Genomic DNA, 132,113 nt, shown 5'->3' with positions numbered 1-132,113 from the left:
GCTCTAGAAAAGGTATCTATGGGTTAATATACATATTTTTAAACTTAAATCTCTTTAAATGGTGATCAACTGTTTAGAGCGAAATGTCAAAAGGAACAGTAGTAGGTTGGGAAGTGCATTAGTGACTCCAGTTTGGAAACTATAGGGTAGATTTCAGTTTTCAAGAGGGGAGAATTGAAAATTGGGAGGAAAAGATGAGACATGTCTGTGGAGATGGAATTATTTATTGAACTACTTTCTGAGGATCAGATAGGCCACGTGAGGTAAGAATTTGATTAGTCTTTGCATTTAAGTGAACGGAGGCAGTGTAGTTATTTCCAATAAATTATCTCTGTGTCTTTTTATTAGAAGGCCATGGAGGATATGCCCAGACATGATACATCCTTAGAAACACTCCTTTGGACTATGAACTTCTTTTTTAAGGTTTTTTTAAAAAGAATTATTTATGCATATAAGAGCTGGGGTACAGGCCAGAGGTGCAGGGGGATGGGGCGGGGGGTGAGAGGATTCACCAGAGAGAGTGGGTAACAGAACAGGCAGACGGACTGAAATACACTGCTGAGGGGAGCAGTGGGCGAGTCAGGAGAGATCTGCTGCACCATATGGGTTGTTCCCTGGCTGGCCAGGGATCAAACTTGTGATGCAGAGGTTGCGGACAGCTTTGTATGTTGCGTCTTAACCCCTTGCACCACCAGGGAGGCCCTGGACTGTGAACTTCTTAAGTGTTCTCCCAACTATGATATCTTGATAACATAAAGCAATGTATTCAGGGTTTTTTTTTTTTTTTTTAAAGATTTATTTATTTATTTATACAAGCACTGGGCAGTCAGAAGCATGGGAGGGTGAAAGAATTCACCAGAGTCATAGGGGAGAGGAGAGCAGGCAGACTGACGAAGTACACTGCTGAGGGGAGCAGCGGGCGGCAGAAAGGACTGCGCGCCATGTGGGACCCTCACCCTGTGGCTGGGATCAAACTGGCGCTGCAGAGGCTGCGGGCAGCTTCACAACCCAGTGCTCAACCGCTGTGCCACCAGGGGAGGCCCTATTCAGGGGGTTTTAAGTTCAAAGAGTATTAAAAGAAATGGAATAAAATCTGGAATGATCCTGGGTAAGATATTTGACTTATATGTGGTCAAATTTATATAGGTGGGCCATGTTATAGGTGCCTTCTTAGCTTAATGATAAACATTTGTTTTGTTACTTTAGAATCTGAATAGGTTTTGAGAGCATTGGTTATTGGTATTTCCAGAATCCAGTGGCAATCAGGAGAAGTTTAATTCCTTACAAATGAAAAGAATACTACATCTGTTTTTATAATAGTTGTTTTTTACTTCACCAGACTTAAAAATATCAGGTGTTATTTCATCTCATTTCTGATACATTTCTCTCTCAGATTCTGGAATTTCGCATGCTGACGTGAGGTTGCCATAACTGGTCTGGAAATCCCAGATACGCTGATCCTGCTGTATTTCTAGGTACTGTGTGGGTAATCTGAAAACATTGTTTGAGGAAGGTGGGATAGGTTAAATGGAGACCTATCCCTTTGTTTTCAACTTCGTGAAGTGATTTTTTCCATTATTAATGCTGTATCCAAAAATACAGGAGAAGGTGGAATGAGCATTAAAGTTAATTTCATGGCTGGCTTCTGTTTTGTAAACGGCGCTGGCCAGCACCTTCTCTGGGGGGAGGTCTCTCCATTGTGAAGCTCCGGGGTCACATCACACCTGACTCTGGGTGTCAGCATCTGACACTGGGCTAATTTCCTGAATGAAAAGCTTTTCTTTGGTTCTATAAACTGTCACCATTTTAAGACATGTGGGACATAATTTATAAAGTACAAATGGCTATAAGGCTAGATGTTTGATCACTGTTTTCTGAGTTCTATTATTATTTTAGATGAGAACAAACACCTGTATGAATGCTAGACACAAATAATTCTATTTGTGAATTACAGTGGACTAGGAGTCCCATCTACTGTAATTGTTATTTAACATTTTAAATGGTAACTTGAGATTTAGGGAAAAAAAATCCAAATTTATTGTTTCTAAATAAACTGTTATTTTCAATTTGTGTCCAGAGAGTAGTAATAACTAATATTTGCAAAGTATAAGCTTATAAAATATTTTTTACATATTTTAATAACTATGATTTATTATGCCAAATATTGTATTAAATTAAGTCCTTGAGACACATTTTTTTCCATTAATCTTCATGGCAATGCTATGAGTAAATATTACATTATCCAGATATTATCTTTAAAGAGGCTGAGAATAAAGGAATAAAAAAAGAAAAAAGGAAATGATTAGAAAAAGAATCCAGTCTGCACATCTCTTAGCAGCTTTTTACTTCAAAATGGGATTTTAGAGTCAGAGTTATCCAGTCATAATATCAGAAATCACAAAATAGGAAGGGATATTAAAGGGAACACAAGCTAGCAAAAACTGGAAATTTATGATGATTATGGAAAAATAATTCAAATTGCAAAATGGTATGGATGAAAGCAGTCTGAATTATATCCAATTAGATTCAGGGCTTATGTTGGTCTTCATCATCTATTTCATTCATCTCTCTATGGTTTCATTTGCTAGAATTCTAATGCAATTTCACATACAGGCGTTTCCTCTCTTTTATAAGTAACAGAGTCCCTGATATTCTGGGAGGCTGAAAAGGAAGACGGGTCTGCATTTTGTTGGAATATTTAGTCCTGAAAATGGAATTCACCCTAACTACCAATTAACTTTAGGGAATTCATCTGCCTTAAGAAGATAATGTTCAGCATTTCTTTATTTACTCTTGTGGTGGGGTACCATTTTGACATATTAACCATTCACCTCTATTTTCCTCTTTCCCTTTCTCTCCATTCAAGCAGAAAGTAGGCATTGTGGGGGGAGGCCGGTACATGGTACGGCAGAAAGCACAGGAGACCAGTCTTTCTGACTTTTGTTTTCCAAAGGTCTGAATCTTTAGAGAAAGGAATTTTAACATCTAAACAGAGGGTTCTGAAGAAACAAAAAGGGAAAAAAGAATTTTCTCCAAACTGAAGGGATAGACACACACACACACACCCCTTCCCAGGAAAATCTGGGCAAAGAAAAAGTCCATGAAAGAATGATTTTAAGCACAATCACCTCCATATCACATCTTCAGTTGGCCTTAATAGAATGGGGGCTCAGAATCAGAAATAATGTTGAGGTATAAATGATAGGCGGTTATATTCTAACACAATTGAATTTGTGGGTTGAGAGTCACATCTACCATACTAGATAAAAAATATGTTGTATCATATGGATGTGTTTAATTATAATGGTGTTCATCAGAGTTAAAGCAAACAAAATGGAAAACAACCTAAATATTATTTAATAAGTGATTAAACTTATATGTATGAAACCAACTAACATTATGTATCAGTGTCTAATTATATAAATATGTTCAAAATATCCTGATACAAAAATACAAGTTATAAAATATGGAAAGAGTGATCCAATTTTGAAAGAAACACACACACATACACACACATACATATACATACATACATAGGTGTAATAAAAGAATAAACCTGAAGATCATACATTACATGAGGGGCTTTAATTTTTTCCTTCCAATTTTTCTTTAATCCCTAATGTTTGCTTTCTAAAAGCAAATATCCCTTTAATAAGAACAACATCAAAATTATAGAATAGAATGCAATCAGTTTACACTGAAAATACTACACATTACTTTTATGGAACAGGTCAGGGAGAGACTTCCACCCTATACTTCTGCTGATATGAGTGGAGTAGCCATTCCTTCACCTGATAACCTATTATTATCAAAATAACAAGACCAGAAACTGGAGAAAGAGCAAAAATATATGAAATTAAGAAACAGAAAAATGATAAAAATTAAATATGCATAAAATGGGATGGAGTAAATGGCAATTTTGGTATTTTTTTTATTATAGTATCTTATATAAAGTACTTAGCAAATAGGAATCAAGACTAAAAACACACCAGGAAAGGAAAAATTGTCTAGCATTCCTGAATATGAAAAGGTCAAAGGCTTATGAACTGGATAAATTTTCTAAATAAAACACTGGTAAGTTAAAGAACTGTAACATGTAGATTACTGATGTCAGAGTGAATGAGAACTTATTATAATAGGAAGGTAAGTGGAGTATCCTATTAGAAATCAGGATAAGGAATTCTGATTTTGATTTGATAATAAGAAAGTTTACAGTTTAATAAATAATAATGTTAGCATATTTCTAGTCTACATTTGGAGGACACTAGATAAATGGATCCAAATTGTATTCTAAATGACATGTTTATGTTACGTATTAAAAGTTTGGGAATTAGTCATTACTCAGTGCTTTTCTATATTTAGAAAATATAATCAAAGTAGGTAATTTAAAATTATTCCTTATTATTTAGCACTGAAATACTTCTAGTGTCTCAACAAATCCACTTAAGATTAATGTTATAGTAATGGAAGATTAAATTGCACTGATTAAGTTCCACATATTGTAACTTCAAATCCCACTAAGAAATGCCTTTTATTATATTTGCTCTGATCAAGTTGCTTTACTTTCAGTTGTTTCCTTGAAACTGAAAACATGGAATTCTTATTGACATAAAACATCAACTCTTTACATGCTCATTGTATCTTGGTCTAGTCCAGCTTTTAAAATTGTACTTACCCTTGGGAATATCACTGAGTTTATTTCTTTTAAGGATTAGTAACTTTAGAAAAGGAAGTCCATTTCTCAAGGTACTTTTGCGGTATTTCTTCCATGAGACCTTAGGACTGGGTAGGTCTGAAGAGATAGTACAAATGGCATTGTTGCTGAGGCTTAGTGTTTCCAAACCATGGAAATGTGTAAGAGGGCTTAAGGTTATTTTCAATATGCAATTGTTACTGAGGTCCAGATGTTTTATATTCCATTTGCTTTTCATATGAGGTTGTGAGAGAACCTTTAAGAAACTGGAACTTAAATCCACCGTGGTTGCTGTCTGTGATATGTCCACATGTCTATTATGTTTTCCAGTAAAAGAACAACTTGTCAAAAGATATCCATCCCACTGGCACTCAGCATTGAATGAAATATTGCTTTTTCTTGATGGGTTTGTCATTGTCCCAATGAAATAAAGACTTACAACCATGGTAACGAGACTGAAACATAGGTTTTTCATAATGCCTGGAGAAATGAAAAATGGATTGACTTTTTCAAAATAACACCTAAAAACAAACAACAAATTTTAATTTACAACTTAAAATTGAGGAAAATTATCTTACTTTGCCAATTTACGTGAATATTTGATTTCCTAGAAATTGAGGCATTAAAAATGTAGCTACCAAAAGGGTAAAGCTATAGTATACAATTAATTTATGGCATGTGTTAAAGAAAAAAATGCCTGATTTGTTCAGAAAAAGATATTTACTTGGATCTCACCTCTGCGTCTGCTTTTCCAGGCTCATTCACACTGCAGTCTGCTTTGGAGTGAAGGAAACCTTCCAAGATTAGACTTCCCTGCTTCCTTGCTGGTCATTCACAGAGAGCAAAGTCTATTACGCTTATCTACAACATTGTAATCAGCTGTGTAGTTCATTATGTGACAAGTCATCCGGTTACACTAAATGGTGAAACTGCATAGGTGGGAAAGTTCAACTCACAGCTAGAAGAACGACAAGCTTTGTCTTTGTGGCTTCTGTGACTTCACAAATTTTTTGGAAAACATTTAGCTATATACAACATAAATAAAATGGTTACAAAAAGGATGCTTTGCCTCAGAACCATGAAGATGTAGGAAGATACAGAACCATTAGGTATGTTTTTTTTGTTGAAGACTCTTGAGAAGCAACTGAAAGCCTTAAATAACTACAAATCACAATGACTAAATGTCTACACACTAATTTTTTTAAGTAGATGAAAACTTTTGTGATTTAAGAAAAATTCCATTAAAAAACCAGTGTGTACACAAATTACCACATTATTCAGTATGTAGTTTTCTGTTCTAGTAGCAACACTTTAGTTCTCATCACTGGCTTGAAATACTAGAATAACTTAACTGCTTTCCTGCCACTGCCTCTTCATTTTCCTTCTGATTGATCCTGAGATTCCCAAGGATCATTTCCCTATAATACTGCTTTACTCATATCATTCCTTCAGGCAGAGTCCTCAGAGGGCTCCTTATTGCCTATAGTCCAAATCTTAGAGGTCAGCATTCAAGCATTGCATTATCTAGTTAACTGTATGAACTAGTTTGATAAGTACGAGGAGCAACAATGAGATGTGGCTTGTGTACAGTAGTAGTGTATGTATTTCTCATGCTAAAATTAGCTTTCAGTTCATTTTCAATTGCAAGTTCAATTCTCTTCCTCTCCTTAAAATTCTTTATATCCTTCCAGATCCATTTCTAATCCTCTTGCTTGAAAACCCTTTCCCCTGCTTTAGCCTTTGTCTTTGTTTTCAGAAAATTTTCAGTCAATCTTTGAGTAAATGAATGAATCTATGTTAATAATTATCAGTACATATCCTGCATTGCTACTGTTTGGCTTTGTGGCTGCGTTCAACTCCCACTAACACTATAAACTCCTGTATGTAAGAACCATGTTGTTCATGTGATAATTATATATAATACATAATAGTGTATATGCATGCATAACAAATACATATTAAAGAAATAGCTATAGATGTATCTACTTACCTAGTTTTAATAGTATGAATTATGTTAAAGGGTTAATCTCTATTTGGATGACTTAATGCATGGAACGAATGAAATTTACCACGTAACTTTTAAACCCTTGTTTCATACAAGGTCAAGTCTCCCATATTCTGAAGGGCATCTAAGCTCAGGTGCCCCTCGCCATGAACTGCAAAGGTGCCCTTCAGCATGGAAGGGTGATTTATTTTTATAGTGTGCCTCTTAAGCAATACCAGAAACTGAATTTGTATAGCCAGAAAGACATGTTTCTGTATTCAAAGTTGCTATCATCATATGTACAATCATATACCAAGCTAATATAACAGTATTGGCAACAGCAAGCGAAGTCTTCATTCACAGGCACATTACTACTCAGGATTGAAAAGAAACATGGTTGAAAAACACTCTTAAGGGGACATAAAGATTTTTCATTGACCTGGTTATAAATTGAAGAGAGTTATATATTAATAGATTTGAGTTCAAAATAGCTAGTAAGGATAATGTCTTAAAGTAAAATGTATTAATCTGTAAAGAGAAATTACTTGAATACATACAAACTTGTAGATCTTAGATAAGGAGACCCTGAAATGCCAGCAAAAATTTCTGAGGAAATTAAGAACAATTAGGTAAAACATAAATCATTAAATGGCATTAAATGGCCATAATCAATGTGAAGTATGAGGAAGCAGTTAGAAATACTGGGGTGGGGGTGATGTGAAAGCAAGAAATGGGGGAAGGCAGCAGGAAAAAAAATGACAGGAGGAGCCTATTCTATAAAAGAGAGAGAAGTGAACAAGTAGACAAAACCAAACAAGCAGAAGAGGCTACTTTTTATAAGCCGTACAAAGAACACAATTATAACAGTGTTTCTAAAGGCATACCTTAGGATACTACAGTTGTTTTCAACAGTTCTCTAACAGGATCAAATGAGACAGAGATTTTAGAGGGCAGCCTTTAAGGCTCCACCTGTTGGCTCAGGGAGCCTGGTCTGTGCAAACCTTCACCCTTTCATCTCTAGACTCTGGCCTTTCACTTTGGTGACAGTGAGCACATTTCCCTGGGACACGGGAACAGCCACTGAAGAAAGGTCTTGTGAAATGCACAGAGGGTAGGACTATCCAAACTGGAACCATACAAATTCTAACTAAAAAAATGCTAGGATTTCAGAGAGTTTACACAAGTGATGGTGTGCCATTCTCAAGCTATATTTAAATTCATCAAGTTTGTATTATTACTTTAACCATTAAAAAATTAACAGCAAACAATTGGCAGAATCTTTATTATAAACAGAGGTCATTAATAGTTATTACAAACTGAACACTGAAACTCAAATTAGCAATCCAAAACATGTATAGGTTTATTTTTATATGGCAGAATTTGTAACCTTTGTTCCTTCAACACTTTTAAGATCTATCAGCATTCGAATGGTCTCTTCCTTTTTTTCAAGTTTAGCACCATAACATTCTCACCCTTTAAAAAGAAACTCCTTCAAAATGAGGTAGAACTTCTACCTTTCATGATCAAATCATCACAATCAGTTTTGTTTTTGATAATGCAAGAATAAAAATAAGTATCTTTTTAAATAGAGCAGATTGTCTGTGGGCAGTCCCTCTTGGGGTGGCTTTGCGTTTTTCCTTCTTGCCCATTAGATGGTCTCAAATATGTTTCTTTTATTTCATGTGTCCCCATGTCATTGCAATCGACCTCTATGGTAATTTGAATAAGCAGGCATCTTCCCCCTTCTCCTAGATCCTGTCTTTGTCATCTACCTCCCCCAAGTCTGCTGCTGGTCACAACAGTGATCAATGGAGGGAAGGAAAAACAGCAGGCAGAGAAAAAGGTAACATTTTAGTTAATAAAAAAATGCCATCTGTGGTGAGATGAATAGCTTAAGTTTTACTGATAGGCAAAGTAGTTGCAGGTAAAATGGATGGTTTGTTCTTGTTCTGCTTTCTAGTGAATCTTCCAGGTCTACCTTTCAGTGGAAAAGCAAGTGCTACATGTAAGGTGTCCCAAATACTATGCCTGTTACTTAGCAACAGCTATATAAAAACATCAAAATATCCTCTCATGTCAAAAGCACTTCATGGAGATGTACCAAAACAAGTATTTATCAGAGAAGTAAAAATAGATTTCATGGATTACATTCAATAAATAATTCTTTGTAACATAGTGTCCTATGACTTTTGTAAAAACATTTAAATTCTCAAAACAAATCTGAATAAAGCAGGCAAGTGATGTATGTAAAATTAAAAAATATACAAATTATCTGAATGAAAATTCCATTAAATGGTACTGAATATATTCAAATGGGTTCTACATATCACCACAAGTAACAGCACTGAAGAGGTTATAAATTTCCCTCCTTTTTTTATGTAAAAACTCTCCGTATAAGTAAGTCAATCACTATTTTAGTATACTCGAAGAGTATTCACAATCTCTAAGCTTTGAGGTTTTCTCTCAGAGAGAACTGTAACAATATAGAGTGCAAACTGGTTATTGTATTGATTTGCTTATCTATACAGTTCAAAGTGACTAAGATAGAATACTGTTGTATTAGAATGCAGTGTGGGGCCTGTGAATTATCTCTACTACCTACTTTACAACAAATATTTTGAGATCTCTGTTCCTGATACTGTGTGTCTTCATAGTGCCATAGTTCCTTTTGAGTCAATAAAAAATACATTAAAAATCAACTAGCATGAAGGCTATAGATCATTTACACTGGGATGGTAGTGATGTTGGGAGCCGAGATCAATTTTCTTACTTAAGAATTACTTGTATTAATTCCTGCATTAGCATGCTTTAGTCTACTGCTACCTGGTTCTTTTCAAGGCTTAGGACACATTAAAAAGAGTACTATTTATATGTCCCATAGGGGTAAATGCCCTTGGTCATTCCTGGGGCCAGCAGCACTTGCTTGGGGCCATGCTCCCCACTTCCCAGTGTTGGCAGGAAGACTGAGGGTATAAATGCCTTAACAACCTTTTACCATACATATTGTAGGGCCCAGTCCCATTGACTGAGAAAATAGGGTAATCCACAACAAGGTCAATTTGATCTCACTATACTTCAAAATTAGCATAAGGTAGTTCAAAATTTGATAGTGACTGATCATATTTTGGATATGATATTTATCCTTACTGACTAAGCATTTATTGAGTCTTCTCTGCTTAGATAAGTTTAAGTTCATGTTTGTTCATCTATCTAGAGTTTTAAATAATTATAACTTCAATTCAGATAGTGACAGGAATGTGATATTCTGAGCAGTTACATTTAGGTTTGACTTACACCAGAATTTCAATCCCAACTCTGGAAGTCCTATGAGACATTCAATAACTCTCTTAAATTCTCTGATCTTCTGTTTACTAGTGGGTAAAACTGGGATAATAATGTCCATTCACAAAGTTGTGGTGAGAATAAGAGACATTAGACATGCAATCCTACACAATGCCTAGCGTGTGTAAGATGCTCCATAAATGACAGCTGTAATCACTAAAAGTTACAGCTGAGATTGTTTTCATTTCTACCACATTGCGAACACTTACTATTTATCATTATTTCAAGTAAACACTCTATTTTCTTCTTCTTTGTGCAAACTAAGGAACCATAGTTTTTCTTCTCTCACATATGTAAAGTTCTTTAATGACTTCAATTGCAAGATATGAAGAATATGGATGAAAGTGAATGTAGTAAAGTCTTTCCTCTTAGAATCCAAAAGACGGAGCGTGTCACATCTATTGACATGGTACCTTTCAATCACTCTAAGTGGGTCTATCCCCATTAGTTATCAAAAACTTTCAGAGAGTCTAAATAATTGTTGCAGTGCTTTATCTTTTAGAAAAGGAACAGTACTTTAAAAGCACTTCATTAAGGAGATTTTGATTTTACTCAACTTTTGATAATTATTTTAGAGAACTTTGAAGATCAGCACAACTTAATGAAATATAACAGAATTTGGGCTCTCTGAGAATTTCTAAATATCAAGACTATATAATAGTAGTGCTCTGCAGATAAAATAATTATGCGTTGTCACGAACTCTGTAAAAACATGATGTGCGTCGCTCTTAAAAAACAAAAGCCAAGTTTAGATGTGAGTATACTGGTGAACTCTCAGGTTCTTCTAGTAAGTGTTTCCACAGGGGTTGTCTGAGATTTGGCAGCCCATGTTCTGGCCTGTTACTTGAACTTTGAAGAGCGTCCCATCAGCACACATACACAGCTTGTAGCGCACCCACTCGTTGCTGCTAAACTGGTCTGCACTGGAGGAACTAGGTAGGCGAGTTGGGCTGACCATCACGGTTCCATTCAAGATGATGCTGTTTTCCTATTAGGAGAATAATGGCACAGTTTACTTACCCCCACAAGTGGCAATTGAATAAATTTAATAAGCAAAAGTTATTGGAATACTAACTAGAAAAGGATATAGTGAGGAAGAGTAGTCTTGGCCAAAGAAGCAGCAACAAAATACAAAACCAATGTCAAGATTCAAGTAGTGACTGACCTCTTGATGATAATTCATTATGTATATCAATACACTTGTAACACATTTGATTTCTCAATTAAAATTACATTAAAAGTCCTAGGTGCAAATAAAATTGAGGTTGAGGAAGTCTCAGATCATTTTCATTTCAAGTTTTAACAGTTACTGATCAGTTTCTGATAATGGTGGTGGGGGGGGAGTCTTTTTCTTCTGGAGGGAATGGATTTTAATTTCCAACCTTCTGCAATACCACAAATGAAGACTCAAACATGTAACTGTGAAGGCCAGGCATTCAATCGAAAGTGCCTGGAGGTTCTTTTTTTCAGGCCCACTGTTACAAGAATTTTGTACTGTAGGGCCTTAAAACCCCCTCTTTCAAGGAACTCCTAAACCTCTCCCTCCCGATTTCCTTCCCTCTCTCCTTTTCATTCATTCAACACATGATGATGAAATATCTTCCATGTTAGATACTATTCTAGGTGCTAGGACTACATCAGTAAACACACAGGCAAAGTTCAAGTTCTCACAGTGCTGACAGTTTCATAGGGCAGGCAAACACAGGAATAGGTAAGACAAATAGGACCTCAGATGGGATAAATGCTCTGAGAAAAGTCAGTCAGAGTAAGTAGAGAAAGTCACGGTAACCAGGTTCTACTTTACACAGAATGTCTGGGTACGGCCTCCCTGATGAGGCCAGAGTCCACAGGAAACTGGATGATGTGATAGAGTAAGCCAGATGGTCAACTGGGGAAGGGCACTCCAGGCAGAGAAAACAATACACACAAAAGCCTGAAGATGAAACTGTGCCTGGTGTTCGAGGAAGGTCAGAGTGGAGGCTAGTGTGGCTGAAGTCAAGAGTAACAGGACGACCGGTAGGACACAAGTGGAAGAAATAAGAAGGGAGCAGACACGTAAGGTTAGGAGTAGACTGTGGATTTTATTCTGAATTAGATTATTATTTCGAGAGAGACTGCTCCTAAGAGCAGGTGCGAAGTGTGGTAGTTTGCACCACAGAAGCTGTGGCGGTGGGCTGGTGAGAAGCAGCTGATGGTGTGCATCTTCTGAAGGGAAAGCCAGAGGGCTCTGCCTATGGACTGATGGGCATCACTTAGCCATATCAGAGCACTGAAAGAAATGCACGCTTTGGGAAAGGAGGGAGGATTATTATTTTTTTAAACTTGTTGAGTTTGAGGTGCCTAACATACTGAAGTGGAGATGGTTAAGAAGGCAGTTGGATATAAATCCTAGTTCAGAGGAGAGATTAATGCAGAGTTCCAAACATGAGAGTCATTGCCTTACAGCGGGAATTTAAAGCAATGACAGAAAGTTGGTTATGAAATAATGAAAATGGCCAACTATGTAGAGAGGACATGGAATAAACAGAATCAGTACAGGAACTTTCAATTTTGTTCCAATGCTGCCATCTTGTGGTCATTTAATTTTATTTTCTTTAAATGCCTAAAGTCATTTCTTAAAAGCCATTTAATTGAAAAAAATTCTAATGATTACCTTATACATTTCAAAACTGGCATGAATTACATAAAAAGTGAATTATCTTTTCAACACTGGCTTCTTTCACTGTGGAGAAATGTATGTACATATGTATCTTTCAAAGTATTTTAATATTTGTTATATTAACAGTAGGTAGAATTTTCAGGTGGGCAAAAAAAAAAAAATGGTAAATCGCTAGTGGCTATATACAAATCTGTTACATCTTATGCTTCTTTGAACTTCTAGTGCAGAAACAGCCCAGTGTGACCATTCTTCAATACTATTCTCTTGAAAAAATGGCTTCTTACTGCAGTACATGTAAAAAAGTCAGCACTGCAAACTCAGAGTCTGGAAAGAATCACATTTTATATTCATGTTAATTGTTTAGAGAGCTGAGTATGTGTTTTGGGGGGAAAAGCTGTTAATGAAAGTAAAGCAAATACTTACGAGGTTAATTTTTTTTAAAAAGGAGAAGAGTTATTTATTAAGTCTTTATTAGGTTTTAAGTTTGCTTTTGTCATTTAATGCTTAGTAAGACAAATTTTGTTAGCTTTAGTTAAGTAGCATATAGAAGGAGCCCAAAGGCATTCCGAAGAAATATATTTTGACCATAATGGTGAACAGGGAGGGGTGAGCGGTGGTTACAATGGGTGAAGGGGATAAAAACATACAGTCTTCCAGTTATAAAATAAATAATTCATGGGACTATAACCTAGTAACTACAGCTGATATTGCTCTTTGTAAAGTTGCTAATAGAGTAAATCTTCAAAGTTCTTATCACAAGAAAAAAAATTCTAACTCTCTATGCTAACAGATTGTGATGATCATTTCTCAATGTATACAACTATCCATTCATTATGTTGCACACCTGAAACTCAGTGAACCTCATTCCTCAGTGGGGGAAAAAATAAAAAAATAAAGAAGTTAGTGGCCAGAGTGAGGCTAACATGAAAATGAATCTGCATTCCCTGGATTCACACTGACTAATGACCAAGTAGGTTGAGGAGATAGGAAAATTCAATCTGACTTATAAATTAAAACTAAAAAACATCCACGAGAGCATCAGAAGTCATTTCTAATAAATGCCACAGGATTTCTCAAGGGAAACTAAAACAAAAAATACATATGTTCTGAGAAATAAAAGAGACATTTCACTAATTGCTTTGTACCTTTCTTGTACTTCACAATCCATTTTAAACATCTTGCTAAGCCAAAAGATAAACAACTACATTAGCATTTCAAATCATTGTATCCTATTCCACAGATGCATTTATGTACTCAAGATCTACTAATTCTTTAAAAATTCTTAAAAATACTCACAGCCTTGAACTCCATATTACCACCCATGTGAAATTCAATGGTTTTGCCCATAATGAATACGCCTTCATTTCCACGCACGATAGCACGTCCATCAACTTTTATATTTAGGTCACTAGTAGCGTTGCTGGTAATCTGAAAATATTTTTAAAAGTAGTGAAAAAATTTTGTAAATTAAATTGACAATTATTATCAGAGAGGAATAGGAACTTCAATCATGAACTATGAGTGATAAGTGTTTCATTATATTACATAGTTGTTGAGATAAAAAGAGAAGATTTGAAAATAATCACATTAGCTCATTGACAAGTTTAAAATGAATCCTTTCAATTGTTCTGAAATATAACCTTTGTAACTTCAGACATTGTAACTTTAGACATAATTCTATTCCATTAATAAGACAAAGAAAATAAATCATACCCTTTCAGTAGATGCTTTTTGAACATTCAAACTTTTCACTCCATTTGGCAAATGAAACTCATGCGTTTCATAGTCTGTGCTGAACAAGATATTTTGAGTCCTTGGGTCAAAAAACTGCATTCCAATGTCACTTGTAATAGAAGTTTTGTTCTTTTCTACACTGAGCTTTGTTGTCCCTTGCTGGAAAACAATCTTCAGAAAAACACTTAATTATGAATATGTTTCCAAAGAATACTGTAGGCAAAATTCACAAAGAACATTATAAAAAAATTAAAAAAGAATAGACTTCAAATAATTTTAACTGCATCTGTCTCCCCACCCCACTCACTTGGAGAGGTGAGAGCTTTAAAATGAGGGCTTGTGTGTTCACTTGCTTCTACTGCTCTGCGCAAGCACACAGGGCACATGGCCCAATGCCTAAGGCAGGCAGCAGGCAGTGAGAATACCCCCTGCAGGTCCTATTCTGTTGAAAACTTATCATAGCAGCCACTAGCATGGGCTGCAACTGACTAGATTGACGTATTCTCTTTTAGACTCCAAGAGAGTGGAGGGAATTATAACCCGGGAAGGACTTTATAAATGGTTTCCTAGTATAGAGGAAAGAGTAAACTATGTATTCTTATCACAACAGTTCTACTAGATATTGAAATCTAGAATACCAAGAAAAGACTTAACATTGATACTGTGTAAGGCCAGTAATGTTATTGAAAATATTTATGAAATTTCTCTGAAGGACAACAGCTATTTCCAACAGCCAATTCTAGATTTTTATAAGGAATTTTTCCTAATATCCCTCAGCGAATGTGGTTACTTACAGGTTGGTTGTTTCCTGTGATGACTAAATTTTCATTTCGCCTCCCTCCTACTGTGCTCTTGTAGAGAGGATGTATAATTCCCATGTCAGATACTTGCTTAAATCGAAGCAGACCACTTTCGTGAAACTCCATGCTATCGCAACCATTTGGTCCAATGCGAATCACAGCCCAGATAACAAGGGTTATCTAAAAAAGAAAACAAGCCCCGTGCTAACAGGTAACATATACTTCCTGAAGAGTACCGCCAGCAAGAAGAGCACAACAAATAAGTGGTATTGCACTCATAAACAAAACCAACTTTGTTTTTATCAAAGTACTACAAGCAAATAGCTGAAAATAAAGGGTGCTGAAAGATCTATAATAAAAAAAAGCAGTCTCATTTCTTCTACCTTTACCACATCTCAGTCCCTAGAACCTACCATTTTTGATAATTCTAGGTATTCCACCTAGAATTTATCTCTGCATTCCTAAATAATATGTGTATCTTGTTCATGATCAGTCTTGGGTACACCAGCAATCCCTCTGACAGTATCTATCCACACACATGCCAGGGGGTTTCAGATTCAATCATCAGATACAATCTTAGATTTAAAGTCATCTTTAAAAAAGCAAGTATCTTTGGAAAAGGTTATACACCAAGTCCTCGGCATCTTAGTGTAAACCAGCCTACCAGTTCCTTTTTTTCTTCGACAACAGAGATTTAGTACTATAAAATATAAAATTTTACTGCCATCAATGGGGTACAATTTTAAAATCAAGCTGAGGAGGCAAGACTAAATGCTGGAAAAGTTAACTCAAAATAGAAAGGATTGCATTTTTAGGATTACATTTTTAGGAAATAAAGATATCTTGACAAAGATTACTGAGTTGACTCCATCAATATGAAAATTGTCTTTTTTTTTTTTTTTAAAGATTTATTTATTTATTTATACAAGCACTGGGTACAGTCAGAAGCGCGGGAGGGTGAGAGAATTCACCAGAGTCAGAGCGGGGAGCAGAGCAGGCAGAAGGACTGAAGTACACTGCTAAGGGGAGCAGCGGGTGGCAGGAGAGGTCTGAGCGCCATGTGGGACCCTCCTCCGGTGGCCGGGGAGCAGCCGGGGATTGAACTGGCGCTGCAGAGGCTGCGGGCAGCTTCGCAACCCAGCGCTCAACCGCTGCGCCACCGGGGAGGCCCTGAAAATTGTCTTTTAAAGGAAAAAAATCCATGAGCATTTTTTTCTAAATAAAATGAATACTTGCCAATATTAGCATACCAGATTTTTTACATATGAAATACTCACTGAAATTCAATAAACGATAAAAGATGTATAGAAAAGCAGAAAGAAGAAAAAAATTCTCCAAGATAATTAAAAAGAGCATATTCTGTATTATATACTCACAATTAAATTGATGACAGCCAGAATAAATAAGAGGATAATCACACAGATGGCTAAATTGCCCTTTCTCCCTCTCAGTCCTGTTTTATGGAGACGATCTTCATCAATGGGAATGTATCCGGCTTTGAAGTTACTATTATGCTCTTTATTAACATTCCTTCTCTCAACAGCCTTTTCACGCATGGACTTCTTTACAGGACCATTGGAACTCTGTTAAAAACAAAACACAACAGGGTTTTGAACAGGATGGAACAGTTTTACCCTCTTTCTGATGTGTTAACCTCAAATTAATAAAGTTGAATTGGCTAGAGATACTTTTTCCACTAATAAACTTCAAGTCATGTTGAGTTGCAAGCTCCAAGTAAGGACATTACTGCGCTTAGAGGTGTGGTAGAGGAAAACTTCAATGTGACTATTTCATAATAAATTTTTCCTCTCTGCTTTTAATATTCCTATTGTCAGGACAGTGTACAGTTCACTTGGGGGAAGAGTTGACACATACATCCCACTGTGGGTAATCTTGTTTTTATTAATGATTTATTTACTTGTGTATATATATATATTTTTTAAAGATTTATTATTTATTTATTTATACAAGCACTGGGTACAGTCAGAAGCACGGGAGGGTGAGAGAATTCACCAGAGCCAGAGCGGGGAGCAGAGCAGGCAGAAGGACCGAAGTACACTGCTGAGGGGAGCAGCGGGCACAGCAGAGAGGTATGTGCGCCATGTGGGACCCTCCTCCAGTGGCCTGGGAGCAGCTGGGGATCGAACTGGCGCTGCAGAGGCTGCAGGCAGCTTTGCAACCCAGCGCTCAATCGCTGCACCACTGGGGAGGCCCTACTTGTGTATATTTTTTTACTTATATGAGAAAAATCTGGAAAGGCTGACAACACTTTATTACTTATCCCTCCGATGAGCAGCAGCTTTCAAAGTATGGGGCAGGGAGTTCTGAGGGAGTTGCCTGGACCTCTTCAGGGATATAGAGGGTCAAAACTATTTCTTCAAAATAACACAAGATTTATTTTCCTTTTTACTCTCCGTTATGAATGTATAATGGTGTTATCCAGAGGATATAGGACTATATGTGATGATATAACAGATAATGAAATGTGTACTTGTGTTTTAATTTTTTTGCTTTAATTTCTAATACAGTAAATATCAATGGATATGACTGATATAAACAAAAGCTCTATTGTATCCTCAGTAATTTTCCAGTGTAAAAAGAACCTGAGACCAAAAAGTTAGAACTTCGGACAGACTATGTTTAAATGACATTTCAGGTGATAATCTGGTAATCCTGAACTTGAACTACAAAAGGAATGGGTAGAAATGGGTATTGGCCAAGTTACATATTTTTTTTAGCTTTGAGAAAATTCATTTATTGAATAGGCATTTATTAGGTACTTTATGCTTAATACCACAAATATCCAGGACAGAATCCTTATATTTTGGATATTACTCTGGACATGTGATTTGATGTATGGAATAGTTAACAATATAATAAAGTGCAGGTGTGAAAACCAACTGTCTAGACAAGCTGTGGCGCTCAATGGGAAGCAGTGAGTGTGTGGTGTGGTCAGGAAAGCCAGGAGGATCAGATCTGGCAACATAAGGAGAATAAAGTTGGAAAAATAGGGAAGGCTATGGAAAACCTGGGACAGAGGGACACAGATTGGTCTCTATGTTTGTTCAATTAGAATTCACTGGAGGTATCTGGATATGAATGACATAAGTTCTTCAAGAGGAGAAAACATTCTTTTGTCTAGAAATGTAAAAGACAAGGTGATCAACCAAGACAAAGTAGAGAGGGCTACTAAAATCTTATCATGGTACAGGGATAGTAAGATGGTTGAGGGCTTACAGAAAATGAAAAGAGCAAGCATTATCATTGTGAGAAAGTGGCAGATAAAAACTAAAAATTCACAAAGCAAGAAGTCAGGCTCTGCAAAAGATAATTCAGTGAACTATCACTATTTGCAGATGATAAGATACTATACATAGAGAACCCTAAAAACTCCACAGAAAAACTAATCAAACTAATTAATCAGTTTTGTAAAGTAGCAGGATACAAATTAGCACACAAAAATCAGTAGCCTTCCTATACACAAACAATAAATCTGAAGAAGAAGTCAAGAAAACCATCCCTTTTATTACTGAAACAAAAAAAAATCAAATACTTGGGAATAAACCTAACAAAAGAGGTAAAGGACCTATACAAAGAAAACTATAAAACACTGTTAAAAGAAATAGAAGACGACACAAAGAAGTGGAAAGACATCACCTGCTCATAGATTGGAAGAATTAACATTATCAAAATGGCCATTCTACCAAAAGCAATTTACAGATTCAATGTTATTCCAATAAAAATTCAATGACATTCTTCAAAGAAATAGAACAAACATTGATGAAATTCATATGGAGCCACCAAAAACCCCGAATGGCCAAAGCTCTCCTGAAAAAAAAAAAGAAGGGAATGGAGATGTCACACTCCCAGACTTCAAACTATACTATGAAGCTGTAATAATCAAAACTGCATCATATTGGAACAAGAACAGACACACGGACCAATGGAACGAATAGAAAATCCAGAAATAAACCCATAGATTTACGGCCAATTAATCTTTGACAAAGGAGCAAAGACTATGCAATGGAGCAAAAAAAGTTTGTTCAATAAATGGTGCTGGGAAAACTGGGTCGCTACATGCAAAAGAATGAAGCTTGACTACTACTTCACACCATGCACAAAAACCAACTCTTAATGGATTAAAGAACTAGACATAAGACCTGAAACCATAAAATATATGGAAGGAAATATAGGCGAAACACTACGTGATATGCACATCAAAGACATCTTTACAGACACATCACCCAAAGCAGTGATAGTGAATGCAAAGATAAACATCTGGGACTACATCAAATTAAAGAGCTTCTGTACAGCAAAAGAGACAGTAATCAAAACAAAGAGATACCCCACCGATTGAGAGAAATTTTTTGCACACAACACTAATGATAAAATATTGATCACAAAAATTTACAAAAAGCTGACAAGACTCAACAAAAACAAAGTGAATAACCCAGTCAAAAAATGGGCAGAAGAGCTAAAAATAAACTTCTCCAAAGAGGAAATGCAAATGGCCAACAGGCATATGAAAAAATGTTCAACATCACTTGTAATCAGGGAAATGCAAATCAAAACCAAAATTAGATACCATCTGACACCAGTGAAAATGGCACATATTAAAAAAACTAGCAACAACAAATGTTGGCGAGGATGTGGAGAAAAGGGAACTCTCTAGCACTGCTGGTGGGAGTGCAAACTGGTCCAACCACCCTGGAGAGCTTTGTGGAGATTCCTCAATCTGCTAAAGATGGAGCTTCCATATGATCCAGCAATTCCACTCCTAGGTATTTACCCAAAGAACACAGAAACATTACTTCAAAAGGGCACCTGCACCCCTATGTTTATGGCAGCACTATTTATAATAGGTAAGCTATGGAAACAACCCAAATGCCCAAAAATAGATGACTGGATCAAGAAGATGTGGTACATATACACAATGGAATATTACTCAGCAATCAAAAAAGATAAACTCATGCAATTTGCAGCTACAGGGATCATGCTCAGCGAAATAAGCCAGAAAGAAAAAGAAAAATACTGGATGGTGTCACTCATAGCAGGAATTTAGAAAACCTAAATAAGGGACCAGGAAAAAGACTAATTATAATAAAGTAAAAAAATCAACAAGCAACCATAAACCAGAGGCACACTACAGGTGGGGGAGAAGGGAGTAGGATCAAAACAAGTAGGGTGGGAGTTGTATGGGGACTAAAACCAAGATGACAATGTATACATTGTGCAAAAATGAAAAATGATGTAAAAATATATAAAACAAAGAAAAAAAGAATAACGGGCCTTATCCTGGAGGTGATGGGGTACTACTGAAGATTTAAGATAGGATAGTGATATTGGACTTACAGGACAGCACATCAAACCACAAAGAGATAACTGGAATTGAAGGGCATAGAGATGAAGACATCTACATCAGGTTTCCCTACAATCCAAATGAAGGCTTGACTAAACTTTGCAATGGGGATGAAGAGAAGATTAGAGAAATTTTGAGGTAGAACAGACAGGAACTTGTGATTGATTGGATATAAGGGTGAAACACAGGGATCTAGGATGACTCCCAACTAGAACTAGCTACATAATTTGTAGAGTCCAAAATAAAAATATGAGACTCTTTGTTCAAATGTCAAGCCTGGGGCAGGAGATAACTGAACCAAGTGTGGGTCCCTTTTGAGCTCTCTCTCCTAAGCTGGCCCTGCTCCCAAGTTTCTGGCTGGGTTAACCAGATGAATGGATGGCAGTAGCTCTTTTTAGAGTAAGTATGATGCAATCTACTTTTGAACATTTTTAAGTTTGAAAGGCCTGTATAAAGATTCATTTAAGTTCATGGCTTCAGATATAAAACATAACTCTGAAGTGGAGAGTGAGGAATGATCAGATAGTCCCATTTTGTATACAGCAAGAATAGAAACTCAAGTACACCTTGCCAGGTGACAGGGCCTCCCTGGTGGTGCAGCAGGTTGAGCTCAGCACTGTAAAGCTGTCTGCAGCCCTTGCAGGCCAGGGAGATTCCCATACGGAGTGGCAGACCTCTCCTGTCATGCCTGCTGCTCCCCTCAGCAGTGTATTTCAGTCAGTCTGCCTGTTCTGCTCCCTGCTCTGTCTCTGGTGAATCCTCTCACCCTCCTGTGCCTCTGGCCTGTACCCCAGCTCTTGTATAAAAATAAAGGAAGCTTTTTTTTTTTTTTAAAAAGAAACTCAAGAACAGCAATAGGTGATGTAGATGAAAAAAGAGTAATCCAAACCACAAGCTGATAAATGAGGGAGGAAAGGTAAGGAACAATTTCATGATTTCTCACCTGTCACTCATTCATTTCTGTTTTATTTTATGTTATGACCTATAGCTTACCTGTTCTGCAGTTAAGCTAATTGCTCTGCATTTATTTGGCAGTTTGACTTTAAACTGCTTGAAGGCTGGTTTCATGTCCTCTGTTAGGTCCCTTAGAAAGACTCCGCCGGTGATATTTATCTACTAGAAAGATTTTCTGTAAACAGAATGTTGCTAACTAATATTGCAATAGGGATGTAACGATTAAGGGAGAATCATGACTATAAAAATTATTATTATTATAAACCCCCCTAGTAACCACAGATATGGATACGTATGTGTAAATACATGTATGTATATATACACGTGTCTTAGCTTGTTGGGGAGGGGAGGGGAAGCAGTGTTTTAAACGATTCTAGGTTACAAGTTTGCAATGCAGATCAGGAAATTATTGACAGAGCATTTTTAAAAGATGACTTTACTCTAACTGGACAGGAGACGGCTTTATAACGCAGACTACTCAATCTCCAAAACCCAAGTGGCAGGAGAGGCCTGGCCGGCTGCAGCTCAGGATGGCAGAAAAAGGAGCGGCTGCAAACCGACACCCGAGCAACAGCTGATCGCGCTCGCCGGGGCCGGGCGCCCGGCAGCTCCCGGGGTGATGCTATTTTTACCCGCGTCTCCGCTGCCCGGTGCCAGGCGCGTCCCGGGCACGTCTCGAGCAGGCTCCGGCTCTCCCGACCGCCTCCCGGGCCCTCCGCGCGGGCATCCCCCTGACTCCGGCCGGGGACAGCCAGGCCAGGCCGGGGGTCGCGGCACGTCCCCTTCCCCGGCCCCGGAGCCCCGACCCGGGGACGCCACAGCGACTGCCGGCATCCCGGGCGGCGGACAGCTCCTCCAGCCCCGCCCCGCCCGGCCCGGCCCGGCCCGGCGCCCCCGCCGGCCCCACCGCGCGCTCCGCCGCCGGGATCCCGGCCCCCGCCCCTCCGGGCCTCGGCGCGGCGGGGCTCACAGACCTGCTCGGCCGCAGCCGCGCTCGCCGCTGCCGCCATCTTCCCACGCCCGCCCGGCCCGCGCCGCGCAGCGCCGCGCCCCCTGCGCCTGCGCCCTGGAGAGGCTGGAAGGCGCGGCGGGGGGGGGGGGGCTGTTCCTCCCGCCTCTCCCCTCCTCGCCCCTCCTCTCCCCTCCTCCCTACCCACCGCTCCCGCCCAGTACCAACGCCAGCCGCCGCCTCGCCCGGGAAAAGAGGCTCCGAGCCCGCAGGACTGCAGCCCCCGCCGCCGCCCGACCCCCCAGAACTGAGGCCTCGGGGCGCGTCCCCGCGGGTGCGCTCCGAACCCAAGAGGCCCCCTCCCTCCCCTCTCCTCCCCTCCCCTCCCCGCCCCTCCCTTCCCCGCCCCGCCCCGCCCCGCCCCGCATCTCTCGGACGAGGGTGCGAACGGGGCGCTTTGGACTAGGCGCCCCGTGGGCGGGGACTAGGGGGCGCTGTGCGCGCAGAAGTGAACACATCCTTTACACAACTAAAGCCTTAGAAACGGAAAGCCCCCGGGAGGGCTGAAGCTCGCTTTAGGGATGCTGCTGAACCCGTGGCGTCGTCGGGTGCTCTTGCCAGGTGACAGTGGGGTGGGGTTTTCGTTTCCATCTGTGAGCTGGGGAACCTAACTTTACAGATACTCCCCGCACCCCAGGACGCCTTCCCTAAGTGCCAGTCACTTGCACCTGTCAGCAAGGCCCCACGTGCCAGTCACTTGCACTTGCACCTGTCAGGTGAGGGCAGTGGCGATGCGAGCAAGGTGTGAGGATACCTCCCTTAGCGGAAACCGCCGCTGGCAGGCACCTGTGGGGCCTTGGGTGGCCTGACTCAGCTGGAAGCACCAAGACAACTGCCAGCCAGAGCTGCCTTTCCCTGGGAACTAGCTCAGTTTTATTTTTCCATGACCGGGGCTGTTCGTCCTCTACTATACATATCAGAGGACCCCTGTGAGCTTCAGATAGTGTGGCACGTGATAAGTAATGCCTCCCAAAGTTTTCCTGTCTCTCTCCGATTTTGGCTATGGTCAGTATCTAGCTTATTATGAAACTCTGACTGTAGGGTAAAGAAAATATCAGGCTTTTCTGCCCTTCCGCCATCAGGATAGATGATGGATCCTTGTCCTGAATGCATGCCTGATGGCGGGCACCTGGAATAGGGTGTGGGCATAGGTAGATGGGATTCAGCTGAGCTGAGACTGTGCTTTTAAGGGCGGCGTCACAGGGGTGACGCCAGCAGCAGCAGCAGCACCAGCAGCAGCAGTAGAAGCCGAAGCCGAGAAGCAGCAGAACGAACTCTAGAGAGCCCAGATAGAGTGAAGACTTGCTGGGGGCTGGGAGGCCTGCCAGCCTCCCAGCCCCCCCAGCCAGCACCCCTGCCTGTCATATGCCTGGTGAACCCCAAATAAAAAACCTGCAAAACTACTGAGGACTCTGACTCCTCCTTTACCCGGTCTGCATGGGATCAGAAAACCTGCACTGTGCCTGTTTCTGCCCTTACAATTGGCGTAAGTCGGCAGGATCCATGCAGACGGGTATTGGAGCCCTCCGAAGACCTGGAGGGACTAAGGAGAACAGACTGTTTGCCTGTGATGACGCTGGAGGCGCCATGGCGGCACAGAAGGTGGATACGGTCCGGAGCCGTGGGACGAGACCTCGCATGGAGGAGACGCCCGAGAGGACCAGCCAACGACACCGGAAAGGACCAGCCAATGACCCCTGAGGCAGCAGGCCGTTGCTGAAGCAGGGAGAGGCCAATGGACTTCAACTGATGGACATGGACTGATAAACTTGGACTGACAATCCCGCCAGAAGGTGGAGGACCTTGCAGGTTGATATGTTTTGGGACCCTGGGGGTGGAACAGTTTTGTTTGTAAACCCCAGGAGATGGGAATCTGGGGGTGGCCAGTGGGCCTAGATGGCCAAAAGCAGCCTGTGCATGCCCAGCAGCCAGGTAGAGGAGAAAAGCCAACTAAGAAGGCAAAAGCTGGTACTGATGCTAAGTTGAGAAGCCCTAAGCGGCTGTTAAGCAGCCTGGGTATGCTGAAGAACTGTGAGTCTCGTAAAATCACCTGTGGGTGATGCCCTGCTCATTCTTGAGTGAGGGTGAGGAGCTGAGGAACCTGTCCTTGGGGGACGGGTGGGGAATGTGGCTTGGGGTGGAGCCCAAGCCGAATGCAGTTTGGATCCCCGACCCATGTGCTTGTGCAGTGGGTTGGCCTGAGTGCAGGGGTCTGTGAGTCGCACTGGTGGCCATGAAGGCCGAGTGTTGGAGCGACTGCAGACAGAAACCCTGAGGGTTGGCGATTACCCCCAGCAGAATAAAATTGCCAGTCCCAGAGCTAGTGCATCCTGGGGGTGGATGCTGTGTGTGCCTTGTAGCTGAGACTACAGCCAGAGAAGGCCAGGAAGCCTGACGGCTCCTGGTGTGATATAGTAGATGCCGTGAGTGATTCCCCTCCCTCGTATGAGCAGTGCCTTCGGCAGCAGATTTGGTGGCTTATCTGCTGGTACCAATAATTGTCTTTTGCACTAGGTTGGTGCCCTGCCTGGACTTATTTGTGTTCTGTTGTATTTTGTTATATTTGATGTATTTGCTTTTGTGGGCCATGGCTGCATTGTTTGTTTGCTTAGACAATTGTATTTATATGTATAGATTATATGGCAGAAAACCCTGAGGGGGTGGACTGTAGGGTAAAGAAAATATCAGGCTTTTCTGCCCTTCCGCCATCAGGATAGATGATGGATCCTTGTCCTGAATGCATGCCTGATGGCGGGCACCTGGAATAGGGTGTGGGCATAGGTAGATGGGATTCAGCTGAGCTGAGACTGTGCTTTTTAAGGGCGGCGTCACGGGGGGGACACCAGCAGCAGCAGTAGAAGCCGAGAAGCAGCAGAACGAACTCTAGAGAGCCCAGATAGAGTGAAGACTTGCTGGGGGCTGGGAGGCTGGCAGGCCCCAGCCAGCACCCCTGCCTGTCATATGCCTGGTGAACCCCAAATAAAAAACCTGCAAAAGTACTGAGGACTCTGACTCCTCCTTTACCCGGTCTGCATGGGATCAGAAAACCTGCACTGTGCCCGTTCCTGCCCTTACACTGACCAATGAAGAAATGTGTTTCCCCAATGCCGGAAGCGCTTAACTCACATCTCTAGCCTCACTCCTGCAGAGTTCGAGAAAGAGCCTACATCTTAGGCAGGAAGAGTGTAAATTATAGGCTAGTGCTTTGGGGTCAGCAAGAATTCTCGGTTACTAGTCTGTTTCATAAACTGGGCTTGTCTGATCTTCAGCCCTGGTCTCTGGTTCTGGTACCTGTAGTGCTTCCTATTTGTCTTTTTCTTCTGCTTGGAAAGCCCTTTGTCTTGTTCTCTGGCGTGCACACTCTTACTTGTCTTCCAAGAATCCATTCAAGCATCATATTCTCTCTAGAGCTTCCCCACACTTCCACAGGCAGTTTTATATACTCTCTTCCTTAACTCTGTTGCATATTAACTCTACTCCTGTTTTTTTGTGGCACTTCAGATTGCATTGTATTTTGCCTTGTTTTACTATCTGACTTTATCTAAGACAGTGAGCTCTCTCTGGAAGGTTCATGTTTTACTCATCCTTTTACCTACACTGCCTAGAACAGTACTGAATTTTAGAAATCTGATATTCCCGTTTCTAAGACCAGACTTTGATTTTACCAACTTCTAACCCACCTACCAACTTCTCACACACATAGGTGGTAAGACACCTGATAATTGATTTTCTTGAGGCCAAATTCTTATGGAAATTTCCCCCAGAAGTCAGGTGGCACTCAGGGAGTTAGAGAGAGAAAATGATTTGTCAGACCAGCAGGCTCAGTGGGATAACTCCCCAAAAGTCTGAGCCCCGAATTGCAGGATTGGTAAGGTATTATACAGTTTATTGGCGGAAGCTTGTTACCCCATCCATCACACACTTTCTTGATTGTTTGGGAAGGGGGTCAGGGTAGCCATAGCTACTACTGCAGGCAAGCAGCACACCTCAGGAACTTTCTGCTCCAGCAAACCGCAGAATCCAAGCAGCAGACTCAAAGCAGCAGACTTAGCCACTAACTGTTTCAAATTGCCGGTTTGGCTAGCTGGGGGAAAAAGTTTCTTAGATTCCTCATTGCTGAGCTCCTCTCTCTGACAGGAAACCTCAGTGTTCTGGATGCTGATTACTGTAGTCTTTAAAGAGATCCAATTTATTCACATGACCAGATTGTTAATGCAGGTCATTCCCAGATGCATTATCTTCAAGCATTTTCCCCTGGAAGGATAATTAAGAGTTCGAATTGCTCCTGACAGTGTCTCCAGTCCTCCCAGTCCTATGAGGTGGATCATATTATTCCCATTTTACAAATGAAGAAATTTAGGATGATAGACAAGTATTGAAAAGCCAAGATCGAATGTAGTTCCACTTGACTAGTCTTTGCTTTTTCTATCACATAAAACCTTTAATTCTGCCATTTCCTTTTGCCTGTGACATACTATTAGCATAGAATTACAAAGCAAATTTCCCCAAGTGTAAAGTGACAGTCATTTATAAAACAGTTATCCCTTTAATCACTTTACAATGCATTAAATAGCATCCCTCAAAAAGGTACATTTAAGTCATACTTAGGTATCTGTGAATGTGTTGGTATCTGGAATAGGGTCTTTGCCGATCTAATTAAGTTAAAGATGTCAAGATGACACACCTTGTATCTAGGGTGGGTCTTAAATGTAATGACTGGTCACCTTATAAGAAAAGGAGAGGACAAGACAGACACCTAGAGGAGATGAGACAGAGATTGGAGTGGGTATCTACAAGGCAAGAAAAGCCAGGACTTGTCACCAGAAGCTAGGAGAGATGCTTGGAAGAGCTCCTCCCTCAGAACCTCCAGAAGAACACACCCGGCTGATTTCTGACTTCTAGCTTCCAGAACTGTGAGAGAATTAATTTCTGTTGTTTGAAGACACCAAGTTTGTAGTAGTTTGTTACGGCAGCCTTTGAAAACTAATATGCACTTGAAAGTCAACACATCCAAACATTGAACCCAGAATCTTCCCCCCATCTGTCTTTGTGTTTCCGTTGAATGACGCTACCATTCCATCAGAAACCTCAAAGTCATTCTGTAATATTTCAAGTGTGATCTTTCTGATGAATGTCACTCCTCACCTTGAGTTTAAAATCCTTCACTGCCTTCCATGATAAAAATTAAACTCCTTGTATTAGCACATAGGCCTTACTTTCTGGTTCCTGTCTACCTCTTTCTAACCACCTTTCCTGCCCCTTCCACACATTCATTCTTTTCTCTAGCTATATACAGTATTTGCCAAGGCATCCTGTTCTTGATGTTGTGTGCATTTGCATAAGTGGGATTTTACTTTTTTGACTGCCTAGTCTCTGACTTGTCCACTAAAACTCAGCTAAAAGAGCAGTTCTTCATTTTTGCACACAACACTAGTGATAAAGGACTGATCACAAAAATCTGCAAAGAGCTGATGAGACTCAACAACAACAAAGAAAATAATCCCATAAAAAAATGGGCAGAAGAGCTAAAAAGAAACTTCTCTGAAGAGGAAATGCAAATGGCCAACAGGCATATGAAAAAATGTTCAACATCACTTGTAATCAGGGAAATGCAAATCAAAACTACCATGAGATACCATCTTACACCAGTGAGAATGGCACATATTAAAAAAACTAGCAACAACAAATGTTGGCGAGGGTGTGGAGAAAAAGGAACTCTCCTGCACTGTTGGTGGGAGTGCAAACTGGTCCAACCACTATGGAGAGCTGTGTGGAGATTTCTGGACCTACTAAACATAGAGCTTCCATAGGATCCAGCAATTCCACTCCTAGGTATTTACCCAAAGGACACAGAAACATCAATTCCAAAGAACACCTGCACCCCTATGTTTATAGCAGCACTGTTTACAATAGCTAAGCTTTGGAAACAGCCCAAATGCCCAAAAATAGATGACTGGATCAAGAAGATGTGGTACATATATACCGTGGAATATTACTCAGCATTCAAAATATATAAACATGCAATTTGCAGCACCATGGATGGCACTGGAAGGGATCATGCTCAGCGAAATAAGCCAGAAAGAAAAAAAAAAAATACTGGATGGTCTCACTCATAGCAGGAATCTAGAAAACTTAAATAAGGGACCAGGAAAATGAATAACTATAAGAAAGTGAAAATCAAAATCAACAAAAAACTATGAACCAGAGACACTTTTAGGGGGGTAGGTGGCGGGAGGGGAGGGATTGGGGTCAAAATGGGGGGGTTGCAATTGTATGGGGAATATAAAAATAAAATTTATTTAAAAAAAAAAATCCCCCCCCCCAAAAAAAAAAGATTGAGGGCAAGGATGACTTCTTTTCTGAACTATCTATAATAATGGAAACCTGGTGTGAAATAGTAGGGTTATCTTGTGGCCCTCAAAACTGTATTCAATCTACTTTGTGTTTTCTTTTTTTTTTTTTTTTAAAGATTTATTTATTCATTTATGCAAGCACTGGGTACAGTCAGAAGTGCGGGAGGGTGAGAGAATTCACCAGAGCCAGAGCAGGGAGCAGAGCAGGCAGAAGGACCGAAGCACACTGCTGAGGGGAGCAGCAGGAGGCAGGAGAGGTCTGCGCGCCATGTGGGACCCTCCTCCGGTGGCCGGGGAGCAGCCGGGGATCAAACCGGCGCTGCAGAGGCTTCGGGCAGCATCGCAACCCAGCGCTCAATCGCTGCACCACCGGGGAGGCCCTACTTTGTGTTTTCTTATTCTAAGATGTATTTAGTATAAGTGTTCTGTCATTTATTTAGACCCCGATATCATAATGTTGTGATATGCCAGAATTTTCCTTTAGTTTTATAGTTTAGCCAATAATAAGCAGGAATAGTAATTTTAAAGAAATATTCTGAACTGTCGTTCTGAGTTGGGAAGGCTTGTCAGCACTACATGGGAATAACATCCCTGTTTCTCTCCGGTGGGAGCACCTAACTTCAGTTCAGATCCCAAACAATTCGTTCTTTCTCCAATGGCCATTTAAATTTTTTTAATTATTTGCCTTTCCCCCAATGTGACAGGGAATGAAACAGACCAATGAAGATTTATCTCATTGATAAAATGACAATACAGGGTAGTTGAGTTAGAGGCACTGAGTAAATGGATAATTAGCATTTTGCTACCTGCTTGTGGAGACAAAATACCCTTATAATACCACCAATCAAAATTGGATTTCAAGGAAACTTCATGCCAGTGGGTCAGTGCAGACTTTCTTCAGATAGTAATATGGGCTCTGACTAAAAGACACAAGATCCTAACAGAGAGAGCTGTAAACAAGAACAGCGTGGCACACACAGAGGTGGATCGGGGTGCCTGAAAAAGCACAGATAGAGCAGAACAGGTTATTCTTTTAGTCACACTGTCCTCAGTGAGAAAGGACTGAGTTATGATGAGCATCCCACCTTCTATTCTTGCAGTTTATTGCAGATATTTATGCTCAGTGTAGTGTGATGCTACATGCACAGCTCTCACTACACTGAATAGATTCAGTTACTCTTTCGTTGGCTTCTTAAAATCCCCAATTAAAAAAAAAAATCTTGGCAGTTGATCTGATGTAGTTGACATTCAGAGTGGACAAAATTAAGAGCTTTCAGAAAGCCTATTCCATATAGAAGTCTGATTACATTTCAGTTCTGTACAACAAATGGCTTCTGGGTGGGTGGTAGACTATGATGCCATAAGAAAAACCAACTGGCTATTCAGTTTGCTTTATCCTACCCCTATGGGATTATGACATCAGAGAGAAAGCAGCCAATCATCTCCTTCCTTCATTTTTTTTCTTATTGTTGACCAGTCAGTTTAACAAACTTTTATAGAGAGTCTAGAAGGTGTCAGGTGCTATGCTGAGGACATAAAGTTAAATAAACATCTGTCCTTTCCTTCAAGAAATTCATAAGCTTATATGGAAGATAGGCAAATAAGAATAATCCATGATAATTCGAGCATTTTCAACATATCCAAACTCAGAGAAAATGTGAAAAGTGATAGGCTCTGAGGGAGTTAGGAAGATTTGTGAGTTCAAGCTGGGTTGAAATTTATTAAAAGTGCAACTATAGAGAAATCCCTTATCTATTTCATGCAGGTTAGGCATATTAGTTATCCCATCAGTTTTGCAGAATAAATTGTACTTAAGAAAGATGCTCAACTTTTGGTGATTGGCTAATGTTCTTAGAAGCAAAGCTTGACCTGAACTGAACTGTGAAATAAAACTGAAACAAAGGGCAAGATTTGCTCAATATGAACCTTAACCAGCATGTTAGCAACAGCAACAAAACAGCATTCATCTAGTCCATGATTTTCATTACATAGATGGGGGAAAAAATGAGGCTCAGAGTGATTACAGACTTAGGTCAAATCATAAGAAATCACTGATTGGCAGAGTGAGAGACAAAGAAAATGTCCATGTTCTATGTTTATTGTTCTTTCAACTTCTCCATGATAACTGATAGTGTATCACAAAAGAAAGGTTTGAACCTTTTCTTTTTTCAAATAATAGCTTAGTTGATGACACTTTAAATCAAATTGGGACAAGTTAGAGTACCAAAATATTCTCCAAAAAGAATCTTTACTTATCTGATAATCTCATTCAAATAAATTAAAAAGGTAGACTTATTGGCTTAAAATAAAACTTACCCTTGTTGAATTCCATACTGATAATTTAAAGTATAGGGATTTTTCCCCCTAATTTTATTACCAGCATTAATTCAAATAATCCTCCCAACCACTCTAAGTGCTGTTTTTTCCATTGAGGTATAATTGACATATGAAATTATATTGGTTTCAGGTATACAACATGATTGGGTATTTGTATTGGGCAGCACCATCATGTCTAATTAATATCTATCACCCCAGGTTGTTATATTTTTTCTTGTGATGACAACTGTTAAGATCTACTTTCTTAGTAACTTTAAAATATGCAGCAGATTCTTCCTTAATCAACAACATAGACCCTTTGCACTTCAGGCACTAATTCTCTTAATTTGTTATTCAGCACCCATCAAAAACTCTGTGGCCAGAATTGTCATTAAGGGCACTTATGAGAATGTCCACTTATTCCTGCAGGTATGGAATTTCTAAGCTTGTAGAAGCATAGGACATCCCAGGAAGCTAAGAAATGGGTATCAGTTACGTGGCCCTCTCTTTGCTTATGTGTATTTTAGTGTTACTGTCTTGGCATGGATCAAAGATGACTGCAATTAACAATCAAATCAAAATTCTATATTTTCTTTTAAAAAGTCTTATTGAAGACATATGTCATCTATATTATACTAGACTCTTTGAAAAAGGATAAACATTTTAGAACCAACCAGAAAAATCTGTTTCCATTCAAAGAACTGGTATGTTTACTTTCAAAATCAAGTAATAACCAAACTAGAAATTTTCCTTTCTGCTTTGGCTTACACAGAGCAAAGAAATAAATGTAAAATAAGGCTCAATCTAGTACATAGATTTAAATTTGGGGCATATTTGTTTTTTCATTCAAAATGTATTTCTAATCCAACAGTGATATTTTCTACAAGCCATTTAGTGCAAGGAAATCAGATCTGCTTTTCTGGAAGTAGTGGGGAGCAGTCAATGATGAACACATAAAGATTCTTTTGGTTTGTTCTAAGTCACTGTGGTCTGTGCTTCTTTGTTACTAATAAACACAGCATTCCTACTAATGTTCTGTAGAGTTGTAGGGAGACCAAAAGGCACACCATTGTGACTGTGGGTCTTTAAGGTCTTGAATGTATTGATAGTTGCGGGACTACAGCATTGTAGAGATAAATAACATCTTGTGTATATTCTAAGGTGAGTTCTAAGATCTGTTCTATCCTTAGACTAGACCCAATGAGTTTAAATAGTAAATTAGTAATATAGCTTTTTGGTCAAAGCTGTTTCAAGTCTGCTTAAATGTTGATGCTTGGGCTAACATTTTTTTCTGAGGATAGTATAGTTTTTGGATACTTTATTTCTGATTATATCTTCATAAAAGCAATTTGTGTTCATGGCTTTTAGAAAATCTGAAAGCAGATTAAAATCATCAATAATCATATCTTGAGTTCATATTGTATAACACAATATATATAAATTTTTGTCACTTAACATGTAAGAATTCCTAGATACTAGATATTTTCCAATAGCAAGATTTTTATTGTGCAACATTTTAGAGAATGATTTGTTCAACCATTATCCTATTATTGGAGATTGAGATGGTTTCCAACTAGTTTCTTTATTAAATATGATACTGTGCTACATATTTGTAGTAATAGTGATCATAGTATTTATGAGGGCACTTACAACAGTGTTAAGCATTGTGCTAAGTACTTCATGTGAATTATTTTATTTAGTCTTATTATAATCCTGTGAAGTAATGATATTGTAACTTATTTACAGATGATGAAACCAAGCAAATTAAAGAGCCTACAGCAAGGAAGGTCTAACCCCCAACCTGACATACACAAAAGTTCCAACTTGTTTTATGATTAAGTAAAAGATTCAGAGATCCCAATTGCCTATTGAAATATGCAATTATTGACTCCAGCTTTAAAAATATGAGGTTTTCTCCATTTCTCTATATATACATAGATAGATGTAAAAGAAACCATCTAATAAATATTTTTCTTGGGACCATAATTGTTTTAATTTAGTAATTATTATCATACTATGATAAAATAAAGTGCCATGTACCCTTGTAGTCTACAGAAAATTCGAGGAACCCAAGCTCCAGAGAGCAGCCTCTCATTTTTATCAGAGGACAGCTAACTCCACTGCAAAAGAAATGAAGAGGTGTTGAAAATCCTCAATATATGAAAACGTATGTCCATACATTGTCAATTGCCTAAAGAAACAGAACTGAGTTAAGCTCGACTGTGGAGACTATTTCAATAAATAGATAAGGATGATCTGCAGCCAGCACATCATCTGTAGTCTTGGCGTCCTCCAGCCCCCCCTCGACCAAAGTTTCTGGGGCTTCGGGCTCTCCAGTGCTGGACCCCCGGCGGCAGCAGCAGCAGCTGGAGCGGGCGGGCTGCAGCCGGAGGAGCCTCGAGCTGCGGTGCGGGAGCAGATGCGGGGGCCGAGGTTGGACCGCGGGGCAGGAGGTGCGTGGAGGGCTCCAGGGGGCTGGGCGGCGCCAGCGTTGCCACGAAGCGGCCAACTCGCGTCCCTAGCAGCCGCCCGCCCACGTCAGGGTTTGTTTAATAATGCCCGGGTATTTATGGCCCCCGCGGCGGGCGCGCGCCGGGGAGCCAGAGGACCGCGCCGGGCAGCGGATGAGGCGCCGCGGCTGCAGCCCAGGGCACCTCCCCCCGGCTTCCCGAACCCTGCCCGGTCCAACCCGAGGGGGAGGATGGAAACACCAGCCGCGCTCTGAGCCCCAGGAAGACAACACCCTCCCCGCCACCTCAACACGCAGTCCAGCGAAGACCCCCGCCGCCGCGTCCCCGCCCAAGCCTCGATCTCCCGGAGAGGGGCGCAGCAGCAGCGTGCGCGATGGCGGAGAACCTGAAGAGACTGGTCTCCAGCGAATCTTTGCGATCGTTGCCCGACAAACTAGAATCCTGGCTGCGGGACTACAGCGTGAGTCGGGGTGGGAGGCCGCTGGGGCTCGCCCGCCTTGTAGCTCCTGGCACTGCCTTCGGCGGGGCCTTGAGGTTGGCTTCTGGGTGGCCGCTTTGCAAAGCCCAGGCGGTTCGGTTCCTTGTCCCGGACAGGATCGCAAGTGTCTGCCGCACGGTGCGCTTTTCTCCCCGCGGCGCTAGGTGGCGCTGGTGCGGCGCGGCGCGGCGCGGCGCGCGGAACTAGGAGTGAAGGAAGTGCGCGCCCAGTCGTAACCAAGGACGCTAGCGGTCCTAGCAACAGGAAAGAACCATTTCTTCCAAGGTTCTTGTCAAGCCTGGCATTCTCTGGCCCATTTCTCCCGCTAGTAACTCATCCTCCCCAATCCCCAACTCTACTAATTTTTTTTATTATGTCCCTCCCCGTATATTTCCGCAAATCCCCCACTCTGAGGGTACTCAGGGATAGTATCAGAATTTTTTTTTTTTTTTTTAAATAAAAATACACCCTGAGTCAGTGAAACCGACACTTGTCAACGTGTGGGTTTCACTTGTGCGCTGGTCAGCGTGGCAAGTAAGGCACAGTTTCCACACTGAGGTCTTTGGCCGAGGCTTTGGGATGAGGCAAACTGCTCTTCTAGTCCCCGCTCTTAGAGTGGGCTCTCCTTAATCTCCTCCACACAGTGTTAATATTCCATCCTTGCACCTTTAACGGATGAGACCCACCCGCAAGTACAACCGTGAGGCTGAAAGAGCTGGGGACTCCGTTAGCCCTGTATAGGTGTGGCTCTGCATCGTGCTGGCTGAATGCACTGGGGAATTTATTTAATGTCTCTGGGTCTCCGAACCTTATGTTAGACGGGAGAAACTGGATATATAAAATTCCTTTTTTGAATATCAATTTTTTGAGCCTAGATCAACTTGTTTCTGAAATCTTACCAGGAAAATGCAGCTGGGCTACTGTGGTGAGCCCCTGTCCTTTTCCATTCACTCTTCAACCAGAGCTCTGGGGCCAAGGGAAGCTCAAAGGATATCTACAGCTTTCTCATTAGCCTTCCTTCCAAGATTTAGTATTTATACCCTTATCCACTTTAAAATAACCAACACTAGCTGTTCCTGCTCCATCAAGAAGAAAGTTAAAAATCACTATCACAGAAGTCTTGGATTCCACTCCCCTAGTGCCCACTTGCTAAATAGTCTCAAAAAATCGAGAATAAATCTTAATGCATGTATTCACCCTTCTTCAAAGTAGCCTTACAATTTTTTTCATTGCCTTGTGGCTTAAATAAACTCTGAATTTCAAAAAGTATATTCCGTTTGTCACAAGACGATGTTTACCACAGACTGAGAAATGCCCAAGTTGATCACACTTTCTTCTCTGTAACAGTAGAATCACAAACAGTTTCATTCTAGGACCTCTCCCTAATTCTACTTCCTCTCCACTTCTGTGGCAGGAACTGCGCTCTCAGAGATCATTGCCTTTCCACATCATACGATCTCTTCCTGGGCACCATCTTTTTCTCTTGAATTATCTGGCATCTCTTTCACATTTGACTGTGGACATCCCTTTTCTACTAAGGTGCTAATATCTAATTTGTCTCTTGCATTACCCATTTCCTTCTTCTTCAAGAGCCAGATTTTAGATATCTCTTTGACCTCCTGAAAGATCTCGTACACATAGGCTAGTGACTCTCAGGATCTTTTCTCATCCAAACTCTGATTTCTCCAGTTACCTACAAGACATTTTCCATCAAGCTATTGTCCTCTCAAAGTAAAATCAGTCTACAAGGACCTTAGCCTCTACAGGCCCTAGTCACTCATTTCTTTCCTAACATAATTGTATTCATCGTAACACACTTCTCATCCTTTTTTCCAGCATAATCTGTTGGTACTGACTTCAACATTGAACAGTCTGAACACTTCATCACCTCCACTGTTACCACCTTGCCTACCTTCCATCATCTTTCAACTGTATTATTATAAAAATAAGCCAAAGGAATTCTTCCAAATGGCAAATCAGATGTTACTGCTCTGATAAAACCCTCCAGACTTCAAAGTTCCTACAACAGCCTTCAAGCTCCTACATACTTGTGCTCCTTTAAATTATGTGTTTTCACCTATCACTGTCTTTCTTACCTAACCTACTCCAGCAAATACTGGCCTTCTTATTCTTTTTAGAGCAAAATTGTCCAACAGAATTTTCCATGATGATGGACATGTTCTATATCTGCACTGTCCAGTTTGCTGGTCATTAGGTACTTGAAATGCAAGTATAAATCGAGGACCTGAATCTTTAGTTGCATTTAAGTTTAATCAATTAGAATTCAAATAGTCACATATGGCTAGGGTTTTAGACGTAACAGTTCTAGAGCACATCAGCTGTCCTCCTGCTTCAAGGCAATTTGCACTTGCTGCTTCCCTCTGCCTGAAAAAATGAAATATAATCTGTTTTTTTTTTTTATCAAGAGATCAGTACCCTCACTTTCTAGAATCTTTGTTTAAATGTCACCTTCTCAGGAAAGACCAACCTGTTTACAGTTGCAATCTCCTCCCTAACTCTTAACACTCACTGTGTTCTTTCCCTGCCTTTGTTCTTCCATAATGCCTATACCTTCTAAATTTTACTAATTTACTCACATGTTTTGTCATTCTTCTCATCTTCCTCTCACTAAAATGTAAACTCCAGAGGGCAGAAATTTCTGTCTTGTTTGGCTCACCGCAATACTGCTAGGCTCAATAAGTAATTGTTGCTCTAGAAGTTGTTCAATAAGTAATGACTGACTGAAAACCACCACTGACTGAAAACCATTCTCCAGACACCAGTTTTTTGGACTCTTCTTAAAACCTCCTGTTTAGTGTAGAATTAACAATGAATCAAATATATCTTTTATTCAGCCTTTATTAAAGTTGAATCAAAACCAGAAACCACATTTCTGATTAGGTGTGCAAGTGAGAGCATGCAAGTGTTTTTAACAGTTTTCTTTCTTGTGTGTGTTTGTGTGTGTGTGTGCACGTGCATAGTTAAGGAAGGATGAGAAAATATATATTGCTATCAAAATATAGGTTACATCTTAATTTATTTTGTGTCTTTTCATCTTAGTTTGACTTTTTGACAATTGCGTAGATCTTTTCCATAATACTGAAAGGTTGTTTTATCAGTTCCAAGGACTTTTGACTTGAAACCTTAAGATGAGGAGTATTCATTGTTAAAATATAGGTTGTAGGAAACTGCTTGTTCATTGAAAGCTGTAATTATGTATGCTGTGAAAGTTTGATTTCACTGCTTGTGAGTACATTGATTTAGTTCTAATTAACTCAAACAAAAATAAAAGGTCATGGATACTCCTCTAGAAATAGGAGCAAGATTTAAGTTATCCCTCTTGAAAAAAGTTAGGTCAAAGATTTAAACAGATTAATTCTAAAATGCAACACAGATATTTGATTTTTCTCCGCGTTAGCCAGTATTTGCATTAATAGTTAGATCCTATTTAGTTTTTCTTCTAAACTTTTCTAATATTATTTCTTTCTTATCCATTTCCATCTCTTTTGCCTTAATCTAACCATCACTGCCATCTCATGCACAGTCTGTTACATAGTGTCCTTTATAAGTTGTCAGAGATAATAAATTCTTTCTATCTCAAAGCCTTTGTTTATGCTTATTTGTTGGTTTGTTTTTAATCATTACAACATCTGGCAATCTCTTGGACCCTATGGAAAAGTAGCTCTGCTTAAGTTTTTAAAAATGAATTTATTTTAAAAATTCCAAGAAACTTTCTATTTTGGTATTCTAGTGTAGTTTTATTTAATTTAAGTGTTTATTAAATTGTATTTTTTTAAATAAGGCAGTAATCCTTTACAATACTCTATGATTTAAAGGTGTAGCTTCATACCTTTTCAGATACATGTTACCACACCACAAGCACCACCAAACCCCCATAGTCTTCTACCGTGTCCACTGGGCCCGCTCCCCTCTTTGTTTTTGTTAAGATTTTATTTATTTAGTTTTGCTTAGAAGAACTGGGGTACAGGCCAGAGGTGCGGGGGTGGGGGACAGTGAGATGATTCACCAGAGACAGAATAAGGAGCAGAATAGGCAGATCTACTGAAACACACTGCTGAGAGGAGCAGCGGGCGAGACAGCAGAGGTCTGCTGTGCCACATGGTAGCTCCCTGGCTGGGGACGGAACTCCTGCTGCAGTGGCTGATGATAGCTTCATAGTGCTGAAACTTTGACCCCTGCACCCACAGGGAGGCCCAGCCTCTCCCCTCTTTGTTCCCTACCTTCCACCCTCCCCTCTGGTAGCCTCAATTCTACAGTTAGATTTTAAGTGTTATGTTTTGGTTTAGTATTGTTTAGTATTGTTTTTTGTATTCCTCATAGGAATGAAATCATCTGGTTTTTGTCTTCCTCCTTCTGACTTATTTCACTTAGCATAATCTCCTCCAGTTCTATCCATGTTGTCACAAATGACAAAATTTCATCTTTTTCGTAGCTGAAAAGGATTCGCATATGTATACCACATCTTCCACATATCTGTCAGAGGATACTTAGGTTGTTCCAATCATTTGGCTATAGTAAATAGTGCTGCAATAAATATAGGAGTGCATATGTCCCTTTGAGTTAGAGCTTGTGCATTCTTTGAGTAGATAACTGGGAGTGGAATGCTGGATCACTTGGTAGGTCTATTTGTAATATTTTGAGAAAGCTTTTCTTTAGCGGGTATTCCAGTCTACATTCTCGCCGACAGTGTACAAGAGTTCCTTTTTCTCCACATGCTCACTAACACTTGTTTATTCTGGTCTTTTTGATATGGGCTATTCTCACAGGTATCACATACTATCTCAGTGTGTTTTGATTTGCATTCTCCTAATTTGCATTTTTTCAGGTGTTTTGTTGGCCATCTTTATCTCTTCTTTGAAGATGTGTCTGTTTAACTCTTCTGTTCTTTTTTTGATTAGGTGCTTTGTTTTCTTTCTGTTAGGTTTGAGTTTTTGTAAATCTCAGATATTAGCCCATTGGAAGATGTATAATGCACAAATATCTTTATCCATTCAGTAGGGGGTCTTCATTTTAATTTTTCTAAAGATTATTTTATTTATACAAGCACTGGGTACAGTCAGAAGCGTGGGAGGGTGAGAGAATTCACCAGAGCCAGAGTGGGGAGCAGAACAGGCAGGACCGAAGTACACTGCTGAGGGGAGCAGCGGGCAGCAGGAGAGGTCTGCGCACCATGTGGGACCCTCCACCATGTGGGACCCTCCTCCGGTGGCCGGGGAGCAGCCAGGGATCGAACCAGCACTGCAGAGTCTGCGGGCAGCTTCGCAACCCAGCGCTCAACCACTGCGCCACCGGGGAAGCCCCTGTCTTTTCATTATAATGGTAGTTTTTTTCACTGTGCAAAAGCTTTTTAGTTTGAAGTAGTTCCATTTGTTTATTTTTAAATTTGCTTCCCTTGTCTTTGGGAGCTGAAGTCCCAAACACATCTCTGAAGCCAATGTCTCAGTGTTTTGCCTATGTTTTCTTCTGTGCATTTTATGGTTTCAACTCTTACAACCAAGTCTTTAAATCATTTTTGAGTTATTTTTTGTGCATAATGTGAGGTAGTGGTCTCATTTCATTTTTTTGCATGTGGTTGTCTAATTTTACCAGAAGAGACTTTCCTTTCTCCATAGTATACTTTTGGATCCTTAATTTTAAATTAACTATCCATATAATTGTGGACTTATATGTGCTCTCAATTCTGTTGCACTGGTATGTACATTTATTATTATTCCAGTGTGATACTGTTTTGATCACTATAGCCTTATAGTATAGTTTGAAGTCTAGGTGTATGATACTTCTGTTCTTTTATTTTGGTCAAGATTGCTTTAGCTATTTTTGGGTCATTTGTGGCTTCATATAAATTTCAGTAATGTTTCCTCTATTTCCTTGAAGAATGCAATTGAAACTTTGATCTAGGTTGCATAATTCTGTATAATTCTTTAATCCATGAGCAGAGAATATCTTTCCATATTTTTGTGTCTTCTGTTTAACAATGTCTTATAACTTTCCTTGCACAGGTTTTTACCACCTTTGTTAAGTTTATTCCTAGATATTTGATTGTTTTTGATGAGATTGTAAATTGTTTTCTTTATTTCTTATTCTTTTATTCTTTGCATGTAAGAACACAGCATATTTTTGTATATTGATTTTGTAGCTTCAAAAAAAAGGAAGTGTTCTTGGAGAAACAAATCATAAAAACAATAGCAAGCATTCTTGACTCATTTTCTTTTATTTATTAAATAGATATGAATTATTGCCTTACTTGGCCTTTAAAATTGGATTCCACTGGAAGTTCAGGGACAGGTTGGTGAGAATACATAACTTTCAGAAACTGTTTTCATCATTTATGGTTATTGACAGTGTTAGTGAAAGAGCCATAGAGAATCCCTTCTTGTTCAACAAGAACTGAGCCAATTAGTAAAAGCTTAATATCATTCAACAAATGCTTATGGAACTTCTGATATGTGTAATATTTGGATTAGACACTGTATATAGTTACAATTTTTGCAGTGTACATTTATTCATTATTTGTTCATTCAACAAATCCTTTTTCAGGCTTATGATTTGCTGGTTTGTGCTATATGGTGGGAGTAGAAATGTCAGCATCTTAATGATGAATTTCCAATTGGAGAAGAGGACAATGCATACAAGAAACAACCTGCACAAGAAGCAGGGATGCATATAAAAGCTGGCCCATTTTGGTGGTGGTGGGGCATGAATCATTCATGGCAGGGGATGGAAGTGGGATGAAGTTGACGAGGTGGAGGAGTTGGGACCAGATGGTTAAGGGCCTTGGGTGATGTCTTGGGGTTTGAACTTTATATATATATATATATATATATATATATATATATATATATATATAAATGGAGCTTTATTATTTTAAGATTTTATTTATTTATGCAAGAACGAGGGTACAGATCAGAGGCACAGGAGGGTGAGACAATTCACCAGAGACAGAGTGGGGAACAGAACAGGCAGATGGACCAAAGACACTGCTGAGGGGAACAGTGGGTGAGGCAGGAGAGGTCTGCCACACCATGTGGGTTTCTCCCTGGCCAGTCGGGAATCGAACCTGCGCTACAGAGGACAGCCTCTGCAGTGTGGCGCTCAAACTGCTGCATCACCAGGGAGGCCCTTGAATTTTATTCTTGAGGGAATGGGGAGAAATTGGAAACATGCAGGGAGGAGACATGCTTAGACTGTATTTTGGAAAAGTTGCTGTAACTGTTGTGTGGTGAGAAAATTATAAACTCTAGAAAGAATGGACAGGGCTGGGAAATAATTTAGGCAAGTGGTTATATAAATTAGCCTCTTGTAAACTCCGCTTGCCATTTAGTAAATAAAATTAAAGACTGAGAATGTTCCTAAAGCTTCATGTAGGAGTATGCAGTTCCAAATGCCCCAAATTTACGATGTAACATCTATATGGTGTTATTGGTTAACTCTGTAGAAGGGTGAAATGACCCTTTATGTAGAACTGGATTCTGATTACCTAATTATTTTCATAAAGATGTTAACATGAGAAGATAAATTAACCCTCTTTCAATGTTAGCAAGGTCAACTCTGGGCTGTAACTCTCCATCCTCTAAGATACTTTTGTTTCTGTTCAGAGTCTTATGGATTAGGGAGTTAACTTGGATCAGATCTTTGAGATTTACTGCTTTTTAAAATGTATTCTATATAATCACAATAGAAAATGGCAAAAACTTACTATCCCTTTTCTAATCCCATCCCTAAGATAGGATTAGCTTACATTTCTTAAAGTAAAATAATACACACTGAGACATTATATCTGGCAACTTTGGAGTATTTGACATATGAGAGGAGATGGTAGGCAGGGCTGGTGTGCTTCTTCTTGCATTACTTTCCTCTTGTGCAATAGGAATCTGCACTAATGAGTGAAAACAGCATATTAATTATCAACACATAAAGAGATCTTAGAGGTATCTCTTCTGTTTTAATCTTTGTGGTTGAAATAGAGGCTGCTTCTATGTCAAAATATGATGCTTAGTACAAAAGCTTGTTGTAAGTTGCTATGGTGTGTCCAAACAGACTCCCTGGCCACCTTCACCTCTCCCCCTTAGTCAACATGTTTCCACATTCTTGGCAATTCAATCATATTAGTAAAGTATGGAGAATATTTTTTCTCCACCAGGGCTATTATCTTTTTACTTAGCAGACTATGTTGAAGTAGTGAACGGAACCCCAAATCTTAGTGTCTCATCATAACAGATATTTACTTCACATACATGCGAGATCCAATGGCAGCCATTGACTGAGGTTGAGCTTCCTTCATCTGGTGGAACAGCTGTCTCATCATGGGACCTTCAAGGTCTCCATAGGAGGAGAGAAAAAAGCTCACACTGCTCTTACAAGATACACATTATCACCACTCATTGTCCCTTTGACCACAGTTAGTTAGTTGGCTCTAATCTAATTGTAAGGGAGCCTGAGAAAAGTGGGAACACACATAGATATTTAATTTGTGTTATTCTTACTTGCATACTTACTAATAATGATTTTCTAGCTATTAAAATTTGAGGTGATTAAGGCAGGTGATTTTATATTTAACAGAGGAGCTACCAACTTTTAAATTTGATTTCTTTTTCATCATTAACACCACTTTAATATTCAAGGAGATTAAGTAATAAAAGAGGCCCAGTAGGAATATTAACTATGGGCCAAGACATTAGAATCCAGTAAAAAAGCCTAAATAGAAGCTTTCATTAATTTGGGGGGGTATATAAAAGCCGATTTTTAATTATACCTAGAATTCCATATCTTGGTTTTGGCAACAACAGTCATGATGTAGACTAAAGGGTTGATTTTGGGAACAGAGAGACTTCTGAAAGGTGCTAATCCATGATACTGCCATTTCCTTAAAGGAGCAGTTGCATCCTGTTATTATTAGGTCAGAAAGAGCCCTTGAAACCTTTCAAAGCACTCTTCATGCCTTTAAACTTTATAACAACCTAAGTAATAGCAGGTGTTATTTTGTATATTCTACAGGTGAGAAAGCCAAACCTCAAGAGGGCAAGCTCACCTGCCCAATGTCTTGCCACTAGGAAGGGTGGAGCTTGGGTTTGAGATGAGGACTTTTGCTGGCCAAGTCATTTTCTTGTCTCTTACAGAGAAGAAGAAGGTGTTAGGAAAGTCCATTTGCCTGTAGAGTTCATTTTCTGCCATTCTCCCCACCCCCAACATAGATAATTTAAATAGTGGACAAAAAGTAGAAAAGAGAATCTTCATTTGTGAATTTCCATGGCCATCTGCAGGGGCCTGTCAAATGCTGCCCCCTAGACTAGGCTTTGCACCTTTACTCTGACAGTCTCTTTTCCTTGCTCATCTGCAAATTATTTAATTGGTGCATTTGGAATGGTATTCTTGTTGTGTGTATATTTTTTTAAAATAAGATTTTTAAAAAGAATAAAAAGGTAGGTAGACCAATTGATGTTGTATTAACATCTGTATTTTAAAGGACTATCATGATGAGTCCTTTTGTACTGTTAATTCTTAACTAATACATAGGAAACATACTTTGTGTTTATTCTTAAGGTGAAAATAACTGTTTTGTACTGAAACGGATGGATTTAAAGAGCTGTTCACTCACCATGACTTACTGATACTTTTTTTTTTTAAAAATGTTTTCCTTTCTTCTATAGTTCTTCTCTTGACACCTTGTAGTGTTTTTATTTTTTTATTTTTAAAGGTTTATTTATTCATACAAGTGCCGGGGTACAGGCCAGAAATACGGGGCGGGGGCACGTGGGTGAGAGGATTCACCAGAGACAGAGTGGGGAACAGAACAGGCAGACTGACTGAAACACACTGCTGAGGGGAGCAGTGGGTGAGACAGGAGAGGTCTGCAGTGCCATGTGGGTTTCTCCCTGGCAGGCTGGGGATCAAACTTGTGCTGCAGAGGCTGCCAATTGCTTCATAGAGTGGTGCTTAACCCCTTGTGCCACCAAGGATGCCCCTTACTGATACATTTTTATTGATTTAATGATGAGAAGTTTTATGTCTCTCTTACGGGCTGTAGAAGTGATTGAAGGTTAGGATGGGGTAGCAGGTCTGAGAGAACCATGGGTAGAGGTGTGGATGATCAGACTCTCATGAAGGGAAATGGCTGCTCAGGAGTAAAGGAGGTGAGGGAAATCAAAGAATTGGGGATCATTCAGCAGGACACAAAACTTGTGCAAAGGTAAAGCAGGACAGGGCTGCAGTGGAGTCTCTTGTGGTCAGTCAAGTCCAGGCCCTCTTACCTCCTTGATTTCTCTGTGGTAGTGGACACATTAAGTGTTACTGCGTTCACTGCCTCCCAGATGCTGTGACTCCCAAATCTATCTTCAGATTAAGCCTTTCTCCAGAGCTCCCATACTAGGTGGCCACTGTCTTCCAGACAGCCTCTTGAATGTTTTATAGCTTCTAACCCAACATAAACCAAAAGGACAAGTTGCCCTCTCTTGCTCTTTTAGATCTTTCAATTATGGGTTAAAGTCCAGAACGCTTTGTGCAGCAAATGGAGTACTTCATTATTTGGCCTCTGGGCCCTGTACAGATGCTTCCTGACATCTGATGGTTTGAGTTGTGACTTTTGACTTTATGATGGTGTAAATGTGATACTTTATTCAGTAGAAACTGTACTCCAAATTTTGAATTTTGATTTTTTCCCCAGACTAGTGATAATGTGATGATTTCTTATGATGCTGGACAGTGACAATGAGCGGAACTCTCAGTCAGCCACATGATCACGAGGATAAGATAATTTTGCTGTCATGGGCTAATGTAAGTGTTCTGAGTTGAGACCAGACACAGCTAGTCTAGGCTAGCGACAATGTTCAGTAGGTTAGGTGTATTACAGGCATCGATTATTTTAATTGAAGTAACATTGGCTGATGATGTGGTATCAGGTATACACATTATAATTCAACATCTGTATATAGTGCATATGATCATCAGTAAAAGTCTGATTTCCATTCTCCACCATACAATTGATCCCTTTTACCCAATGTACCCATACTTTTCCATTCCTGTCTCTCTGGTAACCACTGTTTTGCTCTTATAGTCTAAAAGATTGTTTTTGTTTTGCTTCATTTATTTTATTCCTTTATCTCCCACATATGAGTGAAGTCATATGGTATCTTTACTCCATCTGACTTATTTCACTTGAGATAATCATCTCCAGTTCTATTTATGTTGTAGCAAATTGCAAGAGTTCATCTTTATTTTTAATAGCTGAGTAGTATCCCATTGTGTATAATATATATTGTCTCTATTCATTTGTCATTGGGAATTTAGGTTGTTCCCAAAGCTTGGCTATTGAAAATAATGCTGCATTATGCATGGGGATTCGTATATATTTTTTGAATTAGTGTTTTCATATTTTTCAGATAAATACCCTAAGGAGAATAGCTGGATCCTATGGCATTTCTATTGTTTTTTGAGGAGTCTCCATAATGTTTTCCATGATGACTGTGCCAGTTATGTTCCCATCAGTAGGGGATGAGGGATCCCTTTTCTTTACATTCTCTCCAAATATTGTTTCTTCTTTTTTTTCAAAATAGCCATTCTCACTGCTGTGAGGTGAAATCTCAGATATGTATCCTTGACATATGATGTTTACAATCAGTTTATTTAAGTCATGGAAGATGTATATTCCACTCTCCCCCATAATGTGCCTTGCTGCTTTTTAGTCCCTGCTGTTCCTGCTCTGGAAATGCCCTTCCTCTTACCCTGGCTCTTGGCCAAAGCATGTTTTGCTTCTTCTGCAGCCCACTGTCCACCTAGAGCACTTAATGAACTGGAAAGTAATTATTTATCCACATGCTTCTCCATCCCATTTCCCTAGCTGGTGGGCTCATTAATAGCAGGAAACTTTTTTTAAATTTAACTTTGTTTCCTGAGCTGCCAGCCCAAGGCCTTATGTGTAATAGGAACTTAATGATTTATGAATGAATAAACTTTGAGAGTCTGCACTTTGAAGTAGGACCTCTCCATAATTAGTTCCTATCTTTGCTCTACTTGTCTTGTGTAAATATGTGTTTGTTGTACAATAATATGACCTTGTTGCAACTTGAATATCTTGTGCAAGGCTTTGTGTTAGAGGTTGCAGCATGTTGTGGCATGTCTTGGAAAAGGAACCGCCTGACATTGTCTGTTGTCTCCTGTTATTCAAGTTGTGCAGACCACTCACTTGACAAACACGCCTTTGGGCACCTACTTGGTCCCACGTGCTGAGCGAGGCATAGGAACATGTAGTAATAATACTACAGTAATACTCCTAGCAATCATATACCTCCTCTACTCTGCACCTAAGTTAGCTTGTGAGATCGCTCATATTCTAAGTCTGAGGAAATAGAGGCTCATATTTAAATGAAGGGAGTGCAGACCTTGAGCCAAGGTCTGCCTTACCTCTAAGTCCATTGCTCCTTTCAGTACTGCATACCACCTTAGAGTACCAAGTGCTGAACAACTACTGTCTGTAAGGTGTGGGACATGCATTATTTTGGTTTAATTCTCCTAAAACTCTGCAAGGTGTATCCCTGTTTTTATGGAGAGGAAATGGATTCAGAGAGGTCAAATGACCTGTGCAGGATCATCTAAAACTGACAAGTGGCTGAGTGCCTGTGGCTTGGGTGACACACAAATCCATGCATCTTTGCACCCACATGGCTTGTTTGTTACATGCAGTTGTACCTCTTTAGCGCTAGAATCAGTTAGAGGACTGACCCGTGAGGAAATCGTAAATCTCACCAAGGAGACAATAAAAGCTGAATAATAGTTAAAAGGCCCATCTCTATAACCATCTGAGCCCCTCCTCACCCCCTGGTTCCCATATCTGTCTGATTTCATTCTCTCTCAGAAGCTTTCCCTGACTTTCCAAGACAATGGACTTTAGAACAGACCTTGTACTCACCCAGGAGAATAAGACTTCTGATTCCACTGCAGGACAACTGTCCATTCTCCTGTCTCTCCCACTAGTCTGCATGTATCGCTGGGGGATGGAGCATCATTTTTGGTCTCATTCTCAAGTGCAACCTTAACCCAGCAATACCTTCTTACCTGTAATAGTGTTGTCTGTGCACATACTGAACTTAGGTAAAGGACAAGAACCAATAACGCAGGTAAGTTTGGAAGCAGAGAATTTGTATTGTTTTACAAAAGGTCTATTCACCTTATAAAAGGATTTTTGGCAGGGTTCCATTGAGTAGGGAGTCAGGATTCTTGCTGTAAAAAGCAGCCCAGAATCTCATTTCCTTAATACCTCAAAGTATCACGATTATCTAACAGTTCAATGCAAATGTTCACTTAGGAACCTTTCAAATCTGTGGTCCCATCATCTCTATGCCTTTGGGGGCATTTTGCTGGGTTCTCTGCATTTGGCTGATGGGTTGGGACAGAAAGAAGAGAATTACCCAAGAGGTTTCTTCAGGTGGAAGTAGCACACATCAACTCCCATCCCACTGACAGGAACTCATTGACATCTCCACACAAGCTGCTAGGAAGCATAGAAACAAGTGTCCTAGCTGTGTACCCAGGAGGAAAGAGAACTGTGTCTTGGTTATCCCACAGCCGTCTCTGCTCCCGGGAACACTCCTGAGCAGGTGGCCCTTGAACAAAGCGACTCCCTTACCTGCCTGCGATGGGCCTAGGGTAAGGGAATCACACTGATGTCTACTGTTTTGGCTTTTAGACGAACTCATGTGATCAGAATCTAAATATCTGCCTGGAATTCATTGAACAAGTTGCCAAGGTGCAGGGACAGCTCTTTGGGATCCTCACAATAACGGCCCAAGAAGGTGAGTGTGGCCTATGCTTTCCCACCCAGCTTTCCTTTCTGTTCTTTGTGCTTTGTTCTCTGACATAGTGCGTATGACCAAATTTCTTCTCGCTGACCTGAAATTTTTTTTAGGAGGACGAAATGAGGGCGTGGAAGTAATCAAATCACGCCTTTTGCCTTGGCTGGAAGCATCTTTTACTGCGGCTTCCCTGGGAAAACCTGTTGACAGCAGGGTCCCCTCACTTCAGGTAAGGATGCTAGAGGATCACCTTGACTTTCAGTGCCCTCCCCAGGCTCTGCGAACTGAAACACATGTGAGATGTGGTTTTCACTTAGTGAGGGGCTCAACTCTGCTTAGAGAATTGGGATGCAGGAATAAAGATGAGTCTCTGTTTAAAGTAGTATCTGGAATAAAGGATTAGTTTTTCTCTTAAGATAGTCCCATGTTCAAATCTTAATTGTCATTAAGCTTTGTCTATTGACTAGTGGTGACTTCAGTTATTAAAAGGGCCTGGTGTTGATCTCCATCTGGGGCATTGCACACACAAGGCATTAAATAATAACTTTTAAGTGACAATTGAGTCACCTAGACAGGGTGTGGTGGAGGCCCAGAAGAGAAAGAAATCATCACATGGAAGATGAAAGAGTGACATAAAGTGAATCGGAAATTCCAAGATAAGAAGAACACTTAGTTCTGGTAGACAGAGTGTGGTAATTTGTGGATTTGTGTTGACACTAGTGGCTACCATGGACAGTAGCAGTGTTTTTTTTTTAAATTTTTTTTTAATTTATTTTTTTTTAGTAGCAGTGTTTTAATAGTCAAAGACTGGACTGGAAAAAGAACGTATGCCCTGCAGGAGGCATTGGCGTCGCTATGTTTGGAAAAGCAAAACATCAGTCACCTGGGTTTTAAATATTCATATGAATTTACAAAAAGTCTTTATAAATTAAAACATTTCAGCAAGCTATTCTAGGCCTGTTCTAGTGGCCCGTATGAGGTAGTGGCTGGAGATGGTTGGAGAGAATTACAGTCTCCTTCTGTTAGGGGGAAAAGGATGTCCCAAAGCAAATTCCATATAGGCTTTGTGGACTCCACCCCCACCCCAGGTCAAAGCCAAAGACACTGGGAACTCCAAATCCCATCACCACCAAAGGGAAGGTGGCTGGGACCTGAGGGTGGGGTTAAGCAGCCAGGTGGATAGAAAAGGCAGACACGTGGGCTTTGGGGAATCCCCCCCATTTTGGCTCTCCACCAGCTCTCAGCGTCTGGCCAGCTCTGAGAGTGACTTTGGGTTTCCAGGTTTTCGGATCGGGTAGGACGCATTAAAGACTTTATTTCCCTATTTTCTCCCTGAGTTGTACATTTTCCTTATTTCCTTTCCTCTTGTAAATAAACTTTTTATTAACCTTTTTGTGTGTGTCTGTAGTAGAGTATTCATAAGTCCCTTTAAAGCGCTCGGGTGAGGACCCACAGCCAGGAACCCGTTTAATATCGGGGTTGCTCTATAACACTTCTATGGTTCTAGTAGGTTATTCAGCTTTTCATGACTCAGTGTCCTGATTTCTAAATGGGACAATGCTTTGCTGACTTAAGAGAGTCATTGTGAAGATTAAATGTGATAAGCTTGTGAAACAACTTATATAAGGTTTTGTAACCTTAGAGATAAAGTGTCACTAAGCAAAACTTTTTCCTCTTTGGATTTTCATATACTTTTTAGATTTTTTTTTTTATCCATACTGTTTTGTAACTTAACTTATTTATTTATTATTTATTTATTTATTTATTTATTTTTTTAATTTAAATTTTATTTTTATATTCCCCATAAAATTACAACCCCCTTATTTTTACCCCAAGCCCTCCTTTCCCCACCCCTCTCCCCCCATAGAGTCTCTTGTTCATAGTTATTTGTTGATTTTGATATTTTCTTTCTTATAGTTATTCATTTTCCTGGTCCCTTATTTAAGTTTTCTAGATTCCTGCTATGAGTGAGACCATCCGGTATTTTTCTTTTTCTTTTTGGCTTATTTCGCTGAGCATGATCCCTTCCAGCGCCATCCATGTTGCTGCAAATTGCATGTGTTTATCTTTTTTGAATGCTGAGTAATATTCCATGGTGTATATGGACCACATCTTCTTGATCCAGTCATCTATTTTGGGGCATTTGGGTTGTTTCCAAATCTTAGCACTATTTACTTTTTAGATTTTTACCAGCTGGAGGTGTTATTTTCAACATCAAGATATGTAGGGTGGCATTTCTTTTTTTAAATTTTTTAAAAAGATTTATTTATTTATACAAGAACTGGGGTACAGACCAGAGACTTGGGAGGGTGAGAGAATTCACCAGAGACAGAGTGGGGAGCAGAACAGGCAGATGGTGGGAAGACACTGCTGAGGGAAGCAGCGGGTGAGGCAGAAGAAGTCTGCCACGCCATGTGGGTTTCTCCCTCGTAGGCCGGGAATCGAACCTGCTCTTCAAAGGTTGCAGACAGCTTCACAGAGCAGCGCTCAACCTGCTGTGCCACCGGGGAGGCCCTAGGATGCTATTTCTATGTCTTTAAAAAAGATGAAGTATAATTACTGACAGTGAAATCACATAAATTGATGGAAATCCATAGGTTGATGGATTTTGACAAATACATATATCCTTGTAACTCACACCCCTATTAAGATACAAAACATTTCCATCACACCAGGGCATTTGCACGTTCCTCCCTCCAGCCCTAGGACAACCACTCTTCTGATTTTTATCGCCTCAGATGAATTCCGCCCTCCAGAACTTCACCGAAACAAAACCATACATTATGTGTTTTTGGTGCTTGACTGCTTTTGCTTAGCACAATGTTTTTGCAGTCCATCCACATTGTTTTCATGTATTCAGACTCCTTTTTCATTTGCATCCTTCCAGGACACCTTTGATAAGGAGAAGAGAGATTCCAGTATTAAGGAGAGGGAAGCACAATTGGACTCTGACTTGATTGCAACGCGAAATCAACTCAACCAGGTTCAAGACGAGTAAGAGGAATGCAAGTTATCTTTTTCCGAAAAGAATTTTTTGTTTGTTCTTCATTCAATTTTTAAGTTTGGAAGGAGAATAAGGACTCATATAAAATGTACATATTTGCAAATAAGTAATTTGGGGGTATGAGTTGAGAATCGTGAGTTGGGGCACAGACATCTATATATTATAATCCCTATAATCCTAGTCCCCTTGACTCCATGCCTGGAGCTCCTCCTTCTCCATAAGTGTATAAGCAGTACGTATTTATAAACAGAGGAAGATTGTTCTGTGAACATCTCTCTTTTGAGAGGAAAATTACACAAGATGAAGAAGGGGAGGGCTAAAGAGAGTGAAAAATCAGGTAAAGAAAAAAATTGAGAGAGCAGAAGTAAGATGAAGTCTGCTGTTTCTGTTGGTCAGTTGTACTCATGTCAAGGGTATATGTGCACCTGAAACAGTCATTCTATAAAAAAGGAACATTTCACAATTTTGGATAACTGTTAGGTATAAAAATGTATTTTAAAAGTCGAGCAATGCAGCAACAGACGTCAAATAGGTATTATGTGTAAAGTCAGGGTAGCAGTAAGGAATCACAGCAAAGAAAATTGCCAACTCTGCACGTGTTCTTGAGGAAGATAGATGTGGATGAAATGGCATTCAGCACACCTACCCCACACCCAGCAGTCAGCTGTCTGTCCTACTCTAGCATTGCTCCACTGTTGACTCGTGTGGGACAATGAGGAATCTTAAAACTAGTTAAGGCTTGCGATGGAGCACAGCAGGTCATTGTTCTATGAGATTTCCCCCTAAGGAAAATAGCTCCATGCCATCACAAAAGTAATACAATTTACTTCTTAGAGTGCATACAACACATCAAAAAACAAGGTGAAAATCACTTGTTATCTTCTCCCCATTAGCATTTCGATATATTTCATTCCGGGCACTATTCTTTGTGTGTGCTTGCAAGTGCACATGGAGTGACTGTCACACAGCCCCATTTATGTTTCCAACAGGATTCACAGTCAGTGGGTAGTTTTATAGCCGTGGGAGTCAAAATTTGCAACCATAACACATAAAGTATAATTCTTTTGCATTCTCAGAACTTATTACAATTAATGTCAGCTGAATTTGTAGTGCAGTAAGGAGGATTCTTAAATTTGCCACTTCTTCTCTGGTTTACTGTAATCTTTTTTATGTAAATATTCCAAATTCAAACTTCTGTTAGGGTTTTTGCCCTCTCAAGGGATTCATTGCCTTCCTCCTCCCTCAGGCTAACATCTAGGGGTTGAGGGATACTTGCATGCGCTCCTGGTGCTGGGGGAGAGGGCTTTGGTCTTGTGCTGCACCCTGGGTTCTGGCAGACCTGAGTTCCACCTGGGCACTAGCATCTAATGCTGATGGGCACTGAGGTGTGGCTTGTTTGGTTAGATCCCCGGGGCATTTGCTTGTGACTACTCCTGCCACACAGGTCTCCATTTGTCTCTTATTTGAGAGCTAGACTTCAGGATTTTGCTAGTTGGCTCTTGACTTTTGCTGCACCAACTGGAGCCAGGGATTCTACCTCTCATCCCTATAGCTCTGTAGTTACTCATGGAGGCACCCTGTACCAGGAAACTGTGAACACTCTTTAAACAAACAAACAAACATAATTGCAAACATAGAAAATTTGTAAGATAGTAGCAACAACATCCAGTCATCCTTTGTCCTTTTTGCTTTACCATTTGTAATGTGTTCTCTCTCTCTATATATATATACCCTCATTCTCCACCTCATTTGAAAACTGCTAATAGAAAGGTATTTGCTGCATGACCCAGGATTTCCTAGTTTCGTCAGTTTGTTTTTTAACTCACCTGGAGTTCTCATTCTCTTTTATTTGAGACATCATAATTGATGGTGTCTGTCCCTTACCTTCTATGACAGCCAGCTCTTTCTCCCTCTCTTCTTTTGCCCACCTGACTCGAAAGCCAGGGTACCACCTACTGTGGAATGAGTGACCCACAAAGGAGGTTTCTCATGTCTCACCTGTGTTTGATTGTGACCCAGTTTCAAAGGTACAGATGCCTATACAGTACTGAATGGGGACAGGTCTGCCCAGCTTTGGCAAACCCCAGAACGCATAGTCTCTGGTTATGAATCTCACTCGTGTTCATCTCCTTGGTGCAGCCTGTTCCATTATCCATTTGAGTCTATCATCTACACATCTCCTACACCCATCCCTTTTTTCCCTCTTCTCTCACTGTTGCCCTATTTCAAACCTCTGATACCTGTAGCGTCAACCAGTTGCTTTCTAATCAGTTTCTCTGCTTTTACTCTTGCTCTATGACAACCCCTCTCCCACATAGGAATACAGATCATTTTATGGTATCAAATCACCTCGCTGAAAAAGCTGTCATTAGCCTCCTTTTAGATATTGTAAAAATATTCTAAAATTCTTTCCTGGGCTCTTGCAGGCCTGTGTGATCTGGCCAGCCTCTCACGCTACCCTCAGCTCAGGCCAGTTGGTCTGTGTTCTGCTCCCTCGCTGTATGCTCTTTGCTCATGCTCCTGCAGAAAAGAGCGAGTCCTCCACTGGCTCTGTGATTGGCTGACCTTTATTATTCCCTGGTCTCAACTTGAATGTGACTTCCTCAGAGTTGGCCTGTGAGCAGTCTACATCAAAAGACCTTCCTTCTCCTCTCCTTCAGTGCTCCTCACAGATCTAAGAATGCACTTACAATTTGGAACATTAAAAAATTTGTTTGCATATTTATATTCTGCTAGACTGTAGGCTCCAAATGGCAGCTTGTATTGCTGTTTTTACATAGTTGTATCTTCAACACTCAACACCATACCTGGCATATAGTAAATTCTCAATAATTTCCTCAATGGACTAATACATCTGTAAAACTTTCAAATGTTAACCTGCATAAAACAATGCTTGGCACATGAATGTACCCGTTTCTTCTCCGTATGTCATCTGAGGGCACCAAATTAGCGTGTATGTTGCTTGAGTGTATATGTTCATACTTGTATGTCATGTCTTGAGAGAAAAATACCCTACTTTATTCCTGTTCATATTCTATTTCCTCTTTTGATCTATTTTCTTCTTTTAATTTTCTGTGGTTTGATTAGAATGTTCATTTTCCTATATATACTTTTAAACACACATAACATATTCACATTTGAATTAAATCATAACTGTTTTCTTTCAACCTCTAGTAGTCCTGTCATATATTATCTGGTACTTTGGATTTGTCTTAGACTTTAGACATTTCATTCGTGTGTGTGTGTGTGTGTGTGTGTGTGTTTAATATCTACTGTGTGACAAGCTCTATTTTAGGTGCTGGAGGTAGGAGATGAATGAAACAAAAATTTACCCTCAAGTAGTTTACAGTGTGTTTGTAATGATATTATAAATGTGAGCCATTTGTTGGAGGAGCTCAGGAACAGGGGAGACAAGTGCTTGAGAGAGCCAGGTGTGACATTTGGAGTGACACTCAGAGGATGGAAGAATGAGGACTTTTGAGAGGAGGGACAAGGGAGGAGATAGAATTTTGGGTATCTCACATTACCTCCTATATTGTCTGATTGACTGGAATCTGTGGGGACTTGGTAGGGTTTCTGCTAACCCATTATTGCTCAATCTACTCCCCTGTCTAGGGGAGGCCTCCGCAGTGTTTGATCTTCCCTTCCTCCTCTGAAGAGGAGGAGGGAGACAGGTGTGAATTAGAAAGCAGGTGCTCTTTCTTAGCTGCAGGACTACTGTGATGAAAGAGTGGATGTCCCAGGAAGGTAGGGTCAGAGACATCAAGGCCCCTCTGCCACCTATGACCTCTCACGGGCCCATTGCAACTTAATTGGAAACCACTTACTGATGGTTCCAATGGATGATGGATGTTCCTCATCCAACATCATTCATCACATTCTCATTTCTTTTTACCTCTAGATACACTTAAAGACATAGTATCACTTATTATGATTTGCCTCCAGTGAAGAGAGTCCTTTGTACAATTATTGAGTTATGTTGAAAATTCAGGAAAAATTTTGCCCAGTAAGTGATGGAAGGCAGAGGCAGGAAGACACAAAAGACTTGGTAGTCAAATGTAATTGTGCTCTCTTCTTTATAAAGGGGCAAATTATTATTTTTTTATTTACTAAGATGGGAAAATTAAGTCAAATGCAACTCTACAGTGCAGTGTAATAAAAATTGGTATTATATTACAAAAAAGTGGAGATTTTGTAGAGAAAGGTACCTGGGGATTTGATATAATTAGAGCAGATGAATTAGGAGGGTGAGAAGGAGAAATTGAACAGGTTTCTTCGTATTTTACATTCAAATATTGACAAATACATAGTTTTCTAGAGATAGTAGCTCTATAATATTTTTGGGCTCAACATGAGGAAGGATGCTGGCATGTTTTTTCATGTAAGTGCACCATAATATTTTAATATCATCTGATTGGATGCAGATGCCTTATAATTTGATCTTGTTTATGTTGAATTTGTATCATATGCCAGTGTTCCCAAGAGAACCTATTCCTAGATTTAGAAAGTCTACCAATTTGGAAAATCTGTCTTTAGTTACTGATTTCTCTTACAGTCTGGCTGCAACTGAAAAGACTATTGAAGAAACCAAGACCAGATCGACCATATCCCTTTTGGCTGCAGAGGAGGAAATAAATCAGCTAAAAAAGCAGTAAGAAAAAAAAAATGACAGGATTATTGCAGCCTGCTGATTAATCTTTGAATTTAGCTTTTTGGGTGCTCCATTATAATATGAAAGAGCCTGTTCACAATCAAAGAGGAAAGGCAGCAATATTTTCATTAGTGTCTTACATATCTTTCTTACCACAAAAACATGATCAAAGCACAATATAGTATAAAAGGATCCAAAAACCTCTTATAATTTGTAACCTCTTATAATTTCAGAGCCCATTATTATTACCATTTGACATTTCTTCCAATTAGCACATTGAAAATAGACGTAAAATTACAAATTAATTTAAGTGTACACCTATGGACCCCATTTTTTCACTTAGTGGTATTTTTCTGTTTCTAGGGAAAAAATTGCAGCTTAGTGGTAAATAGATGCATCGTCTCACATTTCTTGGGTATTTCTCTAATAATGAATATTTACTAATTTTTGATACTAATTTTCCACATTAGAAATAATGTGATTTTTTTGGTGGCAAGTCTTAGTTTAAATCTCAGATTATTCTCTAAATAAAAATTTCTAGAAGGGGAACATAAACACTGATCCTTTAAGGTTATTCCTTTGTTGATCTTAATTTTGATTTTTTTCCCCCAAAAAGTGCAAGTGGGACTTATCTTAAAAACATATGTGTGTGTGCACATATGGATACCTTTCTATTGCATCCATACATGTTCCAGTTCTAATTTCTTCAGGAACACCCATGCATTTTAGCTTCAAGTATTGTTCTGTATTCCACTACTGTTTCCCCTCTCATCATCATTTTAATATCTTATTTTCTATTTGATTTATCTTCTCAAATACTTTGATCATATTAGTGATTTCTTACACCACCGATTCTGTTCTTTACTGCTTTAGTGCAGCTTTGAATTCTGCTATAGCATATTTAGCTTCTCCATGTCCTCCTTAAACTTACCTTTATACCTTTTATCTTACCCTTCTGCTGACTTCATCATAGTTTGTCCTCTGCTTTTGACTTTTCCTGTTATTTTTATGATGGCCATGCCTCTTTGTATCTTAACGAGCATGCCGGTTTTATTTCTAAAACTTTGTTTCTGTAATACATGATTTTCATAGACCTTAGTATTATGGAGAGTTATTCAGTTTCCATTGGAGTTTTCCTCCATATTCCATCTGTTCAGAGAACCAAAGAGCTAGTGAGGGTAGGAGGCTGTGTCTTTGAGACCAGTTTCTGGACTAGGCTTTGGGGGTCAAGTGCTTGCAGAGTTTTGTGCAATTAAGATCACTTCATTTTAGAACAGTGTGGCTGTAAGCCGGCTCTGCTCTGGCTAGAGGGTCTGTGTGTTTATCCTTCCTTCAGGAGTAATTTTTTCCACACAAGCTGCATGCATAGATTGGCTTCTGACCCTGGCAATTCAGTTCTTTGTTGATTTGTGTTCACTCCTCTGTTTTTCCATCAGACTTTTCCAAGGTAATAGTGGCATACTAAGTAGTCACCTGCCTTAAGTATGCCAGTTGTTGCTTATCTTTCCTCCCTCCGTCTTCTTCCTTTCTTTAAATTTTTTTCCCGCCCTGTTCAGGCTTAAGAATCTTCAAGCCCAGGAGGATGCCCGCCACAGAAACTCAGAGCACAGGGCCTCTGACTACAGTAGCAGGAGTTCGGAGCGTCGTCAGAGTTCCGACCGGAGTTCGGAGCGGGGTTCAGAGACGCGGAGGTCAGAGCCCCGAGGCTCTCTGCGCAAAAAAAGCGTCCGGGAGGCGCACAGCCCAGAGAAGCAGAGCACAGACCAGCAGTGCGCAGACGTGATATCTGATTACGAGAAGCAGCTCCGCACGCTCAAGGATGAGATCGCAGTTCTGTCTGCTGAAAAATCTGCGCGCCGAGGAAGGTTTGACAAATTCTCACAAATCTTTTCATTTCAGCCCCTTTTGTTGAGTTAGTGATCAAAGTCTGGCTCGGAAAACAAAACGAAAAAAGATACCCCGAATCCAAACCCTAACAATTTGGGGGGCCTTCTCCAGAAAGAGAAAACCTCTCCTGGATTAGGGGTCCCCCAACCTGTGGGCACTGATTTCCTTGGGGCTCACGTTGAAGCTTAAGGAATGAAACTGGAGAGATGGGCAGAAGGAGAGCTTTCTGGTTCGAGAAAAGATTTACCTAGAACTATAATGCAAGAGGTGGTATCCATGTGGGATGTTTCAAAATACGACTATAGGGCATTCCCTCTTTTATATTTCACTTTGATGGAGGTTGTAGGTGAGTGTTCTTGTGAAAGCCCCTCAATTGGTGGACAGAATGTTAACCAGGTCATTCAGACAGTGTTAAGTGAGGGCAAAGTGGGTTGTTTCTCTCTGGAATCTATTTTTCTTGCTTGTTCCACCCCCCCCCCCCTTCACTCCCACCTACAGTTCTCATTCCCATAAATACCACATTAGTCTTTCATTTTGGGGAATTGCTCTGCCAGGATTGTGCTAGTGCTGTTTGTACTGGCTCCCAGTAACTGATTTTTTGTGCATTTCTGCCCAATTCTGAGTTCAGTGACTTCACATTGATAGCTTGACATTGGCCACAAGTCTTTACGGCATCCTGGAAATTGGCAAACACTTTCAGTGAGTCCCCACACGCACATCTAGAGAGCCTGCATTTTGCTCTGTAGTTTCTTCTATAAATAACTTCCCTTTTGGAGGGTCCATATTCTTTGTCTGATAATTACTAGCAATGCCCTTTTCACTGAATCAGTGCTTTTCTATTCACTGAGTACTTAGACATGTACACCCAATCTTCTGCTCTCCATCACCAAACAGTACAAACTGTATGTAGGTGAAAACTCAGACTCTGAACAGGAAAAATGATTGCAGTTGGTACTATTGGTATGACAAGGTAGAGTTGAGATGAGAACATAGACCTTCCTCATCGTTCAATCAGTGTTCATCCCACTTTATACCATAAGGTTCGTGTGATGTGTTAGTACACTAATTTTGGTATAAGAAATACTGAAGACTTGGTTTCTTTAACTCTGGCTTCTGATAACTGGCTCTAGGCCATCTGGTTATCTTTTCTGAGTACAAGTTCCTCATATGTAAGATGACCAGCAGTCAATGCTGGCCTCCCACGGCAGCAGATCAATTGTGGTACTCAGAGAGTAGAAATGTTTCATAAGTTCTACTTCACTATGCAAATAGTATTTCTTGGTTGTGGTCATATTTGAGGTCTCATGCAAGAGTCATGGAGGCAGCCATTTTGCCCTGCCTGCAGAGTCTAGGTCTTGTGGGTATCATCTGCAGTTTGTGTGGGGAGAAGAAGCAGAGCACTTCCTGGCCTGATTCTTGCATACCCGCAGGTCCACCAGGAGCCGGTCTCCTAGCCCTTGCCGTGGCAGCCGCAGCCACAGCCGCAGCCACAGCCGTAGCCACAGCCTCAGCCAGAGTCGCCGTCAGAGTCGTAGCCACAGCCCTAGCCACAGCCGCAGCCAGAGCCGCAGCCAGAGCCGCAGCAGGTCAGCCAGCCCCACCACCGCAGTCGCCAAGGTCAGGACCCCATCTCCGAATCGTGCCAAACTGTCCAGTGTGGCACGAAAGGCTGCCCTCTTGTCTCGGTTCAGCGATGCCTATTCTCAGGCCCGCCTGGATGTGCAGTGCTTGCTGCGGCGCTGCATCGACAAAGCTGAGACGGTGCAGCGGATCATCTACATTGCCACCGTGGTAGGTGACACTCAGCGCACCACTGCGCTTCAGAGGTCCTTGGGCAATGTGGGGAGACAGCAGTTTGGTCAACTGAACAGTACAGTTTAAAAAATTACTCTAAAGTCACTGAAGGAGGGTGGGATTTCCAGCTGCTCCCCACCCCCCATCCCTTCCCTGTCATTCATCACTGTGGGATGAATCATATTTCACAGTTAATAACTATTCATACATTAATACTTCTGTTGACCAAACATTTATTGACGTCTCCATAAATGTAGGACTATCTCAAATGCGTTAATACGGAGTGTGGATTTATTCTGAATCTTCTAATGTGGGCATGAGTGTTCCAGGGTATACATTATTGCCAAAGGCTGTGATTTTGATTGATTTTCTTCTATTCTTAGAAAAACCAGAAGACTGGTGGCATTAACTTTTCTGTTTATTGAACTAAGATTAGTTACTAATGCATAATATATTGGTAATATATTAGCTGCTTGAGTATGGCAGATTAAAAAGTGCTTATATTTAATCCTTAGTTCCCCAAACAAAACCATTTTTTCTATAGGTACCATATTGAGATACTGAGTCTTTTATGGGAACAGTTAAATATGACAAAATAATGCATCAGTGTAAGAAAAGAATTATCAGCTACTGAACTTATCCCATGTATTTATTCATTTATATCACAGGTCTGAAAACTATGACCTGTGGCCCATATGTGGCCCAGTCTATCTCTGAGAGAAATGTCACCCAAGAACTACGAATATAAGACTGTTATTTTAATTTTAATTTTTTTTTATTTTTTAAAGATTTATTTATTTATTTATACTAGCATTGGGTATAGTCAGAAGCATGGGAGGGTAAGAGAATTCACCAGAGCCAGAGCCGGGAACAGAATAGGCAGAGTGACGAAATACCCTGCTGAGGGAAGCAGTGGGTGTGGCAGGGGAGGTCTGTGCGCCATGTGGGACCCTCGCAGGTGGCCGGGGATCAAACCGGTGCTGCAGAGGCTATGGGCAGCTTTGCAGCCCAGCTCTCAACTGCTGCGCCACCAGGGGAGGCCCATAAGACTGCTTTTACATTTTCAAAGGTTTGGGGAAAAAAGCGATGGAGACAACATGTGACCTACAAAGCCTAAAATATTAAAAAATATTTAAATATTTTAAAATAGTTCATATTTGCCAACCCCCTGGTTTATGTAATTAAGCATCACTGAGTGGGTTAAAGTTGTGTAAGTGTAGCAGCTATGTCTTTCATGCATAACTGAGTTTTCTCAGGGTATGCTATATTACACATACTTCAGTGTTTGTTGAATTAATAAATGCCCAGAAACATGCCAGACACTTGACAGTGACTGTATGACATAATCGCCTGCTTGATTATTTTCTTTTATTTCTTGACCAGTGATAATATGCTGCTGTGGGATCCCAGTTTCCATTTACTTTTTTTTTTTTTTTTTTATAGAGGCATGCTTTTTATTTATTTGTTTGCTGGTTTGTTTGTTTGTTTTTTGTTTATACATGCACTGGGTACAGTCAGAAGCGCGGGAGGGTGAGAGAATTCACCAGAGCCAGAGTGGGGAGCAGAGCAGGCAGAAGGACCGAGGTACACTGCTGAGGGGAGCAGCGGGCGGCAGGAGAGGTCTGCGCGCCATGTGGGACCCTCCTCCGGTGGCCGGGGAGCAGCCGGGGATTGAACCGGCACCGCAGAGGCCGCGGGCAGCTTCGCAACCCAGCGCTCAACCGCTGCGCCACCGGGGAGGCCCTCCATTTACTTTTCAATTACTCATGTAACCCCAGGTCATTGATCTCTTTAAATCTGTGTTCTGTCCTACATCGGCGATTACCATAACAATGGTGATCTGTATTGAAATTAGTGGGCGTAACTAGTCATATGTATTTGTGTACTTTTCAAAATTTAGATGTATTTTTTTCTTCCAGATTAAAAATAGTTTTGGTCACTTTGTTTAGTTAGTAGAATCCAATAGGATGTTGAACATTTGATGGACATTCTTTTCATTTCTTGCTTTGTATCTTTTCCTTCTACCAAATGAATTTGCGGCTTTTTTATGTATAGGAGGCATTCCATGTAGCTAAGATGGCATTCAGACATTTCAAGATCCGTGTGAGGAAATCATTGACACCATCATATGCAGGGTCGAATGACTTTGAGGATGCTGTCTCGGATTATATCATCTGTCATCTCGATCTCTATGATTCCCAAAGCAGTGTTAACGTAAGTGTCAGATCTCTTATTGCAACTGGTTTGCAGCTGCTGATATTTGAATGCTAATTTGAATACTAATTTCAACACTACACTGAGTACTAAGAAATCAGAAATCCATCCAGTGCTTAGTATTGCTTCTATGTTTGAAAGAGCATAAATGAGCAGCAAGCAATTTGCTTTGTAGAAACAGTTATTCTCAGCTGTTTCTTTCTTAGACTTTTTATGGGGAAAAATATTCTGAATTTTATAGTCCTAGTGTTTAGATGGGCCTTTAAGATTGAAAGAGATGATGCCATCCATAGTGCTTCAGAACAATGGCTTTGGGAAAGAGGATGGATTTGCATCCTGGTTCTGCCAATTCCCAGCTGTGTGACCTTGTACCTTTACTTCACCTCTCTGTGCTTTCGTTATTTAATCTTTATTTATTTATTTTTTTTAAAGATTTATTTATTTATACAAGATTGATTGATTGATTTATACAAGCACTGGGTACAGTCAGAAGCACGGGAAGGTGAGAGAATTCACCAGAGCCAGAGCGGGGAGCAGAGCAGGCAGAAGGACTGAAGTACACTGCGAGGGGAGCAGTGGGTGGCAGGAGAGTTCTGCGCGCCATGTGGGACCCTCCTCCTGTGGCCGGGGAGCAGCCAGGGATCGAACCGCGCTGCAGAGGCTGCGGGCAGCTTCGCAACCCAGCGCTCAACCGCTGCGCCACGGGGGAGGCCCCGTTATTTAATCTTTAAATGGGAGTAGCAATGGTCATGACCTCATAGAGTTCTTGAGAGGACTGAATGAAAGCAAAAGCAGGTAATTTGCTTAGCACAAAACTTGGTACATAGTAAATTCTCAATAAAAGCAAGCTATAGTAATTGTTGCTTAGATTATGAACAAATCAGAGTTCTGTGTTGGCATACCATATAACTGGCTAAAATAGAAAGGTAGAGAAGTAATAAGGAAAAGCCAGGAGTGAATTTTTCTTTTCTTTTCTTTTTTTTTTTTTTTTTTTGAGGCTCTTGGTTTTTAGACTCTCGGTCACTTTTGCTTCACGTCCTCTTCCTCCTTCCTGGTTAACGAGTCCTCCTCTAGTTGAACTTGTTTTTGCCCCCATAACTGAGTGCTCTTTTCCAACCTCCCATCTCATAATGCTGGAATTGCTAGAGCTTCTTCTCACAGCTTGGTAATAAGGTGATGCTATGTTTCCTTTTCAGGATGTGATCCGAGCCATGAATGTCAATCCCAAGATTTCCTTCCCTCCTGAAGTTGACTTTTGCATCCTCAGTAACTTCATCCAGGAGATATGTTGCATTGCCTTTGCGATGCAGACTTTAGATCCACCCCTAGATATTGCATTTGGGGCCGACGGAGAAGTTTTTAATGACTGCAAGTAAGAGACATAGTAGTAGCAGCTAAGGGGTTCTTTTTTTTTTTTTTAAACTTTCATTTCTTCTTCTTTTTTTTTAAAGATTTATTTATTTATTTATACAAGCACTGGGTACAGTCAGAAGCACGGGAGGGTGAGAGAATTCACCAGAGCCAGAGCGGGAAACAGTACAGGCGGAATGACAGTACACTGCTGAGAGGAGCAGTGGGCTCAGCAGGAGAGGTCTGCGCACCATGTGGGATCCTTGACTGGCGGCTGGGGATCGAACCAGTGCTGCAGAGGCTGCAGGCAGCTTCGCAACCCAGCGCTCAACTGCTGCACCACCGGGGAGACTCTAAGGGGTTCTTTAAACATAAATCATCTTGTCTCTATTTCCTGGGGATAATTTGGGGTAAATAACTCTTGGTGGGAAAATTAGGCATTTCCTGGGTTCCGGACTCTGCCATTTACTTCTCTGTACTATAGGGCAGGGCCCTCTTCTGGGGTGATTTCCTTCCTCAATCAAATGTGATTCAGAGGTGATGTTATGATTGCCATTGAACATATTGGTCTTGTGGGGAAAGAATGAGTACCTGGAGCCCAGAACATTTCTATATAAATACAAACTTCTCTTTTTATTGGTTTTTAAAAAATATTTTGAGATATAACCAACACATAAACATTGTACGGTTTGTGTTTGGGATATATACTGCAATGATTCTGTATGTGTATATATTGTAAAATGATCACGGTAAGTTTCGTTAACACTTGTCCCCATACATAAATTACAAAAATTTTTTTCTTAGAGATAACTTCTAAGTTCTATTCTCTTGGCAATTTTCAAATATGCAATATAGTATCAACTGTTGTCCATCACATTCCCATGACTTATTTATTTTATAACTGGAAGCTTGTGCCTTTTTGACCCCCTTCACCCATCTTGCCCACCCCATTCCCAGCATCTGGCAATTGCTAATTTTTCTCTGTTCTATGACCTTAGTATTTTTCTTCTTCTTTTTTTTTAATATCCCACATGTAAGAGAGATAATAAGGTATTATTTGTCTTTCTCTGCCCTACCTTGAGGTACACCCATGTTGTCACAAATCCACTAAAATTTCATTCTTTAGTGGATGAATGCTAGTCCATATGTATATAATAATATGTGTCATGGGTATCTTAAATATATCACATTTTCTTTATTCATTCATCAGTGAATAAATGGGTTATTTTTCACAGATTGACCATTGTAAATAATGCTGCATTGAACATTGTAAATAATGGTGCATATCTATTTTAGAGTTAGTGTTTTTGTCTTCTTTGCATGAATATCCAGAAGTGGGAGTGCTGGATCAAATGGCAGTTTCCACTTATTATTCCAGACTGTTGAGCTGTTTTTCGATGCTGTCATCTGGTTTTTTTCTTTACCCACTCCCCACCGTTGGGTTCTTTTCTCCCTACACTTCATGGACATCAGTGATGGGCATGTTGATTTATCATGGGACTCAGCGAGCCCTTCCCATTTTCATTCAGGCGCTCACTGACCCATTAGCTGCCCATCTTTCCACAGGATTATTGAGTCACTTTCCAACCCACCTACTTAAGTCAGTCACCCCCTACAGTTTTTGTATTTTGTCTACAAAGATAGATGAGAAACATTGAAAAAGCCTATGAGACTTCAGTGGTTCACATAGTTAGCATTTCCCTAAATTGCAGCTTTTGTAATCCTCAGAAGAGAAGGAACAGGATTAATTTAATATGACTTGTTCTTAGTGAGCTCATGCTGGTTCCTTGCTAACACTAGCTCTTATTTTAAGAGTCCACAATCATTTTAATAACAAAATCATGATTTATATTTATCTAGATATGAACATAATAAAAAATGAAACTTTACATTGGTGCCCTCCCTCCCCCACAGCTTATGGTACATAATTACTTATCGTTGCTTGTGCTTTTGTGTGTTTATTACAGGTACCGTCGCAGCTACGACTCTGATTTCACTGCTCCTCTGGTCTTCTACCACGTGTGGCCTGCTCTCATGGAGAATGACAACGTCATTATGAAGGGAGAAGCAGTTACTAAGAGAGGGGCTTTTGTACGGTGGCCTTGCATAATGACAGTTCATCCCCAGTGTTTGATTCACAAGTTCGAGAACATTTATAAAGCCAGAGATTCTATAACAGAAGTTCATAAAGAATTATTTGATAAGATTTCATACAAAGGAGACAAAAGGAACTAGCTGGGAAAGGTTCTTTGGTTACTTCACCGTTTCTTGGAATTAACTGGCAATAATTTCTCTGTTGCCTTATTTATAAGATGGAACTAGTTCTACTTGCCTCCTCCATCTTAGAAATATAATGCTATAGTAAGGGCAGAGCCCTTTCAGCTTACTTATTTAGAGATCCTCTATATTTCTAGGCATTTAAAAGTGAGTACTTAATTGGATATCATTTATATTTCTAAGCATTTAAAAGTAATTAACTTTCAGGAAACATTTGTTCAATTTTTACCCAGCATTCTCCATTTTAAAAAATGGTGAATATGCCCTGCTTTTCTCTCCTTGGTATGATATGTAGGAAGAGGGGAGGAATAGAGAAAAAGAGACAGAGAAGGTGGGGAAAGAGGAAGCAATCAGTTTTGGAAGGTAGCCTTTTCTCTACCTGACTATAGACTGTTTTGAATATGTTAAATGACTGGGCAGCCTTCTAAATGGAGTCCTAGCTCTGCAAGTCTATGAGTGTGTGTCTTGTGTTGGTGTTGGAACAGGGTGACCGCAGTTGGCTTGGATAGTCTGTATAATTCACACCATGGAGTTTTAACCTTGCCCTTCCTAGAAATGGTTAAGTAAATTATAAAATGAAGCTCCTCAGTCCAGAGCAGACCTGAGTGGTCTTTGTCTCTGTTCTCTTTGAACAGAGAATGGGGAAGGTGCATCATGGTAACCTTTCACTTATATCATGGACGTGGAGAGTATGATTTAAGAGACCTTAAGCTGAAACATTTCACTATAGATAATAGTATCTCAGTAAACTATTTTGTGCTGTGAAAGTTCAGCACATAGAAAATTGAGTTGTGTTGACCTGACAGCCCCATGTGCTTTCCAGTGAATGAGCTCATAAGACAGGCTTCTTGCCCCTGCAGTAATCACCATCTGTTAGTACACTCATTGTGGACTGTCCTCAGTGCAAGGAAGAAAGAGCAAGTAGCCACTGTTTTTAGGTTCTGCATGACATAGCAGCTGCTTTTTAATTTCCTCCTTTCCCATCAAGCATTTCACCATGTTTGCCCAAGCTAAAACTCTCAAAAGTCTCAAAATGACTGTTAGAGGGCAGGGAGAGGGGCAGCCCAAACCCTGCAAAACTGCCTATTCTAAATGGGTTCTGCCATCTGCCACATCAACACAAAACATATGAGACTTTAATGGGAAGGAACTTTAATACAACTAGGAAACAATAGAGGAAAGGCAAAGAATCTAGTTTCTAAATGAAGCACCCAAAGTTACCTGTCCCCTCGTGGGTAAAACTCCATCCAAATGGGATTGGCTCAGAGCAAGGCCCCAAAGCCTGCCACAAGTCTAAATCATCTTCCAGTGGGGGCCCACAGAAAAGGGTCAGAAACAACCAGACAAGCCCGGAAGGAAAAGAGCAAAATCAAAATCACGATAAAAGTTGCCATTGTCACCTCCCCACGGGTCTCACCCACATCTTTGTCACCCAGTCCATGACCAAAAGACAAGCGCAGTTTCTTCACCTGTCTATAGGCTCCATGTGCCTCCTCCAGGTCTCCTTCTGGCTCCATCCTGCTTCCTCCCTCAGTCTCCTCTGCAGCTTCTTCTCTCCCTGCTCAGCTCCACCCTCCCTTGGGTGGGGCAGGAAACCTGGAACCTCCCCCTTTCCTGGGGACCACCCTGTTACAATCCCCCTTTTAATTTTTATTCCACCATATCTATGGTGGCACAGATCTGGGACCACCCTGTTACATGACTTCCTCCAAAAAACAACTTCTTCCTTTTAGAATAAGTTGGAAAAAGATAGGATTGAACAAAGAGAAATTTGGCAATAACTGGCAGTAATTTTTTGCTGGTAAAATCTCATTACAGTGAATATAGTTGTCTTCATACTCACTAAAGAATAGGTGGCAGCAGTGGTGAGTCATTCAATCACTCTTTAATTCATTTTATTCAATTATTACACAATTATTAATGATCCAAGCACTGTGCATAGGTGTTAAGGATTCAGCAATAAACAGACACAAATCCCTGCCCACAGGATGCTTATATTCAACACTTGCAGATTTGAATGTAATTTCTTAACAATTTACACATTAAAACAAAATTCTATGCATCAAGAAATTGAACATACCGAAGTTCATTGTAATGGTATTTTATTTGAGAAATACCATAAAGATATTGTCAAAGATTGGACAGTTATAGGGAATGACAGGAGACTACCTCATGCTGGTGGCTGGGAATGGGCATTGCAGTCCAACCAATCTATGTGCAATGCCTCTCATTCCACGGCATCTGCTTATTAAGCCCTGTGAGTTATCACAATCGATTGACTCATTTTTTTCTTCTTTCTTTCTAGTGGAATTCTGTGCGATCTGTGAGTCGATGTCGAAGCAGGAGTTTAAGCCCCATCTGCCCCCGTAGCCACATTGGTTTAAGCACGGTACTTATCTGTCTAATCATTTTTACACAAACTATCCCCTAGTTGATTTTTTTTCTTCAACACTCCCCTATAAAGTTGGGTCATAGCCCAGGTGCAATCTGAAACTGGTCCTCATACACAGGGGGCACGGAGCAGCTGAAGGAGAAGGCAGTCCATTCCATTTTGGCAGGTGGCAGTTTTAATAAGGGAACTTTGCTTGGGCAATTGCAAGACAAGTAGTTTTCCATGCCTACCCCCAAATGTGAAATGTTTTTATAGTGGATTTAACTGGTTTAGTTGTATGTGCCATCCATATGGTTCTAGAAACACACTTTAGCTCAGGGATATGTCCTTGTTTAGTTTGTGGGATTTAGAAAAGGGGAACCCACATTCTCAGGAGTGGTGGTGAGGAAGCTCTGTTGACCAGGTTTAGCTCCTCAGTCAATAGGCAGTCACTGTCTTTTGATTGTCTTCCCTGTCATTCTACCCCTGAGTGGCATGTCCACACGCCCCTCCCCCACACCCTCTCCAGTCTTCCTATCATAACCTGTTTCCTTCAGTCTCTATGGACAGTGTTTTGGTTCTCTCCCTGGGGTGTGTATGTGTCAAAGGCTGATTAGATTTACAACTTCAAGGAGCAGAGGAAAAAAGGGCAAATTTCCGCCTAAGAGTTTTGGGGTAATTGTTATTTAAAGATCTTTCCTCACTTTCCAAGGGATTTTCCTCTTAGCATCTTAATCAGGCTTTGTTGCAAGTTCTTGTACCTCAATCCACAGCAACGTGAGCTGTCCTACCTTTGCAAACCAGCACGCTGAGGTTTCTAACTTTAGTTCTTCCAGCTTTTAACTCAAGTTCAGCCTCAGCTGGGCATTAGTAGTCAACTGAACTGCCCACAGCAGAGGCCTGCCTGCTGCAGCAAACATTCCTTTCTCTTGTTTGCCACAGAGCACTCTGCACAATTTTCAAACAAACACATTAAAGCAGCCCCCTACTCACATGGCAGTTCCAGCACCAACCTCCCCTCTCTACCCCGCACATAGTGGCCAGCACAAGATTCCCTTTCTGATGCTCCTCCCCAAAGCCAGGCAATTAGGAGGATGGTGCAGGCCACCCCTCCCTATTTAGAGATTGATGACAGCACAGGGCTCCCCCATCAATGCCTCTTTCCCTAGGCCCATTTCTTTGGTCTCCTGCCAGAGGGTAAGGAGAGAATGAAGAGAAAGACTGTCCATATTGGTAGCTGGCAGTTTTAATAACCAAGAGAACTGACTGTGGAGGCTTTGTCTTGGGTGGCTGGAAGACAAGTAGTTCCCTCCCGGCCTGGCCTGACACCTCCCCCATTGTCAACATTTAGATAAAGGCTTAACTACTCCAGATGGCCTTAGAAACTCATTGTATTTCAGGATCTCTCCTTGGGCAGCTTCTAGGAGCAGGGAAGACCAGTGAAGTGCACATTCCTGGGTGGGGGGATGCCAAGGAGCCTCTAATTGCCTGGCCCAGTTCCCAGGCCAGTAGGCCATCACTGTCTTGTGATTGTCTTTTCAACATAGGTGATTGTAAGTCTATAGTTTGGAAGAGAACCCCAAACTGCCCTCGGCTAAGGAATTTTTCATTCTAGAAAGAAGGAAGTAAAGGTAGTTTTATTTTCCTTATTTAAAAGAATGAGACTTTACTCATTTCATGGTTTTCATGGTTTTATTTTTATCTTTAAATGAAAACCGGCTATTAGATGTCAGTTAATCTTCTTAAAAGAGGGTGGGGCCCCTAAATCAACTGATCACAGTAGGCATCCCTGGTTACTCTAAAATGTATTTTCTGAATTTCGAGAAATAGCTCAAATGGTCTGGATTTCACTATTGTACAAAGAACATTGTAAGTATTAATTTTCCTTCAAACTTCAAAATAGGAAGAATAAGACCAGTTTCTTTGTGTATTAGTTCTTGGGAGCATTATTAATATGTCTTTCAAAGAAAACATCAGTGGAAACTACTCTGAAAACTAAAAACATTCTTATAATTCACCAGTGATCATATATTCAATTAATAATATTTAGTCAATGCCTTTGACTATAGAGGGCTGGACCAGGACATGTGGGCACCAGATAGGCTAATAATTTGCTGTTCCCTCAAAATAAAAATTCCTCAAATATTTTTTGACCTTGTTTTAGGGAGAGGGGTGGAGAACCACATCTGGCAACACTCAGCCTCTCTGAAATTATCTCTACCAGTGCAGCTCTAGCCCGAAAGTCCTAACAAAACCAAAGCCAAGTGACCCCCACACTTAATAAGACCCTCCTTTCCTGCTGACTTTAATGAGCATCTATTGTTACTTCTACTTGTCCTTTATCAAACATTCCTTCTGTATCTGAAGGATTCTAATAATTAAAAATGGGCTTTTCCCTAAATGGCTTTCAATATAGGAAGATCAATACAATTAAACAAGGTAACTGAATATGTGAGATTTGATGTAGCTCATCAAAGAGGCGCAGAGAAGATAGATTTCTTCCACGTTTAGCAGTGAGGAGGGGGCTTGTGGGGGAATTGGTATTTGAGCTTATCTTTTAGACTGGATGGAATTTTAATGGGCTGGGAAACTGAGGAGAAATATCCAGATGAAGGAAATGGCTTGAGAATGAAAAAGCCATGTATTGGACACAGTTCTTTTGCTCATGGAGATTTTAATATAACACTCTTGTCCTTATTCATGAATACATATTTACAGTAGGCAGAAACAAAAGGACTGCATTTAGTGGGCTGTTAAAAAGGACATCTTGAGAGTTTTATACTGGAAGAATTGCAATTCTCATTCTAACAGGCATCTTCATCTCAGGAGAAAGAAAAATATTAGACCCCTTTGTGCTTACAGTCATGGCGAGTTTTACCACTGGGCACTCCAGGAAAGCTTATCTCTATAATAACCCCCTGGATAAATTTTTGCCTGGGAAGAACAAACTAAGCTTCAGATGAGAATAAAATATATCCTCAAACAAGTTGCCAACTTTCTGATCCTTTCCTCCATCCTCTTTTTACAAAGGCTGGGTACATTTACAAAATAAAAATATTTTTGGTTAGTCTGGCTTTTTGCCTTATTTCAGTCTTCTTGGTGACCCATCAGGTCTTACATCATTGTTAGTGTGTATTTACCTAGAGCCTTGAGAAGCTTAGCACAAGGGTGATGCTTGTAGGCAGTTATTTCTGAGACGTGACAGACCTACAGGTACACATGGTGGCTTTTGTTCAATAAAAACAAAGCTAATATTTGAAAAATAATTCTTTTCTGGCTGCCCAATAGCCCTCCTCAGTACAGCAGCATTTAGGCATGTGAGATAATGCATCTAAAGGATCTGCCAGAGAATATTTGATCACTTTAACTTTAATTAGTTATTTTAAATAATTACCTTAGTTATTTAATTATTGTTTTCTGGGAAACATTGAATTCAATATGACTCCTGAGTATCCAATCTCAAAATCTTTGGCAACCATTAAAACAAACAAATAAATAGTCACTGAACCTACCTTTTAATTAACAATATAAATGAAAATAAATTGAATGTTCATGGACTCGTAGTGCTTAGTAGGAGGAAAAATTGTAGACCTAATGTGTCTCAAGAGGGATTCAAAAACAAATCTCTGGTTTTAGGGGGGAAATGTCAAAACAATTCCTTCTTTGAGCTCTGTTTACTGTGAAATCAACATTACACTTTTATATTTTCTAGATATCTCGAAGCCGGAGTCCTTCTCCAATAAGATGTGGATTGCCAAGTAAGTTTCAGATGGATCAATTTTCTGCTTTTTAATGCTCTTCTTAATAATCAGTCTTGGGGCCTCCCCGGTGGCGCAGCGGTTGAGCGCTAGCTTGCGAAGCTGTCCGCAGCCTCTGCAGCGCTGGTTCGATCCCCAGCTGCTCCCCAGCTGCTCCCCAGCTGCTCCCCAGCTGCTCCCCAGCCACCGGAGGAGGGTCCCACGTGGCGCGCAGACCTCTCCTGCCGCCCGCTGCTCCCCTCAGCAGTGTACTTCGGTCCTTCTGCTTGCTCTGCTCCCCGCTCTGGCTCTGGTGAATTCTCTCACCCTCCCACGCTTTTGACTGTACCCAGTGCTTGTATAAATAAAAATAAATAAATCTTTAAAAAAAAATCAGTCTGTACAGCAAAACAAATGTTTTGCTTCCTAGGGAATATCTTTTACTTCACGTGTTTCATTTCTGTACCTTCTTGTTGATGGTGCATAAGCAGTTTCCATGACTTACATAGGCTAATAAATAATTATTATAAAGAATAATAATGACTTACATAGGCTAATAAGTAATTTTTATAAATGTTTAAATAAATAAGCCAATTGAATGGTTTACGAATGTGAACCTAGCTTAACCACCCCTGTTTCATTTACATCCTTTCTAAAGATCCTTCCCAATATTGAGCTCTTTTTTTTTCCTCCCCAGGGTTTTGAAACAACCAGCCATGTTCCTTTGCCGCAGAACATCTCTAACAGCGACTTCCCCAGCACTTGCCTCCACCTGCCTGCTGTGTCTGCCTCAGACCTCACTTAAGATAATGTGAAAAGGCAATTCTGTATCGCTGCACGCAGAGAGTTAAATGTTTTGGCTCAGTGCACTTGTAACTTCAGACAATTGCATTTTATTTTATTTTATAGATACAAATTCCATCAATTTGATAAAAACAATTGCATAGGTGTTTAGGATGATATTCATTTGAAGCAAAGTCCATCACCCAGGTTCAGGATTTCCTGAGAGACTAGACTTGTTTAGAAAACCTATATTAACAAAACTGGGAAATCTTTACTATGCTGATTCCAAAAGACAAGGCATTTTAGTTTACAAATTGATCATAAATACTGTAATTGCTGGTATTAGCTTTAAATTGAACACAATATTGTGGTTTTAATTTTTCTTTTAAGGTTTGGAAGACAGCCGTAAGCTCAGGGTGAAGAGCCCATACCAGTGGCTAAATGTCAAAGATGGTGACTCACCAGCTTGCAGCTCAGGGGCTTGTTTTCTTCTACTTTGAGAGCGGCCCCTGCGGTGGAGTGGAGAGTACTGTATACAGAAGATACTGGGGTTTTCCTGCTTCATGATGCAGAGCAGTGATTTAGATAGCAGCCAACTTTGAGCTAAATATTGATTGCTTTGTGTCCTCCAGCCCCAACCTGGGATGTTTCACCCTGTTTTAATGCACATGTAAATATAGAAGCTACCTGGGATGTGTTACCATTCCTCCAGATTTTCACAAATTCAGACTTCCTGTGAACTTCTGCTGATAAAAATGCCTAAACTTAAGACCTAAAACCAGTAGCATTTTTTATTGATTTTCAAAGATCTGTCTCTTGGATAGCTTTCTTGCGAAGTGTTATTGAAAGTTCAAGATAATAATGGAGTGTGGCTTTCTCAAGATAAGTGATGCTGTTTTTGTACCTTTCTTTTTCACTTTAAAGACAACTTTAAGCACCAGTCTCACATGTAACTGTTTTCCCATGTGCCTTTTAGAGAGAAACTGGATTGGCCACAGCTCAGTTGGCATAAATTCAGTGTCAAACCATCACCTGGGGGACATCAGGTGAAAAAAACCCAGGTTTCTCTAAAGCATTTTGTCCCTTGTGCCGAGCTGAGGGGGCCACCACTTCAGCCCCCACCCTTGGGGGCTCCTCAAGTGTGAGGTTCTTTTGCTCCCTCTGTGGTTATGTGGCCATTGTTTTGCGGCAAGGCAGTGTTTTGAAAGGAAAACTTGGCCACAGTTAACTCTAGTTCCAACTTGGTCTTCACCTTGCTCTGTGCCCTGAAGGACTTACTTCACCTCTCTGAACCTCAGTTTCATTGTAGAGTGAGGAGGTTGGACGAGATTAATGTCACAGCTGCCCCAGACTCTGACATATTTTATTCAGAATATGTTGAAATGAAATTCAAAGTTAATATAATCCAAACGCGTATCTCCTTTAAAACAATGAGTGCAGCATTATAGCTGTAAAGTAATTTTTAATGAAATAAAATGTGCTTAAATAACAAAGCTTGGTTATTACCACCTTAGAAGAGAAAATTAAGTTGTCAGAGGTTTGGGCTGTGCTGGCATCATCGGTCAGTGCTGTCGTTGGATGTGGTTCTCTGAAAGGGTGGGCCACATTGGGTAGAGTTTGGAGCAAACACTTTACAGCTCGAAGTGCATTCCTGGAAAAGTTGGTATATATTAAAGCCACGCAACAATTACTTTGAGTTATATGTTAAAAGCTCTCTTCTAATTCTTGCTAAATAATGAGAACCCCCACATATCAGACTTCACATGAGGGAATGCATGGCCTGGTTTGCTGTGTACTGGGTCCAGCCACCTGCTGTTTCTCAAGTCTCTGATGTGAAGTGTAACCACTCAGGGAAGGGTAAATAGTCTAGAACAATTTTTGGAAAGGATCCAACAAAACCAAAAGAGGCTGACCTATTTTATTTCATCTGAACATGCTCCTTAACCTTAATGGCTTTGAAAAATGAAAACCTCTTGCTTTGTAACCTAGGTAAATGTTAGTTTTTCTATTAATATTAATATCTAACAATAAAATCAAGAAAAAGAGTGCTCTGTATCTGTAGTTTCTTTGCCACAAAATGCTTTCCGTGCAGATTCCTTTCCCCCATCTTCACTCTGAGGTCTGAACGAGGGCCACGGATTCATGTAGTAAATCCCTCTGGTGCCTCTGCTCTGGGGTGGGCCCAGATTGCTGCAAATCCACGTTGTAGCTTAACTGCCAGCTTTGGTTTATTTTATCTACAATGCAATATCATCATATTCAAGATATTCCCAGTAGTGCTAAGTAGAATAGTTCTGTGCTGCCCGTAGCAAACCCAGGTGTTGTCAGTGTTGTAGAGAAGAAACCTATTCATGCAACATGCCGTGTAGGCTTCTTCCAGGTCTTTTATTTCAGAATAACATTCTGTTCTGCTTTATGTTATCCCTCCAGAGTCTGTAGCATCATTTCTTTTGTTTATTGGTGTCTTTGTTCATTCATTCACTCATACACACGGGCCCAGTGTGTCAGGTGCAGTGCATGCTGCTAGGGATGCATGGTGGCCATGGTGCCAGCTCCTCTAGAGCTTGATGGCACACTCAGATGCATTCCTTGGTGCCTTTCCTGTCACAGCGAACATAAATGATGGAAGAAAAAATTTACAGCCAATACAACACTTAAGAGAGAACGTCACTGGAAGAACGTAATATGTTAATCTGGTGGGCAGATGCCCACATATAAGGAAGATGATGTTCAAGGTGATAGGGGACATATGGTGAACTACACGGGAGAGTGGAACTCAGCTATGTCATCACAGATGAATCACTCAGTCTTTGAACAAATGTCTTGAACCTATAATCCTAGGACTATTAATAAAAAAATGAGGCTCTAAGGTCTTTTCTGACAGCTGTGTTCCACCTGTTCTGTTCCTAAATGACAGGGCAGTTTTCAGACCATTATAATTCACTTTCAGTGTCCTCAAATCCTTCATGAGGCAAGATTGCTGCCAATAGTGTTCTATAAAGTCTGGGTTGAGTAGTATGACTTTGAATAATATCATATTATAATTTGGGTGATGTCTTAAGGAGCTTTTAAGAAACGAGTGTTACAGCCGCATTAGGTCATTGCAATGTGAGCCCAGAAACCATGTGGGTAAAGTGACATTTACTATATGCCATTTAAATACCAAGGTAGTGAAGCTTGTTGACCTAAATGCAGTGAGTGAACAAGGGCCTCGAAAATGAATGAGGAGCTAATTTTCTTACTTTAGAATGCAATGCGATGGAACAATCTCACACTTAACAGAACTGCCCACTGCGTGCCAGCAAGAACAGTATACTTTTCATGACATCATTGGCAATTATATACCAGGACTAGGCAACTAACTATTTTTCACTGAGTGAACAGTAAAAGAATGTGGTAAATGGCTATTTTATAGCCTTATGTCAATGTTAAGATATAACTGTAATGATACAACCCAAATAATAACTTGAAAAATGTGATGTGAAATTGATTTTAGAGACCTTCTTTAGTAACTGAACAATTGTGAGATGATCTTGAGTGTCATTTGATGAATCACACCCTTCCTGAAATTTATTTCTGGAGTTGGGATGCTGGGGGTGGGCTGACATTTCCCTCATAGCTAAATTTTATTTTCTTAGACCAGGGAACAAGTTTCAGAGACATGCCATCAGAACAGCACTGAGGACTGGCCTCCAACTCTAGGTCACAAGTTGAAGTAAGACTGGAGGACTACTCTGTATCCCTCCAAATTCATCTGGTGAACATATTCATCATTCATTCCTTTAGGGAGCATTTCCTGATGTCTGTTGAATGCAGTGCCAGGCACTGTGTTAGGCCCTGAGAAGACACTGGTGAACAAAAAACTGAATGAGAGAACTCTGGGCTGTGTGGCTAAGGGGTAGGTCTCTGCTCTTTCTGAAATGTGGGGTGGTGACTGGTAATGACCTCTTGTTTGGGGGATAATCTAAAGTCCGTTATGTTGATACTGGGGTGGAACAGTCTGTGGCACTGTCGAGACTTAGCCCCGAGTGCTAACTCATTCAGGGAGGTTTCTAAGTTCAGTATAACATAAGGTGAGAATACTCTGAGAAAATACAGGTGGGGTTTAAATAATGTGCTGAAGGTGGGTTTGTGCTCACCATTAGAAAGGAATCACTAATTAGAACAAAAGAGGATACTTGTCAAGGTTGGAGAAAATACTATTAATTTTAGGAGACCCTCCCTCGCCTCCAGGGTGGTTTCCCACCCATAATTTTTTAGCAAATTCTTCATTTTTAGAGTTTTAGTCAAACTTAAGACTTTGAAGGATGTTAGAATACAAATGCAAATAACTTAGAGCAGTAACCCCGCAGTAAAAATGAGGTTTTGGATTCTTTCCTGAAAGTCATAGGGCTGGAGGGAGAGATGGGGGAAGACTAGGATCCTGGTACATGATTAGGTCGTCAGGGTAGGCAATGGAAGGTTGTTCCTTTGAGTGGTATGGTCGAGGGCAGGAAAACCAGGACTCAGTGTCTGATGTGAGCACAGTCTTACTAACTGTCCAGTGAGAGGCACAAGCTAAAGGTAGCTTCACCCTAGCAACAGTTGCTGTAGACTGGATGCTTGTATCCCTCCAAATTCATCTGGTGAACACAAATCTTCGATGAGATGGTATTTGGAGGTAGGGCCTTTGGGGGTGATTAGGTGATGGGGGTGGAACCCTCATGAATGGCATTAGTGCACTTGTAAAATAGACTTAGGGAGCTCCCTTGTCCCTTCCACCATGTGGAGACACAGCAAGAAGATGGCCGTCTGTGAACCAGAAGGGGGTTCTCACCAGACACTGAGCCTGCCAGCACCTTGATCTTGAACTTTCCAGCTTCCAGAAATGTGGGAAATGAATGGCTAAGCCACATGCTCTATGGCATTTTCATTGCACAGGCTCTCACAGACTAAGACAATGAAAAAGCGTCCTGTGGACAATTAGGTTTAAAAAAATGAGTTAAAAAGTAAGTTGAACTTTTTTGCTTGGTGGGATTCTGTAGAACTTTTAATCTTTTTTTCAATGAGTTCTCCAAACTTACTTCACCATTTGACATGGGCTTTTCCAAACTAGAGGGACTGTTACAGAACATATTTTGGGGGAATACTTCCTTAAGATTTTTCTTTTTTGAATTACAGATGCTGCTGACTATTGGGAGTTTTTATCAGCTTTACAGCAAGTGAAGGAAAAATCCAGCTGTCACCTGATAAACAGACTTTTTGCCTAATTATGAAATAAAGTCTCCAAATGGAAAATCTATCCAGATTCCTTATAACTGTATTTATCTTTTCCTTTTGTCTTTTATCTTCGCCCTTCATAAAATTCCCGTAAGCCTAATTTTATGTCAGTGCTATTTTCCTAGAATTTGTGTTTTTCCTTAACCCTTTACCTTGCTCCATACCTTTGAATCATCACTTCTATTTTCTCTATTTCTCTTCTACTTTGTCTTTTTCAGGATTTTCTTTTCCTTAATTAAACTTCTTAATGCAAATCCTTTGTACTTCTTAATAACAGCCACTTAATCTTTCATGCAATTATGAATCAATGAAATGGATGATTTTCAAACTTAAAGCATGGCGAATAGCCTTTCATATAAAGCTGGAATTATATCCTCAATCATAAGATGCATTTTATGAAAATTTCAAATATTTTCTAAATTTTTGAGTATTTAGATTATTAAAAATGACAATTACTAAAATAAATTTTACTTAAAGTTCCAATAAATCTGAGCTATGATTATACTTACATCTTAAGTCACTTCAATAAAAATGTTGACTAGTGATTGCCCAAATATGTTTGACGATGAAAATCGCTTAGCATATTTATCAGAGAGAGATTCCTGGACTCCATACAAGTGTACTGAGGCAAAACCTCCAGGACTGTACTTTTAATATCAACAGGCAAACTTGAAAAACACTGACCTACATTTGGTTTTAATGGTCTATAAGCAAAATATTGCAGAAATAATGTATTTCATAATTTATGTTGCCCCCAACTTCAGGCAACATAAGTTTTATTGAGCTTTTCAATAAAAGAAAGAAAAGAATGAAAATAGCAATTTTATTTTTCTTCCTTGTAGGTCAAATTTCATATTTGGACAGCTTCCTTGCTGCGCTGTCAGACTATCTCTTGCTAAACTCGTATGTTATTCCCTTCCATCGTGTTCACTATGTATTATAGAGAGCTGGAGCCATAGAATAATGAGTCCCCATCGGCCATCATTTGCCTAGTCATGGTTCTTTGCCAAATGGGTCTGGTCACCTGGATGTTTCAAACTTTTGAAACATCTTTATGATTATTCATATGAGTCTCCAGGGAAAAATCTAAAATAGAACGAAACTGATGTCCAAATATTAGACCTCACAGGTGGCCAAACTCAACTGGGATTTTCCCAAATGTTGACTGGAGGAAGGAATTTGACTTTTTCCGTTTACATGGAAAAGTATCAAATGTCCCAACGAGAAGGTTGGAAATGCATCTGTTTCAATTTCCACTTATGAAAACTGATGCATTTTCTCCTCTTAAAAGCTCAATATAATTTCTCGTCACTGCAGTGTCTTGGTGTTCTAAAAATAGCTTCTAGGAATCCCCAGGAAAGAACTATTGATACACCAAGTGGCCAAATGTAACCCCACTTTGAATGTGCCAGCGTTTGAAATGGGCCAGCACTTGTTGGAAATGATAGATTTTGTTTCTTAATGTTTTTCTTGTCTGATTTTTTCTTCATTGAAGAATCAAAGGTGGAAAGTAAGACAAAAGGACATTGATTACTGGGAATCAAAGCGATAACATTTGCGGGGAGCATCTTTTACCAACTTAATTCGTGACTGGAGGAAATTCTAGGGACACAAGTCACTTTCTAAAGTACTTTTGGGGCTTTCAGGGTCTATGTAATTTATGATTGTAGTTTCCCTGGGAAATGCATGGCCTTGGTTAGCCACAAGATGGCAATGCTGCTTAAGAAATAGAGGTTTCCAGTGGTACTGCGCCGAGTTGGGAAATAAAAGAGAGCCTGCTCAGATAAAATCTATAACTTAATTACTAGTGTTGCTGCTCTCTATAATTTGGGAGAATAACATAAACTGATGGAGGATGGTCAGGCATAACTACAAAGAACGTGATAGAAAATGTGAAGTGGTAAAATAACTATATCATTATGCCTAATAAAGGATTTGTGCATTTGATCTCTAAGACTCAGGAAGCAATTCCTCTGCTCAAAAAAATTTTGTGTGCCAATTTTAAAAAGCCCTTACGCAACCTTTCACCGTTAGACTTCTTATGAAACATTAACATGTTTTGAACATAGTCTTTGCTTGTACACTTGGAAGAGGAGAAATGGATGGTCTCTTTAATAATCCTCTAAGACTTCTAAGATATAATTAATGTTTCACATGACTCCATAAGTCTTGGGGAGGGAGCTCATTTTCAGAAACTCTTAGGGTTATTCCAAGCAAACATTAGTTTTCATCTAGAAGATGAATATATTGCTAAGAAACTCTCTAAGAAATTGCAGGTACTTACCAGAATAATATTGCTAGTGTTTGAAAAAACCACAACTGTGTATGAAAGGAAGAACAATTTATAGCATTAAAAACTATTTTTCTTTCTTTTGAAAAATTCTGCAGAAGCAGAAATGTTTTCTGCCAAAAATACAGATTTTCATCTTGGATATTCTAGGCCTGCTTTGGTATTTCCCCGCCTATTTTTTAATAAGATAATTTTTCAGAGAACATTCATCTTAACAGTTATGTCTTTATAATCAGTGCATTGATCAACTACATATGCCTTCTGCCAATGACCATGCACTAAAAGTTTAAAACACTAGTTTCCAAGCAAACTTTCAATTTCCCCCTCCCTCACCTAGGTTTTAGCCTCAGCTCTTCAGACCCTGAAACATCTGGGTCAGACTTTTAAGAAAAATCCCAAATTGCTGGCATCCTTAACGGTATACTATTTTTTTTGTTTGTTCTTTTTTTTTTTTTTTTAAGATTTATTTATTTATTTATACAAGCACTGGGTACAGTCAGAAGCGCGGGAGAGTGAGAGAATTCATCAGAGCCAGAGCGGGGAGCAGAGCAGGCAGAAGGACCGAAGTACACTGCTGAGGGCAGCAGCGGGCGGCAGGAGAGGTCTGTGCGCCATGTGGGACCCTCGCCTGGCGGCCAGGGATTGAACCGGCGCTGCAGAGGCTGTGGGCAGCTTCGCACCCCAGCACTCAACCGCTGCGCCACCGGGGAGGCCCGGTATAATATTTTTAAGGATACTATTCTTGATGACTGCAGAAAAGGAAACACTTCCTTGCCCTGGGTTAGTTATCAACAAGGAGAAAGCTGTTAATTGATGTTATTATGGTCGTGAGCAAGTCTAAAGCTTATTTGTGTTTAATCAAATAGTGCATCCACCATATTTGCATCTGATTTATACAAGGAGACATCAGGCAAATGTTAGGCCTGCACAAGTCATCTTGGGTAAGGTACCTACTTCTCTTAACCAGAATAGTATAACACAACCTTTGCCCAGAACCAATAGAGGAAAGGGAAATGAAAAAGTTTAAAGGTTTAAGATGAAAGTTAAGGGATGAGTATTAAAGGTAAGGTTAAAAGGGATTGTTTACAAGGAAATCTCCTCCTTAGTCTTGCTACTGGAAAGGTGTCTGTTTGTTAAGAAGGGAAAGAGAGGTGAGAACAGGATGTAGGTTTCAGTTGCGTAGACTTTGCTTTTTATAACTTTTTGGATCATTGCTGTTCAAAGGGCCCGTTTACAGGAACTTTGGGCCAAATATAAATCAATGCTTTGTTTCATTAGAAGGTCTCATTAAGGAGGGGGAAAAGTGAGCTGCATGACACAGTGCTTTGAGACACGGGTGATGTAAATTCTGATGCAATCACTTTATTCACTGGTGAGCTCTAACAGCTGGTGGCAGCACTGACTATGCTCAGGTGAGAACAGCGTCCCTGGGAATTGTGCATTACCCACCAGTCTGCAGTGGATCCAGGTAAGAGCAAGAAGCTTTAGTGTTGGTGCAATAGCATCTCAAAGTTCTTGAAAAGCCTCATCTAAGAAGAAATGATCAGAGCCATTTATCTGTTCTTTCCCTGTTGAGGGATTAAAACCATACACTTCAAATAGGGCTTCTGCTTTTCTTCTGAAATTCTTTAGGGATGAGGAATATGGACCAGGATCTGGATAGAGTGAGGTGAGTACTACAGTTGCATTTGGCACAAAGGACTCAGTAATAAAAATATTTTAATTCAATATTAAAAAAAAATTCAAAGGTAAAGGAAAAAAATCCCATGATAAAAGAAGTGTCATTTCAAGTAAAGACAGGATGACACTACTAATACTTTCTCACATTCTCTGGGTTTGAAACACATGCTCTGGATTGTCTGCAAACTAGCTCAGTTTGGCTGGCATCACGGGATTTTCAGGAGTCTTGTTGTGATCTGTATTTTTTCAGAAAATCAGACTGCAAACAAAACAAAGCCCAAGAGAACAAATTTCTTGTTTTGGATGAAATTCATTTATCAGCAACTTTTCTCTGAATCCTTGAAAATGAGAAGTGCTAGATCTAAGAAGTGCTGAGGTCTTGTCCAATTTCAGTTTCTGTTCACATGAAGTGTGTGACACACATGTGGTCAGGACACCAACAGATTCAGGCCAACAGCAGATTATGGGATGGAATGGCCAGTCTGATGTGTGGATCTTAGTACTGGTGACCTTGAAAGGCATTTCTAATCACTCCAAGGTTCAGCGAATAGAAATTTGAAGAGATTCAGCAACAGTAAATTTTATTCACATACAATAGAAACTTCAGCATTTCACATTGAAAAGGAACATCCTGTGTCAGTAACATAGACATTTTCCTGGGAAAGCCCAAGATAACAGAGGTCTATTATTTACCAGATGTTGTTCCATTGTGCATTCCTTGACAGAGCTTTCTGAAATATGTTTCTTGTTTGGTTTTAGTTTTTGTTTACTGGCGAGTCGCCTTAGGTAACCTCCTAGTGGCTGCAAGATGGTCCAGTGCCCACTAGCACTTAGGCAATCTTTGCTTAAAGAACAATGAAAACTTTATACACACACACACACACACACACACACACGGGTATATATAATATATATATATTATATACATATATATATTTATTGAAGTATCTTTGGCTTACATTGTTGTTAGTATTTGCAAGTATAGGATCTCCCTCTTCAGGTGTAGTCACCTTAGTTTAATTGTCAGCAATAAGGAGGCTGTTAACTGATGTTATTATGGTCAGTAGCAAGTCTAAACTTGCTAATATGGAGGACCCATGTTAGTCATCCTTGCTAATGGAGGGCCCGGAGTCTTCCACCATTGTCCATTGTGCTCTCTCCCCACCCTTTTCTCATCCCTCCACCCCTAACCCTCACCCTCCACTGTAGATGCCTCAGATCTATGGTTGTCATTCAAGGGTGGGTCTTAAAGATTTTCTTTGACCCTTTGTTTTGTTTCTCTATATTCCACATATAAGTAACACCATCTGGTGTTTGTCTTTCTCTTCCTCACTTATTTCACTTGGCATAATCCCCTCCAGCTCCATCCATGCTGCTGCAAATGGCAAATATTTGTCTTTTTTAATCACTGAATAGTATTTCATTGTGTGTATATACCACATCTTCCTGATCCACTCAACCAGTATTTGGCCACTTATTTCCATAGGTTGGCTATTGTGAGTGGCATTGCAATAAACATGGGAGTACAACTTTCCTTTTAATTAATGTTTTGGTACTTTCTTTTTTTTAAAGATTTATTTATTTATATAAGAACCAGGGTACAGGCCAGATCCGCGGGAGGGTGAGAGGATTCACCGGAGACAGAGCAGGTAACAGAACAGGCAGACTGACTGAAACACACTGCTGAGGGGAGCAGCGGGCGAGGCAGGAGAGGTCTGCTTCGTCATGTGGGACCCTCGCTGGGATTAAACTGGCACTGCAGAGGCTGCGGACATCTTCACAGCGCTGTACACTACTGCCTGCGCCACCAGGGGAGACCCTGTTGTGGTAATCTTATGGTAGATTCCTACAAGTGGAATTGCTGGATTCTATCGTAGATCCAGTTTTAATCTTTTGAAAAGCCTCCACACTGCTTTCCCTAGGGGCTGGGGCAGTTTATATTCCTACTAGGAGTGTAAGAGGAGGCCTTTTTCTCCACATCCTTGCCAGCATTTGTGGTTTCTGTTCTTTTTAATATGGGCCATTCTCACAGGTGTGAGGTGGTATCTTACTAACAATGAAAACATGATAAGGACACTTTGGAAAGACATTCCATTTGGAGATGCTCCTGATGCCCCACTAACCTTCTCTCTTAGAATACCCATTTTCTAATGGTTTATATTTGCTGGTAACCCAAGAGACCAGCATTGTGCTCTGTTTTGATTTTCAAAGAAAAAGAGAACAAGGACCAATCTTGTTGCCAGGATTAATATGAACTAGAGTATCTGCAAAACTAGGTCACCTCCCAAGTAAAGTAATTTAGTGCCTATTTTTTTAAAAAATACTAAAAGAAGCTTTAGGAGAAATTAGGGTTTTTTTTGCACTTTCTTATGAAACTTTTAGTTTAGACTAAAAAAAAAATTGAATTACAAAATGGATGTGGGGGTGGTGTAGCATAATTTCTTCAAGACTCAAGGTCTTTGCAGGCAAAATAATATGTGCAGGCGTAAAACATGAAGCCAGTCTGCTGACTGAGCTCTTTAGAGGAAATGGTCAGCCTGCCCAGTCTCCATGGCCTCTTGTATTCATCTCCCTAGTCAGGAGCTTGCTTTTTATTATCAGAAGTTCTGACTGGAAAAGAGGCCCTTATCTTGAGTGCTCCCTTTGCTCTGGCTCTTGCTCACAGTAGCAGGGAGGACTCCTGCACCACAGGGAGTGTCCCTAGCTTAGAGACATAGCCTCATCCCCAGGGTTATTCCTGCATTTGGGATGCAGGGGAACGAGCATCCCTAGGAAAGGCTGCAGAGTCTGGTTTCTGTAGGGGGAGGTGGAGATCTGTAGGGAGACTTGTGTCAGGAATAAGTGGGTATTGGAAGTGACTCCTTGATATTGACCCCTTTAAGGCACCATCTTTTTTTTAATATTTTATTTTATATAATTCTTACATCATTTTTCATCTTTGCACAATGTATGCATTTTCATTTTGGTAATATTCCCCATACAATTGCACCCCCCCTTATTTTGACTCTAGTTCTTCCTCTCCCTGCCCCTCCCCCCCCCAACCTGTGTGTCTCCAGTTTATAGTTGCTTGTTGATTTTGATTATTACTTTGTATTGATTAGTCTTTTTCCTGGTCTCTTATTTAGGTTTTCTAAATTCCTGCTATGAGTGAGACCATCCGGTATTTTTCTTTTTCTTTCTGCTTATTTCGCTGAACATGATCCCTTCCAGCGCCATCCATGTTGCTTCAAATTGCATGTGTTTATCTTTTTTGATTGCTGAGTAATATTCCATGGTGTATATGTACCACATCTCCTTGATCCAGTCATCTATTTTTTGGGCATTTGGGTTGTTTCCATAGCTTAGCTATTATAAATAGTACTGCTATAAACTAGGGGTACAGGTGCCCTTTTGAATTAATGATTCTATGTCCTTTGGGTAAATACCTAGGAGTGAAATTGCTGGATCATATGGAAGATCTATGTTTAGTAGTTCCAGAAATCTCCACACAGCTCTCCATAGTGGTTGGACCAGTTTGCACTCCCACCAGCAGTGCAGGAGAGTTCCTTTTTCTCCACAACTTTGCCAACATTTGTTGTTGCTAGTTTTTTTTAATATGTTAAGGCACCATCTGAAAGATAGATGGCATCAGTCTGGCTTCCATCTCTCCTGTTCCTTCTTCCTTCCTCTTTGGGATTTTTGCTTTCATTGAAAAGAATCCCTCACCACAACCAGGTTTTCTAAAGATAGGTGGGAGCTATCTTTGGGCACTAGAGAAGAAGGAGAAAATGACTGGATGGGTGGAAGAGAAGGATTGGGGGAGACAAATCAGTGGGAGTAAAAAATGTGTTGATGAGAGGAGAGGCAGATACCTTGGGTAACTGGTAGATAGTCAGGTCTCAGCATTTGTGTCTACTCTGAATGGCCATTGGACAGTCCACTTCCTCTTGTCTCACATCCCTCGTCCAGCTGCCAAGCCTGTGTGTAACTCCATTACTCAATGAGAACCAATGCCTCCCCCTCTGGGAAGGCTGTCTGTGGTCCTAAGGCCCAGTCCTTGGCTTCAGGACACGGGGTGGGAGTGCTTGCTCAGCCCGTGGTTTCCCTTGTGAACTTGTGCAAGTCACTTGCCTTCCCAGAGATTCCCTTCCTTGATGCATAAATCAACATGTTGAGAAACCATTTTCCATAGAACATCAAAGAAGCAACTGTGAAAGTTACAGCTGCCCCTTGCTGAAGACACCGAGCTCCTCACCTCTGCATGCCTCCCTCAGCCCTAACCCTGTCTCCCCCAGTGCTACAGCTCCTTGCCCTGATCCCCAGGCTCTTAGTTTTTGTGTCTTGAGTTCCCTGTCATGGACACAGCTAGGAATCCTAGAATTTAACTTGGAAGAAGCCGCCAGCGAAGGCAGGGCACTGTGCATGTAACCAAGGAAAACCAACAACAGAGTGTACAGGTGACCAGGTCAAATCTTGTTTTCCCACAGCCTGCAGTGAAAACAAATCATTACTGTTTCTTTAGAAAGAATAGTTTTGAAAAGAAGTAGCTATGAATTGTGCATAAGAGAAAGGATGTAGGAGCAAATTGCTTTAACAGAAAAGGAAGCAGACAGCTTACAAAACAGGAGCACTCTGCCACAATCCTATCATTCTATTCTGGAATAGTCTACACTACTAGAATTAAAAAGGAAACAATTTATGAAGTAGGGGAACTTTACCTCTAAAACATTTCTCCTTGGGCACAAAGAACTCCTGAACACTTAGGACAAAATGCAGGCACCAATTTCTCCCATAATGAGACCTTCTTGTAAAGAGTCTTCTGCATGCTATGTCTGCAGGTGTAGCCAGTGTAATTTCTAGTCTGGTCTAGTCTGGGGCTTCGATGACAGGAAGAGAGGGTCCATTTCCGTTTTGTATGGCTAGTTCTTGCAGCAAATGGAAGTGTTCGCCAGGAGCGGTGTTTTTTCTGTTCCTAATGGAATCAAAAAACTGGAGGCATCGTCCCTTCCCAGATGCAAAAGCTTAGGAAAATGCAAATGACCTCAACCCCAGCTTCCCTTGCCTATTAAAATATATGACAGTGAAGAGTCTCCATGCTCGTTGTGGTAGGGGGACTTGGGAGAAAATTTCCCTCACTGATGTGTTATTTTAATACTTCACTAAATCCCTTGCCTGGTTGGACTCACTTTTAATAATTAAAAACTCAATTAACTCAAATGCATAAGCCCAGGGAATGTGCGAGTTCGTGTTTCATTTGGAGCCCAACTTCAATGACGGGCAGACTGTTTATGGTTCTGACTTTCTTCGGCGTGAACCTGCAGGGGCTTATTACCCAGCTGCCTCAGCCCTGACTGCCATATGCTTTCCTCACTGCAACTTTAATCAAGACCAGATTTAGCTTGATGTGAAATAAGATCTGAAGGCCCTGAGAAGTCATCCTCATGAAACTCAAGCAGCTGGAGCCCACAGACTGAGAGAGTCTGATTTAGAAACATTATTCCAATTCCAGATTTCCAGTCCCTCTTAAAGGGAACACAGCTCAAATGCTTGGACCCAGAAAAAGTTACATGAGGTCTTGGGGGCTGAACCTGGCTACATAACTAGTTTAGAAAGTGAACAATGAATTTTTGGAAGGTCATTTGGTTGGATCTGCAGTTAGTTTGGTGAACGGGGTTTATGTATAGTTTCCCAATAAATTAGCAAAGAGGAACAATGGACATTGTTGCAGGTCAAGGCCTATAGGGGAGCTTTCTCAAGACTTGATTTTAATTAAATCAGATCAACAGAGCTACAGTGAGGCCTGTGGGAGTTGGAAAAACTGTCCAATAAATTGTGCTTGGCACAAAATGAAATGAAAACTGAATCTGGAGCTCTAACACAGTTTTGTGGCTGCTTGGGGATGACAGGACACTGACACAGAGCTGGGTTGTTTCTCCCAGGTCTGGAGGTGCAGGCTTCCTCTAGGCCGAGATGTGCTCTGGTTGGAATGAGGAGCATTAGTGTCTAGAGAGCAGCATTGTGCTGTGTCCATCGTCCACAAGGAACTGCTTTTCTAGTATTTGGGGGCAGGGGTGTGTGTGTGTGTTTGTGTGTGTGTGTGTATGAATCTGGAACTGTTCACACTCATGTGCTCAGTGGAAAAAGAACTTGCTGGAGAAATTAAATCCCCTCCCCCAGTCCTGCTTCTTCCAAATTTATGACCCTTGTCCTTTACCTTTCATGCAAAGGCAGGAAAAGTATCTCCAGACCTTCCTCAAGGGAGCCTCATGAGCAGCAACGGTCCTGGGAGGAAGCAGAGCATTTCCACTGTGGATTGTAAGAGTGTAGCAGTTCTGGTGAAGTCACCATGCCTCACCCTCACCACGCAGCTCCCTGAATCTGATATGCCAAGAAATCTCCTGTATTTATAGCTCACTGACAAGCTCTGCCTCAACTCCTCTTGCCTCCAATTCCTTTGGGAAACTGATTTAACTTAACCCAGCTTAAAACTTAATTCTGATTCCATGATTTAAAGGTATTCATGTTGAATTTAATGTTTCAGGCGATAACTTTCAAGTGTCTTAGTTCCTATCTTCTTTCCCTTACTCTTCTCCAAGATGGTGTCAAGTATGTGTGGATGGACATCTATGCCTCACTCACTTAAAGGAAAGAGGCCAAATGGCCTTCTGTTCGACCTTTTATATGCAGAGCTGGTGTTTCCTGGGGTATGGTCCTGGTCCAGGCCTTGAATCTTCTCCTGGCACCTCTGCCGATGTCTGTGGGTGCTACCTATGTAGTCTGGTCCTTCTCAGACAGGCTGGGGTCTACAGGCTCTTCCCAGCCTTCCCCACAGCCCCTTTTGGGAGTTCCTGCCAGTCCCTGGTTCAGCTGGGTCCCCTGCAGTAGGGGCCATGAATGTCCTTGCTTCTCCCAAAAGGTGCGTACGATGCAGCCACCTGGATTCCACCTAGCCTTGAGGAAATATGGGAAGCTATGGCAGACAGAATTCTCTCTGCCTGCTTACTCCACCCGGTGGTCTTCTAGGCACCATAGGTTTGAAGGTACCTTGCAAGATGATCACTGGCTAGTCCCCAAAAACCTGCAAGGCAAGTATTCTTCTAAAGTTAGTCACCACGGTCAGGAGTAGGGAGATGGAATGAGCTCACTTCTGACCTTTGGCCTCCCTGATCACTGGCACCTGCCTCCCCGCACGAGCAGGCTTCTGCTCCCCGCTGGAGCAGGCTTCCTTCTGCTTCCTGACCTTTCTGCTGGGGCTTCCTTGTGCCAAACTCCTGTGAGTCTCTCCTGCAGTTTTCACCTCTCTGCTTCTCTTGGATTATTCTCTTGGATTAGTTAAGAAATAAATACAATAATAAGCTTTTTATGGAAGGACAAAAAAATGTTTAATAGTGGTTACCTTGGAGGAAAGCAAGAGGGGTATGGATTTAAAGTTTTATATTACCACCCTGGATGGTATGAATTTCCAAATCATGTGAAGTAGTATATGTACTATTTCTGAAATATCAACAGGGGTAGATTAAAATTTTCTTGACATAAATTAAAAGTACAATATTTGATTAGAAACTTTAATTTTAATATAAGTAATGGATACAAAAGAAATCTTACAATGGCATAAACAATGTTAGTACAGACTTCGATATGGACTAAAATAGGAATGAATGAAACCATGACAAGTTTTAAATAAAAAGAATTGACACTAATTAATTACTCATGTTAAATATGTTTAAGGAAAATAAAACATAAAATAAAAATTTTAACTTCATCAAATAGAATAGTAATCAAGGAATTAAAGTGGTGTGGTTAGGATCAAGCTTGTCTTCTGTATCCATTTTCTCCACTTACTCAGCAGAACCCTGGACAAGTTATTCTGCTGAAAAACTATATTTCCCAGTTTCCCTTGCTGTTAGGTATAGTCATGTGTTCATGTTCAGGCAGAGCGGGTGGGTAGAATTTCTGAACAGGCTCATTAAGAGGAAATAAGCCATTCCTCTTCCTTCCTGTTTCCTCTTGTGTAGCTGGATTTCCAGAGCCTTCAGACCATGATGGGTCCTTAAAGATGGACACCCCAGGCTGAGGATGGAGGGGCAGGACAGTGGGAGAGGTGGGGATCCTGATGATGTCATGAAATTATAGTATCATCCTTGGAGGCCTAACTCCAGACTTCTTTTATAAGAGGAAATAGAATTTCATGTGATCAATATATTATTGGGGGTGGGGGAGAGGTGGTGTGGACTCCGTTTATTCACAACTGAATAGAATTCCTATACTGGCTTAGTTACATTTACTCTGAAAAACAGCTTATAAAATTCATCAGTATTAATATCATTCTGATGAAAATGTACAGAGAAATTGTCCTTGGTGTTCAAGATTGAGAATCCTACCAGATCAAGAGGGCGAAATGTCCTGCATTCTGAAGACAGAATTTTAAAATTAAAAAGTTCATAAATTAAGAAATGTTATTTATACTTCTTCTAGAAATCTCAGATGCCATTTTTCCACAACTACTTACGCAAATCTTTTAATCACAAATTTTTCTAATTGAGAAGATTGCTAGGAAAACACACACACCACGGCCCCCACATCCATTCTGTCTGGACACTCTGTCCTCCAGCTAAAGCTGAATACCTGTGGTTTGCCTGGGGTCAGAAGAATGAAACCAGCTGGGAGATTTCAATGGGAAATTCTTGGTTAAGCACAATGGCTGTGTAACTTAGATATCATCTGGGGTCTCCTGGAACAGTATGATTTAGATAGGGTAGACTCGGTTTCCAAATAAAGTCCTCAAAGTTCAGCGCCCACCCAAGATTCTGAAATTTGCTATCATGTCTGGCTCTATTATCCAGTGTCATCTAAAGTTTTGTTTTGTCTTTGTATCTTAGTACTGTTTCATTTTTCTCTGCCCCACACTAGTCTAAATTTAGGGTCTTCTGCTTGATTTTTTTTCTCCAAAACAATTGTGAACACACAGTTGTGTATTGTAGTAGAGTTTTAACTGGAGGCCTATAGACCAATATAGGGGAGCTTCACATTACTGAACTGTACAGCTATCAGTGAAAAAATTCCATACTAAATTTTTTTTATTCTTTTTAAATTTATGATCAATAAACAAAAATCATGATGTCATTCTGATTAAAATGTATAGTTAAATTGTCCTTGGTGTTCAAGATTGAGATTCCCACTAGGTCAAGAGGGCAAAATATCTTGCATTCTGAAGATAGAATGTTGGTTGCCAAAGGCTGGGATACATACTCAATGTAGACATTTTGCTGAATTTGCACATATGCCTACACTGTATGTCATCACCACAAAGAAGACATTAAACATAGCCATCACCTCCAAAAATTTCTTGTGTTTTTTCATATTTGTTTGGTTTTTCTTTTTTGGTAAGAACACTTAATATGCGATTGATCTTGTTACCATATTGTGAAATGTACAATATACGTACACTACTGTTCAGCAGATCTCCAGAACTTATGCATCTTGCCTTACACAGACTTCATACTCTTTCAGAAGCAATTCTACATTTTTCTCTCTCCCCGTTCTTGGCAACCAACATACTATACTTTTCTATGAGTTTAACTATTTTTAGAGAGCTCGTATAACATCATGCAATATGTCTACAGGGAATGGCTGAGGAGCAGATAAATAAGAACCTCTCAGAGACTAGAGATTTCAGAGATCAGAGCCTGGCCTCATTGTCGGCAGTGTCCAGATGTCCTGGTGGTCTTGCTGATGTCAAGGTACAGACCCCTCAAGAACTGACATCTGTTTGGGAGGAGATTTCAAGTAAAAATATATCTACCTAGCGACCCACTTACAGTTTCTCTTTCCTTCCTTCTATCCTTCCTCCCTCCTTTCCTATCTTTTCATTATTTAGATTTTTAAGATTATTTTAAAAGATTCATTATTAAAGTAGTTTTGGGGCTTACAATGAAATTAAGAGAACAGAAATTTGCCATATACTCCTTATCCCCACTTATGCAGAGCCTCTCCCGTTACTAGTCTCACTCAACAGCATGGCCCATTTTGTAGCAGGGAGGAAGCTACAATGGCATATCAGGTCCACGGTTTGTTCTTAGTGTTGACATTCCATAGGTTTGGACAAATTTATAAAGACAAATAGTCATCATTTTTAAAAAAAGATTTATTTATGCATATAAGAGCTGGGGCCAGAGATGAGGGGGGTGAGAGGATTCACCAGAGACAGAGTAGGGAACAGAACAGGCAGACTGACTGAAGTACACTGCTGAGGGGAGCAGCAGACAAGACAGGAGAGATCTGCTGCGCCATGTGGGTAGCTCCCTGGCCGGCCGGGGAATGGAACTCGTGCTGCAGACAGCTTCATAGGTTGCGTCTTAACCCCCTGCGCCACCAGGGAGGCCAAAATAGCCATCATTATTATAAGATGCAGGGTATTTTCATTGCTCCATAAACATCCTTTTGTTCTTTCTATTCAACTTTCCTCACCTCCATCCTTGGCAACCACTGACCTTTTTATTTTCTCCATAGTTTTGTTTTTGCCACAATGTCATGTAGGTGGAGCCACACAGTGCACAGACTTTTTAGATGGACTTTTTTTCACTTAGTGTGAATTTAAGGTTGCTCTAAGTCTTTTCATGGCTTGATAGCTCATTTCTTTTTAACACTGAGTAGTATTCATTGCCTGGATATACCACAGTTTCTTTATCTATACATCTGCTAAGAGATATCTTGGTTGTGTCCAAGCAACCAATTATAAGTAAAACTGTGATAAACGCCTACGTGCAAATGTTTGTGTGAATGTATGTTTTCAATTCCTTTGGGTAAATACCAGGGAGTACAATTGCTGGATCCTATGGTAAGAGTACATTTAGCTTTTTAAGAAACCACAAAACTGCCTTCTAAAGTCTTGTACCATTTTGCTCCACATTCCCACCAGCATTTGGTGGTGTCAGTGTTCTGAAGTTTGGCCCTGCTAATTGCTGTGTAAAGGTATCTCAGTGTTATTTTCATTTGTAGTTCCCTGATGACATATGACATGGTGTACCTTTTTATGGGCTTATTTGCCACCCATATAACTTCTTATGTGAGATGGCAGTTAAGGTCTTTACCTATTTTAAAACATTGTATTATTTACTTTCTTATTGTAGAGTGCTAAGATTTCTTCATATATTTTGGATTGTAGACCTTTATCCGATGTGTTTATTGCAAATATTTTCTCCCAGTCTGTGGCTTGTCATCTCATTCTTTTGATATTGTCTTTTGCAGAGCGGATTTTGTTAATTTTAGTGAAGTCCAGTTTCTCCGTTATTTAAAGTCCTCTATTGCTCCAGGTCAGGACCTTCCCATGTGTTCAGCACTACCCTGATGCAGCAAGATAATAGTTACCATTTTATTCCAAGACCCAGCGAACTGTTTGAAACTGGGGATGGGGTGAGAAAGTAGCTAAAAATGTGTTAAAATGGATGATGATAATGATGGTTATGTATGTATCAGTTAATTATTGATGCATATCAAGTGATTTCCTGCAAACCTTAGTGATTTAGAACAATAGCTATGTTTTATTGCTAACAAATCAGTGGGGGTACCTGGGTAGTTCTGATGAATTGGGTCAAGGTTGGCTAATCTCTTACTCATGCATCTATAGTCAGCTGCAGATCAGCAAGCTTCTCTTGGGTAGACTTTGTCATCTGGAGCTGTTGGACATGTGTCACATGTATCCCAGCTACCAGTTAGGGTCACAGTTGGTACGAGCGAACCAGTTGACCATGGGGCCTGTGTTCTCTCATTCTCCATCAGGCCAGCATAGACTTGTTTACAGGGTAGAGGCAAGGGTCAAAGAGGGGGAATCATGCAAGGCCTCAAACACTGTCACTTCTTCCACAGTCTATTGACCAAACTAAGTTACAAGGCCAGACCAAGGGCCGAGAAACAGGCTGCATCTCTTGCCAGTAGGAGCTACAACATTGCATTGCAAGAGGGATGGATACAAGAAAGAGAAGAGTGGAATTAATTTCCCTCCCCCACAGATTATCTACCAAGTTGATGAGCATAGAGATTTTCTTCCCACACATCCCTGTGAAGTCACATCTCATGTAAGTTCCAGGGCTCCATTTCTAAAGTTGGTCAACCACATCACTCGCACATCATCTTTTTTTTTTATCTACGTGGAAGTTTGGATTGAAAAGTTGAGCTTGATTAGAGTCTAGAATTTTAATCCGGAGAGACAAAAAATAATAAAACAATCACTTAAGTTGGTGCCCTGGTGTGTAGCAGGGAGATCTTAAAATGTGGGAGATCTTGTGAAAAAGAGCCTATTAATGAACACACATGCCCTCTGAGCTAAGCAAGCATATGTCAACAGCTCTAATTTGGTGTTATCAAGAGCAATGACTTTTGTTGCTCAATTACTTTGGGAAAAGAAAATTTGACTCCATTTACTACAATTTACAAAACCCCAAGATACCTAAACGTGACTCATAGTCTGCTGGTGGGAATAAGAGCAAAAGCTGAGCTGGGAATAAAAATAGGGCACATGTTGTGCTTAACTTGGCTGCAGAAACTCAGTGACGTTTGAGGGAGAAACGTCCTTACAACTCGTGCTCATGGCCCTGGTTTTCACCATCTGCCCTTGCGTTGCTGTTTACTTAGGTGGACCAGTAGTGTGGCAATTTACTGGAAAAGTCTTCTTAAAATCCCCAAACATGCTTATTATGGAGAAATAAGGTTGAAAATGTTCCAGTTTTGTAGTTGAATTTATCATCCTAGCTCTAAGAAAATACTTAGAATCATCTTCATTGCCTCAGTACTTCCAAGTTCAAGGGGAAGAACCCCAGATACCATTAGCTCAAACGTGCTAACTCCCACAAGCCAAATGTATATAACCACAGTATGAATATATTGGGGGAGAATTCCCATAACCACAACAGAAGCATACAGCTCAGTTGGCAGTAAAAGGGGAAGGATAAAGCTCTGAGATGAGGTCCAGGAGACCAGCACTCCAGATGGTGGGTGGGTCCAGAGATTTCTTTGTAGGATAAATTCTGGGGAGGGGAGGGCTGTACCTCAGAGTGAAAGTCTCTGATGGCTTTTGCTAAAATCTGGAGAAAAATCTGGGGCTAAAGTCCAAAGCATCGCAAATGAGCTTAATTCAGCTCCTAAATTTATACTACTTTTCAGAGACAAATTGTTAGGACCATCAGTTCACTTTAATTTGGACCTGGATTTTCATCACAGCCAGGTTTTTGTCTGTTCCTGCCTTTCATCTGTCTATTTATCAGTGTCTTTGTAAACAAGTGCTTGCTTTTAATTAATAACTTAAGTTGCTCTATAATGTCCTCACCTCTCCAACAAACAGGTCATTACAAGATCAGTACATAGAACTTTTCCATCAGACTGGATCATTATAACAGCAATTACATATAACACTGCCAGAGACAAATGCTGAGGCTGCTGCTGCGCCGGTGTGTAGCTGACATCCTGTGTCTGTCCAAAGGAGCTCCCTTTGCCAGAGTTTTCTGAATGAGTTGAAGCTCTTTCTATTTCCTACAGGGCCCTGAGTGTGTTGGACAGTCAAGCATTTCTCTCTCTCTCTCTTATCCCACTTCTTCAGTTCTGCCAGAGAGGTGTTAACTCTCAAAGCAGTTCAATTTCTCCAGTACTTAGGAGCCAATTATAGGTAGGTTTTCTGCCAGCCAGGGCAAAGGGAAAAGTGCCAAAATTGCTGCCTTTATCCTTTCAACCTTGGCTGTTATTATACTACAGGATGTTTCTAGAATAATATTTTCCAGAGTGTATTCCATGGAACACATGGATGAAATAACTCTCAAGAAACGGATCCATGGTCAGATAATTTTAAGAGACAATGCAACTCATATTCCTCTCTTGGAAAGCTGCAATGACTTTTTAGTCAATAAAAAAGATCCGAGAAGTGTCTAGGAAGGAACGACATATAATTTTTTTATAACCCAGTGTTTCCCACATGTTTACCCAGGGAACCTTCTTAAGAATAATAATGATGATGATAATAATAATTATTATTGCTATTTCGTCTCAAACATGCTGGTAAACGTGGGGCTTGTGGGGAGAACTGTGGTCACTGACTTAGTTAGTCTGCTTAGGCTGCTGTGGCAGCAATGTGCAGAGGTCACTTACACAGCTTTTATTTCCCATGGCTCTGTGGGAGGGGATGTCGACATCAAGGCCCTGGAAGATGGGGTGTCTGATAACACTCACTGTTCCCTCACATGGTGGAAGGATTTGAGGGAGCTCTGTGTGGCCCCTTTTATAAGAACACTATTTCCATTTAGGGGGGCTTCACTTTCATGACTCAGTCACCTCCCAATCGGCCCCGTCTCTGAAAACCGTCATAATAGCAGTTAAGACTGCAATATATGATGGCGGTGGAGCCTGGGGGGAACAAGGTCACCAATAGCCTAGAATACCCACATAGGTTCCTGACTTATCAAGGTCAGGAGATTCCCTTTTGTCACAAAAGTGCTGTCAGAGTAATTACTTATCACAGGCAGCTATCTCCAGTGCTGATGATTTTTTAAATTACATTTTAATTAATTTATTAATTTTTGGTTTTTAAATTTTGTATATTTTTTACATCATTTTTCATTTTTGTACAATGTATGCATTTTCATCTTGGTTATAGTCCCTGTACAATTCCCACTCTCCTTGTTTTGATCCTACTCCCTTCTCCCAGCCCTCCTCACCCCGGTAGTGTGTCTCTGGTTTATAGTTGCTGGTTGATTTTGATTTTTACTTTATTATAATTAGTCTTTTTCCTGATCCCTTATTTAGGTTTTCTGAATTCCTGCTATGAGTGAGACCGTCTGGTATTTTTCTTTTTCTTTCTGGCTTATTTCACTGAGCATGATCCCTTCCAGTTCCAAGGCTGATGATTCTTTATTGTGAGTAAAGATAACATGTCTTAGCAAAAACAAAACAAAACAAAACAAAACCCCAAGCCCAATAACATGTATACAACACTGAAATTGATTCTCTCAAGAGCACATATTTTTGTCTGGAAATAAAGGTTACAGGAGTTCTTTTAGGCACCTGGGACCTCAGCACAATTTACATCACCTTAGCCAGAAAAACCAAACTCCCCCTAGTCCATTACTAATTTTTGTATGTCTAAATTTTGTATACCACCCAGCCCAGTGTCTTGCAGAAGGCAAGGATCAATGACAATTTGCTGAATGACTGAATAAAATCAGTATATTTAAAAAAATATTTTCACAAGATGATTCTACACAGGTGCAAAAAAATTCCTTTTAATAATTTTGCTCCAACTATACAGAAAATGTGTGATGTTATAATGTGTTGTTGAGACTATCTGGAATCTACATGTGACTGGGTGCAGTTAAGGCCTCTTTTAACTTTGGAGGTTGGGGGAGGGTTACAGAAAACCACCACCAAGACAAAGCCTCTAAAGTAAGTTCCCTTGCTCATTCACACAGCTACCCACCAATCTGGAGTGGTCTATTTTTTTTATTTTGCTTCTGATTACTCCTTGTTCTCCTTGTATGACAGTCAGTTTCAGATCCTACCCGGGAAGATTCTGAGGAGGTTTGTGACCCACTATCTGTAGGCTGCAAATTCCAGCTCTTTGGTGCTGTAAGAATTATTAATTCTCAAAGCACACAGGATAACCAGGATCAGTGTTTTTCTCATATTTTTCATGAATACAGCTAAGAACATAGAAGAGAATTGAGATGCCATCCTGTTGTATCATGTCTGCCAATCTGGAAAGGTAGCTGAATGAGTGCTTTTACAAGCATGGAACCTTAAGAGTGCCACCTTTATCCTAATTTCTTCCCAACAATTCTTTCTTGTCCTCTGGCCAGTGAATGAGATAATATATTGTCTATAAATTGGGGGAACTGAGCTGAATGGAAGAGAGCCAAAGGCCAGTCTCTGATGGTTTCTCTACTCTCTTGATGTCAGACTTTGATAAGCCAGATTTGCATATCTGAGGATGTTAACATGCCAAATGTATGTTTCTATCCCAGATCTTTGATGCTCCAGGAAGATGTTTTCCCAGGGCCTCGTGTGTTCATGAATTCGTGGGCAGCACGCCTCTCCCTGAAATTGGATAAGGTGATTCATAATGCATCACAGATACAGCTGCTAAGGGACAGTGTGTGTACGCCAGGGGATGTGCACTCAGCACTTGTGATCATTGTTTTCAAAATGTGTCATTGTTTTTAGCTTGGACTTAGTGGAAAGTGACTGTTGTCAACAAAGGCATTGAAATGTACCTTCCCATTTCTATTGAGCTGCTCTCTGCAGAGGGAACTCAGACACAATGCTCAGGTTAGAAGCATGTTGACTTGCTACATCATAAAGTCATCATCAATATTTTTCAGAGTATAATGCAAAAATATGCTTCCTTCCCAAGGAATGAATAAGCTTAGAGCAGGCTCTATTTCTTCTTGCAAGTAAGAACTCAGTGGCCAAAACTGATACCCCAGTGAAGGGCTGTGTGGGTGTCGGGCTAAGTGTTCTAACCTGCCTCAGGGAGGCAGAATATAGAAAACATAGGACTCGCTGTACATTTTGCACAGGTATACAATTGTACATATGGCCTCCCACTATACCACAAGTGCCTTGAGAGCAAAGAGCATGCTGGTTTTATTCCATGCTTGTCTGAACTGTCATCTGAGACAACATACCGCACAGAGTAGGTATTCCTTTCATATTCGTCCAAGATCTCACTTTCTAGTAAGCGACAGAGCCAGGATTGAAAGCCAGGTCTTCAGTCTACATTGCTCAGAGAGGCTCCCACTTGCCCAGGTTAGGTGCTTCTCACTGCCTGCACAGGGCCTGCCCTTTCTATTGCTCTCAGTCATGGTCCCGCCAGTGATGTATTTATGCTACACCTTCCCTTTTTTGTTTAAAAATACTTCAAAATAAATTACTGACCACATAGATGTTTTGGCCTTAAGTTATGGCCATGTCTTAGAAAATGGGAATTCCTTTCTTCTTTCCTTGTTTTTATTCATAGATGCTGACTGCCAGATTTTATTACCTTCCCTGCCTGAAAAATATTAGTGTCCAGAAGCTGGTTTTCCCATTGCTGACAGAAGGAAAACTAATTAAAAGTCTGCTGGAGTAAGTTTTATGGGGCAAAATGCATTTTTACTTCAGCCAAGGAACTGAGTCTATCTTAAATAGGAGGAAAAAAACATGAGAATGTCTCCTGGGTTCACAGATACGTGAGTTGGAAATCAACCTTATACCTCCCTGATGCATTGAAGTGAATGTGGATGCGCCCAGAAGAATTAAAATGTGATCCTTTGGTCCATGAATATGCTGCAGGTGGTATACCTCATGGATCAGAGAAGTGAGAGCACCCTATAAATTTAACTAAATAAAACATCCACAGTGTACTGGTTACTCAGATAAACTAAAGGAGAAATGGGAAATAGAGGCACAAAACAAGATTAACTTTACAACCTGGGGGGTGGGGTGGGTAGGGACTGTGTGTTAGAAGCTAGGTGATTCTTTTTTTTTAGCAGTTCTCACTACTTTTATATAGTGCCTGGAGTCAGGCTGTCTGGGACCTAATTTTGGTTCCTCATTTAATCGAGTGAGTAATTAATTTCATGAACCTCTGTATTTAAATTGTCTCTTCTATAAGATGAGGCAAATGATAAAATTTATCTGGTAGGGGTTTGCTCAAGCCTGAAATGAGTTGATGTCTATAAAATCTTTAGAACAGCACATAATACTCGATAAATGTTCTCTATTAATTTGTGGATCTAATACAAAATGAAAATGTGGAGTCCCTTGTTCAACCATTTGTAAGAATTTTAAGCTGTGACAGTAGAGCATTAAATCAAGCATTGGGCCTTCACAGTGGGGGACCAGTGTGACTGCACAGACCACAGACCTTTGAAACTGGCTCTAGAACTAAGTTAGAGAAAGTAGAGGGTTTTAGGAATAATCCAGGTAAAAAATAAATTGATAAATGTCTTGAAAATAAATAAATGTCTTGAAAAGTCAATGAAACTTGTTTTCCTAAAAGGAAAAGGGGAACTAGTGATGAAGAATAAACCCACCAAAGAAAATAAATTCAGACTTACCCCTTTACAAAGCTCAGCATATGCCATCTCTGCTGAAATATAGCAATTATTATTAATGTATTCCATGAGATTCACAGAGGAATTATAATCTCATGTAGTCCATAAGATTCACAGAGGAAATTTAAAAATTGCCAAGGAAATGATTCTTTCAGGATCCACATTTTATCCTTTCATTGCAAATGAAGACAAATAAATACTCTTTTCTTCAAATGCTCTTTTAAGGCACTGAGAACCAATATACTTAGTATTCACTTTTGATTGCTAGGAGATAATCCTGGTTTAAATTTCTGTACATCATACATCTTTCTAACACAAAAGATTTTGAGCCAGAAGAATAAAGAAACAACAACAACAACAACAAAAAAACTCAAATAATAACCTTGATGAATGGATGAAGAGAAAATCAAAGTTCTATTTATTTCTAGCCAAACTTATTCAGTTTGGGGATATGGTGAAGGTCGCAGTTTGCTTGAAACTTATTAGACAGGTCATGGAAATCAAGAGACATGGAGGCCAAGATTAAAAAATGGATCTATGCCACTGGACCATTGGGTGACTTATAAATATAAAAATAAATAAATAAAATATATGAATATGTATTTAAATTATGTTTAGAAAGTACGTCACCCACTCATCGTTGCCTAAAATTCTTTGAAGGCAACATCTGCTCACAATAAGGCCGCTATCTGTGGACAAATGTCCTTCAGCTGGATTGTGTAGATTTCATTGTACTATAAATGAGATTTAATAATTCCTTTTCTTTTGTATATGATGATTTCAATAACCTTTCTTTTTTTGCTTAATAAGAACAATCAACACAAATCACTCGTTTTCACATAGATTCTGAAACTAAAACAATTGTTATTTGGAAAAATAGCAATTATTTTATTTCTTATTTGTACACCAGTAGTTTTTGACATTTGCTATTTACTATTTGACCTAAAAGAAAAGAGGACAGGACCTGGGAAAAGGGAGAAAAGCAGAGAAAGAGAAGAATAGATAAATGTCCTGCAAATGAGTGTCTTGAAAAGTTGATCATTATTCATTAGGAATATACCAGTAAAAAGTATTTAAATACACTGTGAAATTATTAGCACTTTTAATTCACATAATGATGGTATCACCAGACTAAAAATTTAGCAGGGTACATTGAAAAACTAGAACTGAAATAAATATTGTGAAATTCAGCAAGAGGTTTAAGAACATAGGGGAGAAAATCTCAAGAGTCTTTATTTATATTTGAAGGTTATTTTACTTTTTTGTTCTTAGTTGAGGAAACTGAGGTTTTACCTCCAGATTCCTAAATAAAAACACCTTCCCAGAATAGTCAGCACAAAATTTTCTTTCCTTCAACCTCTAAGCAGTTTTTTTTTTTTTGAAAGATTAAGAAAGATCTTGATATAGATTTTCAGTTTAATTTTAAAAAGCTCCTGGCTGAATCTGTTCCTCCATCTATTCATTTCTCTTCCATAATTTCCTGTTTTTAAAAATTCTTCCAAAATGTGTTTACACAAAGAGCAAATCTGACTAGAGATTTCTATTTCCCACATGTAAACACACACATGCAAAATAAAATTTTACTTTAAATTGCAGGGGACACAAATCAGGATCCAGTTCAGCTGATACCATTCCCCAGTATTCTGGAGCCTCCAGACCTCTCCATTTGGACCTTATGGAAATGAGTCCTCACCATGAGGACTCTGGGAGAGTCCCCTTACTCTGCTTCTGGTGTCCTTGGCTCCATGACTGATGTCCACTAGTTCTTTTTTTTTTTTTGTCCATTCATCTGCTTTGATCCTTATACTACACCTATAAATTTAATCATCCAATATTTGTCTTTATCTTTTAACTAATTTCACTTTGTATAATCCCCTTGAATTCATTCCCTTTTGTTGCAAATGGGAAGATTTCACCTTTCTTTATAGCTGAATAGTATTCCATTCCATGCCTGTATATACCACATCTTTTTTATCCAATCACTTATCATTGGACACGTAGATTACTTCGTATCTTAGCTCTGTAAATAATGTTGCAGTAAACATTGTGGTGTATATGACTCTCTGAGTTGATGATCTCATTTTTGATTTCTTAAATTACAACATAATTGTCTAACAGTAAGGTTTTGATAGCCAAGGCATCCATTTTAAAGAAATCTATCTCTCTTGAGTAAATAGTGCCAGTGCTGCAATTAGATAAAACTAGGCAACCCCACCATGAAATTCCCTTTCCAGAGAACACTGGTCGACTAAGATAATCGACCATTTGGCGGCTTGCTTCTCCCTTCCTGTGCCTTCACTTTCACACTTATATTTTAAATTTACCAATGAAAAGGTAAGCTGTGAAACTCTAACACCCCATTCTTTTTTTTTTTTTTAGGAGTCCATATTTTGCAAAAGCCATTTATTTATTTATTTATTTATTTAATTTTTAATTTTTATTTTTATATTCCCCATACAATTGCAACCCCCTTATTTTGACCCCAATCCCTCCTTTCCCACCCCCCACCCCCCATAGTGTGTCTCTGGTTCATAGTTATTTGTTAAGCACCCCATTCTTGACCCCATTAAAGGGAGAACCCCGGGTCCCAAGCCCCCAAGTTCTCTCTCCTCCCTGAACCTCTCTGTGTGTCCCCTGGCCTGCAGTGAGCCCTCCAGGACTTGTGAGAAATACATCTTGTCTCTGCAGAGTTCCCTGATGGTTGTTGCTGAGGTGCCTCTTGCAAGCATAAAACCACAAGGACCAGGTCAGCTTCAATGTGGGCGGGGTGGGGGCAATGTCTGTAGGGACTTGCCAGGTCTCTACAGTGGGTCCAGATGAGTGCTCCAGGCATTTTTAGCAGACAGCGTCAGAATCAATAGGCCGAGATTGACACAAAACAGTGTGTGTGTGTGTATGATGGTGTGCATGTGCATATGTGGGTGCATGCGTGTGTGTGTGTGTTTGTGTGATGTATCATTCTAACAGTTTATAATTCCATAAGACAGAGCTCTTTAATGTATTTGGGGTTGTAGCACAAGATGGGGAAGGCCTAATACCTGAGCTCAAATCTCAGTTGGAGGTGCCCTGCCTAAGCATAGTTATGCTATTTGATTTGATTTTAATTTATTTTTTTAAAGATTTATTTGTTTATGCAACAAAAACTGGGGTACAGGCAGAGGTGTAGGGATGAGACGATTCACCAGAGACAGAGTGGGGAGCAGAACAGGCAGATGCACTGAAATACACTGCTGAAGGGAGCAGTGGGAGAGACAGGAGAGGTCTGCTGCACCATGTGGGTTGCTCCCTGGCCGGCTGGGGATTGAACTTGTGTTGCAGAGGTTGCAGATTGCTTCAAAGTGTTTTGACTTAACCCTTGTGCCACCAGGGAGGCCCCATGGTACACTATTTTAAACTGTTTTTTCTTATGGCTCTAAGTCTTTCCAACTTTTCCTCTTGGGGACATCCTCAGAAATGAAATGCTTGTACCCATGATTAGAGAGTTATCTTTGTATAAAAGTCCCGAAGTTATCTCAGGCGTAAGACCTGGGCTGAAAGCAGTGGAACAATAATTCCTAGACCCACAGCTGCACAGGTCACCACTCCCAGAGGTACCCTCACTGTGGCTGGGATTACGAGAGCACTTTTCTCTCCCTGGGTTTGGTGAGTCTTGGAAAGAACATGTATTTCATAAGTTGAGAGCAAGGATCCTAGACAGAGGCAGCTGGCAAGGGGAGGGTGAATGAATACAGTGGCATGTTTGATTTACAGGCTGCGGAAGAATTTTTGTTTGGTATCCTTAGTAGCATTCAGCATTCTGACTCATTGAAGCAAAAAAGATCATACTGAAGGGCAGTGACTGACGTGGTGACTGAATGAATGAAGCTTAGAGGACAGGCCTCAGAGGTACCTCATGGGTAGACAATGTTAGCAAAACTGTACCCTCAGGGATAACCTGGTGAGCACTCGCCTGCCACCCTGCCTTGGCACCAAAGTCCAAACCTTTTCTGAACAACTACAGGACCTGTGGCAAAGGTGTAGATGGCAGCCCAATACCATATAGCTGAATATTTAAAAATTATAAAAATGTTATCAATCAAATGAACCTCCTTCCTTTCACAATCAGCTGAAAGATCAGGTTCAAACTTAGAATTCTTGGCTCTTTAGAATTCCATGAGCTGAGATTTAATCCTTAGCCACAGCCCCCCAACCCCAGCCTATTCGTTTTTTCTTCCCCATTCAGCTAGAATATATAACTACCACCCACATCTCTGGCCAAAAATCCTTTATGACTCCCTTTGGGTATAGAGACTTGAATGGTCTGCTCTCAGTAGGATGGACAAAGGGAAGAGGACCACACAGGTACTGGGATTGAACCTGGGGTCATTTGGGCAGGGAATTCTGGTGACCTGGGGACTTAGAGTACAGTCTAGAAAAAGGAATGGAGTTTAGGCTCTGAGTGGGTCTGCCTTGTAGGATGTGTAAGTGTGCTCAGATCTGCTTTGATGGAGTCCTCAAGTCAAAAGATATGACTCGGTGGCCCTTGTTCCGAGGTCCTCTGATCTCCAGTGGCAGGGAGTCCCTGGTGGTTAGTATTACCCTAGATGAACACATTAGGGCTTGAAACCTGGTTCCATTACTCAGTTGCTGCATGCCTCAGTTTTCTCATTTGTAAAACAGGATTATCTCAGCTTGGGAAAGAAATGAAGCCCAAGGTAGTTGACAAGAGCACTTGATGTTCTTAGGTATTTTGTCTTCAAATGTGGTCCCCAACTTTTGCAACAAAAATGGCCTTGGTATGGATGAAGCATGAGATGAAACTGTAAAGGTTTCCTATCAACTATACAAGGAAATCTGCCTCTTTGCTTTCTAGTTGCTTCTTGGGCACATCTACCAGTTCACTGTGCATGGCATGTGTTCAGAAAACTACAGATTCCTTGGAGGTGGGTGTAGTGTGGTAACATGCAACAGGAGAGGTGTGAACCTATACCCTAGATCATATATAATGTTATAAGCTAATGTCTCCTCAAGAAAATAATACCAAAAAAAAAAAGGTATTAATGGTTTTTGTTGGGTTTTTTTTTTTCTGTCCTTGGGTTATTTGATTCGATTAAATTCATGCAACAAATGCAAATTGTTAAGCTTGGTACTGCAAGATCTTTGTCCTGTGGAATCATTGTCCTGTAGAACGTGCTAGGATAAGTGAGATGATCTGGAATGCACAAAGGCAGAACTGCTGCCCCCATCTTCTCATTAGGGAAAATGAATGTGCTTACTTGTGTGAATTTCTTTTAATGGGACCCCAAAAGCCTCGCTGTTTTTCTTTGGCTGGTGTCCAAGTTGCTCCCGATGACTTTCCCACTGCGAGATTTCCTTTGATATGTGAGCGAGCAGAGCTCTTGGTTTTATCTTCCAGCTGGGATCTTCCTGGGGTTCCCGTTCCCTTCTGCTGCTGCCTGTCCTCTCCTGGAGCCTCTGAGCCCCCGGGATCCCCACACCTGCCCTCTTAGCAGGAACAAGGCTGTGCAGGGCACCAGGTCTCAAAGGTCTCTGGCTTCACTGAAACTAAGTCTCCCCTCTTTTGCTTCTTTCCACACAGTTAATCAGGTCTTCCCCAGGGATGTAGATTTTATGGGTCAAAAAAAAAAATTAGATTCATTTTAAAGACTTTGAGCTAGTACTGGAACCCTCCAATCTGGGGGAGAAAATCTCTAATTTATCACCTCCACGTGTTGTCTTCATAGACCTAGGAAAAAAAGCCAATGAACACGAGCATCATTGATAAAGATAAAAATGAATCTTTCTGTAACCATATAAAGTCTATAGGTGCTTTTAAACATCTCATTTATTTCTTCAGCAAACCTGTAAATTAGGAGGATCAGAGAGTATTATTATTTATCTATTGCACATAGGGGTAAAGAAGCTCAAAGCCTGTCTGTGAGTACATAGTTAATAAGTAGCAGAGCTAGAACACAAACTCAGGTCTTCTGGCTACAGATCTCTTAGGATGCTACCCCATTCACACACAATTAAAACTTGCAAAGTTTGGATGATCCACACGTGCCACGTAAATATAATAAGCATGCATTATAAAATATGCTGTATCCTCAGCTCAGAGTGATGATATAGTCCCTGTGCCCACTGACTACTTCAACCCGCTCACACCAACTTGCACATTTTACATTATTTTGTGCAATCGTTTGATGCATATTTCTCTTGCACTAGACGACTAGCTCCATGAAGACAGCGATACCATTCCCTGGAAATCTTCTGGTGGTGCTTTCTCAGCCTAGGTAGTGGCCTCAAACACATGCCATATTAGTACCCTGCTGAATACTTGAAGGGAACCCTTTACTTATCTCTGTACTTCTCTGTGGATGTCCACTTTTCCTGGTCCTCTGCCCTGCTTCCTTGGTGTCCCAGGTCTCTCACCACTGTGTCCTCAGTTCAGGGACTCTGCTGGGTGTCACTTGGCCTCCCCCTGTCACTGCTGCCACCTGAAAACTCTATCAAGGGAACCATCTGGGGTTATTTGAAGGCTTGCTTATTTGTTTCTGGTCTCCGAAGGATCACTGACCTTTGTTACCTGTGCCCAATGTCTTGAAAAGTATTGTTTCATATACTTGTCCAGATTTTTTTTTTGTTTCATATGGAGGGTAAGTCTAGCTCTTGTTATGCCATTTTAATTGGAAGTAGATGTCTGCTCTCACTAATCATTAAGGAATCTTAAATATTAAGAGCAGTAACCCTTTTTTTCCTTCTTCCCCCATTTTAGTTTTGTTTGTCTTTGTTTTATTTCATGGTCTTTTTTGGTATATATAGAGATTTTGCATTAAATCTTTTTGTAAACTCAAATCTATCAATATTTAATTGCTCCTGATTTTGATGGCATTCTTAAAAGTCTTCAACCTAAGATTATAATTTCACTAATCCTTTTTTATATATACTAAATTCTTATATACTCTTGAACTTATCTTTTGATCTATTATCTTTTTCTAGAGAATATATTTTAATAATTGTAGCTACTTAATACATCTTAATATTGTGAAGGCCAAGCCAATGAGATAGACATTGCTAGTAGTCCTACAAAACCCATCCTTACCTACTTTTATATGAATAAAATCCTTAGGTTTTAGATTAGTATCTGCTGCTCAACATAATGACTACATTTGCAAATCTCCCTTTAAGTTAGTGTGTCTATACATGCAATTTGCAGCAACATGGATGGCGTTGGAAGGGATCATGCTCAGCGAAATAAGCCAAAAAGAAAAAGAAAAATACAGGATGGCCTCACTCATAGCAGGAATCTAGAAAACTTAAATAAGGGACCAGGAAAATGAATATAAGAAAGTGAAAATCAAAATCAACAAAAAAATATGAACCAGAGACACTTTTTGGGGGGTGGGGGCAGGAGGGGAGGAATTGGGGTCAGAATGGGGGGTTTGCAATTGTATGGGGGAATATAAAAATAAAATTTATTATTTAAAAAAAAAAAAGTTAGTGTGTCTATAGATTGATATCTGAACCCGGATACAAAGAGGGTGATTCCAGCCTACCCCATTTTACTCTGAACTAATCTATTTGAGGAACAGCCTTCTATTTTGTTTTGGCACTGTTGTTTCAGATTTTCTATTACTCAGAACTGAACTTAATCCTGACTGATCTCGATTTTAGAATTACTTTGACAAAAGAAACCTTAATGAGATTTCAAAGCATTAAATTTATGTATGAATTTAAGAGAGAATTGATTTAATACTATTGTTTCCTCTCCAGAAGCATGCTTTGTGCTTTCATTTAGTCATGCCTTCTTTTATGTTATCATAAGTATTTGAAAAATTAACCCAAAGGACTGTTGTGTTCTTTGTTATGTGATGATTATTTCAAGTATATATTACTCTTTGAATTATAAAGAATATAAAATGAATATGAAATCAAATAAAAGTATTATGGAACAATGCAGAGATGTAAAGCTAGGATGAGCCTAATAAAGGAAAAGCACCCCTCTTGAAGTCTACCTTTTTATTTATTTGCAAATTTCATTAAAAAATTCTCCTCTACACAGGATTTCCAGAAAACAAGCTGGTGTCTGTTCAATACTCCATTGTTCCACAGAGTAGCCCATTTAAGCATAATTGCTTACCAGAAGTACTAAGAAATTTATTTGTACTTCATGCTTCTATTTGGGTGTCTTATTTCTCAATAAGATCTCATGTGTGTTACCTAAAAGTGATGTGTGATTTTTCTAGCCAGTGTGTGTAGATGAAAGAATGCACAAAGTTCCACTGGATATCAGGCTTCATTCACAGCTAAGAAGGCAAGTTGGTATATGTAATCGGAGGAGTTGGGTTTGAGACTTGGAGCAAGTTCCCAATAGTTGTGGTCACAGGTCACTTACCATCCTGGATCCCAAGTGTCTTTATGCATGACATGGGAATGATAAAAATAACAGTTTTAACTTCTTTACAATGTTGATATAAATGCAATGAGAGCAATGAGATAATGGGTATGAAAATGCTTTATAAGTGATAAACAGCTATATAAATGTTAAGGATGGTTAGTCTTTTATAATGATAAAATTGCATATTTCTCATCATCTTCAGCCATGGGTTTTATTTTTTGAGGCACAAAGCTCCCCCTCTAAGAGAAGAAATTTCCATGAATTCCCTACTATTAATGGTATCATTTATTATCTCTTGGTTGAAGAAATAGATAGGGTAGATATTATGAATCCTTCAGTAACAGTTGTGAGGGAATATTTTTTAGTCACTATGGCATGGGAACTGGAGGCTATAAAAGTAAATTATGTTATCTATTCAATCTATAGGTAGAATTATTGAGGATGCTTTTTTTGCTCTAAGTACCAGAAAACTTAAAACACATTTGTCTAAACATAAGGAAATATAATATCTCATTAATAGACAGGATTAAGGCTTGATTGATTCATGTGCTCAATAATATCAGATTCAGCTCTAACCCATCCTTAACATTTATATTTCTTCAAATAAAGTTTTTGACAACTTGGCTTAGAATATTCCTGGAGGTTTTACTTCAAGACATGAGGTTCAAATCGAATATGAAAACTAGGTGGACAGGAAAATTTGAGAGTTTGATTTTCCTCTACTAAAATTGGAAAGCAGAACTTTATCACTCATATTTACACAGATGTCATGTGGCTGGAAGCTTGGACATCTGGCTTGTGGGTGGTTCAGTCTTTCTTCAACTTCTTACTGGAAACTGAGGCGTTTTCTTGACAACAGTAATAAATCAAACTTCCACAGGAAGCAAAAAGATAATTGAAATGAAACATAAGCTGTGAAATGTCCTCTCTGCGGTTGCTACAGCCTATTCCTTGGTTTCTGTCTTTCTACCTGTTAGAGAAATGAGTCTCCAGGAGGATTCATGAATTGGAAATGTCAGAATTACTTGCTCTTGTGGAAGTTTTAATTTGTTTGCAGTGATAAAGTCTAAATTAACTAGTATATCCCACAAACTCAAGATTGCCTAACTTGGATAGGCTATTGCAAATGCATGGTATTTTTTGACATTATGAATTTAAATTTTTGACCTGCTTTAATGTAAATATACTTTACAGTAAAGGGATTTACTGTAGTTCATAGGAAATAGATGAGAATTCTGAGAATTTCATTCTGGAAAGCTGAATGATGTATTGAAATTGAAACATAGCTATTGAACCATGAGTCTTTTAGGAGGACTCTGAGAGGACTGTTGTCAGTGATATAGTTGTAATTAACTTCTGTTTGGTTGAATGTTTCTGATGTATTTAATCTGATTTTATTGCTAACAGTCAAACACTGGATTGGCTATAATTGAATTCAATAATTAAAAAATATATTTTAGATTGATTAAGTCACAATTAAAAATAAAGGTAATTAACAAATATTCTGACATTCCCTCAACTTTTATAATCAGCAACTATTTTATAAAGAGGAAAATTTTTTTCAGTATTCACATAAGATTATGTAGCTTCGTTGGATTCCTGAGGAAAAATTCTATAAATGGTTGTTATCACTTCCTTTTTCAAATTAAAATGAACAATCATTGCTTCTTCCTTAATTGCTTTCAGGGAAGTCTCAACCAGTTTGTCAAAGCCAGATTATACTCGAGAAGGCTGATATCTCCATTAAATGGTGACAGCATAAAAACCAAAACAGAATATTTATTAAAAAATCTAATGAACAGAACAATTCTCTTAGTGTGGCACACTTAGCTGTGAATCAATGAGAAAATAGATTAGAACGTAGTTTTGAAAAACACAAATCTGTTTTTGTATTTAAAGGCTACAGAGCTTCAATTTGGGATGATGACTATGTTCTAGAGATAGTAGTCATGTTTGCACATTTACTGTATAGTTAATAATGGTTAAAATGATAAATTTCATGTTATATTACCTCCAAAAAAAAAAAAAAAGGATTATGACTACGGTAATGGAATTGCTGGAAATTGGGAGTTTTCATGAAGGTTTTTTCCTATCAAAAGGTGGAGTCTTAAAGTAGGTGATCCTTTCTTTAGTAGAACACGGTAAATGGGGTATGTGTATGGCAAAGTTAGAACCAGAATAGCTGTCTGTGTGCGTGTGCATGTGTGTGCACACACAGTAGTAGATAGGTAATGACAGTCTAAGAAAGTAAATACCACTTAGAAATTTTGAGGCTAGAAGCTAGAGTAGAGAGGGGAAGGATCTCATAAGTGTAGTGAATGTCAAGAGATTAATAACAAGCTGCAATCTAAGAGAGAGAGCATGACCAGAGCAAAAATCCCCCTGTCCCAGAAGGGATGTGTAATGGTTATATACAGGGGATGTATGCTATGTCATTTCAATTTTTGTCTTTTACCATGCTGTGCTGTAAATCCCCCTTCCTATTTCCCCAACTTTTAGTCAAGACATATGATGCGGAGGGGGCGGAGCAACATGGCGGCGAGGAGACGCTGCGAGTAAGATCTCCCATTAAAAAAAGTTAATAGGGAGGAAAAGCGGCAGGTCCCAGTGAGAACTGGGACACGGAAGATAAACGGACGATCCAGCAAACTGCCCAAAGAAGAAAGTTGCCATAAAAGAGGACGAGAAGGGAGGGAAGCGCAGAACCCTGCTCCCCTCCCCCGCCCACAGAGGCGGCACTCTCCGACCGGCAGAGAGGAGGAAAACAACAAACCAAAACGCCCAACAAGAAAAATGGAAGCAGCAAGTGGGACTGTGAGTGGAAAGGAACTATTTCAGCCACCACACCCCGTGAACGGGAGCTGAGGTGAACCCTGCAGGATCCGCCGTGGAGGTGAGCTCCAGGCACCATTAAAGAGAGCCCCGCCCCCCAGGAGGAGACCAGCACCAGCACACAGCCCCGGCCGCCCGGTAAGCTTGCGCGAAAGCGGCGCTCGGATTGCAGCTGCACAGGTCCCCGCGCCTGCGACCTAGGCTTGCGGGGAGACGGCGGAGGCCCTCCCTGAGTGAGCAGGAACAAGATGCCCAGGCAGGGGAGCGGGATTCAAAAGGCGCCATTCCCGCGCCACTGATCTGGGCTACAGCCCGCGTCCTGGAACTGAGGGCTTTGGAACTGAGACCCGGGGCACGAAATTAGGGGCGTGGGTTCCCCACGACGGTGGGGCACAAGGCAGACACAGCACCCCAAAGCCGTTGAGGTGTACCCTACCATCCCCGCTCTGCTCCCTGTCCCACGGGGTGGAAAATCAGCTCCCCAAGGGCTCTAGGAGAGATCTCTGGCGCCACCTAGCGACTTGACCCCAGCACAGGCTACTGAAGGAGCTAGTGGCCAGCTGGGGAGTTAGCCCACACCGGGCCCCTTCCGAACAAGTAGTCTGAGCCCACAGGGAGAGCGAGCACCCACAGCTGGGGCAGACCAGGCGCGCAGAAGAGTGTGCCTGAGACCAGAAGCGCAGGGAGTGTGTCCCACATCACCATTTTAGAACAGGGACATTTCTTCAGTAAAGACTACCTGCAGAAGGCTTCCTCAGGAGCCAGAGGTGAGCGGGGGAAGTTCGCCCACGCCAGACCCCCTCTGGCCTGCAGTCCAAGCCCAGAGGGGAGCAGGAACCCACCGCCGGGGCAGACCAGGCGCACAGGGGAGTGTGTCCCCACATCGGCATTTTAGAACAGGGACCTTTCTCCAGTAAAGGCTGCTTGAAACTGACAGATGACTCCTGGAAGAACCAGAGGGGAACAGAGAAGCCCACCCAAGATGCCGGCAAGTCCCAACAACACAGTGTCCCAACGCATACGGCAAATTAGAAAACAGACAGTAGGGAGGAGAAGAACCACACGCAACCTAGCAACTCTCCAGAGAAAAAGCACACCACAAAAAGAAAGCCAGCCCCCAGATTGCAACGACAATAACTTGGAAGAATTTCTGAGCCTTCCAGAAAGAGAATTTAAAATTGCCGTGATTAAAAAACTGACAGAAGTCATAAAGGAAAACAATGATAAGGGAAAAATAATCAACGATCAGAAGAATGCAATTGAGTCCCTAGAGAGGGAAAACAATGGTCAGAAGAAAGAAATTGAGTCCCTAAAGAGGGAAGTAAAAGAAATGCAGGAGATCAAAGAATTAATGGAAGAACTAAAGAATTCTGGGAAAAGCAATGAAAGCAGAATAGATGAAATGGAAGAACGAATAAGTAATCTTGAAGACACAGAAATAAAAAGAACCAAAACAGAAAAGGAAAGGGAAGTACGAAGGAAAAAGAACAAAGAAAGACTTCGGGAACTATCTGACTCCATGAGGAAAGGAAATATAAGAGTTATAGGAATACCAGAAGGAGAGGAGAGAGATGTAGGAACAGAGAAAATATTCAAAGAGATAATTGAAGAGAACTTCCCAAATGTGAAGAAGGAGCTGAAAATTGATATACAAGAAGCAAGAAGAACACCAAACTTCCACGACGAAAGGAAAAATACAGCAAGACACATAATAGTAAAGCTCCCAAGAATCCAGGACAAGGAAAAAATAATGAAGCTGGCAAGAGGGAAGAAACAGATAACATTCAAAGGAAAACCAATCAGGCTGACATCAGACTTCTCCGAAGAAACACTACGGGCAAGGAGAGAGTGGAGGGACATAGTCAACAGACTCCAAGAAAACATATGCCAACCAAGAATACTCTATCCCGCAAAGCTCTCCTTCCTCTTTGAAGAAAGAATATGGACCTTCCCAGACAAACAGAAACTCCGGAATTTCATTGCAACTAAACCCCCACTCCAAAAAATACTACAAGGAGTCCTAAAGCCAGAACCTCAGAGGGACGAATAACAATGAAAGAAGGCCAAAAAAAAAAAAAAGTTATTAAAAGAATAAATAAATAAAATCAAAGGAAAGACAAACACAATGGCAAATACAGATGTTAACATATCAATATTAACTCTAAATGTAAATGGACTAAACTCTTCAATAAAAAGACACAGAGCCGCAGGCTGGATTAAGAAACAAAACCGAACCTTTTGCTGTCTCCAGGAAACACATTTAGCTACAAAAGATAAAAATAGGCTCAAAGTTAAAGGATGGAAAACAATCCTACAAGCAAATGGACCAAAAAAGAAAGCAGGAACAGCTATACTTATATCAGATAAAACAGATTTCAAACTCAAAAAGATAAAAAGAGACCCCAATGGTCACTACATTATGATCAAGGGGACAATACTTCAAGAAGAAATAACACTCATTAACATATATTCACCAAACGAAGGAGCACCAAAATATATCAGACAACTGTTGTCCTCTCTGAAAACAGACATCAGAGAAAACACATACGTAGTGGGAGACTTCAACACACCACTATCAACAATGGATAGATCAACAAGACAAAAAATAAGTAAAGAAACCAAAGCTCTAAATAAAGACCTAGAGCAATTGGGCTTAACAGACATCTATAGAACACTAAACCCCAAAAAAACGGAGTACACATTTTTCTCAAGCGCACACGGATCATTCTCCAGGATCGATCACATACTGGGGCACAAGACAAACATCAACAGATACACCAAGATTGAAATCATATCAACCATCTTTTCTGACCATGAAGGCATCAAACTAGAAATAAACCATAAAAAGAAGGCAAGGAACTTTCCTACCTCATGGAGATTAAAAACCACACTACTGGAAGACCATTGGACTAATGAGGAGATCAAAGAAGAAATTAAAAAATTTTTTGAATTGAACGACAAGGAGGACACCAATATCCTAAATGTATGGGATGCAGCAAAAGCAGTAATAAGAGGAAAATATATAGCAATAGAAGCTCACATCAAGAAACAAGAAAGAACGCAAAGAAACAACCTAATCTCGAAGCTCAAAGATCTAGAAAAAGAACAACAAAAAAACCCCAAAACCAGTAGAAGAAAAGAAATAATAAAAGCCAAAGCAGAAATAAATGAAATTGAAACTAAAAAAACAATCCAAAAGATCAATGAAACCAAGAGCTGGTTCTTTGAAAAAATCAATAAAATAGACAAACCCCTAGCCAGGCTCACAAAGGAAAAAAGGGAGAAAGCACAAATAAACAGGATCATCAATGAAAGAGGAGAAATCACAACGGACACAGCAGAAATCAAAAGAATAATCAGTAACTACTATGAACAGTTATATGGAAACAAGTTTAACAATCTAGAGGAGATGGACAAATTCCTACAACTCTACAATCACCCAAAGCTAGATAAAGAAGAAATAGAACACCTAAACAGACCAATTACAATTAGCGAAATTGAAATGGTAATCAAAAACCTCCCCAAAAACAAAAGCCCAGGACCTGATGGATTTACAAATGAATTCTACCAAACATTCAGAGACGAATTGGTACCTATCCTTCACAAACTCTTCCAAAAAATTGAGAAGGAAGGGACAATACCAAACACGTTCTATGAAGCCAACATTACACTAATACCAAAACCGAACAAGGACAACACAAAAAAGGAAAACTACAGGCCAATCTCCCTAATGAACACTGATGCAAAAATCCTCAATAAAATTTTAGCTATCAGAATCCAACAATGTATCCATAAGATAATTCACCACGACCAAGTTGGATTCATTCCAGGGGCACAAGGATGGTTTAACATCCGAAAATCAATCAACGTTATCCAACACATCAACAAAAAGAAATATAAAAACCATATGATAATATCAATAGATGCTGAGAAAGCTTTCGACAAAGTGCAACACCCATTCATGATAAAAGCCCTTGAAATTCTTGGGATACAAGGAACATACCTCAACATCATAAAGGCCATCTATGACAAGCCAACAGCCAGTATCATTCTCAATGGTGAAAAGCTGAAAGCAATTCCATTAAGATCTGGAACAAGACAAGGATGTCCACTCTCACCATTGCTTTTCAATATAATACTGGAAGTCCTAGCCAGGGCAATAAGACAAGAGAAAGACATCCAAGGAATCCAAATAGGAAAAGAAGAAGTCAAACTATCACTATTTGCAGACGATATGATATTATACATAGAGAACCCCAAAAACTCCACAGAAAAGCTAATTCAACTCATCAATCAGTTCAGTAAAGTGGCAGGATACAAAATCAACACGCAAAAGTCAGTAGCCTTCCTATACACAAACAATAAATCTGAAGAAGAAGAAATCAAAAAGACCATCCCTTTTGTTATTGAAACAAAAAAAATCAAATATTTGGGAATAAATCTAACAAAAGAGGTAAAGGACCTATACAAAGAAAACTATAAAACACTGTTAAAAGAAATAGAAGAAGACACAAAGAAATGGAGAGACATCCCCTGCTCATGGATTGGAAGAATAAACATTATTAAAATGGCCATCCTTCCAAAAGCAATATACAGATTCAATGCTATTCCAATCAAAATTTCAATGTCATTCTTCAAAGAAATAGAACAATTATTGATGAAATTCATATGGAATCACAAAAAACCCCGAATAGCCAAAGCTCTCCTGAAAAAAAAAGAAGGGAATGGAGGCATCAGACTCCCAGACTTCAAACTATACTACAAAGCCATAATCATCAAAACTGCATGGTATTGGAACAAGAACAGACATACAGACCAATGGAATCGAATAGAAAATCCAGAAATAAACCCACAGATTTATGGTCAACTAATCTTTGACAAAGGAGCAAAGAATATGCGTTGGAGCAAAGAAAGTTTGTTCAATAAATGGTGCTGGGAAAACTGGGTCGCTACATGCAAAAGAATGAAGCTTGACCACCACCTCACACCATACACAAAAATCAACTCAAAATGGATTAAAGAACTAGACATAAGACCTGAAACCATAAAATATATAGAAGGAAATATAGGCGAAACACTACGTGATTTGCACATCAAAGACATCTTTACAGACACATCACCCAAAGCAGTGATAGTGAAGGCAAAGATAAACAGCTGGGACTACATCAAATTAAAGAGCTTCTGCACAGCAAAAGAGACAATAACAAAATCAAAGAGAAACCCCACCAACTGGGAGAACATTTTTGCACCCAACACTAATGATAAAGGACTGATCACAAAAATCTGCAAAGAGCTGATGAGACTCAACAACAACAAAGAAAATAATCCAGTCAAAAAATGGGCAGAAGAGCTTAAAAGAAACTTCTCTGAAGAGGAAATGCAAATGGCCAACAGGCATATGAAAAAATGTTCAACATCACTTGTCATCAGGGAAATGCAAATCAAAACTACCATGAGATACCATCTTACACCAGTGAGAATGGCACATATTAAAAAAACCAGCAACAACAAATGTTGGCGAGGGTGTGGAGAAAAAGGAACTCTTCTGCACTGTTGGTGGGAGTGCAAACTGGTCCAACCACTATGGAGAGCTGTGTGGAGATTTCTGGACCTACTAAACATAGAGCTTCCATAGGATCCAGCAATTCCACTCCTAGGTATTTACCCAAAGGACACAGAAACATCAATTCCAAAGAACACCTGCACCCCTATGTTTATAGCAGCACTGTTTACAATAGCTAAGCTTTGGAAACAACCCAAATGCCCAAAAATAGATGACTGGATCAAGAAGATGTGGTACATATATACCATGGAATATTACTCAGCATTCAAAAAAGATAAACACATGCAATTTGCTGCAACATGGATGGCGCTGGAAGGGATCATGCTCAGCGAAATAAGCCAAAAAGAAAAAGAAAAATACCGGATGGTCTCACTCATAGCAGGAATCTAGAAAACTTAAATAAGGGACCAGGAAAATGAATAACTATAAGAAAGTGAAAATCAAAATCAACAAAAAACTATGAACCAGACACTTTTAGGGGGGCGGGGGCGGGAGGGGAGGGATTGGGGTCAGAATGGGGGGCTGCAATTGTATGGGGAATATAACAATAAAATTTATAAAAAAAAAAAAAGACATATGATGCACAATAATGCTTGGTTAGTGATTCTTTGGGGGATAAAGAGGATTGGGAAGTGTTCACCTGCCATGAAACAGGTCCTTGGGAGGGTGACCTCTGTGCAGCTGACTGTAAGGGTTGGAAAGAAGGCTGCAGCCTGGACTGGGGGGAGAGGGACCCCTGGTGGGGCTGGAGGGAGACTTCTAATAGCACATGGAATGGGGGTTCCAAACATTTCATTTGGATTTTAAAGGATTACACCAGAAACCTAGGGAACTGTGCGGCCAGTTATAACCAGGGTGATAAATGGCATCAAGTTCATTATAATATGTAAAGTCAAGCATATTTTTGTGGCTTGACTGGGGTAATTATTTTTTGTTTCAGTCCTTCGACATTTTTTTCCCTGGCTGATAAACTTTTGTGTGGAAAAGATATTTAGATTGATAATTCACTACAGTCTCGGGCTGAGGTTGCTGCCATATGCTGCTTATCCCAGGAAGCACAAATGATCAAAGTCATATTTATTTAGCGTGGTCCACAGAGCTGTCCTGTTACAGCTTTTTTTCATGAACAATGGAGAGGAAAATGAACTGACATCAGCTGCGGACATTGCCAAAGTAGACATTTGCTTTCTGTTAGCTTCTATTCTCCTCTCGTAGGCTTACTGCAGCTCATGAAAGCCCTCAGGGCCAGGTCTGCTTTATGTAGGGCTTGCAGAGATAAGAGTGGGAGAATCTCATCGAGGATTCTACTCTGAGCTCAGCTGTCCCATTGGAGCCCTTACCTTTCCTCTTCTTGTGGAACATCTGGAAGCCTCCATCAGAAATCACTGGACCTTTGCCGTACTCACACACAGCTCTGCAGTATGGCCAGCTTGCGCTATATCACACCTTGTGAGGGCTTAGCTTACACTGTCTGGTCTTGGAAGAAGCAATTGGTGTGTTCACCTCCAAAGTGGCCCATCCTGGCTACTAGGAGAAACAATATACCTCAATGAATGCCAGTGAGGAGAGAAATGCAGTGTACTTTACTGCTCACTTTCTCTTCAAGACCGTTTGATTATTCAACAAATTAAAAATAATTATATTTGTATAGCTTATAATGTTTTTTGTAAGAATGTTATTGTTGTCTAATTCACTGTCATGGAGCAGTGAATATTTCTGTGAGATTTCCCTGGGTCCTCTCAAGCCAGTGTCCCGAATGGCTGATGAAAGTTGGATCTTTGCATGCTCTTTAATGCAAACCTTTAGGAGAAGAGGGTGGAATTTTAGTCTGGATAGGGAGGAAGAAAAGATCATCAGAGGGTTCAGATAGTGCTGAGGGTGTGAGAAATCAAATACCCAGAGGTGCGGGAAGGAGGAGTCACTGAGCAGTAACTTCTGGGAAGGCAGAGGTCTGACTGCGGAGGAAGGCTGGGCTCTGTGTTCCTCCGGCCTGCCCATGCATGTGCCTCGGGTAAGTGTATGTGGGCACTGCAAGATCTTGGCACCTGTTCCCTGTTCCCTGCTTCCTTTTTTTTTTCTTGTGATACATTTTTTTTCTTGTGATAAAAGTCACAGAACATAAATTTAACCATTTAGAGTACACAACGCAGTGGCATTTAGTGTGTTCACAATGATGTGCAACCACCACTTCCATCTAGTTCCAAAACATTGATCATGCTAAAATCAAACCCTGTACTCATTAAGCAGTCTCTCCTATGTTCCCCTTCCTGACAATCACTAGCTTTCTTTCTGTCTCTATAGCTATACCTATTCTAGATATAAAAACAGAATCATGCAATTATGTGGCCTTTATAGTCTGGCTTCTCTTGCTTAGCACAATATTGTCAAGACTCATCTATGTTGCAGCCAGAGCAGCATTTCATCCCTTTTTATAGCTGAGTAATATTCCAGAGAAGACCATGGTGAACTGGCAAGACCGATTTTGTTATTTTGCCAGTAGCTGCTGAGGGTGATAGAGCAACACCCCTCATTCAATGGCAGCAGAGCCCAGATTTCTCCCAATGAGTTAAGGAGACTGAGAGATTTCCAGTTCTTTGTGAGCAGGAGACTCAGCTAACACCAGCCCTGAATGCCAGCTCCCTGGGTATGGAGTAAGCTGACCAGCCCTGGTCAGAACGCAGCTCTAGAAATGGGGTTCTCTCTGCATGTTATCCTCCCAGCCACTCCTATGTCTCACTTAAATGAGTTTATCATTTAGAACTTTGGAAGAAAAGATGAGATATCTGGCATGTACAAAACAGTAAGACATTCACTTCTAAAGCAGAATTAAGGGGAAACTCTTATTTCCTAACTCAAATGTGATCCCAATAAATTATAAAATCCAGACTTTTAGTTGAAATTCATAACTTTGCCCTATGCTAAATCTTTTTTTTTTTTAAATAAGCCTCATCCAAGAGTCATTAAAATAAAAAGACAAACAGCAAGAAGTGTTTATGAAGCCATGTGTAATTCTCAAAATCTGAAAATGCCTCTAAGCAATTTTAGGGATATTTAAAGATAACTTCTTTGGATTGGTTTAAAGTTTCCATTGTCTTACACAGGTGTCTGATGGACAGCAGGTGGTTTGAGGTAATAGGAGGCATCCTAGTTACTAGTTGTGGAAGGTCATGCACAGCTTGTTAGAAGCCCAAGAGCTTAAAGGTTTTACTTTATGGTTTAAGGACTGAAAAGGCACTATACATAAGGTGTGTATGTGACATTTCCCTTGTTGCATCAAGCTCATGGAAGGTGCAATGATCCGTTCACAGATTCCCACACTGTGGACAGCTAGTTGCTATGGCTGCAAGTGGCTCATGGCTATAGCTGCCATGGGGTTGGCAGTCATTGCATATATGGGTCATCAAACAACACTCCCCTCCAAGGACCTGGCTGAGGCCCTGGCTCTGCCCCTTGCAGTTGAATGACCTGGACCAGGTGGGCATTTCTGTCCTCTTTGCCTCAGCTCTAAGAAGGTGTCTCCACTTGACAGTCTCCAGAGCCCCGAAGAATTTAACAGCCATGACCATTTGTTTTAGTAAAGGCATTGGCATATCTACAGACAGCTGGCTTTAGAAACCCAGTTTATCACCAGCATCTGCATAATTTACCACTTCCTGAGGCCCCAATATTTTTCAGATGCTCACTGTTCTGTGAAATCCAAAGTGCTATCCAGCTGAATGGGCGGACAGAGGACAGGGCCAGAAAATCTGGTCAAAATATTGAAAGTGAGAACTGGTCGTATAAGACAGCTACATTGCTTTTAGAAAGTTTCCTCTGTCCTTGGCCACAGAAAAGCCTTCTCTCTGGCCCATATTTCAGGCACATTGACCCAGAGTGAAGCCATAAAAAGAACACATTGACTTTTTGGCTTCTGCATGGCGAGGGGAGTGAAAGCAGCTTGTTTTCACTCTACTATTTCTTTGCATCTCCTAACAGTGTCTCTTTCAGCTACTGACATGCAAGATACCAACCAAAAGGTCAGCTCAGGGATAGAAACTAGGAAAAGGATGTCCACAGGGAAGTCAGTTTGGAGGGATGGTAGTGGGTCAGCAAGGGAAATAGGAGCATCTGTGACTGTCCCCGGCTCACAAAGAAACAGTCCTGGGTCTCTGAGGTCACAGGCAAGCAGCGCACTAGCTGGAGTTTGACCTCATCTTCGAGGAGACGCAAGAGAGAATGCTCGCTAATGCTGGCTGGCTTCTCAGGGGAGCCGAACAGCCAGCTCTGAGGGCGAGATGGTGTCCATGTTTCTCTTCTGAGTACCTGCTGGGTTTGTCTGTGGCCCACTGTGGCTGGCAGAATCCAGCCACATAAAAAAGTGAATTCTGTAATTCGTATAAAAAAGTGAATTTCTGGTTTCTTTCTGGAGGAATAGTTGAAGTTGTTGATTTTCTCCCATGATGGCGAGAGCACTGATGACTTTGTTCCTTCCCGTTTTGCCCCAGATGGCCTGTAATCTTCCTGTCTCCTCCCCTCAGTTTGACCCTGGGAAAGCATTGGACTTTTACAACCGAACAACAGAATTACTCCATTTTTTTTCCTGTCTCATGAACACAATTCACTGAGGTGCCTTTAAGATGAAGTCAGAGGTGAAGTCATTGAGGTGAAGTAAGAAATGCCACACAAGGGTAAGGATATGGTTTTGGGAAATGGTTTGCCCTTTCTTTCTCAAGAGAATCTTCTTTGTACAGCCTGCAAGAAGGATGTCGCTTTGTGAAAGGTCTGAGATAAGTTCAGGGTTTGCAGAGATGAACGTTTGGGTTGTGAGACTTTCTTCCTGTGAGCTCTCAGTGTGTCTTGTAAAGTTTGTGTCTCCTCTGTATTGAAATATTTTATGCTAATAATTTTATAATTACTAAATTGACTCCTTTTTCTGATTCAGTATTTAGCACAGATTAAGAACACTGAATTTTATAAGAGAAATGTGCAATAAGGTATTTTAGTCCCAAACTAGACATTTCCTATTGCTACAATATTTTTTACAACCCCCTCAAGCTTTCCCTAGCATATACTCACTCATGGAGAAACTTGGCCACTTAATTGGATTCTAGTGTTTGTATTTCTCCTGGCAGGGAAACATATAAAATTGTTTGCTGATAACAACCTGCGTGGAAAATTACTGTGACCTGAAACATGGACATGCATATCCTGAGAAGGATCTGGAACTCTCCCCTGGAGCACTCTCTCCTGGAGCACGGTTCAGAGAAGCATGTGCTTGCACATCTCGTGTCTGTAGATGACATATGTCTTTGTGTCTGATACTTGAGTTGTTTTAGTGTTCGACAATGAGTTTGAAGCTCACAGAGTTGGTAGCTAGGAAGGGGGATGGGTGTCAAATGGGAGTGAGCACAGACCATACTGGACCCAATGAAGCCTGGTACCCCTGTCAGTTCTCTCTGCTTCCAGCCTTGATGGTATCTTGCTGGAGAAGCTGGTGCTCTTTACCAAAGGGCCATACACCCTTTGGTATGACCCAGGAGTAGAAAAAGTTGAAGGAGGACCCAAGAGAAGAGGGGAGCTGCTTGGCTAGCCAGCAGGTCAACAGATAACACCTCCCACCTCCCTTGCACAGGAGCCAGCAAGGCTGCTACCTGATTTTTCTAAATCCTGCACAAAAATGTCTCTTGTGACCCAGCCACAGGAGAGGCCAAGCTGACATTGCAAAGCTCCCATGAATACACTGAAGGCAGACAGGCCACTATGAGATGGGGAGGTGTAGGGGGCCGAGGGGGGGGGAGGAGGGGGTGGTGCTCAGGGTTTTGCTGACAGGCAGCTAGAGAGGCAGCCTCTCCTCCCAGGCTTCTCTGACTCTTGGTTTCCTTCTCATCTTCTCTCCTTGCTCTAAGGCATACACTACCCCCCCATCATTTTTTCAAAGGGAAGACACAAAGGTGATTTCCCCTCCCCCCATTCCAAAGTTGTTGTTTTTTTTTTAATTGAGGTGATGATGGTTTATAACACTTTACGTGATTCAGAAATATAGATTCCCACCCCTTCAGATGTATGTTATCACCCCACACCCACCACCAGGGCCTCCACCACCGCCCACTGGGCTCCTCCACCCTTTGCTCTGCAGCCTCCCCCCTTCTCTCTGAAAGTCTCAGTTCTACAGTCAGGTTTCTAGGGTTTGTTATTGGTTTGGTTTTGTCTGATCCTTTGTTTTATTTGTTTATATTCCACATGTAAGTGAAACCAGCTGGTACTTGTCTTTTTCCTTCTGACTTATTTTGCTTAGCATTTTCCCCTTCACATCCATCCATGTTGTTGAAATATTTGCTTAAAGAAATTTTTAAAAAGTGAATTTCTGGTTTCTTTCTGGAGGAATAGGTGAAGTTGTTGATTTTTTCCCATGATGGCAAGAGCGCTGATGACTTTGCACTGGGCCCCTGTCACAGAAGCAGGCCATGCCTGCTGTGACTCAACTGGTCTTCCTGATGGTGGCTGAGCCCACACCTGCAATGTTCAATCAGTTTTTTACTTCTGGTTTGAGAGCTCCTGGATCCAGAATACTCTGCACTTCCCTTGGAAAGAAGAGTTCTCTCAAACTGAAGATTATAGCATAAGGAGGCAATATTTTTTAATATTGAATAAAAATGAAATTAACTCAGCCTGAGCTACCTGATAAAACCCAAAGTGTGAGAATATGATTCCTATTTGGTTCTTTCAGTCCCATATTTTACTGATTAATTTTAAAGGTAAATAAAATATAAGTATTTAAGAGAAACAGATAAAAGCAAAATTAATGTGAACCAAGGCATATCAAGTTAAGTTCAGTGCAGATGCAGGAATGTTTAAGAGAAAAGTGTTTAGCTGTGCAAAGCATTGTCCTTTTGACAAGTGTTCATGATTTGCAGATGAAATTGTTTGAAGCAGGATCACACTTGGCAATAACACATGCCTGTATTCAGGTTGTTTCATGTTCTTAATTTTTCATGGTTCTTAATTTTGTTTTTTTCCTCTTTAAAGAAGGTGTGTGAGAGCAAATAGCATTAAAAAGAAATGGATTGGAGGGCCTAGGATGCATCATGACTGCTGATGTAATAGATTTCAACTATGATAATGCAGAGTGAGGTTGGAGTGGGTGCAAAGAATGGGGAGGAAAGGCTGCATTACCATGTGTTAAGATGTTTCCTGACTTTGCCTTTTTGTTGTGTGTCCAAGCTAATTTTTCTGTACTAGTTGCTGGTTGTTTCTATTCTTTGTGCCTTTGCCAGTTGGTGAGAACTTCCATGGTGCCGTGGACCTTCCAGCAAGTAAGAATGTCCCAGGAAGTCACGCTGAGTTCCCCAGGGTATTGTTCTAAATAAAAATAGACTCTATTAGTAGCTGTTGCATAAACATGCTGGGCCTATGGGCAATAACTACCTTGTATGACCTTAGATGTTCTGATCTTATTCTTTTAGGATAATAAATGGTGTCTATTTTTCAACCTTCTTCTCCCAAGAGTCTAACATCTTCCTGTGGCTAAGTTTCCTGAAGAGTTAGTTATTAATTCTAGACAGAAGGTCAGATGAGGTCCTTTAATTTGAAGTTCCAGAGAGTTCCTATATTTAGGTCAATTCCATAGCAGTTTTATCTGTTTAGGCAGTTGCTGACTATTTTTAGTTTCCTTTTTTGGTTTGATTCCTTTGATCCTTGAAAGTAGCTTTAGGATACCTTCTTTAAGAACAACTTGTAAAATCACTTTAGGAAGTGAGAAGCCATCATCTGCCAATCTTGGGTTTTATGTGTTTGAATATTCAAGAACAGGGAATCACTTGATGTTGCCATGATTCTCATTCTAGTGGGCATTGACTGGATAAAGAAATTGTGGTATAAATATTCCATGGAATACTACTCAGCTATTAAAAAAGATGAAATAGTGCCTTTTGGGACAACATGGATAGAACATGGGGTGATTAAGTGAAATAAGTCAGAAGGGAAAGACAGATAACAGGTAGTTTTACTTATCTGTGGAATCTAAATGACCAAAAAACATACAAAATACAACAAAAACAAATCTTGAACTTAGTGAAAAAATTTACTGGAGAGAATAATAAGGGGAGGGAGTAGAGAGAGGGGGAAGGAAGCAGATAAGACAGTGGCTTGGGTGGTTTGATGGAGGGTGAGTAGAAAATGTACACATAAGGAGGAGTAAAAATGTAACCCTCAAATTCTACTACTACTACTACTACTACTACTACTACTACTACTACTGTTACAGGGAAACCCCTATATGAACTGTGTTGCCTGACCGTGGTCCTCACCTACATGCTTAAAAGGGACTTAAAATAAGACTTAACTGCAGGCACACACATAAAGGTTAATAAAGGGTTTATTTACAAAACTAAGGGGGGGGGAGCTGGGGGGCGGGGAGTGATGAAGGAAGGAATAACTCAGGGAGAAAAACAAAGAGAGATAAATTGTCCTACCGGTTCTGCTGAGCTGGTACCCCAATAGTATGCTGATAACTGGTGAAAAACCAAGCACCCCCAATGCCCGCATGTCTGGTTATATACCAAGCCTGGCCGCTTAACTCCACCCTCAGTTCCCAGCAATCCTCCCTTCGGTGGTGGTGACACTATGGGATTTGTAGTCCTTGGTGTCTTGGATCTCTAAGGTCTGTGGTGGGGGGATGGGGGCCATAAAACCTATTTGTGGAGTTTGTTCAGGACATCCTTCCCCCAACACTACTAAAAAGGAATATGAAGGAATAAGGAACATACTATATTGGGCAGGGAGAAAAAAAATTGGAAGGAACCTATCTTTCACATAGTAACAAAGTATATTTTTTTGTCTTGTAAACTAAAAAGTTTTATCTCATCCTTCGCTTTCTATTTGTGTGCTGTGAATATTTTTAGCACTTGGATGTTGGGGTCACGAAGCAGCCAAAACTTACGCGGTAGTATATGGTAGGGAATCTATTCTGCATCCAAGAATTTGAAAATTTTATAATTGGAGTGTGTGGAAAATGGGCATTCTCCATGGTAAGCCAGTGTAACAGTGGACATCACCCAGATTTCACTTATAATAAAACTGTTCACACCTCTTCAGCAACATTTCGCAAATACTGCTACTTGAAGACATGAATCAATGGTGTTGCTCTTTTTAAAATTTTTTTATAATTAATTAATTATTTTTTCTTCCATATGCCACCATATCACCCATGAACCATCACCATGTTCCCTTGTGTTCATCCCTCTCTGCCCACCCCTCTTGCTCCCTCCTTTGCTCTGTGCCTCAGTTCTATGATCAGCTTGCTAGTTTGCACTTTTTCTTGACCTTTTGTTTGGTTTCTCTGTAGAATGTTATTGTTCTAATGAAGTAGTTGTTGTTCTTGTACCATGTTAATCCTGCAACTAATAATTATTGGCTGTTCTCCATATCCCCGGTACTTTCCAGGGTATCTTACTTTCCATGGACTCCTGTCTCTCTTCTCGTGGACTCCATGTGTCTCAGGACACCTTTCTAACTTTTGTTCAGTCTACAAATTTATTTAAGCATCGCATCCTCCCAGGAACCTTCCCTGACCTTCCAGGGCAGTTATATGGTCTTTTGGAGGTTTCACTTCATCTCCATGTATCCCTCTAGCAGACTCCTGAATCAAACATGCTGATTTCTTTGTAGTTGCACCCCAACTCCTAATACACTGAAAGATCTCTGAGACAAATTCTGTGTCATATTCAGGTTTGTGCCCCCAGCATTTTGCAGAGTCTGGCACATGCTAGAAGCCCAGTGAATGCTGGGTGAATGAATGAAAGCACACGTTCTGCCTCGGGTAAATCTGAGAAAAGATGAACTGGATATGAGTTTGTATTACATAATTAAATTACACTGTTAAAATAATTTTAAAGCTGAAAGGAAATTCAAAGATCAGCAACAGGAAATGGAGGCCTTAGAGGTGAAGAGATTTGGCCAAGGTCATGCAGCTGTTTAGTGGCAAACTGGGACTGAAGCCCAGGTCTCCTGCTGGTCAGTCCAACCCCAGATATGGGGAAGCTTAGTTGCTATTTGCTCTTAAAAAGTATACTGGAATCCAAGCATAAAAATTTAAGAATCTAAAGTGGTTAATGGGGAGATAGCAAATTGAAACTGCTTAAAAGAGTGAATCTAACAGTAATTATTCAAGATTATAGAAATGCCAAAAGGAGGCAGCTGAGATGAACTCACAACTGATTACTTTTGACAGGACCCATGACCTTCAAATCAGTTTTGCTCATTAAACTCTAACAAGGCTGGATGTCTGAATGGGCCAAATTTAGCAATCATCTTGGCAACACAGATTTGGGTTGAGAGACAAATGTCAAGTTCAAAAAAACTAATCAATGTGTTTATACCCTTAAATTTATCAAAAAGGGATCTGAAATGTTTCTCACATTTAATGTTTAATGTTAAACTTTTAATGTTACAGCCATCTCATTATGGCTGTAAAGAACAAGATTTTTTTTGATTCCAGAAAACAATTGAACCTATATACAGAACAATTGCCTTAAAGAAACATGATCTGGCTTTGGGATGTGCATTGAAGTTGAAGTTGACTAATGAATGGCTAAGTATTGGAAAGATTTTATGAGTACTTAGCAAAAAGATGACAAAGTGGTACCAATGATGCAGAACTGACCTGAAGATACATGGGTTTTGATTGGGTGGCTCCCTGCTTTAGCTTTTAAAATATTGTCAACATTTTAGAATAAGGAGATTTCACATATAAAAAAAATCTGGATTTCTGCCATCTTTTAGAAAGTGGGAAAATTCAGTAATGTCATGTGCATATTAGTTTTCTAGAGCTGCTGTAACAAATTACAACACAGTAGGTAGTTTACAAAAACAGAAATTTATTTTTTCACCATTCTGAAGGCCAGAAATCCAAAATCAATGCATTGGCTGGGCCACATGCTCTCTACAGACTCTAGAGAGCCTTTCTTGCTGCTTCTAGATTCTGGTGGTTGCAAGTATTTCTTGGTTTGTGGCTGCATCATTCCATTCTCTTCCTCTGTCTGCACATCAACATCTTCTCTTTGTGTCAATTTTCTGTATGCCTCACACTAGTAAGAACACTTGTCAGTGGATTTGGGGCCCCCATAGATAATCCAGAATGAGCGCATCTTAAGACCTTTAATTATATCAGCAAAAAACACTTTAAAATACATTTCCATGCACAGGTTCTGGGGCCTGGGATGTGGTGATATATTGTGAGCCATGATACAGCTCAGACTTGCTCTCCATCACAGAATGAGGAAGCTGTGGTATTTATCCATCAACTCCTGACCCTCATGGGCTAGGGGTTATGTATCCTGAGTGCTCAACATCTCTGGCATTTGCAGTTGCCCTGGAGGCAAGCTGAATAAATTCCCTAATATACTGGAAAAAGCCCTTAGGCAGGTAAGCAAAACAGATGCAGCTAATTGTGAAGGGCAGCTAATTGTGAAGGGACCCTTGAACCATCTACAGCAGAGCAGCAGCTATATCTGGGTCCACAGTCCAGCATACACACTATCAGGTTTGCTCATGATGCCTGAGTCCATGCTATAATGCTACAAAGTGGTGGTCAGCCACACTCTCTTTTAAAAGAGAAAAAGATTTAAAAAGTGGGAAGGCTTACAGGAGAAACCACAGCTCCTGTTGTTGCAGCTGGCCCTGAGGTCATAATTGAAACCCATTGACCCCTCACCCGTTTCTATTCATTCCTCTGGCCCTGGGTCAGCAGGTCATGTCTAGGCTGCTTCCTTGATGGGATGACCCAGGCCCTTATCCCCAAGGGGTCTGAACCCTGGGCCAGTGGAGCACAGTGGAGGATTATTGGGGCTTTGGTGGTGGACATGGTTTGAAAACATGCATTTGTAGAAGCTTGAGCCTATAACCCCTAAAACAAATACAATGGTGTAAACTAACTTCCTTAACATCAAAAGCGAAACAAAACTGTCTGTGTCAAAGTCACAGCCAAGGGAAGCCTAAGGAAACATGACAACTAAGTGTAATATGGTGTCTTAGATGGGATCCTGGAACAGAAAAAAGACGTTAGGAGAAAACTAAGGAAGTCTGAATCAATTATGCACTTCAGTTAATCAGCTATCAATGGTGCTTCATTAATTGTAATGAATGTACCATACTGAAGTAAGGTATTAGTAGTAGAGGAAACTGTTTGGGGTGTACAGGAACTTGTCCCTTTTTCTGTAAAATGAAACTGTTCTAAAAAATGAAGTCAAAGTTTTTAAAGATTTTGCTAAATTAAAGAAGGTAGACACAAAAGACCACATATTGTATGACTTAATTTATATCAAATGTCCAAGATAGGAAACTCCATAAAGATTAATGGTTGCTAGAGCTTGGGGCAATAGTGGTTGCGGGGAATGACTGTTAATGGGTCTGAGTTTCTTTTGTTTTGTTTTGTTTTTTTAAGATTTATTTATTTATTTATACAAGCACTGGGTACAGTCCGAAGAGCGGGAGGGTGAGAGAATTCACCAGAGCCAGAGCGGGGAGCAGAGCAGGCAGAAGGACCGAAGTACACTGCTGAGGGGAGCAGCGGGCCGGCAGGAGAGGTCTGCGCGCCATGTGGGACCCTCCTCCAGTGGCCGGGGAGCAGCCTGGGATTGAACCAGTGCTGCAGAGGCTGCCGGCAGCTTTGCAACCCGGCGCTCAAACTCTGTGCCACCGGGGAGGCCCTGAGTTTCTTTTGGAGCATGATGAAATTGTTCTTATAAGGACAGGTAGGGATGATGGTTGCAGAAGTCTATGAATATACTAAAAGCCACTGAAGTGTACACTTTAAAAGGGTGGATTTTATTGGGGCACCGTTTTATTGGGGCCAAGATCATGTAAATTGCCATTTAATGGTTGAGTGCCAAGCTGAACATACATAAAGTCATTGAAACATATCATTAGTGCTATCAAAGGCTCAAAATATTCCAATGTACATTTTAAAAAATGTCTCAATGCTTTTCTAAATCTCCCTTCCCTATCTTACTTCATATCTAATCTCTTTACTTTCTAAACATATTTGCTGACATTTTTGAAATTTGTGAATACATAACTATCATTTAGTTAGGTATTTTAGGCCAATTCTTTAGGCAAAATCACAGTTTTTTTTCTATACTCCCCCTTCCACATCCTCCCAGTTCTACCTACAGGCTTCTGAGAAATCTACAGCATCCTAATTCTGCATTTCCCAGCAGAATCTGTACAAATGAGTTTAGAAGTTGACATTTAGGCCTAGAGTAATTTTGCAGAGTTGCCAGAAGCTCTTGCTTGGTCCAATTAAAAGCATGGCTTTAACTTCAGAATTGATTGGCAAGTCTTCCAGACTTGTGTGATTTTTTTTTTTCTTTTTGCTGTAGGAAATGGCTGTGTAATAATGAGCTAACACAAGACTTGCATATAAGAGAACTTAGAGAAAAATTTGGGTTGGAAAAAACTTGTAAACTTTTTTCTCTTCACTCCCCCCCATTCTGGCAAATTATATAGACATTAAATGGGGTCTAATAAACATTAAACACTTTATAGGGAAGACAGATTTTTCAAACTCAAGAGAAGACAATCCATGTTTTATAAAAATTGTATCCTTTCAATTCCATTTCTTACAGTCCAAAAAACGTTTCAGCATGCCCCACAAAATTTAAACTGAATTATACTTGTAGGACATGGAAAATCAACTTTTTTGGACTGAACTCTTATAAATATCTGTTGGGGGTTTTCGGGGAAGGAACAGGAATGTAATCTCCCACAATCATACACATTGAGGACATGAGTAAACAATGGAAGGCAGCCAGCAGGCTCAAGGACTCCGAAGGTCTAAGAGCTCCAGATAATCATCACCCCCACACCTGCTGCAGACGAGGGTCGTGCTGGGCCCCACCCACCCATCCCGGGCTGCAGTTGGACTTTCTGGACGTAACTAAGCTAGAGATTGTACTCCCAAGTGGCCAAACAAACATGGAAACTCACATCTAGGGAATATTTTTTACAAGCTCATCTAACTTGGAGAAAAAGCTTTTTTCACTATTGAGCCATCCATCTTGTCAAATATGATGTGCCTTGTTGAACTTGGGGGGAGAAGGTTTATGGACCTCTGGTAGTAAACATCAAACACCGGCTTTTGTAGGGATTTTATAATGTAGCCAGAGGAAGATTATTGAACAGTGTGATCGGGATGTGTGTTACTAAGTCTCGTATGTTAACACATTTCCTGTTCCATGTTAATGAGGATGGTGATAGTTATGTAGAGCAGTTTAGAATTTACAAATAAGTTTGAAAGACATAATTTCATTCATACAACAGGATTGTGAGGTGTGCAGGGCAGCTATTTTTATCTTCATTTTACATCTCGGAAACTGAGGTTCAGAGAAGCTGTACTGAAGTCTGGACCCAAGTTTCTTGACTCCAATTCAGGACATTTTTTTCCACAATTATGCTCTCAGTCTGGGCTGTACATCAGAATCATTTGGATAATGTTTCTAAAAAAAAGTCCTAATGGCCTGGCTGAACCCCAAACCAATGAAATCCGAATAAATTGGCATGAGAGCCAGACAACAGCTTTTGACACAGTTCCTCTGATAACACCAGCGGACAGCTAAGCGTGGGGCCCTTTTCTACAGCACCATGTTTCCTCTGAAGGAAAAACTCCATGTAATGGAAAAGCAACTAGGTAATGTATAAGAGACCAACATGTAATACAACCAAGATTTCGAGATTTGTACTGCTTTATTGAGAATCTTCCATGTGTCAGGCTCTATTCTAGAATGTGCAAGTACTACAGCAAACTTGACAAAGTTCTTGGCAGTGTGTTGACCTCACTGGCATAACTATCACCTTGGACAGACAACGTGACCTCTGATGGTGCTAGATCTTTGTCACTCTTGCGCCAATGCTTATTTTGACCTGATTTTAATCACTTTCTTCCTATGTGAGGATTCAGAGTACATGATAGCATTGGGCTGCATGAACACTAAGAAATCTTCCACTGTATAAAGGTGCACATGCAAAGCTCCACTCAGAGCTCAGTGCAAAATTCTCTGCTACCTGATGTAACTTTTTGCTGGATAAGGAGAGCTATGCAGTCTGGCATGCTCTTCTTTAGACTTAGCTACTAGGAGGCTTGGAGCTAAGCTGTATGAATTAGTTCAGTTGGTTTCTTTCACTGTGTCTCCTCTGGAAAGTTTCCTTCAGTACTAGTCAGGGTCTGGACCCTCCTGAAATGTAAACAGGTACTTGTGGAGAGTTTAATGAAGGTCTGGGGATAGTTAAAGGAAGCTAATGAGTTATGGTGGAACATCCTCGGGCTAGCAGCAGCTGGAAGCAAGCCATTCCAGCCTGGGTCTGGAAGAGAAATGAGAAGCAGCAGTTGCTGGACATGGAAGAAGCTTGCAACTGTAGGAGAAGGATTCCTGACCTTTGGTGGAGGAACACAGTGCCCACAACCCAAGACCCTGCAGTAAGGAACCCCATGCTAACAGCCTGAAACATTTCTCATCCTGTCTCAGGGTCTCTGTTTACAAAGGGTCAGTAGCTAAAACAGAAAGGAGAGGGCAAATGATGGATTCCAGAGACATCAGTGTCCAGACACAGAGCAGGGTGAAGGGTGAATTTGGAAGAGCCAGCAGGGACACTCAGGGCCTCATCCTCATAAGGCACTGAGCCTGCACTTCACTCTGAGAGGGGTTTATTATCACTGTGCTTTTTATTGTTTTCTACTCCTTATCACATGTTTTTTAAAATGTAAAATTAAGTTGACCATAAAAATAGAAATAGGTAAAAATTTAGAAATGACAACAAACCCTAAAATAACATCATGTGTTTTGGTTGAAAACATGTAAGGGAACTATAAGGACATTAACATCTTTCTACATGCTCACATTCAGATTTTAGGAATTCTTGAGGGAAATAAGTCATTGCTATCATCTCTTTGTTTGACTCATCTCTCTTTGCATCTCTCATATTTGCTCTACCCATATATCTTAAGATAAACTAGAAAGCAGAATTTTTTTTTTTCTGACAGAGATGTATATTGCTCTTCAGGG

General features: G+C 40.3%; 3 protein-coding genes across 3 annotated transcripts in view; 1 reads left to right on the top strand and 2 right to left on the bottom strand.

Moving 5' to 3' along the window:
- LRRC66 (leucine rich repeat containing 66) overlaps window positions 1-5,168 on the bottom strand; it is a gene marked incomplete at both ends in the record, with an annotated part of 15,831 nt that extends 10,663 nt beyond the window's left edge. The window contains 1 exon segment of the mRNA XM_084233012.1: window positions 4,676-5,168. Coding sequence (XP_084089138.1) covers window positions 4,676-5,168 — 493 coding nt within the window.
- Window positions 5,169-10,803: 5,635 nt separating this feature from the next.
- SGCB (sarcoglycan beta) lies at window positions 10,804-22,535 on the bottom strand (the record flags this gene model as incomplete). Its single annotated transcript, XM_084233423.1, has 6 exons — window positions 10,804-11,007; window positions 13,975-14,106; window positions 14,392-14,583; window positions 15,207-15,392; window positions 16,589-16,795; window positions 22,500-22,535. 6 exons carry the CDS (start codon window positions 22,533-22,535, stop codon window positions 10,804-10,806), a joined length of 957 nt encoding a protein of 318 aa, XP_084089549.1.
- Window positions 22,536-34,047: 11,512 nt separating this feature from the next.
- On the top strand, window positions 34,048-77,274 carry SPATA18 (spermatogenesis associated 18; the record flags this gene model as incomplete). The annotated part of the gene is made up of 14 exons (XM_084233011.1): window positions 34,048-34,134; window positions 47,852-47,957; window positions 48,071-48,186; window positions 50,845-50,951; window positions 55,517-55,612; window positions 57,169-57,477; window positions 58,930-59,290; window positions 61,349-61,507; window positions 62,704-62,879; window positions 64,825-64,948; window positions 67,440-67,523; window positions 71,218-71,263; window positions 72,416-72,478; window positions 77,186-77,274. The coding sequence occupies 14 exons, from the start codon at window positions 34,048-34,050 to the stop codon at window positions 77,272-77,274; spliced, it is 1,923 nt and encodes a 640-aa protein (XP_084089137.1).
- Window positions 77,275-132,113: the final 54,839 nt, after the last annotated feature.

Source organism: Talpa europaea (assembly GCF_964194135.1).
Source record: "Talpa europaea genome assembly, chromosome: 5".
In the NCBI taxonomy this organism is placed as follows: domain Eukaryota; kingdom Metazoa; phylum Chordata; class Mammalia; order Eulipotyphla; family Talpidae; genus Talpa; species Talpa europaea.
This window is presented reverse-complemented; position numbering and strand designations above follow the sequence as displayed.